The 101,303-nt window shown below is 41.1% G+C and overlaps 6 protein-coding genes across 9 annotated transcripts; 3 read left to right on the top strand and 3 right to left on the bottom strand.

The window, feature by feature from the left end:
- Positions 1 to 19,378: 19,378 nt before the first annotated feature.
- On the top strand, positions 19,379 to 29,951 carry glra2 (glycine receptor, alpha 2). 2 transcript variants are annotated; one of them, XM_076262612.1, is made up of 9 exons: positions 19,379 to 19,446; positions 20,283 to 20,419; positions 23,250 to 23,317; positions 24,702 to 24,925; positions 26,344 to 26,426; positions 26,516 to 26,653; positions 26,974 to 27,188; positions 28,700 to 28,846; positions 29,679 to 29,951. In XM_076262612.1, the coding sequence occupies exons 1-9, from the start codon at positions 19,379 to 19,381 to the stop codon at positions 29,949 to 29,951; spliced, it is 1,353 nt and encodes a 450-aa protein (XP_076118727.1). The 2 variants fall into 2 exon arrangements, with proteins under 2 accessions (XP_076118727.1, XP_076118728.1); XM_076262613.1 differs by lacking the exon at positions 19,379 to 19,446 and adding an exon at positions 29,419 to 29,428 and having other exon boundaries at positions 20,341 to 20,419; positions 29,644 to 29,951.
- A 4,252-nt stretch (positions 29,952 to 34,203) lies between these two features.
- On the bottom strand, positions 34,204 to 41,748 carry fancb (FA complementation group B). Its single transcript, XM_076262610.1, has 9 exons — positions 41,621 to 41,748; positions 39,737 to 40,710; positions 38,914 to 39,066; positions 38,739 to 38,834; positions 38,305 to 38,433; positions 37,855 to 38,024; positions 35,889 to 36,292; positions 35,384 to 35,624; positions 34,204 to 35,181 (listed from the first exon to the last, which is right to left on the bottom strand). The coding sequence occupies exons 2-9, from the start codon at positions 40,646 to 40,648 to the stop codon at positions 34,752 to 34,754; spliced, it is 2,535 nt and encodes an 844-aa protein (XP_076118725.1). The 5' UTR covers positions 40,649 to 40,710; positions 41,621 to 41,748; the 3' UTR covers positions 34,204 to 34,751.
- Positions 41,749 to 41,834: 86 nt separating this feature from the next.
- mospd2 (motile sperm domain containing 2) lies at positions 41,835 to 55,511 on the top strand. Its single transcript, XM_076263640.1, has 15 exons — positions 41,835 to 42,185; positions 42,272 to 42,326; positions 42,789 to 42,944; positions 43,444 to 43,530; positions 43,951 to 44,105; positions 46,543 to 46,603; positions 46,914 to 46,952; positions 47,066 to 47,190; positions 47,432 to 47,605; positions 51,695 to 51,813; positions 52,807 to 52,900; positions 52,996 to 53,092; positions 53,713 to 53,842; positions 53,978 to 54,080; positions 54,952 to 55,511. Exons 1-15 carry the CDS (start codon positions 42,153 to 42,155, stop codon positions 55,096 to 55,098), a joined length of 1,575 nt encoding a protein of 524 aa, XP_076119755.1. The 5' UTR covers positions 41,835 to 42,152; the 3' UTR covers positions 55,099 to 55,511.
- Positions 55,512 to 58,235: 2,724 nt separating this feature from the next.
- LOC143099685 (ankyrin repeat and SOCS box protein 9-like) lies at positions 58,236 to 62,358 on the bottom strand. Its single transcript, XM_076262609.1, has 6 exons — positions 62,028 to 62,358; positions 61,873 to 61,952; positions 61,565 to 61,672; positions 61,113 to 61,263; positions 60,806 to 60,940; positions 58,236 to 58,966 (listed from the first exon to the last, which is right to left on the bottom strand). Exons 1-6 carry the CDS (start codon positions 62,116 to 62,118, stop codon positions 58,761 to 58,763), a joined length of 771 nt encoding a protein of 256 aa, XP_076118724.1. The 5' UTR covers positions 62,119 to 62,358; the 3' UTR covers positions 58,236 to 58,760.
- A 115-nt stretch (positions 62,359 to 62,473) lies between these two features.
- On the top strand, positions 62,474 to 70,867 carry gpr143 (G protein-coupled receptor 143). Of its 2 annotated transcripts, XM_076263637.1 has the most exons (12): positions 62,474 to 62,632; positions 62,979 to 63,064; positions 63,421 to 63,494; positions 63,887 to 64,364; positions 65,401 to 65,510; positions 66,194 to 66,288; positions 66,429 to 66,521; positions 66,731 to 66,840; positions 67,798 to 67,906; positions 68,483 to 68,600; positions 68,721 to 68,982; positions 70,284 to 70,867. In XM_076263637.1, the coding sequence occupies exons 4-12, from the start codon at positions 64,109 to 64,111 to the stop codon at positions 70,385 to 70,387; spliced, it is 1,257 nt and encodes a 418-aa protein (XP_076119752.1). In that variant the 5' UTR covers positions 62,474 to 62,632; positions 62,979 to 63,064; positions 63,421 to 63,494; positions 63,887 to 64,108; the 3' UTR covers positions 70,388 to 70,867. The 2 variants fall into 2 exon arrangements, with proteins under 2 accessions (XP_076119752.1, XP_076119753.1); XM_076263638.1 differs by lacking the exons at positions 62,474 to 62,632; positions 62,979 to 63,064; positions 63,421 to 63,494 and having other exon boundaries at positions 63,504 to 64,364.
- Positions 70,868 to 70,989: 122 nt separating this feature from the next.
- Positions 70,990 to 95,817, bottom strand: tbl1x (transducin beta like 1 X-linked). Of its 2 annotated transcripts, none has more exons than XM_076263635.1 (15): positions 95,507 to 95,817; positions 79,332 to 79,417; positions 77,994 to 78,139; positions 77,229 to 77,448; positions 76,517 to 76,649; positions 76,133 to 76,274; positions 75,916 to 75,979; positions 75,719 to 75,816; positions 75,499 to 75,559; positions 75,224 to 75,345; positions 75,015 to 75,089; positions 74,290 to 74,417; positions 73,426 to 73,591; positions 73,220 to 73,321; positions 70,990 to 73,104 (listed from the first exon to the last, which is right to left on the bottom strand). In XM_076263635.1, exons 2-15 carry the CDS (start codon positions 79,387 to 79,389, stop codon positions 73,078 to 73,080), a joined length of 1,542 nt encoding a protein of 513 aa, XP_076119750.1. In that variant the 5' UTR covers positions 79,390 to 79,417; positions 95,507 to 95,817; the 3' UTR covers positions 70,990 to 73,077. The 2 variants fall into 2 exon arrangements, with proteins under 2 accessions (XP_076119750.1, XP_076119751.1); XM_076263636.1 differs by lacking the exon at positions 95,507 to 95,817 and adding an exon at positions 95,385 to 95,466.
- Between the last annotated feature and the right edge of the window lie 5,486 nt (positions 95,818 to 101,303).

Genomic DNA, 101,303 nt, shown 5'->3' with positions numbered 1-101,303 from the left:
CCATGAATGCATGAGGTGATGTTTTGTTTCAGAACCAAAATATTATTTTTCTGAACCCTGTTGAGAAACTAAAACCAGAAAAGAAACACTGTCATGGTCTCATAATCTCAACTGTCATAATTGCCTTATTAGGCACTAGGAAATGTTATACCACATCTGGTTTAAAGACAAAAAATGTCTGATTCACTTGAGACTAATCTGATTCAAGACTGATCTGACTTTTGTCACTTGGACAGTGAAATCTAACTGTGGAGATCATCTTTCCACATGTAACTGCTTTCATGAAACTTTCACTTCCTCCAGAACGATGTAAGGAAAGTTATGGTTTTACTCTGAATCCCAGAGAAAAGTAAGACGGTTATAATTAGAGGCTGCTCGGAGCGAGGTGCTGAGAAGCCTGCTTTATGTGAGGGGAATGCTTGAGTAGGCCCAGGACGTATCCATGGAGATGTGGACAGCTCATTTTAATTAGACCCACTCAGAGACTTCAACAAGTAGCCAAGTCCCAGAGAAAATCAAACATGTTACTTTTATGGACTTCTGCATGATGAATGCTGCTGTAATCTAGGTTGAAGAAGTTGTTGTGTTACTTTATGTGAAAAGACTGCTGATAATATTGTAACAAACACAAATTAGTAGTACAACACTGTAAAGTAGGATGTGTTGACAATCAATAGTGTTGTAAGAGCAACCTTGCTTGTAAAAGCATTTGTCCTGTCGTTGTGGTCGTTAGTCAGGACCCCCATAAACTGGAACAGTATAGCTTCTGGAACAGACAGATCACTGAAAAAAGCCATCTTGTGAAGATCACCAGTCAATTCAAAAATAAAATATGTACAAGAAGAAAAGCTGTATAGAAGACAAATGCATGAATTGGAAAAAGGTTCAGTACATGCTTGGTTTAACCCAAACGAAGGCCAGTTTAATTGGCATGCTGATCCCATACTCCAAATGAAAGAAGCCAGCTAAGACCAAGTTGCCATTGTGGCAGGAGTTTTCTCCTCTGAATAGGTGGTCTGCAGTGTGTGGAGTGGCTACAAGCAAGCCATGGCTGGAGCAGAGAGTTATGCTGTTTAAATATGGTTACTGACATACAATCTGAAAGACTGAGACAGTGGTTGTGCATTTGGTAGCATGTGGCGTGCAGAACAACAGCTGACCTACTGTTGTCATACTGAGTTGTTCTGCTTTCAGCTCTGTATTGATAAATGGTGACGGGGGGAGGTCACACATCAATTTCCAGTTTGAATGAAATGTGCAGATACTAGACATAAGCGTAGCGGTATGAGCAGACTTACAGACCAGCCAGAGGGGTGTCACAGTCGGTGGAGACCCACTGGCACCACTAGCTAGGTTTTCTCAGGCACAGAAATCTGGTCTGTTATAGCCAATACATATTGGGAAATAAAACATCTTTTATTTTTCAAAACTATGTTTTTATGTTTAAAAAGGAACATCTTTTCCATTGGAAGGTTTTGTATAAGACACTCCTCATGGACACCCAGTTGTAAAGGCACATTCACATAGCCAAAACAACAGACATTGTGGCTCCACATGTATGGGTGGACCTTGGTTACATGCCTCTGCTGGCAGCGTGACCTTAGTGCTGATTTACATCAGAGTGCCCTTTCTAGAGATGTGGCTCCTCATTATCACCCAGACCTCTTCATCACCTCCACACTGACACATTCAGCTGATGACTCCTCTTGCCTTTTCAACTGTGGATCATGGAACACTCATTATTACCAAGATAAATAGCAAAGTTCACTGATATCATGGACAGTAGGTCTACAATCTCCCCGTTTTTATGAAAATCACCCATTTCATGTCCGGATATTATAGGAATAGAGAATGCAGATAAAGGACATACATGGATTGGTCATTTTAGAGTGTAGCGTTGTACATGCAGCATGAGAGGAGTGCCACTATGAAACAGTGGAAAGAAAACTTTGACCTAGTTTTGAAGTCAACATTATGAGGGAGACTCACAAGCATAAACATCTGTTATATAATTTTAGATCCTATGGAGAGGCAGAATTTCCACCATAGTTTTACTACTTACAGTTTGTGCAAGTCTAGAGAATATATACTGCATCCACTCATAAAAATAACATGCATCCAAAGATAGAAACACTGTGGAAATAAATGTTTTTGTCTATTCAGCATCTGGAGCAATGTAAAATGTTGTGTCTCTGGTGGAAGATATACCAATCGGATACGCAGGATTGTTTACATTGCTTACAAATATATTTTGAACAAGATAACATATTGTGGCGCATGACATTACATCAGCCCTATACACCGATCTTTGAGCCCAAATCATTCTGTCCCCTAACTCTGAGGAGAAGTGTCTGCTATGACATCGCTGCTTCTCTGTGCCTCAGCCTTTGGTCCCCTGTAAAGTGAAGAATGTGTGAAGCTGTGTGTTTAAACAGTGTAAAAGAAGAATGTGGATGAATCTGTCCTGTAAACGAGAACAAAAGAGACATTGTTATATCTGATGATGCGATATCCAGATAACCCCCTGATATTCATCTCAGCGCAATACCAGTGTGTCTCATAATTATAAACATACGTTACAGAATTCAATATGTGTGAATGACAGTGCATAGAGATAGGAACAGCACTGGCCACATTCTGAATTCTGAATTGGAAAGTCAAAGCTGTTTCCTTCTGGAAGAAAATCAGGGGGGAAATGAAGTTCCTCCAAATATTGGGCATGGATTGCAATGGCTTCACCAGAGCAAGACAATGGGAGAATTTCCAGTTTGCTTGGGAAACAACTTCTTCAGCATGAATGGCAACCCAGAGCGTCCTGAGGAGGCGGTAACGTTGGTGAGGAGGTCAGGGGAAGAGCCTGGACTGTGGAGCAGAGCAGAGTAGTAGAACATTGCTCATGTAATCTATCACAGCCATGCCCCCAGGGAGAGGAGCACACAAAATGGCCTCATGGAAAGAGGGGATGAGAGGTGGGGGCCAAGGAACAAGAGAGGAAGCAATATCTGCATTTATCTCTGCAAAGCCCCAAGTTACAGAGGGGAATATGAAAGCAGGATTTTAATGAAGTCTGAGGATGAGCTTGGATTGTTCCAGAGTTTATGAGATGGTAGTACTGTGGGCTGGTTATTCTGCTGGTCATCAGAGAAGGCCAATACAAACATTATTTTCTTGACCATGAAAAATTGCAAGACCCACAGCCACCACTACAAAATCAACAGTTAAGCTAATAACAACAATTGCAGCAATTGCTCTGTAAGCCTTTTGAAAGGGATGCATGTGAAGTGGCATTGAACATTTCAGTTTTGCATGTGGCTGTTGCAGGTCCTCTCTCTCTCTCACACACACACACACACACACACACACACACACACACACACACACACACACACACACACACACACACACACACACACACACACACACACCCACACACACACACACACACACACACACACACACACACACACACAGTTTGGCCAGACCACCTGGGCTGCACACTGCCTAAAATCTCTGAGGGCGAACTGTGACAAATGGAACTGGAGTGCATGAGATCCAGTAAGGGGACTAGGGTGAGAACAGAGCCAGGCGGTAAGCGATGTGACAGCAGAACACATCCTGTCACATCTGATGCCGCCTCATTTCTTTGTTGTACTACTTTTCGGGAATATGGAAGACGTGTCCAGTGGTTTCATTCAAAAAGTATCTGACAGCCTTGTTTTTAAGCACAGAGAATGGATAACCAATGAGACAGAGGCATGTGACTGTGACAAAGCTACAGTAATTGGGTCACGGTAGCGCCACCAAGCTCCAGAGGAGATATAGTGGATCATGAACAGCATGGAGGGCTTGATTCACTTTTGGGGAATGCACACAGAGAGGGCCGGCCACTCATACTGAGAATGAAAAAGAAAAGAAATATCAGAGATGTTAGCAAGTCAATTGTTTGTAGAAAGTAAAAAAGTGCATCTTGTGTATGTGGGATTCCTTCAAATGCCCCTGAGACATAAGCATTGACAGCTGTGAACGTCACAATAATGTTGCCTGGCATTCATGAGAACATATTCGTTGTGTTGACTGATATGTCTCCCATCAGTCTAAGGGCCTGAAAATGCACTGAGAGCATAGAGACCACAAGCTCACATGATAACACCTGCCATTTTGGTTGAGATTCATGGAAGGCCTAGATGTAGACATCTGAAATAATATGAAATATGTTTAAGTAAAGTTGCATAATCAAATGTCAAGGCAATTATGAGAATAAAATAAAGTCAGACAGTCATGCAGTTGAAACAGAAGATTAACTTATTTTACTAAGTACATTTAGTAAATTGAATGCCCACATGTAACCTAGGTCGTCCTTTATGCAGTAGTTTTCAAGTCTGGAAATAGCCTGAAAGAGACGTAATTCTGTAATACAGCCTAGATAATTGCTTCTTAATTGCACAAATATTTTCAATATGAATACTTCTTGGAGATTATCATCTGAATCATTTTTCCATGTTTCCATCAAATTCCTTGGGTAATATATGAAAGTTGAACACAGTTGCTTCCTGCACATTTTTCAAGACTTTACTGCCATCTAGTGATTACAAATAACATCAACACACAGTCTTGTTTTTTCTGTGTAGGCTATGGTAAGACTTTTGACAGACTGCTATAAAACATGTTGTTTTTTCATTTTCATTTCATTAAAGATTTTCATTGGAAAAGCCTGATGATAATGTTGTTGTCATAGGTTTGGTTTTGAGAATGGCCATTTTCCAAGCTAACATTTTGCCTATTTAAAACAGTGCATAGGTGATATACCTACCAGCCTGCTAGCTACAGTATGTATGGTGAGTGCCTGAATCATTCTGCACATCATATAAGACGTTCTTCCAATAAAGCTGACAAGATCATCATTCCTGGGCAGGAATAAGATTTCCAATAAAACCTATACTTTTATCCCGCACACATCCTGAATTTCATGTGACCCTGAGGAAATGTGAAGCGCTTGCGCTTATTGCCAACAAGTGAGAGTGATTTTTTTCTACTTTAAAAGTTGCAATTCAGGACTGGCATTTATCTTGAGCTTGGCTGCAATGGCTGGGGACAGATTAATAAACATGCACTTTTACCACCTCAGGGAAATCATGAGCATATTGGCTTGTGGAGGACTTGCGCTCTGTGAATGGTATCACCTCCATGCAGCTGCTCTCCCTGTGTGTCAATCCCTACTCTCCTGGGTCTTTTGGCCTGTGAGCAGGGAAGATGGGCTGGCCTCGAGTGAGTTTGTGGTCAGCACCGGACTGTGGGAATAGCAGAATTTTGACACAGTGCCTCAGTACCCCCGCCTGAATGACCGCACCATGCAGAGATTCAGTGATCATATTCTAGAATGGAATAGGCTTGCCATTTTAAAAATACATGTATGTATGATTGGTATGACAGGTGTGATTCTATTCTAATAGACAGTACACAATACACAAAACGTTTTGTGTCTTGTGATGATGTTAAAAACGTAGACCTAATGCGTGTGTGTGTGTGCGTGTGTGTGTGTGTGTGTGTGCGTGTGTGTAGTCATTTAGATTGATTCATGGATAGATTGTTTGATTTATGTAATGCTTTTTAAATGGTTTCTTCATTTATTCAAATTCACTATCCTCAGTCAGCACTGGGACATTCATTACAGTCTTGAAGAATGAGGATAACAAACACTTGATCATGTGGGTATTATGTTCAGGCCAGCCTGTCTCACCTCCTCCTCCTCCTCCCTCACCTGGACACTGCCTGGTCCAGCTGTCTCCCCCCTCTCTGGCTCTGCACTAGTGACCGCATGGCTCAGCTCGGGCCCATCCTCCCACCCACACAGCTTATCGGCGAGATGGATGATAGTCTACAGCAGGTGTCACCATGGCTCTGAAATCTCGCCATAAAGCAAGCAGAATATTGTTACCATCCACTCAATACTATAACGCTCATCCAGCACTATACAAGGCTCATAAAGTGCTTGGAGATCTTTTATGAAAATAAAAGTGCAACATGAGTAAGCTGTTTACCAGACCATTTTTCAGTCAGTCTCTTATCCTACCAGAACTCATAACTTTGCAAATTGGCTAAAAAATATCTTAAGTGGGCTTACTTCATGCATCATACTGACAACATTGGTCTGCCAAATGCTGGCTCCCACTCTCCCTGTCTTAATGCAGTTGTACAGTATGAGCTCATAATTATGCATTTACTCAACATTTCATTCCACAGTGGCTTCATTCCAGAACACTTGTGTTTTATTAGGTTTAATTACAGCACATTGCTCACATGGCGCCTTTAAATTAATTCAGACGGACATTTCCTTTGTGGGACATTGTTGTCAGGTGATTAGTATCTCAATATGTAATTCAAAAAATGATTTCCCTTTGTTCTGGTATTATCTCTTATTATGCGTTTTTCAAAAAAGATCTTTAAGCCTTTTGTTTTTAATAATAATTACAATAATGTATCATGTTGCTAAAGAAATAATACAAAAAGTATTTTTTTCTTTTGTGATATTTCTTTGCCAAATTCTCTTCCAACAACACTGCACCCAATGGGCCCAATAATGTCAATATGAAAAATGTTCCCATTATGTATTGTTTCAGCCCTGCAAAATGCTTCAGAGTCTGTCACTGTCAAATTCAATTACGACATTTTCACAATTTGCCGAAAGAGGCATTCATATTTAGCTGAGTATTGAACGATTGGCACAGGTTAACTGGAATGGCCTACATCTCACGGCAGTCAAAACAGAAGGGGGAAATAAATCCTGATTCTTTTCCAGCTTTATGAAAGATTCATCAGCATGTCTCATTTGAGAGTAGCTCACACTTCTGTCTCCTTTGCAAAACACTCTCACTGAAAATGAGACTCTTATCTAGAGCAAGGGAGTGTGCAATATAGCCCAAATGAATCCTATCTTGTTGCGCTGGGCTCCTGACTGGTGGTGACACTGACTCCATCTTGTCTGAGAACAATCGGCTTGATCTGCACTCTGGACATCTGTTCCTGGACCTGCTGCTGTTCTATTTCTAACGCCTGCTTCAGTCCAGGAGTAATCTCACGCCTGCATCTCACACACATGGTGGACGTGATGGCAAACAGCCATACCAGACATAAAACCACGTCACTTGGAGTCACATCAGGAGTCACATCAGGAGTCGAGCGAAGCTCTATGTGTGGAGTGCTGCGTGAGACAACACTATTTAGGGGAATGTTATTGTCTTGGCCCACCGTGATTGTCTTTAAGGTTAAGTTCTGGCGGCACTGGGGGTGTGATGCATTAGAGTGAGAGTGTGCCATGCTGTCTTGGCTTTGTGCACCACATGGCACTCCTTTTGTTCCCTCATTGTCAGGTGCCAGTATGTCATCGTTTCCTCTCCGGGCTGAGTTTAATTAGAAAACAGAAACACATCAGGCTGCCAACAGGGAATGATGAATGTGTTCATCACAAAGACTGGGTAACACCACTCTCACTCTCCACAGCAAAGGGCAAAAAGCCTGCACAGAGAAGAGTGTGTGTCTGTGTGTCTTGTCTTTATGTGTGTGTGTGTGTGTGTGTGTGTAGTTACATTGAATAGGTTATATGTTGAATGAACGCACACTGCTGTATTCAGTATTTAATATTTTCTCAAAATGGCCTTTTTATACAGAGTTGTATATAATAATACCATATACATATACTATCAATTATGAATGACATCATGTAAAAAAAGGATGATTTGAAGTCTAAGAAAAAAAAAAAGTCTATTCCAAACGCAGTTCCTGTACCTTTTCCTGCCACCTTGAAGTGGATAAAAGCAAGTGGAGGTTCTTTTTAGGTCACTGCTCTTTACTTCCTGTGTATCTCCCTTAGGAGACTCAAAAATCACAGAGGTAGCCATGCTTGTGTCCAGAAAAGCCTCTTCCAGCTTTATAGAGCGACAGAGAGGAGAGTACAGCTTATCCCTCAAAGTCCCAGCTAAGACCTGTATGTATGAGGACAGGATGTCTAAAACAAATGCTATATTGATTTGTCCTCTACTACAACATTACTGCTTGCATTATTAATAACTCAAGAGAAGCTTACTTCTTGCAACCCTGTAGTTCTTTTAGTGAACAAATGTGTTTTGGGTGACTCTGGATGGTTTGGTTTTTAAGCTCTGGGAACATGCACATGTTTCACATGTCACTGATAAATTATACAACATTGCTGTTCTTGTCTAACTTTCGAATATCTATTACTTGCCATCCTTAAAATACGAAAGTATTTTACACACATTTGCAAAACCAAAACAATATGGTTTTGAGCATATCGGCTGAAATGGTTGCATGGCAACCACCAAATGTCAAGCTGCATAGTGATTTTGGTCTGGTTTGGTCCCCAAAAACCAGAGACTCTGGGACTTTACATTGATAACAGTACTACAAGGCTTTTTGGCCCACATCCAATGCCATTGGCCAGTAACTCACTCTCTATATATAACTCTCTCTATATATAACATGACTTCTATACATGAAGGTGTATAAGCGCAAAATACTGGAAGTCTGCTCAAAAGTGAGGATTTACGGTTTTAGTTATAGATAAATAGAGATAAATCTGGTCCATCAGATATATAAAGATATTGTGAATCTATTGGAAAGTCTTACCATCATCCTTGTAAAGAATTATTTTGACTATAAGTTGACCAATTACTAAACTAATATAAAATATCACTGAAATTGGTATTTTCTCCAATTTAGTCTACAATTTATTTGTATTCAGGAGCTCTTTCCTGACAGTATGTTGAAGACAACCCAATTTCTCAGACATGAGATATTTGTTAGCCATGCCTCACAGACAAAAAAGACATTCCTCCACTTGTGTAGATCTTGCTTGCTGCTTTCATTGGCTCCAGTTAATTGTGCTCACCAGCTGGAGCACACTCGGCTCTGAGGATCCATTTGTCATCAGAGGAGCGCAGAGCACCAATCCGCTTATCAATGTGTGTCTTGGTGATGTTGCCATGGAAACGCTGTTTACAGCCAGGCAGTGTTCTATAAACGGTAGTGAAATTATATTGGTGCCAGGCCTATGTGCGGTAAAGGGTGGAATTCATAGCTCGCAAATGCAATTTGGTGTAACCTACTCACAGCATATGTGTAGTGTTATTTAACAAAGGACACACCAAAAATGGCGTGTTAATGGCAAAAATGGCAAAAATGGCGTGTCAAAATATGACAGTGTTGATTATATGCCATTGTCCATGGGCAAATAATTAACACTGTCATATTTTGATGTCTTCATATGGATTGGTGTACTGTGGGGAATGAGAGCACCACTGCCCTTTCAGCAACGGGAAAATATGAAAGCCATTGAAAGCTAGGAGGGCTGGGGAGTGTCTGGGAGACAGCCAATTTAGATAGAGGCAAATGAGAAATTAAAGTTGACCTTGTGCTAGAAGACTATTAATGTGGCGCACAAATTGTCAAAATTAAAGAGTTTGAAATGCCATTATTTCCCACTTCTTTCCTGACATTGTGGATTTCTCTGGTCCATTATTCAAATCACAGCTCTCTCTCCACCCCCCTCTTTCTCTCTCTCTATCTACATTACCGGCACTGGAAAAATATTGTCATCATTATAATTGTTAGATTTCACAGAAGGTCCCTGACCTTTCCACAGCTGGATTTTTTTTTTACCAGTTTGAGGTAACACTTCACAGATGGATAACCTTAGAGCAATGAGTCTCACCTAAAGAAAAGGACTAGTATTTTGTAAAGATGCTTTTGAAAGTAGAGATTCTGAAATGTGGGACAATGAACTGTAGGCCAAATAGAAAAAAAACTAAACCAAAATGCAATGCAATGAATACCTAAATATGACCACAACACAATGAAAAAATGTATGTGAAAATGATTCACTGTCATTCACTGTCACTTACCTGTTTATTTAGTTGACCTACATTTAATAGGGCAGCCGTGGCCTACTGGTTAGCGCTTCAGACTTGTAACCAGTTCGAACCCTGACCAGTAGGCACGGCTGAAGTGCCCTTGAGCAAGGCAACTAACCCCTCACTGCTCCCCGAGCACCGCTGTTTGTTGCAAGCAGCTCACTGCGCCGGGATTAGTGTGTGCTTCACCTCACTGTGTGTTCACTGTGTGCTGAGTGTGTTTCACTAATTCATGGATTGGGATAAATGCAGAAACCAAATTTCCCTCACGGGATCAAAATATATATACTTATACCAGGCTTGTGCAAAATTCCAGAATTGAATTGAAACTGGCTCTTAAATTCCATTCTTGAATTTCACTTGCATTTCAATTAAGGTAGCAAACAGGAAGCAGAATTGCAATTCGAATTGCGCACAACCCTGACTTATACTTATACTTAACAGTAGTGTAGTATTATAGCACAGAGCCACTTGAGTCAAGCAAACTTAGGAGTATGTTAAAGATAACATACTAAAAGTTTCAAATATACACCCAAAATAATTTCAAAATCAAATGTTGAAATTGTGCTTTATTTACTGTACTGTGGGCTATTGTTACATAATGCTCTAAATTGCACAATATTTTCAGAGGAATATATATTGCCATAGAAAAAGGAAAATGAAAAAAATGTTGGTGGAATCCTCATACCCTCACCTCTCTCTCTCTCTCTCTCTTTCTCTCAGCCTCTCTCCTCTCTCTCCCACACACCCGTTACAGCAGTCACTCTTCAGTCACAGCACCAAAATGCGTTTGATGTGCCCAGAAATGCAGAACCTTTTCCTAGAATATGCAATGAACAAAATATATGGTCAGGTCTTTTAAGAAAGACAGTAATAATTTATAACAACCAAAAACTAGAAAATATATCCCAAAATGCCTCTAGCATTTTTCTAAGAAATGTGTAGAAAAATAGAGTGTTCACATAAAAGCCTAAGCTTTAAGATTCTTCGAAGGGTTATTTTAAGTTCAGTCTTCAAGCAAATTGTGAAACATCTTGCCATTTCAGATAATGAATAACACTTTACAAGCAATTGTCTGTTATAAGCAGCACTAATTCTCTCTCCCATTTTTACCTTTAGGGCCAGTCCTCCTATGGTAATTTCTTCAAGAGTAGGCTATAAATAAAGATATTAAAGGAAAATTTAGCACTTTGATTCCCTTTTCTGGTTTGTTTTGGATGAACTAGAGTGGTGGACACCGAAATTTTGACGATTGGTCCTGTCTGGACTTTTCTGACTCGTTTTGAATCGCCTTTGACTAGTCAGAGTGGCTGCCTACAGGCATGATCAAACATGTCCTAAAACAACCCTTAACATTCGTTTTCAAAACTGTGCAACTCACCGAGTAGTTAGTGGTGTTCGTTGATTATTAAAATCAAATATATCGGCGCAATGTATGATTTCCAGCCGTCTTATTTGCTATAGTGGAACTATTTTTTCAGACACCTCACAACCGCGTATAAACTTCCGCTCAATATTTGAGCCTGAAGCATAGAGGGTGGCGCAGTAATATCAACGTGCAATGAGTCTTCCATCAGAAATCAATGGGATTTTACAAAATGGCAAATACGCTACTTGTTTTGGAACATCAACGAACACCACTAACCACTCGGTGAATTGCACAGTTTTGAAAACAAATGTTAAGGGTTGTTTTAGGACATGTTTGAGCATGCCTGTAGGCAGCCACTCTGACTAGTCAAAGGCGATTCAAAACGAGTCAGAAAAGTCGAGACAGGACCAATCGTCAAAATTTCGGTGTCCACCACTCTAGTTCATCCAAAACAAACCAGAAAAGGGACTCAAAGTGCTAAATACCGGAATTTTCCTTTAATAGGTAAGGCTTCCTTTTACAATCCCCTAATTACTATTTACTAGTAACTACATAGTTTATTGTACATTACTGGACAATTAACACAGGTAACATGAAGGTATACTGAGAAACTACACATGAAATACTTGGAAACATCTCTCAACTATTACCAATAAATTATAGAGCATTATTGGGTACCGACTACAGGTAATATGTACATAAATACAGGGAAACTACAGTGCAATACCATTAAAAAACCTCCACTATTACCTATCAACTCAACTAAGAGCCACATAGTTGTGAGTCGTTTAGGATGATAGGCAACACCATATTACCCCTCAGTTCCGGTTACAATTGCAATCCAATTGCAATCCAAGGTTTATGTTGGTAACAGCCAAGGTTTAATCATGTTTAACCTAACAATTAAGATAGAACTTTATAATGAGTTCATTTAATTTAGCAACATCTACAAGAAAAAATCCATCAAGGTACATCTGGGTCATTGTTTTGCAGATGTTCTTACAATTGAGTAACTTAGTATACTGTTTCCATGGTCTTACCTGGGTTTTTCCATATCATCTGTTAGAGAAGTTTCCCTTTCCAATGCAATCAACACAAACTTTTATCATGTATATTACCAAGTTTTACCAAGTGCAAGTATCAAGTAAACATGACAATTTTCTGATTAAATAACGTGAAACTGTGATGTAAAAGGAAGCCATGTGTGTTTCTGTAGTACTCTGCTACCATCTACCATTTCTAACAGTGTATTCTTTTACATTCAGTCCAACAAACAGTCAGAGGTTGGGATTTCTGAATTTCTGTGGGGGTATAGTCTATACAAAGTTTGACATATTTGACAAATGTTTTTTGTTTTTGATTGTTTATTTGTTTAATAATTAAATGTAAAAGAGTAGACAATAGACAATAGGCTATGGTAAGTTGGTGATTTAATTACAGGATAAGTGTGTATATTGATAGGGGGGCGGAGCAAGAGATTACTGACTTGTCTCATGAGCTGATGGATGAGATCAATACGCTGACAGACAGGTTGCCTGATAGACATGGGACTCTGTGGTGGCCCTCATGAGGTTCAGATGCACCACTTCCACCTGCACACAGGAAGCACCAGGAGAACCGTCCTAGAGGAATCTGCCTCCTAAGCCACCAGTGGTGTAAAAATTACCCTGTAGACTTATATCATTGTGGGAGGACAAATAACTTCTTTTCATTTCTGAATCTAGACAACATGGCATTCATACTTCTGAAAGGGTGAGGAGAACATTGAATGAATGGAGCCCGATCAGCTCAGCAAAGTTTTGGGGTGTTTCCATGGCAACCCTTATCTATCTTTTTTCAGCAGTTAAATTTGTTTCATTCTTGCACTGCTGTGATAATTCAGTCAATTAAGTCGACGACAGTTCAAACTCACAACTATAATGCTGGGAAGAAATTAACAAAGCTTGTTTTGTTATAGGAGCAGTAATCATCTCAATCTCTGTGCAGGTGCTAGGCCTGCAGTTGTGAATGCTGGTATCTTGGCTTCTCGTTCTCTTAAGTGATCTATTATGTTCCACTCTAGCAAAAGGCTATGATCTCCTGAAGTTCACATAATGAGAAAAGTATAAACTAATTTCAATATTTCAGTTTTATGTTGTGTACATGCAGTGGTATAGGATTACTCTCAATATAACTACTGTACAATTCAGTGTATGCCTGAGCATCTGCTGGCATCCTGTTCTTCGAGTCTTCTGTGGTTACCCTGTTAATAAATTTTTTTCATATAGATTATATATAGCAAAAAATGATCCACCCTGCAGCATGAGCTGGCTCGTTGTTTGAGAGTTCCCCTCTCTTCCTTGAAAAAGCCTGACAGCAACTATCAAGGGAGGAATTTCCCGGCTTCCTCTGACAGACCGATGCGGATGTAACAATCAGTTGCATCAGCCAACATAGCTCACTGCTGGGAATCACTCTCTGAAATCACACAGAATGAGACAGGCACGTTTGGAATTTCCACTGAAAACTGCTTATTGTCTATTGAATCACAGTGTCAACCAGATGTCGCATTCACCAGAGCGCCCTCTTAGAGGAATTACAATAATTGATTTCTGATGGCCACCACCGTTATTAATCATGACATGCTTCCAGGCTTGTCTAGGAAGAGACAAAGTACACAGCGGCTAAGTGATCAGAATTATGTTCCATCTGAGATCTCCTCTTTCATTATGTTGACAGCTGCTTCAGTTCGGCGACATTTCTTACTGAGCCCATCCGCCTGCGGTGTGCAGACATTGACCAAAGCAGTCTTAAGTCTCAGTCTGAATTACTAAACAGATACCTTGACTCAGACACACAAAGAAACCAGACAGCATGTGTGGGTGCACTGGAACACAGGAGACACTGTAAACCACAGCTAACCCAAGATAAACTCCTCCAGATGCAAATGTCAATAGAAACCAATAGGTGCCCTGCAAGGATTCCTATGGTCCCTTGGCTGTCCCATGGTATTTGTGTCCACAGTGGACACTCTGACAAGGCCAGGTCGAGCATCTCTGTCTCCAGAGCGCGAATCTCATGAATGCTGAGCGCATCTGTCTGGGCTGGAGTTGCTGAGCAGCCATGGAGAAAGTGCCGGTGCCTCAGTGAGGGGAAGGAGAGGGGAGAGGAGGGGGAGTCTTTGATTGACAAGCGAGTTCTACAGGAGACTCATATCTTTTTCTACTGACCCTCCCTCAGGCGCTGGGTAGGGTTACTCACCCAGAGTGCAATGACGGCATACGCTTCCAGCTGCCACCCCACATGTGGGCAAACACAATGTGAGACATCCTGGAAAGGGAGACTTCTGATGAGGATGTGGGGGAGAAGGGCTTGCTAGATGGTGGGAGACTTCTGATGAGGATGTAGGGGAGAAGGGCTTGCTAGATGGTGGGAGACTTCTGATGAGGATGTAGGGGAGAAGGGCTTGCTAGATGGTGGGAGACTTCTGATAAGGATGTAGGGGAGAAGGGCTTGCTAGATGGTGGTCATTAAAGGCATGCTATTATACACAGCTTCACTGGAGAGTTATGTAATGACAACGACATTTGTTGGCCCATTCAAATGCCATCAACAGCAATTCTTAGATAATGTCACGGTCTCTGGAGTGGGATGCGTCATCTTTGTTGCCCAGGCGATTCATATTATCCACTGCAGCTGACCACAAGAGGCAAAGCCTCCTGCCTCCTCCTCACATTAGAATCGTTGGAATGAAGAGAGGCAGGTGGAGGAGAATCGTTAAGCAGGATGAAAATGCAGGCGATCGATGGTGCAATGGATACCCCCCACCCCCAACATTTGATTTGGCCAGCTCCACTGCACATGAGCATCGGTGGGGCTCAGTCTTGCAGAACCCAACATGTTTCCAGGTGAGCTCATCCGCTCTGGGTTTATCGTGCCTCTGCTCCTCCATCCCCGGGGACCGAGGAGGGGGATCAATAGAACAGAAGCTTCCTCTGACTGGGCAAATGAATTAGGGCTTTCAACAGGTGGCTGCCTCAAGTATGTTTTACTCCCGAGATCATGTCTTGTTGGTTTAAAGTCACACCAATCAAGTGGCTATTTCCCACTGTGAAAGATTGTTGCCCCTTGACCACCCACCTGTCTGAGCATCACACAGCAGATCCTTATATTAACCAGGCTGACACCTTTAAGGCCTCCTCTGTAGGCTCAGCTGTGCAGATTTGTGAAGATGGTCATCACAGACATACAGTGTTGCTTGGAAGTATTTGAACCCCTTGAGCTGTTTGGAGTTTTCTGTTGTTTTATCATGATTTTTTATTTTATCATCACCAGTTTTTAAATATGAACTGCCAAGTGTGTATACTTCATCAAATGCATAGACTTGTTTAGAGGAAATTGTGTGAGAAGGCAAAAAATCATGAAACATGGAATTAATGTATGTACAAAAGTAAGTGAACCCCCAGCTGCATTGGTAAAGTCAAGTAGGTAATTGATTAATGTAAAACATTTGGGTACTGAAATTTAAGCATACTAATGAAACAGATGTCCTTTGGAAAGGGTTTGAGCAGCCATAATAGAGGGAGGACATACGGAAGAGAGTAGTCCATCGGTCTGGGGAAAGCTACAAGACCCTCTTTAAAAGCCCTCTCAAAAAAAATGGAGGGCATTCAACATCACAGCAACATTTCTTAGAAGTGGATGCCCATCAGAAGTATGACCATGATGCACCTGAAAGATAATAAATAGGTAAAAGCCAACCCACACATCATCTCTAGAGAGTTACAGACCTCGATGGCAGCATCTGGAATAAATCTACATGCATCTACAATCAGACGAAACTGGGACAGATACAACGTTAATGGGAGGGTTGCTAGAAGGAAGCCTCTGCTCTCAAGAAAGAACCAAACTGCTCGATTCAACTTTCAGAGGCCTTCTGGAAGTCCTGGACAGGTGAGTCCAAAATAGAATTATCTGGTCACAATCCAAATCGTCTTGTTTGGAGGAAAGCCAACACTGTATCAAGAAATACCCCCTCTCAACAGTGAAGCATGGTGGTGGAAATGTGGAGGTGGGGATGCTTTTCTGTCTTCAGAAAACCATGAATTCTCAGATCTATCAACAAATTCTTGATCTGAACCTCATGTCAGGGAGATGAAGGAGGAAATAGATTTTACAACAGAACAATAAGCATTTAAGCAAAATGACCAATGAATGGCTTTAGATAAAGACAATTCATTGGCCTAGTCAAAGTCCAGACATCAATGTTTTGGCTATAGATCTGAAGCGAGCAGTACACAGGCCAGGTATCTCTCCAACCTCTCTCGAATGGCTCAGTTCTGCAAGGAGAAGTGGGCAAAAAGTCCCAGAACCAGATGTGAGAAACTGGTTAATAGGCACAGAAGACGTCTGGTTGAAGTAGTGGTGCAAAAGGACACGCTACAAAAAATTAACTAGCATTGGACTGCTTTATGTTTCTTACTTTAATTACCCAGAGTCTGAAGATCTCAGATTTTCATATTCCACAAATGAATTATCAAAGTGCATCTCATAACATCCTACAGTTGAAAAGAGTTTGGCCATCTGTTTTGATTTGCTCAGAATGGGTGGAAAGGGTGAGTTTGAGAGCAATTACAAAAGAGAGGTCTATTTTCATGACAGAGAATAATAAGGACACATCATACCCAGTATGACATGGAAGGCCAACTCTCAGCTTTAATTACCATACCCCTGGTTCAAATGTCATCACTCATGCCTTTAATGACCACCTAAGCCAGGTCTTCTAGATGTTAAGGTTTTAAGGCCAATTTTAGCTGTCTACTGGGAAACTATGGATTCAAAGACGACTCCAACCCTTTCCCTCAGCCCTCCACAGCCTCATCACCCAGTTGTATCTGTGTATTTAATGAGAAGGGCGATTTCTTTGTGTCTGACCCAAGAGAACGTTTCACACACTCTGTATAGGTGACTTCACGGAGGTGTGAAAATTATCTCTTCTCAGATGAGGAAGGTGATTAGAGATTTTAATAGTATAATCTTTTTAGGCTATATATTCTTAACAGAAACACTAAGCTGTCTTTTAAACATCAACTCAATTCCACGATAAATTTAAACGAATCTTCCTGACGTGTTATAGGCTACTTTAGCCTAAATAATAATAAAAAACACGGAGAGAGAAAGATACATACTGTGGAATGTGAATTGTGGTTGCTCCAAATATGAACTACAGCGGCAACTAACTTTAAACATGGGCCAGTAACACGGCCCATCTGTTCAATGGGTGTGAAAGTGTCCATCCAAACTGAAATCGACGAAACCGCGCACGTGCACACAGATGTCAAACTGAGTATGAATGATGGAGGGAGTTTAGTGCGCCAGTCGGCGCGCAGTCACTTGAAGCGCTCAACGCCCAAAGGTGATGTAAGTTAAATACCACGTTGATGCCAATTAAATGTTTTCGTGCAACCACAACCACAACATCACAAAGCGAGCATTGTAGGATCGAAATCCTACATATCACAAGAAAAAGATCTTTAGAATTATTACATTATCTCTGGTTCACCTTCATAATTATATGTGAACCGGCTAATCAGTCTGTGACCGATGGGTAGAGCCGGTTGCGTCGTTTGGGTTTGGGATTAATTTTAGGGTGATGACTGGTAACGAGATCCATGTCTGTCAGCATCCCTGATCTCGCATCAGCTCGGCAACCTTTCAGCATTTCCAATCATGTGCTCAGGAATACCGTTTCCAGGGCAACCATGGGTGCCAAATATATTCCCAAAGGCATGCTGGTGTGGCTTTGTTTGTTGTATTAATATACAGTGGACAATTTTCCCATTATGTTTATATTATGGGGATTATTTTAAGACCCTATAACTGATTGATAAAGCTAAATAAATAAAACCAGAGATGAGCACAGTTCATAAACACGTAATTAAATTGCATTTGTAACTTCATTGTTTATTCATAGCAATATGTATAGTGACATCTATGTTGGAGCTGTTATTTGGTTTCAAATATTCCAAATAGGCTATGATAGAATATACCGTGATTTATGTTACAGTTGCACACGAACTAGGCAATGCGATTACGTAGGCAGTATTACGTTTCTTTCTCAATATTTATTTTGCCCATGTTGTTTTTTAAGAAGAGGAATGCTTTTAGACTGATTATTCTGACTACTTACGCACAGACAACTACACTCTAAGAGTTGTATTGGTTAGCCTACAAATGGTGGGCTAATGTAGGATATGTCAGTTAGCAGTGATGTGGGCTATAGATGTATGAGGGTGAAATTATACAACTGAGCGTTTCCCTTTTGGCTTTTTGCTGGTGCGTGAATAGTGAAAAAAGTAAAAAAGTCAAACTTGTTGCATACATTGTTGCAATCTAAATTTTCCTGTTTAAATTCCACATCTTTGTGGTTAATTTCTCACATTGAAAATCTACTCACGTCTTCCACTTTGGAACGGTTGCGCTTGCGCGCATTGGAACCCGGAGCTCTCCAAAGAAGGGTATTAGAAGGTTCGACTTGCCGGTGCCAACGTAAGATTTGACACCAATGGTTAACTTAACATACGTCAATCTGGTCCCGCCTACACCGTGAATGACGTTCCCTACGCCTTTAGGCAAGTCTAACCATTCCATTGCCAACCGCTGCCCGAGTGTTGATTCCGAACCGAGCGCATCTTCAGCTCCAACCCTTTTACGGGTAGAATTTCCATTACTTGAAGTCTTTTTCAATACTGTCGTCCCTGCTATGCATTTCCAGTTGGTGGGAAACACTGAATAACGATTTTACGCCTACTGGCACATTGCAGGTTACTTTGTTGCCTTGTCAACTACGCGTTCCGGACATAATTAATATTTGGTAGTAACAAGTCACCAGATGTTTTGGCATACATCGCCCACAGTTCAACTGGGTCGGGGAATCTGTGCTCCACCTAATTAAACAATGTCTCTATGGATTGGAATACATGTCATCTATTTTCTCTTCTCCACAAAAACATCTTGCGCTTTGGTGAGAAAAAAAGCTGTCGTAGGTTTTACCACCATTTCCATATGGAAGAAATAAAGAAGTGATTACATATCTACACCAAGAGGAATGAGTCGCCTTTTTACAAACATCTTTACGGCCTTAATTGCATCTTTAATTGGGACGGTCAACTACAGGTATGTAGCCTACCGTATGGTTACATACCACGGGGGTCATTGTGTTTACTAAATTGTACTTGGGAAAAGTTATGAGGGATGTTTGCTGTATTACTGCATTAACTAATTTGCTGTGGTGTTCTTTCAGCTACCTGTGTCATATTAAAGTCTCGTTTCACATATTGCAAGAACATCAAAAACGTGTAAACTCCAGTTGTAGGAAATCATGCACGGTAACGTTTACTTTAAATGGAAACATCACATGGCGTTCGCGGCAATTTTATCGCTAGTCGCTACAAACTGATATTGTCAAAATAGGCAGCCGTTTTTCTGTCATATGTTGTTGCATTGTTTTGCACCCAGTGGCATGTTGCGAGGCTGTGATTCGTGAAATGACATTGGAGAAACGCATTCATCAAAGGACAGTGAAGCATGTTTTCCATTCATATCGTTATTACCAATTACTTCAGTTTTAAACTGAACAGAAATTATATCTGCTGGACCACTTTAAATTTCAATTCAACCACTATGTCAGGCTCAATAGTTAAATTCTTCGTTGTATAACTTAATATTGGCAAAGTATAGCCTAAGACGACGTCAGACGTTTATCCGGAGGGCCAGTAATCATGACACAGTTACATCAAGGTGGGCGTTGTCAAGGCAATAACATATGTAAAAAATTGTACGTGAGAGGGAGGGGGGAGAAAGTGCAAGGTATCTATTAGCCACAATCAAACTTCCTGTTGTTACTCTGTTCTACTGTCTACTAATTATATTGTCTGTCATTGAAAGCAATATATCTTATGTTAATATGTTGTAACATGCACTTGCTTCATCTTATCCTTTTCCTTTCTTAGGATGACAGATGCAAAGGAGTATGACTCCAGATCCTCAGGAAGAGGCTCAACTAAGCTGATGTCCCCATCTGACTTCTTGGATAAACTGATGGGCAGAACATCAGGTTATGATGCTAGGATCAGACCCAATTTTAAAGGTATGCCAAATGATCACAGCCCACAAGTTAATTGCACTAGCAGACCATTTTTGGGGAAAAACCCTGTGAGGACCCATCAGATAAATTTCTCCTCTTTCCTTCGTGATGATGGACTTGTCATGCCTTGTGTTTTTTTTACCATTTAAATGTGTGTGAATGTGTCATTGAGCTGCAAAAAGATTAATAGTCCACTTAATTGCTACCAGCCACTTATTGATTAACTCCAACATTGGCAAACATCTTATCTGTGATCTCATCTATCCCTTAGCGGCCTCCTCTCTGCACTATATTTTCACAACACAGGCTGACTAGCACATCAACATTGACATTTAATAATTCACTAGAAAATATGCCATGCATTACACTCCTGTCAAGGCACAGGAACACAGAAGGCACAAAGGATGTTACGAGCACAGACTGCAGGCTGTGAGGCTTCAGACCTCTGGTGGGTTAAGGCTTCTTGTGGGTTTCAATACAGGGATGAGAGAGAGAGAGAGAGAGAGAGAGAGAGAGAGATAGAGAGAGAAAGAGAGAGAGAGAGAGTCAGCATTACCAAAGTTGAGAGCTGACTCTCTGTGAAACAAGCAACGGGCACTTGACCTCTTTGTCATATCGACAGGAGACTATGGGTGAAATGAGCACAGAGCCAGAGTGAACTCGGCCAGAGCAGGCCCCCACAAACAGAGCACAGTAAACACACTGTCAGATTGGTCAACAGCAGCACAGGGTGCTGTGACCGCCTGTGCTGGACCACAGCTCTCTTTTCTTATGAGGGAGAGGGAGGAAAAAAGGCATGCAGACAGCGTCTGAAAGAGACGCTAGTTGAAAGGACCTCAAGTTTCTTTTTGTGCAGGCTGGCATTCTGAAAAAGCGAGAGATAAAAACGCATACGCTATTCTTATCAGCAGAGGAGGCTTGGTAGAGTTGGATGTGACACTGTTAAGTGATAAGAACTAATGGATTATTTTAACGGCTTGAGTATAGGTTTCTAACAGAAGAGTGGTTGCTTACAATGCTTTCGGTGTGGAAATATACAGTACCAGAGCTGCATACTGAGGTGCCAATTTAATGACACACATGTATATCTTGTCAGTGTAACATCATGCACACTCTTAGAATCTAGTAGTAGGTACTGATATAGTGACTAGATATCACTTTCTAGGAGCAAGAGATAAAGCATGAATTTCTTGAGTTACCATTTTTCCCCCCTTTTAACATGATGCTCATTCACCCACCCCACCTTTCCCTTCAACATTACAGCTCTGACCTACATTGATCCACCTGGTTTCTCGTGTGGGTAGTATTTCACTGCAACTGCTGTTGAGTGGCATTGCTTCACAGCTCCGATGAATATTAGCAACACAAAGTCCCATGCAATATTGATAGAGCAAGTAGAAGAGCAGTGAACTCACAAGTAGACATCACACACTGCCGGGGTTGCAGCTGCTTTAATCGCTGAAAATGGTCTCTGCAGACTTGAACATCACACTTCACAAGAAACTGATTAAACAAAGTAAGAAAGGATTTAGCGCTGCTTACGAGAAGTGTATCCAACTATAAGGCCCTTTAAGGCCCTGTCTTTTCTCTGCTGACTCTGTGATGGACTCCCACTGAGAACATAGCAAAGTGACATTCAGAAACAGACTGTCCTATACAGTACTTAGGAGCTTTACATTAGTATTGTGAGAACTGGCTCATTTGTTCAGCCTTGAGTCCATCTGATTCCTGTCTGATTACACATTTAGATTGACATTATTCTGCTATGTGTTTCAGGGATGAAGGGATGATTTTCTGTTTACTTTAAGACTAGATGTTCCTGTGAGCAACATTGAGCTGTAGGAGTGATGTTATTCTTGACCAATGATTGATGATGACAGATGATGCTTATATACAGGTTTACAGGTTTTGGTAACATTTTGCAGACTGCTCCTGCTGATATGCTTCAATAGTGCACATTTCTTTGGATTAGGATTTGGTCATAGGCAATAATATCTTTGAAACTATATTGAAATGATCAACTTACTTTTAAAAGCAATGGAAAGGTCTTTAAATGGAAATCTGCCATTATAATGTGAAAAATGTAAGTCATGTCTCAAAGTGTTAATCTCATAATTAAATAAAATTAGTTTGAAGATTACATAAATGAGAAGATATCCTATCTTTATTCAATGTCATTGTTTAAGACTCAGACTGCTTTTTCTTGGTGTATTCTGTGTAAAGCATTGGCTTACTATAACTCTTTGATCACAAAACAAAATACCATGATCAACCAAATGGACACTCAGGTGTGAAGTATTCAGCCTGCCTGTGTCCATCCAATCATTGCTACATCCATGCCCCTTTAATTGAACTAATTACCCAAACACTTGATGGATTGTTGGCTCCAAGCTATGCCTATGCAATGTATTTGTCAATAATGTGTCAACCAATTGAGAACACACACATCAGTGTGCTAGTGATGGGGGAAAGTGTTGCATGATTATGTTATTGATTTACCTTTGTGGAAAGACATCACAACAGGAAAGTATTGTTTGCTCTCAAATATCTAATTTACCCAAGCAATAGATTTTTATGGTACTTATTAACTTGAATCTGTTTACCCATTGTGTTTTACTAAATGTATCGTTATTCAACTGCAAAACTATGTTATGTTATATTATCATCTCACTCTCATTCCATTTCACAGGTCCTCCTGTAAATGTTACATGCAATATTTTTATCAACAGTTTCGGCTCTGTCACAGAGACCACTATGGTAAGTCCACAGACATCTTGACCTCTCTGCCTCACTGAAAGATATGCCCATGTGTGATTTATCGCCCAACCTGCAGGTCCCCCAGTAAATGTTACCTGCAACATATTTATCAACAGCTTTGGCTCAATAGCAGAAACCACAATGGTGAGTTGGGTAATGCGAGACGCTGCACCATGTCCAGCCTTGCTTCCTACTCTTCCATCAGCCATCAGACAGCATTTTCAGGGCCTGTTGTTTTTTAAAGGATGTTGTTTTAAGCTATTGGTTTTAAAAAATATTTTGAATGTTTAACCCCCCCCCCCCCCCCCCAAAATCCAACTGAGTGATTGTAATCCTGAAAGTCTATTGGCAGAACTAGGACCCATTAAGAGCCCATTTGATGGCATAACTTTCCAACAGTACTTAAGGCAAAATCTAATTGAAATTCCCAGTGCGCTGCAAGAGCATGTGTTAAATTAGTTTTGTTTTAATAATTCAGAGAATGCCAATGAATGATTCACTTTAATTGCATCCAATGCCAGAGGGCATGATGGCTGTAGGCTTGTGATCCAAACAGATTGATTGGTGCAGTGCCTGGATGTAGCCAACTGCTAAAGGGGTAAACAATTGTAGACCTTCTATTCAGCTTAGCTGTTTCATAAGAGATATAACTGAATGTGTGCGATCAATTACACTTCAACAAATACAAATTAAGCTGAGGGATTTTTTTATTAGTCAATATCAACTCAAGCAATAAATTGCCAATATAGCTTTCAATGCTGGCTCAGCACAATATGGAACTGCCAATAAACTTATTTATATAAAAAAACAATGTAAAATCCTGTTTACTTTAAAGGTATTCTCTGTAAATGATCATGTAGTTTTATCATGTGCCATTCATCTTGTGAATTGTGTTTGAAATATTTCAATAATTTACTTTCTACAGTCACAACCAGCAGATTGATATACTGGCTTTATGATGTAGAACACATACAGCATTTGCCACAACTGTTTATCAGCCTAATGGTCTTTATTGTGCTGCCATCAGTGCCCAGAGTTGGCCTTTAGGCTGAACAGCATATCTGCTACTGCTTATGCCATGCATGATTCAATACTAACTGCATCTCAAAATGTAAACCATACCCAGTGGCTTACATCTGCCATTCACCCAGCATTGTCTAGTGTGATCATGAGGCAAATGAACAACACCTTAACAGTGGAGATAACAAGAGAGGCATGTTCTCATAGATCTACTCCAGCATATATACATCCAGAATATAGAATAGAATATAACTGAAATATTCATCAGTTATGAATGGGAAGATTTTGCTCTGCTCATTGTTCAGGGATATCCTCAAACATTTAAAATGTTTTTTTTCTTCAAATTGAACCCCTGGAGTAATTACTTCACCTGTCCCTTCCCTGAACATTAAGTGCTGTTATATTACCAATGGCCCTCAGTGAAGGATCACAACCATTTTCATACTAACCAAAACATGATCACTTTAAATGTCAAGGGAAAGGATTCTCATTGGCACTTTCTCTGCAGGACTACAGAGTAAACATCTTCTTGCGTCAGAATTGGAATGACCCACGGCTCGCCTACAGTGAGTTTCCAGACTCCTCCCTGGACCTAGACCCTTCCATGCTGGACTCGATTTGGAAGCCTGATCTATTCTTTGCCAATGAGAAGGGTGCGAATTTCCATGATGTTACCACTGACAACAAACTTCTGAGAATCTTCAAAGATGGAACGGTCCTTTACAGTATCAGGTTTGTACAGGGTTGATTTTAAACCAACTCAAAAAGATTCGTAAACACAGGGTGATAACATATGGTATTTGGTATTTTGGCATGTTTGAACTTGAAAACTGATGAAGTTACATGCAGTGTATTGTGAGCAGGAAAATGATGACCAATTAGTACAAATTATTTCGTTTGTGCTCAAATGATGATAGGGACATCAAATATAGCCCAGCTTTCCACTCAACTCTGTGAGTATTTTCAAGGTAATTATTTCAGAGAATCAGTCCTAATGGATGTCTGTCTGGAGTGTGTGGTTGTGTATCTCTGAGTCATGCTAATTTATCAATGAAAATCCACTTAAAAATCACTCAAAACACAGAGGAACCCTTCGAAAAACCCAGTAATGATTGAAATCCAGTGATGTACCACATTAAGTGAGTCTGTGGTCTATACTATTGGTGTGGTAACACTCCTGACATAGGACCTGATTTATCATGCAAAATGATTTTGATCTGTGACCATCATTTCCACATTGCCTTCCTTCACAGCACATACAGAGCCCCTAGCTTTGCGAGGCTGACATCGTATGTCTAAATGCATTTTATTGCCATTCTATTCTGCTTATATTGTTGGCATGGTGAAATTGGAATTGGCCTAGTTTTTATAAATACTCCCCATTTTCAATAACTCACCAGAATGCCACAGCCTAAAACCATCAAATGCATTTCCACTTCTATCTATCCCTTTCCATTTCCCACCCCCACAAATTAATTTCTATACTGTAGTATCTCGGAGACACAAATGAATGAAGGCGGCTCAGACATAGGCTAGGCACTTTTATCTATGGTGTATCTGCAGGGCTGACTTAAAGAGATGACTGTGTACCCAGGTGTGGTCTGTCAAGCGGCGGGTAAAAGCGGCGAGGAGACGTGGTTAGCTGAGCTCTCGCTTCATCAAAGGGCTGGGAGTGAGCGGCAGGGCCTCCGAGTACAACATCTCACAGACAATAACGGGCGCTAATGAAAGTGTGATAAGCCCTGGCTGAGGGGAGCCCTACACTCTGTGTGGGAGGACCCTTCAGAGACAGAGATGGCGAAAATATGAGGCCAATAACGGGGCTGTGCTCACCGCGCGCTGAGAGGCACAGGCTCATGTGTGAACACTCCAGATCGGCCCTCTTCCTCTGGGAGGAATAGCAGTCCTCTCTACCAGGTTGTATATTAATGCAACCAAAAATGATTAACAAACACCCTTAGTGCACACGATGAGCACTGGCCAGATAGCCATTCTAATCCTGTCCCAGTAAATGAGATATTTAGTTGGGCAGAGGAACTGGCTCGTTTTTCTTGGACCTAATTACACTTTCTTTATATCTCATGCTGGTTGTTTCTATTCATTGCTGCTTTGCTCAGATGTGGGTTAATGAATTATTTGCTTTATCGCAGGCTGACTTTAATCCTGTCTTGTCCAATGGATCTGAAAAACTTCCCCATGGATGTGCAGACATGCACCATGCAGCTGGAAAGCTGTAAGTACCATCTCCTTGACGGACATTTTTACTTTGGAAAAAAATGTCATTAAATGGATGTATCCATTGTTCAATGTGATGGTTTGCAGTTGGCTACACCATGAACGACTTGATATTTGAATGGAAGGATGATAGTCCTGTGCAGGTTGCAGATGGTCTGACCCTACCACAGTTCATCTTAAAAGATGAAAAAGAACTGGGATACTGCACCAAACATTACAACACAGGTGAGTGCTGTATTTTGGTTCAGTGCAAAAGGCTAGAAGTAATACTTCACAGTAGGGCACTTTGGCAAAAAGCACTAGATGAAAAGACGATAAAATCTTCATGAGGCCTCAGTATTCATTCATGATAACAGATAGTCCAGATCAATAAACAATGTGTTGTGTTCTCAATAGTCCAACTTATTTATCCATCAATGCATTTATGATTATGATTCAACTAAAATAGTTTTGCCGGCCACATATAGTTCTGTATTATCATAAAATTGTCCGAAATTATATCCACCTCGAGCAGTTCCTATTCCAATTTCTGTGTGCCCCCCCAGGTAAATTCACCTGCATTGAGGTGAACTTCCATCTGGAGAGACAGATGGGCTACTACCTGATCCAGATGTACATTCCCAGTCTTCTCATCGTCATCCTGTCCTGGGTGTCCTTCTGGATCAACATGGACGCCGCACCTGCCAGAGTGGCACTGGGCATCACCACAGTGCTCACCATGACAACGCAGAGTTCAGGCTCGCGAGCATCTCTGCCAAAAGTAAGATTCTCTCAGAAAAAATAAATAGGCGTACTGTCATGAACCTGTAGTTTCTCAGTTTTAGCTTCTGTACTGCACAATGTTCTGTCTTTGTCATGTGTGCATGTACCCAATACATATACTTTTATATAATATTACCTCTAGGGGGGAAAACAAAGCATCTGTACCAACACCTAATTCCCCTATGATGAAACAGGCTATCCCATTCCAAATAATACATTCCCAAAACCTGTTTGGTACAAATCAAAGTCACATACATTCAATGATAATAATATTTCATGGACCATGTTTGTGTAGCTTATCTCCTGTTGATGAATGGGGTAATGCATTGTAGCTCATTATTTTGTATTCCGTGTTGTGGCAAAGCACCTCTTCTGACACATAGCTGGCTCATATTCCTGGGGATAGGGAATTGTTCCTCACATCTTTGGGTCTTCAGGAGCACATGCAGAGTGAGTCATCCAGCGATGCTCAATCAAGCCTCCCCCTCATTGGACGGCATATGACCCACGAGCGCCATGCAGAGCCGGCATGAAAGCAAGGCACACTGTTAAATATTTAGAGAGGCCTCTCACAGCACAAGTTCTCAAACAACAAAAGCTCAATATGCAGGAAGTGTACTTAACAGACTCGGCTGTTTTTCCCTCTCTCTCCTCACAATGCAAATGATCTGTCGCCTGGCAAGACACAGGAGCTGTCTTTGTGAGATGAAATGATGGGTGCTCAGAGCTGGAGGCTTTGTCTCCCTTTTTATCAGACAGTGAGCTAGATAAAGACCCACAGCGCCAGATCTACCTAGAGCTTTGAATCATGCACCGAGGCTAGCTAATTAGTTTACCCTTGAACTTGTAATGTACCCATGTTTTATACCCCTGTAATCATTCAATCTGATATGAACATTATCATTGTGAACTGGAGGCAGTCATTATCCCAACAATTCCTAATTGTGATTATTCATTTGTAATAGCCAGAATCACACACAGGAATTAATAGGAGACTGTGGGGGAAATGCTGTTTTTGGGGGTTCATGAATCTATTATTGGTCCATGTCCTATAGTGATCACTCTTGTTCAAGCAAAACATGTTCCACATGATTTAATGTACATTTAGAGAGCCATAATTGAATATTATTCTGATATAATTTGCATTTTAATGGACTACTTGGTAATGTAAAGGTCTACCTGCTAATATGAGATACTGTAATGAAATTCATGATTTCATAATTATGAATAATACAATATACATGATACAATACAACCTTATAGATGACACATGCCAAAAAATGATTTATGTGTCTATTAAAAAATAGATGTTTCCTCTGATTCTGGTGTATAAGATATAGAGGTAGCCTAATCTAAAATACTGGATGACTTAAAAAAAAACATGACTTGATATCCTGAAGTGATGTTAAGTGAAAGAAAAATAATAAGCACAATTTAGAATGAAATAGTGTCTGTGGTGTGATGTCCCCTGTTCATTATTGCATATTTCTGTCTTCTCTTTATTGGCAGGTCTCCTATGTGAAGGCCATAGATATCTGGATGGCCGTGTGCCTCTTGTTCGTATTTGCTGCCCTGCTGGAGTATGCAGGAGTAAACTTTGTCTCCCGGCAACAGAAGGAGTTCCTGCGCTTAAAACGAAGACAGAGAAGAAACAAGGTTGCACCAGTTACTTTCTACATTTAAGCTGCAGAAGTAGAAATGCACAGAAGTTTTTTGAAAGAGCTGTCTCGTCTTGTCACTCAGAGAGAAATAGTATGTGAGAATAGCTTCCTTGTCAGGGAAATGTGGATTTGGCAGGTGCTCAATTGGTTGTTGTTCAAGAAGGAAGTCAACCGTAGCAAGCTAAAAGGATTAGCATTATTGCTACAGACAGAGAGGCATTAGCTTCATCACACACAATTTATGCAACAAGAAGTCTGTACCTTAATGATTATGTATTTCTCTAAAGTCCTACACATTGTTAGAATTTCTGACAAATCTGTTCTCCTTTGATGCCATGTGACATCATTGTCCTTACAGACACAATTGCATATGACTTGTGGTATCAACTATATAGGCCCACCAATTAAGCACAGCCATACAGTAGTAGTGAGCATGAGACACACTTGCCAAAACGCATGCTGCTACCTCAGGCCACTCTGCATGTTAGCTCAGTTAATGAGGGCCTTTCAGCTGTGTGCCCAGAGCCCATTCTCATCAGCCTCAGTGTGAGGGCCACAACACCTGAGACACAGGCCAGTTAATTGAAAATTAAAGACTTGGCTGCTGGCAACTCATTACGGGGAAATGTGGGTACCGTGGAAGTTCATGTTGGAATGTGCTGTTGTTCATAAATTAAAATCGCATGCCTCTCAGTGATAACTGAGAATGTGAAATGGTGTTTTAGTTTCATGTTATGGAACTCTTTTTTTTTCTACCTGTTGCCACTGTTTAGTTTGTCTGCATGGGATCAGTAATGTTATCTAATGTTTTTATCTTGACTTTCCAGGATGACGAGGGTCGTTTGAACTTTTCAGGCTACACCATGGGCCCCTGTCTGCAGATGAAGGATGGTAACGCCATCAAAAGTGCGACGCCGAATGCAGCGCAGGTGGGCCCCACACAGCGGGAGACGGATATCATAAAGAAGAAGTTTGTGGACAGAGCCAAGAGGATTGACACGGTGTCTCGAGCTGCCTTTCCCCTCGCCTTCCTCATTTTCAACATCTTTTACTGGATTACGTACAAAATCATCAGACATGAGGACGTCCACAAAAAGTAGCGCTACCAACCAACGGGATCTGCCAAAAAAGGTAGCGGCTATTGGTTGTCAGTTTCTCTAGGGGGAGGATCGTGTCTGGGACAGGTCGCCAGTGGACTTCTACATAGAGGGGAGCAGTGATGTGAAATTTGTTTTCTCTCTGGGATAACAAATCTGGGTTTAGCTTTCTGAAGAAATGGACAGAGTCCCACACAGTGCAGTGTTTCTGATGAGATGTGATAAGCGTTCAGGAGCCATGGTCTCCAGGATGGTTAAACTGTTTCAACTACTGATGGGCCAAATGTTGTGTGAGATCACCACCATTGTATTATTATTGCATTGAAATGACCAACATTCCGAGAGTTTGTATGAGCAAAACCTAAGATCAGGAAGGTTTGCTTTTTAACGTGAGGTTTCCTATAGTGGATGACTACACCGTTTTCTACAGCTGCACAACAACTGTTTTTACAGACTGATCAGTAAGGCCTAATTTGTCCATTCACAATAGTGAAATACTGCTGTCATTTCTATTAGAAACCTAAAGCCTTAGATATTATACGCAAGATCAAACTGTATGCTTCCTTCCTGTCTTTGTCTTACAGAATGTATTTATTTTTCAAATGTATTTATTATTATTTAATATATGTATTTATTTACTATTTGTCTATTTATTTATGTGCTCATTCATTCATTCATTCATTCATTTATGCACTTTCTTTAAGTTGCACTGTTTGAGCACAATTTCGTGTACTAGTAAACAAAGCTTCCAATATCTCTGGGTTGTATGAATGTTGACGTTCAACAGAGTGTGAGATGTGAATCTATGATAAAATCACACTAAAGGCTTCTGTTTCACTGATTCTTTTCTATCCACGAAAGTAAACTAGCCACTTGTTTTGTCTGCTTTTTGGCATGTGCTGAAATGCTACCATACATAAACACCAAGTCAATTAGAATATTCACAAACCTGTCAGCGGCATTGGACAGTTGTACAAACAACACCACAGAACAATTTTATCAAAATGATATCGCTCTGAAAGAAATAAGCAAGAATAACATCACACTATACAGTAATAGTATTGTCACCACCTTTAAGGGACAAAACTAAAAAGCCTTGATCAGGAGATTGGATTGTTACAGAGATCGTCACAGCATGTATGGTTCACAGAGGTACTTTCCATTTCAAAGTTGAATCATTTTATTTTTGAAATTATATTGACAGTAATGTTGAGTATGTGCATAGCAACTATTTAAGTGTCTCTGAGAAGGCAACCTGCAGAGGACGAGTTAAAGAAAACCTGAGGTATCTCAATAAATTGAGTTAATAATCCAGGAATAAATGTATGTTAATAAACTCTCACAGACAAATAAGTTTAATGACCTGCGATTTCAGATGCTTAATTTTGCTACAGATATTCAAGAATTGGTATAGAATCCTTGTGTTCAAACACAGCCATCAGCACCACGATCCGACTGGCTGGGAAGAAAGTGAGAGATGGTCAAACTGCCTGCTGTCTGATCCTCTTACCTGGCCAATGAATCACTCGCCTCGCTGGCGCATGGGGCTGCTGGGGGTCAGCACAAGTGACATGGACGTGAGGCGACATGGAGAGAAGGCTAATATTGGATAATGGGCTTCACAGCTGGCCACAGTGATCCAGCAGCAGGGAGCATTTACCTGCACGGACACCACCTGAATGGAAAATGCCAGAATGGCTTCAGTGAGACGAGACAGCGATTATGTCAGACACACACAGAACAAGATAACTGGTAACTCCTCCAAAGTGGGCCCCTGCAGTAATTACACATCAGTGGCCTGTTTGGGTTCTCTTTTTTTTTAACCTTCTCTCGTAGGCTACTGCTTTTTTCTGTTGAAAGTTCTATTCCAGATACCTCATTCTACTTGTATAAGGCTACACCAAGCAAACTAAACTCAAATGATGTTTACTCTATAATGTAGACCAAAATGTGTTGTATTTTTCCCTCTTATGCCGTATAGTTGATCAATAAAAAATATATTGCAATGAACCAAAAGGTATATTTCCTTACCTGTGCCTGTCTTCATTCTGCAAGTCTGAAGACCATAGTACAATTATATCACATGCAAAATACAATACAGTTATGCTTTAGATGTATATATGGCAGCATAGAAGTTTGCTGTCAAACTGTACATACCAGTATTCTCTTTAATACCTTAAAAGAAAAATATATACACATATCCTAATCCTAAACAAGGTTTCTGTTGCTGTAGCTTGCAAGGACAAATGAAAAGAGCAGTAATGTTTCTCATATGTAAGGCTAAAAGGCTAATACATGCTTAAAAGGCTATTACAATCCTCAAGAGGACATGAAGGTATGTTTCCCAAGGAGAGAAACCTACATGACAAAGCATCATTTTAACAAGGTCAAGTTCATCCTCATATGTGCAGACATGCTATTTCAGAGGGAAATGCATTCTAATAGAGCATACAGTACTTGTCATGCTTGCCCTTTACAAATGCCTCTTTTCAATTTATTAGGTATGTGGTCAATATCTAGAAGAAATACATATAAAGTCAAATTAGGGCGTTTTAGGTGTGCATAATATTAAAACCATCTTATTTGAGACTAAATGTTATATGAAGTAAGAATTCTTTCACTTATTTCAATTCTCAGCATCAACACACTAAGCTCTTCTTGCTTATTTGGAAAGCACACTTGTGTTTTAAATGAGTTTGACCTATAGGCCTACTGCCATAAAAAAAGAGACCTTCAACTAAGCTTAAAGAGTCAGTGACCCAGAGACTACGACTGTATCCATAGAGACTACTCCTATACCACTGCTTATGTCACTCAGCATCTGTGTTACTCATAAGCTGCTGGATACATTTTTATTCATGTTCACCACTGCTTCTGCTAAATGGGCAAGGTTGCTTTGCCGCAGCTTCGGCTCAGCAGCAAAAATAGTACCCTACATGCATGACATTAAATATTCCTTAGGTAAAAAGAAAAGCACAGCAAGTTGAGCAGCAATGAGAGCAACGACCACCTTACAAAAATAAAAAAATAAAGAGGTCTGAGTAAGCAGACACAGGCTGTGAAACAGCTCTTTTCTGCAGATAAGAAATAATACGTTTATGTCAGTAAGTAAGTTCCCTGATATTACTGAAACTATTTTTGTGGATGGTTCCTGCACTTTAGACAGTCTGCTCAAATGTAAAGGAAAATAGCACATCAATGCAATGAAAAATGGATGGATGCGTGAAAAAAGATGAGGTAGTAGTAACAATCTCAGAACGCTGCTGAAGAGGTTCTAATGCATGGCTATTTTGTTTGTACTACAAAAGAAAGCCTTTTGTACATGAAGTTCCTGAGGCGTCATGTGAAATGCTTGAACCAGTGGAACAACAAGCAAGCAATGCTGAGATAACATCGGTTTCTGAGATAACATTTCTATCTATAAACTAATATGAACTTTAACTCAAAAACTGTCTAAATGGTCCAGCCCAACAGAGGCAGACCATTAAGTCTGGAAAAAATGATAATGAAGGCATTTCACACTTGAGTTTGGTTGGTGCTGGCATCGGAGTGCCATAGCTATACAGTGACTATATTTAGTGATGTCTTTAGCATGCACAGTATTATTCAAGGTCTCCCCAATATGCTGTGAGGTCTGATTGTAGTGTTCATGTTCAAATGGACCCAGCCCATTTCCATCTGACCAGTGCTTCAGAGCCCAATGGGGCCCATTACCTGACAGAGGCATTGGCAGTGTGCTGGCGACGGAGGAGGGAGTTTATCTCCAACAGGACCAAGTGGCACAGACAGATGGAGACACAGCAGCTCCTGGCTCAGTCACAACACAGCCTCACACACACACACACACACACACACCAAAGTCCCCCTGGGCTAACTTCTCAAAGCAGGGGCCAAAACCACAAATGAAAGGACACCCACCCACACAAACATTCATACACATTCACACACACACACACACACACTCATGTGCACACACACACACAAAACACACACAAACACACACACACACACACACACACACACACACACCTCTCCTACATTCTCCTTGCACTACTTTTTCATCACACAACACAAGTAGAATTGTATAGGAAAAAGCATTATTGATGAGATGCGCTTTAGCAACACCACAACCACCATCAAAAGCAGATTGCCTTTTCTACCACAGGTGTTGAGCCAGAAGCATATTGCTGATGAAAATCAATGAAATGTGGATCCAGAACATCTTCCAGAGAGAGAGAAGGGCCTGAGACAAAGCACACAGCACCAAAGCTTTATTCTAAAACACAAGGCAGAGACAAAGGAGCTAGCGCTGCTTATGAAAGGAACAGTGGCGTTCCCAGAGGGCTTCACACAAACACACACAAGCCATCTGCAGATGCCAGAGGGCTGGGGCGAGGGAGTGTGGCTGACGAATGTCACCAAAATGTTAGAGGTGTGAACCCCATGAGAAGTTCATCAGAGGGGGCGACGGCAGCAGTGCATTAGTCTGGCTCCCCACGCGGCTCCCCAGGGGCGACCTGTCTGCAGAGAGCTCTTCCAGGTGAATGTCACCACCGCAAACATCCCCCCACCAGGTTGGACGGAGTACCAGGAGAATACCCAGCATTCACTCAAGATCACATGAAGGGGCCAAAGAGACTTTTCTGAAAGGATTCGGACAAACAGCACTGCAGTGGCTGAGCTCTCTCTCTCTCTCTACTGCGTCCCAGTTAAACGGAGTAAAAGTGCTGCTGTGTGGAGTACAGGACAGTTCATGCCGTTGTTTGTGTGAGAAACCTCAAACTCATCAGTAAGAGGGCGACACTACGAAGTGAATACAGATCTGGCCTCTGTTCCCAGGAGCACGTCTACATCCACCTTCTGCTGAACCTGAAGCACACTCTCGACCAACGAGCAATAGCGCTCCATCACCACAAGGGGGCCCACCCTCCTCTTGCTCCCCTCAATGTCCCTGTGCCACTCCTCTCGCCGTCTCTGGAGCTCGTCCACCGCTGGCGGAGCCGGGGCTGGGGCTGCTCCTTCTCCTCCTGGCCCCCCGCTGCTCCCCCTCCTCTGGCAGGCAGTGAGGAGGCTGGACAGTCCATCCCTCAGGGCCAGCACCTCGTTCTCCAGGGAGCAGCCCACATCCTGAGCCCGCACCCCTGATCGGTCCTTCCTCAGGGGCTGGATGTGGTAGGAGGCTGGGAGGAAGTCACACAGAGAGTGCAGAAATCTGAGCAGAGCAAACTGGCCTCTGGAGGGAGAGAGGAAGGAGACAGAAAAGCAGGCACAGCACACCCGCAGTCAGAAAGGCAATCTAGAGAGGATTGCATCAAATGCAGTCACTGGTGCTGTACTGACTTCTTGGGATGTATTTCAGAACCAGACATGTTTTTTTCTAAGAAATATTCTATAACACTCTTACTGTACCAGATCACTCAATTAGAAAGCTGCACCTGCAATAGATGACCAGTTCTCCCAAGAAGGGGCTCTTCTGTTGCCAGTGAAAGACCAGAGCAGCAGATGGTCCTGCTGGGTTGGACAGAAGGTACTGGGGACTTCTCTCCACTTTCTCACACCCCAATGCTTCCTGCAACCACTGGCTCACATCACACAAGGTGTGGTCTGGGGAGTAGATCTGGAAGGACCATGAGTCCAAGAATGCCAAGAGGCTCAGAAGGTCCTCTCTAGATTCATCTAAAACACAAAATAAGACATCATGCACTGTAATTGTTGTTGTTGTTGTTGTTGCTATAGTATTGCTATAAAGATATTATTTTTCCCCCATTTGGTCATGAAAAAACAGCACAGAATCCAATGATCATACAACTGGTACAAGTAGGAAGCTTCCCTATTTCATAAAGATGGTAACAGCACTTACGCCACAGTTAGGAGCATGCCTCAACAAGACATCCCACTTGTATGTACATGTAAATGTAAATGTGCAGTGTGCTGCTATACCTCTGTGGACTGCAGCGTGCAGCGGGCTGGGCTGGAACACGTCCGTCATGCTGAGGGAGATCTGTCCACACTGGAGTGCCTTTGGAGCCTGGGGCCTGACACAAGCTGGTGACACCTCTTTGAGGACGTAATGGAGCATGACAGGGCATTTGACAGGACCACAGGTCAGAAGAGGGGTCAGCTCACAGACGGCGGTCAGCGCCAGCTTCTTCAGCATGCCTCCACCGCCACTCCAGCTGCTGCCCTCCGCCTGGTCCGGCCTCCTCCTCTTGGCCACAGGCTCGGGAGGAGACGAGGGGTGGGCGGCAGGGACCCAGTGGGCACGACTCTGGGTCTGGATAACTGTGGCAGCCTGGCCCTGAGCTGTCTCCAGTAGTAGGGAGATGGAGGCACTCTCAAGCAATCTGGCAAAAATAAACATCCAAAAGTCTTTAGCACAGTTAAGTAGTACATAAGCTTTCCACTAGGCTGCCTGATGCTGGAGAGCTCCTCCATCACGACACGTGTAAAGGTGAAACTGACACGGTCCTCAGAGTTAGTGGAGAGTTGGGGTCACAGTGAGACCTGCTGGTCCTCATCACATGACAAGCTCGCACCCGACAGCTCAGGGCGCCTCTTGATGTGATTGCGGAGGCAAAGCAAGGCAGGACTATGATTGTACCACAGCTGAAGCCTCAAAAGAATTCAGAAATAAAGAAATAAATACAAGAGCTCTGAGGGGAGACACTGTTGCCATGGTAACGAGGTGGGCATGCTGTAGTAGAGCCTTTTTTGGGATCTTTTTTTTTTTGCCTTGAAGACAGCCTTCATTTATATGTTCACATCCACGTGAAGTGGCCACGAACTTGCCATGAGAGATATTTGTGCATCTCTAAATAAGGTTTACCCACTTCCAGCAAAAACATGAGATTAATTTTGACTGATAATTGTAAATCAGCGGAAACTAATTTAGTTTTGTCTTGCATGGCCTGTTCACCCACTCTACACAGGTGATTAAACAAAGCCCATTGCACATTATACATACATTACATTCTTTCAATATCTATATTAAATAAAAAAATCTAGTCAACTAAACTGTAAAAGAATATGTGTGCGGTTCATTATGGAACAGGGGAGCTATGCTCTCATTAGTTTTTTTCAAATGGATAACATCAAAGTGTAGTAAAGAACAAATGAAAAGTTTTGTAAAAACATCAAAACAGTCCGTAAGCACATTGCTGATGATTACTGTCTGTTGCTGGAAGCATTTCCAACAATAGACAAAAGTATTTCTAATTCTATAAAAGAAACAAAGAAACTTTAGAATCTTTGAAAATTGTACATCTCTCATATAACACCTCTTGCAGGATAGAATCACACTAACTCTGTCCAACTCTGTTGGCAGAAGAACAAGCAACTCTGTTGCTGTCAAAGAAGCAGTCAGAAGTCTCCAGCCCCTTCTAAAATGTGAATGCTTTCTGACCTCAAGCAGAAGGTGACAGCAGAGCCGAAAAACTGACAGCTGGCGGATGACATTCATAGGAGCCACGCATGATTGGACACAATTAGCAGAGTCTGTATCATTATCACAGAGTCAAGGCCAGTGTTCTGGTACAGATCAAGCTAATGATTCACACTGTTTGCTAAACGAAGAGAAAATGGAGTCGAGTCAAGCTAATTACTACCAAGTGATTTGGAATGAGACATTCCACAAGGCTTCTAGCTCAGGCTTAATTTGATTTTTGGCCCGCAATGCTCATAATGAATGGAAAACAGGCTGCAAGATCTGAGCCTTGTCTGATTGGGGTGTAAACATTAGAAACAAAAAGAGTGTGTGTGTGTGTGTGTGTGTGTGTGTGTGTGTGTGTGTGTGTGTGTGTGTGTGTGTGTGTGTATGTGTGTGAGTGAGAGAAAGAGAGAGAGAGAGAGAAAGACAGAAAGAGAAACAGAGAGAGAGAGAAAGATCATTAGAGGACAAGGAACCTACATGGCATCTTCTTTTGTTAAGATCACTCCTACAACCAGGCAGTCTTCAATGACTCGGTGCCAGAGTTTCTCCACCAGAAAGGGCTGCTGCTCTGACTCAGGCTGCATCCTCTCCTCCTGCAGCGCCTCCTCTCCCTCATCAGCATCTTCCCACAGCGACACCAAACCTTCCTATGCCCCCCACACAAACACACACACATACATACACACACACACGTCCAATACAGCACTACATATGCCATGCTCAGCAAATCACAGCCCATAAAAGCTATGTGTTTTCAAGTGAACAAAAAAACTGACATTTTATATGCCTTAGACAGAATACTGCTGTGCTGAACAGAATTGTAATGTTGCCCAGGGTGGAACAAAGAATGAGGAGTTTAAAAAAAGGTTGCGAAACATATTGGAACATGAGACATGAAAGAGCAGGTTCACTGAAGAGCAACCGAACCTGTTCTGTCTTTGATATGATGTGCTCTCTTCCAGACACCAAATCTGCCAGAGCATCAGTGGACTGCAGAAGCACCCTCTCTTTGACATCAACATCTCTCTGAAGGTCTTGGAGCAAGGTCAGGCCACTCTAAGGATCAAAGAAAAACACAGGGCATGTGTGTGGGAAAAGGCATGCACTGGGTAGAGGTTTCAACACTGCTGAGGGGACTTTGTACAGAAAGAGTGAAAACCTTACTCTATTAATCATGATCTAATGGAACATGTTTGCTTTACATTGTTTTGTTGCTCAATGGGCCGTAATAAATTACGATCCTTTACATATACATTTACATACAGGTGTGGCTTTTGACGAATTGTTATGAACTATACATTACATTATAGTTCACTTTTAAAATATGTAGAAATGACCTGATAGAGCTCGACAGAGCTTACCTGTAGTCTGGATTCTAATGCTTGTATGGTGCAAAGGTAATTTCCTTGAGCAGCATCTGAAGTTTCAGATTCCTCACTGATCTCGCCACGGCCACACTAAACACAGAATGCACTCACATTAGCATTCAGCAGGGAAAACAATACAAAGAGACGGCTTAGAGCAATCTAAACTCACAGAGTACATTGTGCCACAGAGGTCTGTCATAATGAAGTTTGTTACGGTGTCAGCGGGATTCTGGTCATGAAACACCAGGAGGATCTGGTCAGTCCCATAGCCAACAAAGTCATCAATGAGTACTGAACTCACCCCAGACCAGCAGGCCGCAACCTGAGGAAAACAACCCATAAAAACACAATCATCCATAACTGGTACTAATACCATGACAGGTTTACACGTCAGCATTTTTTTTGTTGAGAGGAAAGGCAGTGGAGGTAGGACAGTGAGTTGTCATTTTTTTGGGCACAGTTCTTAGGAGTGCAGGTGTGCATTACAAGGTTTTCACTAAATGTCTTCAGAAGGTACACTCAGCGGTTGTGTTCATAATAGCAAAAACACTTTGCTACATCTGTGGTTATACCCAAGTGCGTTAGAGTGCATCCAAAACAAACAAGTGCAAAAAGTCTACTAAAAGGTACTGTGCAATTTTCCATTCGAGGTTAGGGTTAGTAAAAAAAACATTCACCAAAGGTTTTGGAGTCCATTTTTCTAATACACAGTGTTATATACAAGAAAGAAAAAGAAAAAAAAACATACTGCTCTTATCAAGTACCTTTTGACTCGTCAAACTTCACAGTTACTCATTTAGCAGACACTTTTATCCAAAGCGACTTACAAAATGAGGAATAACATTCAAGTTTCACTGCAAAGGAGACCTTAGGTAACAACAAATAAGAGTGGGCCAAAGGTTCCATCGACTTCACTACTAACTTGACCACAATTGCACATGAAATAAGACAACAGAGATTCATAAAAAGTACTGCAAGCTGTGCAACAGTACCTGAAATGTGTCTTTCCAAACAGCACACACATTTCCTTGGTTGAAAGAGACAACGAACACTAGCCCACTGTTCCCAATGGTGGCCATCTTGATGCATTCAGGTTCTTCAAATGGCAATTGGCAGACTTCTTTGAGTTTTCCATTCTCAAAACAGACCAACTGTTTTTTATTTGTGGCTACCACCATGTTCACGTTCATGTGCCCTTTGACCTCCTCTGCAGAAACCACCAGAGAACACTGTACGACAGAACTGTATGTATTTGGAATAATGCATGTTCCATTGATCACCTTTCCATCCTCAACTGAGTAACCAACTATTTTGTTATCTTTACAAACACTGATTTGACCATTCACTTCTTCCTTTGAATGTATTTGTGAGCCTAATACAATCACATCACTGCATAACTCTCCCAAAAAAACAACAGACATCTGAACAGCAATACTTCTGACTTTGCTGGTCTGTGCTGATGCATAATGTACTATGTTCTCATGTGTCCATAGAACAGTGGGGCCTTGGAATATTGTGACACCATCTTGCAGTTCATACTGGGAGTTAAATTCCACATGGAGCTCTGCTTTAGTAGAGCTTGTTAATGTGATGAGTTTATACTTGTAACAAGACAATTTCGGCTTCCATAGTCTTAGCAAAAGGCAAGGCACCACAATTTTCTTTCTCACATCTAAAGCTGTGGAGCAACAAACTACATCTACATCTGCAGAGCTGTCCTTGTATATAGGTGTGTCACCATTCCGTGACGTAAAACAGTTTGTTTCCTTTGTGAATGACAACCTCAGACATGTGAGCTCTGATTTCTTCCGACTGTCGCCATCTTGATGGGAGTATCTGCACCGAAATGAAAGGATGTCACCATTAAAGGTGATCAGCTTTGTGTATTGCTTTCCTTGAGTCATCACAAGTCTTAAAAGAGCCAACAGCAGTTCCACTGATTGGCCATCTTTGTGTGATCCACCATCTGAAAGAGACAGTACTTATGTTTAAGAATTGATACCATTAAAGAGTAGATGTGATTGCTAGGAAATCTCGTCAGAATATATGCACTTGTTTTGGTTTGTTTCCCATTGATTTCGTAGGCTACATGTTTTTTAGGTCAGTGTTTTTCAAACGTTTTTGTGCCACGGCACACTTTTGACACTTAAAATGTCCCACCGCACACTAACATCCTGTGTGAAGAAAAAATAAACATACTATAGCCTAAAATTTCAAATAATACACAGATATGGCCTTATTATGGCTTCTATGCAAGACCTGCTCAATAAAACAAGCGCCCTCTGTTTTATTTCTAGGTGACTATATCTAATTTAATTGTTGTTATGAACTGGATATGTGATGATTCTGTGAATACTGGATATGGGGCCCCCGTTGTACAATGCCTGCATACCACAAATAGTGCAATTATACAATCAATGAGAGCATGTGGTTATAAATTCTTTGATGCAACAGTTGCTTTTCTGGACCAGTGAGTGACATTTGGGTAATTTTCTGCGGCACACCTGATGATCTCTCACGGCACACTAGTGTGCCCCGGCACAGTGGTTGAAAAACACTGTTTTAGGTCATTAGACGAGGGTGATGATTAGCTGCTAGCTAACTTGTGAACCACTGGCAAGGGATGGAGGCGAACAGTTTTCAGTAATGGGGAATGGGATGTCCAGATAAAGAAATTGGGAAACAGACGTGGTGACATGCTAGTATGCAGCAACCATAGACTGTAGCCTATATATAGTCTATGGCAGCAACTATCTTATTAACCATCACGATTGTAGATTGTTAGCTAGCTAGCTATGTGCTCATGCCGTTATAATGCAACGAGGTTAACACAAATTAATGTAAACGTAATAGCCATATTTAAAACAAAAACTCACCAGAGCCAAGTTATGATTTGTAGTTACTGAAACTCTTCTACGTGATCGTACTACACTGTAACATACGTACTACAATTTAGTAGTATTAACTTAATTTCCATCACAAGCGACAGAGCTCTAGAACTACCACTCAAAGCAGCGCGCCACAATCTGTCAGTGGGCTGAACTTTTTCACTGTGGGCTGAGCCGAAAGTGCTTTGTGGGTGAAAATCCAGATTCTCCAACATAAATATAGGTCTAGCACACGGAGAATTGCCTAGTAGCAGTTATACTACAATAGCCGCTCACATCAATTACATGTATTTTATTTATTTATTTGTTTATTAACTTAAGTTAACAAGGTTTTCACTGAGTGTTTTTTCTCCGGCTTTAACGTTAACTGATTCACTTTTAGAGTTCCACTTTGGTTATTAGTGGACGCTGAATTTGATGTGCAAAGGGAAGAAATAAGGAACTTGCTCTAGTTTCAAACAGACCGCTTTAACTAAATACAAGCAAACGTTACTTGTGACAGTCAGTTCAAGCAACAAACATGGCGGAAGTGGGTCAGCCTGAATCAGAGCAGGTAGCTAACGTTAGCCTGACAACTCAAACTCATCATTAAGATATGTCTCCGTAAATAGTGTGATAAATATTATCTTTTGTTAACAGAATGAAAGCAAGATCGAAGAGACGAGACAAAGGTTCAAGAGTGAATATGTTCAAGGTAAGAACGTTTGCCAGCTGGACTTGCTTGCTAGCTAACGGTAGCTAGCTAGCTAGTATTTCTTACCTGTCACTGATGTTTTGACAAAGTGTGTAATAATTTTACAGGCTTTACGATGCAAGTACCGTAACGTTACAGTAGAATGCACAATTTCATCGTGAACCTTGAGTGACTAATGTAATGTTACACCTGACATTGTGTTCACGCTTGTGGACTTTGAAACTGTTTGCGTTTGTCTGAAATATCAGCTAAGTTGACAGAACTAGGAGCCCTTATTAAAATAACACCTGACATACATTACAAGAAAGTCTCTTAGGTACAGGTTAGGTCACGTTAACATTGCTTTATCAGAATGTGACCACCCATGTGCAGTCACTCAGAGGGCAAAGGCCAGAGGGTTCTAATATCAGGTTTATTGCTCAAATAGTTTTATATGTGGGTCTTTTTTCTATGTTCTTCCAGATTCGTCAGACAAATATGATTCCAGAGATGTGGAGCGACTCATGAAGGATGATGGTTGGGTTGAAGCCTATTTGACATGGCGACAGAATGTTGTAGACGACGCACTGAAAATGATTGATGAAAGTTTTCAGTGGCGAAAAGAATACACCGTGAATGGTTGGTTTTACTTATGTGGGTCAGATCATGAACGTATTAGTATGGCAATTACCTAATCATGCATTCAAAATAATCGTGGCTCATTAGGTGAAGATGATTTATCTGTTTTATTTTAATATAGTAACTTGAGCTGTAAGGCTTTGGTTTGTGTGTCTAGTGTAGTGTAGTTTTGAAAACACAAGGCATGATTTTCTGACAGCAGAACATCACTGCATAGTCAGAGGCTCCCCTGCCCTTCTGCCTACATTTGCCCTTGGGTGATTTCTTGTTTTTCTCACAGAGAGCATCAGTTCCTGGATTTCCCCAGTTCTCTTTGTCTCTGTGTTCCTTTCAGAGCCCTGTGTGTTATTCTAAGCCACAGAATCCATTTCTGAGCTGTGTAAATGAACTAATGACTACACTGACTGACCTGTGTACGAAGTGTAACAAGGATGTGGTACACTTAACAATGATGTCTTTTTGGGTGCATAACCTGAATTTGCCTTTTCCCTCTTAATAGACCTCACGGAAAGTAGTGTTCCCAAGTGGATGTTTGAAAGTGGTGCTGTCTTCCTCCATGGCTATGACAAAGAGGGCAACAAACTGTGTATGTATTTCACTGTCATATTGTAGATATTTGACTTGACTTATTGAAGTTAAATACCTCACCCTTTAAACATGTTGCTTTCATTCATAACCTATACGATTGTGTATGATCTTATTAATTTTAGGACAAAAGTGGATTCTTGTTTTGTTTTCTTGGACACCGTTGAGAAACTCATTGCTTAGGGGTGTTGCTCTTTTTGTATGAAGTAGGATGACGCCTTGCAGAGAGACTGCTACACAAAATGTCATAATTTTAAGAACATGCCTTGCCACTGTAACCACAAGCTTGCTCTTGAGATTTGGATATTAATTTCTGTAATGTCATTGGAGCACGAGGCTGGTAAAATGTCTAAAGAGATTATTTTTGAAAGGATGAGATTGCTGGCCCTACTTAATTCTTTGTGTCTGTTGTATTTCCTAGTCTGGTTCAAGGTCAAGCTTCATGTAAAAGATGCAAAGACATTCCAGGATAAGAAGAAGTATGTGGCCTTCTGGCTGGAGCGCTATGCCAAGCGTGAGCCAGGGATGCCTCTTACTGTGGTGTTCGACATGACGGAGTCAGGCCTTAGCAACATTGTAAGCCAGCATTTCAATAATTGTTTCCTTGCTTTTGGGTGTGTTTGCTTCACTTATTTACATTACAGCATCCACAAAACATTGATTAGTAGCCAACCACTGAATTAATCACCAACTATTTTGATAATCGATTAAATGGCTTGAGTAACTTTTTATGTAAAGATGGGTTAAGGTTTATTCTAACTTCTTATATTGATATATATTTTGCCTCAATACATACTGACATTTTCAACTAATTGAAATGGATATTGAAATGGACAGATTAATTGACTATGAAAAGTATTATTTGCAGCTCCAATGGATATACTTGGATATAACTGTGCTGAGGACAATGTGAAATAATTGACAATTATATACATTAATGTTTGTGTTTGACGTCTATATAGGCAAAATTGACATAATGCTGTGATTCGCATCATTTTTGCTTTGAGACAATGACGGGATTCTGCAGTGTCTAAATTGCAGTACACACATTTTCAGTGTGTCGCCAAGAACAAATAGCTAATAATTCTGGAGTTTTCAACTTCTCTATCTCTGTTTCCATCGCCTTCTCCCTCTTTCTGTCTCCTACACATACACATAGATCATATTCTCCCAACCCATTTCTCCCAGAAAATTATTCCCAAATTGGAAGCGAGAACGTTAAAGAGACTTACCTTTTTTCTTTATTTGCCAATGTATTAGTTTATTGGGCTATTTATTTAGTAGTCCAATAAAAACAATGTTTTCTTTTTAAACATTTGACTATTTGAATAAATTTTGGGCTCATTTTTAAACTATTTAATACTTTTTTTACCATTTGACTATGTACTCATTGTACATGTGTAAATACATATAACTAGTATTTATTATCATGCCTTTGTGTGCCCTTATTGGCTGGGCTGTGCGCTGTTTGAATGCAGGCTTGAAAGGATTGTTGTTGTTCAATGGTTTAACACGTTGGAGATTAAAGTGACCTTTAAATCCGTTTGGTCAATCCAACTTGCCTGTCTAATCCATAAACTGACTTGTTTCAGTTCCTCCTCCCTACAGGAGCAAACCTTTTCTCCTGCTCATTTGCCAGGCCGTAGTCACACTCTCCTTTATTTGCTTTTCTCTCTCCCCATCTCTTTCATTCTCTTCTCATCTTCCTTTCTTCTCTTTTCATCTTTTCTTCTTTGTGTCAGTCTCTGTCTCCATGTCTCTACTGTCTCATCCACTTTGAAATGGCCTACTTAAGAAAAGCAGGCACAGTGGAAAAAAATCACCATTCTAATCATACTATGGACTAGTATAGAATGAACAGATTAGTAGACATCTGTAAAATCTTTTAAGATGCATAATACACATGGATCCTTCTTCCGTGACTTAATTTTTAAAATATTTTTTGTGCAAAACTACCATGAAATTTGGTCTCTTTTTACATAAATCTTGCTTATTGTCTCTAGATTTTAACTGCCTTCTTGAAACTGTCTTGTCTCTAGATTTATAACAGTTTATTTTTATAACAGTTTATTGATGAAATATGTTGAAATATGTGTCTTGTTCTTCACTGAAAACATGTAAAGGAGGATTTTGCAGGTAACTTCTAGGTTTTTTTTCTCTGATGAATTTGGACTCTAGTTCTGGACTCTGACTCTGTCTTTACCACATTTCTGTGTTTGCATGATTACATAGCATACCTCTATCTGGTTTAGGTGTCTACACACATACCTTATGTGTTTTGGGGATAATATGTGTTCTCCACAAGTTACCAGAGGGAAAAAAGTTATTGTTTTACAGGATAGCCATGAAAAATGATAGGATACACAGTGAGAAGTTGCTCATTCACCATTTATATAATTTAGTTATTGGGATCTATATTTGTGCCCAAATTGGTTGTTTTTAAGCATTTTTGACATTTGATGGTGAGATGGAGAACACATTTGTAGCAACAGCCTACAGAGATCATGGTTGCTTATTCTCTGCAGTAAACATGGAGATTGTGTAACACCTTTAGTAAATGAATGACTCAGTATAGCAACATGTATCTCTTGCTTGGATCTTGCATGGTGTGCTTACTTGGCAGTGGAGATATTTTTATTTTACTGACAAACTGGTATTCCTGGAGCTGAGGAGAGAGCGGGTGGCCGGAAGTAAAAAATGGATTAACAACAGTGCACCGCAGAACTTGTGACAGTTTCAGTCTTTATGAAGTGGGTCATTTCCCAGCTTGGGGCAGTAAATATCTCAGCCTGTGCAAACAGTCTCCTTACTGAGCTTATGAAATTCAGAAATTTTTAAATGTATTAAATTTATGGTTGAACTCTGCTTTGAGCCTGTGTATGTGATTCATGCCACTCATCTCCTCTCTCTCTCCCTCTCTGTCTCCTCTCTCTCTCTCTCTCTCTCTATCTATCTATCTATCTATCTATCTATCTATCTATCTATCTATCTCTCTCTCTCTCTGTGTCTTCAGGATATGGAGTTTGTGAAATATATCATTAATTGCTTCAAAGTATTCTACCCAAAATTCCTCTGTAAGTACATTCTGAATTGTAAGTCTATAAATATTTTTTTTTCTTCTCCAGTTCACAAAAGCCAATTCAGTTCACTTCTGTGTCTCCCAGAAAATAGTTGCTGAACAGATCCCTCTCAACTGGCCTATCTAGTTTCAGTCATACATACTATATGTGAGCACATAGGGGCACTCAATGTTCGAGTACTCCTTTATGAGCTGTATGATCTGCTTAAGTCGATAACTATTTTAAGAATAGAGTTGTTTTAAACAGTTGGTCTTTTGACACGAGTAATATATAATTGATTTCTTTGTGACTGCTCATATTTCAGCCAAGATGATCATGTACGAGATGCCTTGGATCATGAATGGTGAGTATGTCTTTCCTCAGGCACAGTAGTTTGTTGTCATTAGCGTAATAGACTGATTCTATCAGTCAAGTCGGCCGTCTTTATCAACCTCTTGTTTGTTGTCCCCATGCTAGCTGCCTGGAAGATTGTGAAGACATGGCTTGGACCAGAGGCCATCAGCAAACTGAAGTTTGTTAACAAAAGTGAGATGCAGACCTACATCAGCCCAGAACACCTTCCCCCGCATATGGGAGGAACGGTACGTACTAATGGTGTTGTTTTGAGGGAACACCTCAAACAGGAGACCTGTACTAGTCTGAACATGTTTGCTGATAAGAAATTACATAACATTTAGATTGTCTGTGCATAGCAATGTGGGTGCTCTGACTGATAATGTCATTTTAGCAACGATTCAGTATATAGATGTTTGATAAGAGAAGTAGTATGGTGCTGGTTTATAGATGTTTGATAAGAGAAGTAGTATGGTGCTGGTTTTTCAGGATTCCTTCCAGTACACCTATCCTCCCCTGCCTGACGATGACTTCCAGTCTCCTGTCTCTGAGAACGGACCAATTGTCAGCGAGGATGAGAGTGAGTGTAAGGACCCAGAAGTGGACTGTAAGGAGAGCTTGGAGTCCAGCTACAGCTCAGAGGTGGTCGCCAAGCCCAGAAAGGTATGATAGTACTGGAACAGACACATACACGGCCAAATACAGTATGTGGTGTTGAATTGTAAACAACAGCAAAAAAACAAAAACATTTTCACCTCCCTTTCAAAACGTACAGTGTTTACAGTTTGTTAAAAAGCCCTTGATTCTCTGATTACACCTCTCAGGGTCATTTGTCAGATTCTTGTCCTGAGCCAGCCACTAGTATCCTCATTAGTCATTAATGTATGGTAAAGCGCCCACAGTGTGCTGAATAATTTATTAATAACAGCACTAGCCTCACTATCGTTCCTGATTATATGAAGGCACAGTGTGCAGGGTTTTGTGAGGTCGTCTCTACTACTTTGATGTTTTATTTATTTATATTTGGTCCATATATTTTGTTCTTGGAGATTACACCTGTTTAGTTCCTCTGAGGAAGGACTGAATTAGCTGGTGCTAAAGCTCTGATTGGGCAGCAGGGCTCCTATTGTCTGCTCTGTAAGGCTTAATCCGTAGCACTGTACCTGCTTATCCAGCCATATCCCCCAGAGACGTGCATTTTCTCACGACCTCAGGATAGTGAAGGTGCCTTAAAGCCCAGAGCGGAGTCTTGTCCCCTGCTATCATTAGCCAGGGTCCTGACCAATCCGCAGGCAGGGCACCGGCACACTGTGCTCATTCACCCGCTCCGTGTTGTGATTCAGGCGAGCTGTTTGAACTCCTGACACCGCTCAAACAAAGGTGGATCTGGCATGATGCAAGTAGCTGCAGTAAGGCTCACACCACGAGCAGTAAGTGCGTCAAAAGAGGCCAGAAATCATTCATTTGCAGTCTGTGCCAACGCTTCTGTGGCGAGCAGTGGCATTACTGTTGCCGGCGGTTTGCCAGTTGCTGTCTTGGGCATCGTGAATGTTAGAAGTTTAAGTGCAGGCAACCACATTAGACTAGATGTGCATCAGTTCTGAGAAGTATTTGAACTTGAGCTCCAAACTTATGTTCCTTTTACTGTGTGTGTGTGGAAGGGGGGGGGGGGGGGCGTGGGAAATCACAAAAATGAATGAAAAGTGTCCAAAACTGTTGTGTTTACTGTTGCTGAATGTGTTGCATGAGTTAGTTGTCAATAGCTACTTGGATTACACTTTGGGAGGTATGGTTTTAAGCAAGTGAGGCCCACTAGCATCAGGGGTTGGCAGCAGGGTAGCCTGTGTGAATTTTCATGCTCTCCCTGCCCACAATGTAAAGCTATGGTTGGACGTCACAGATGTGAACATCTTGGAACAGATGTGGTAAAGCTAAAAGTTCCAAGGGAGAACAGAAGAAGAGCTACGTGCCTGGGAGAGGGACATGTGCCATGAGTGGCATGTGGATTTGGTCTGCTAAATCATTGTTAAGTAAATAGCAAAGACATCTTGTTTCACTTTTAAACAACCAGTCATTTCATTTCATCTCAATCCAGAAACACCAGTATCTCTGACAAACAACTAGGCTATGTACTGCTTCAGATTCCACCAAAAAATACAAGGTGTGTGTGTGTGCATACAGTGCAGTGCTTACTTTCTCTGCTGCAACAGAGGTGGAAATCATAATGCTTTTGCCACCTGAGGCTACTGAGGCTTTCCACTGGCCAACTAATTTCCTGTCTTTCTTTTTTGAACCAAGGGCTGGTGGTGGTAAGACATTGTGCGTGGTTAAGGTGCTGCGCAAGGAGCCGTTTGTCCGGATGCTCTGTCCCGTCTCTGACGACGGGCCTAAACTGTCACACACTGTTCCCAGAAACTCCTCCTCCAGGCTGCCCTGTGCCTCAAAACTGCATTCTTGGCGCTCAAATAGTCTGCTCTCAGTAGTAGTTCTTACTTTATCATTTTGTTTTTCAAATGACTACCTGATGTGATTTATTTTTGTATTTTTTTTTTAATCAAAGTTAACATGCATTTCTATAAGAGAGTGCAGACCTAACAAAATGCTCACTGGTTTTGGCCCAACATGTCATTCCGGAGTGCTCTGTAGAGGATATTTATAGCCTACTAGGGGCTCACCTTGTCTTTAGCCAATGTGGCTAATTGGCCTAACAGCAAGGATGACGTTATCAACTGTTGTTACCTCACTCTATCTTCTTAAGTGTACCTTTGCCATAGTCTACATTTTAACAAGCCAGTCTGATCCATTAATGAATGGTTAATTCATTTCAGAAAAAAAGATATGAAAAAGACATTTAACCTGTTGAACTGGAATTGTTCAACACAATACTAGATTTTAATACTAACCTTTCTGAATATCTAATGCATATTTTTTAATGCTTTAATAATTTTTAGAAGCTAGTTATAAGCAGTGTTTGTGAAACAGAGGCATTGTGAAATCTCAGGGCCACTTTATCTAGTCACTCCATCAGCCCATGCTGCATTGTTCTGTTGCTTAATGAACATGTCAACATACTCACATATTCAAAAGACTGCGGCTGCTACTAAAGACACACTCCTAATCAGAAGGTTTCTTATAAGAAGGGTTAAGGTTGATTTTAAGATAATCAAACACAATTATTGCACTTTTTTTGACCATACAGATCAAGTATTTGGTTCTTTCATTTCATATAATGGTTGCATTGCCGAGTCATTTTGCGGATGGATCTCGCCATATCTTTTTGCTGTATTTTTCCATATGGTGTAACATTTTGAAGTGGCCATGACCACAACACTACAGTGTATTAGATGTCATTGAGGCCTAGTGCTTCAAGTGCAAAGAATCACTCCCTATGCCTTTCTCCAACCCTGAATCTTGAACTTGGACATCAGCCTGAGAGCCACTTATCTGACTAAAAATGGTCTACATTTCAGAAGATACTGCTTTTTTCATGGGTTGCACTTGAGTATCTAAGGATTTTCTATTCATTCATGCCAGTATTGCAATCACAGATATGTGAGCATTTCTTTAGTTATTTTTATTTGAACCTAATAAGTTATCTTTTATCTCTGATGAGTCCTTATTGTCTTTACACTAACATTGTTATTCAGATGACTTTTATCAAGTACTGTAACTTTTCTTGGCACACTCAGACAGCGAGTCATATTGAATGGATGGGTCAAATTGAGTTCATACTGTAGGTTGTTTTGCCAAAGCCAATAAATCTTTTTGTGTGCAGAGTTGAGCAGATACAGTATCACTGTACTGCCTCATAAACAGATACATTGTGCCTGGACTGCTCACATGTTAAGACTGTAATTGATTTTACTAATGCATTATCGTGCATTTCACTTGATTTCTATTGATCAATAAAACACATTTCAAGAACAAAATGGGCTCTCTATTTCTTTATTAATAACACATACAAAACATTTGACACACATTTTATTTACACCAACCATCTGACTTAGTGATGTTTTCACAATGATCACATGCAGTCACCTTTGGCCTCCTCTGGGTTTCATGTCCGCTTTTTCATTCTTCCCCCAGCTGCTTGTAGCAGCTTGAGTCCAGAAGGCTGGTTTCACTGATAAACAAATGGGTGTCCGCATGCTGTGCCCACTGACCGGTGGTTACGTGGCCTCTACTTTTGCAGACCTTGCACAAAGCATGTGGGTTCTCAGCAGTTTTGGGTGGTCACCTAATGTGCCAGTGTATGTGGGTGATGTGGATATGAGGCGGAAGTTTCTGGGAGGGTTTCTGGAGCGGTCAGCATTTACTTTCTGCAAAGCCAAAGCAGATTGTACTGAGAATGGTGCGGGTTGTCATGAGACTTGAGTTGGCTAATTTGAGGTCCTTATATTCTGTTGGGCTAAGTTGAGAGCAATATTTCAGCTGGCCTCCGCTGACAGACAGAAACCACTAGTGGACGCCTCACATTATGGAAGTTTTTTTTAAATTAATAAGCGCAATCCCATAGAAGTAATTGTGGCTGTTTCCTCTAGCTTCTAGTCACATGTTCTATATTTAGTTCCTGTGAAATAAAGGAAGTCAATTTGCTGATTTGGGATTGTGCTTGTGCTTAGTTTGACCTAGAAGGGCTTTGACCTTTTGACAAATGGCCCAGATTGGCTTTCATTTTAAAAAAAAAAAAAAGAAAAATGTCTCCCTCTAGATCATCTGTCTCTTACCTTGTCGCTCTTTTTTTGGCCATAGGTGAATTTCTCTGAGGACAGCTTGAAGCCTGACGAACTGGACAAAGGGGATGGGTATGGTCGACTGAAAGGAATTCGGAAGCCTCTGACCACATTTAAAGGCACACTACTGCATATCAGGTAGGCCTATAGTATGGAGCTGATGGAAATTGTCCCCTTCTATGGCTTCCTCCAGTCAGAAATCCAAGTAAACTGAATTCAAGAAATGAACCATTTCTGCTAGAACGAAAAGATTGGGTTGTTTATGACCTCTTTCACAACTACAGTAGGTAAATTGCCAGACAACACTGACTTCCAGTTTGTAATCTGGAGCACAGTAATTATTCAAAGGGGCAGACTCATTTTCCCAAGCCCTATTTGGAAGTCTGCCTGTGGAAGTGGAAGCTCTCATTTTGATGTTTCCTCAGCTGACTTAAGGCCATGATTAAAAGCGATAAACTGATTGTGCCTATCCTTAGTCCACGAGGAAGTTTTTCAGTAAAGGATGCAAGGGAGGAAATGGGTAGGAAGAGCCTTTGGTGGTTCATTGTTATCGTCAGGGGTGTTCTTTTCCTCCCCTGTGTAGAGACGGCAGAACTCCCTATGACCTCAGGCTACCATTTGCTCCTGTGCTGTACTGTGCTGTGCAGATCACAGTGAAGCCCTCCAGAATTCAGAGCCAGGGAACAACAACTGGAGACGCTGGGCAGGAATCTTAATCCTTTTGGAGGGTTTAGTGCTTTCAAGGAGTAATTGCAGTCACACTCTGTACTGTACTGATATTGTGTTGGTGGAATCTGAAGCGGTACATAGCCTAGTTGTTTATCAGGGATACTGGTGTTTCTGGATTGAGATGAAATGAAATGACATTGGTTGTTTAAAAGTGAAATGGCCTTGATCTAAAGAGGCCAGAGCAAATTGTCATTACCTTTTTTAACCTGCCCACCAAAAAGGCAACATGCCGTTATGATCATGTGGAACCTTACCACACAGTGTCCTGGCTAAGCTTCTCTAGTCTGTTACTGCAGATTCTGGGTTGACCATTTCATGTCATTCTGTGTAAACATCAAATTTACAACCCTTAATAAGTTTGTTTTGAATTTTTATGAAGTTGTGATTTTTCTTTGTTTTTAGTCCAGCGGAAGAATTGAGCTTTGGCTCCAAAGAATCTGAGAAGAAATGCCTCATTATCCTCAACAACATTACGAAAAACCAGGTGGCTTTCAAGGTAAATGGAACACAGCCCTTATCTATGTTCTACGTGGTTCTAGTAAGAACAATAGGAAGTGTCTGTGAAGTACTGATAGAATGTGCTTTCTGCAGGTTCGGACTACAGCACCAGAGAAATACCGTGTGAAGCCCAGCAACAGTAGCTGTGAACCCGGAGCCTCCATGGATATCGTGGTGTCCTTGCATGGAGGTACTGTGCAGCGCAGCACTTATCTGGGCTCTCTCTCACACACTTCCCAGATGTTTCCACCACAAAGACTCTTGGGTGATCAAAAAAGTCTTGTCTGTTAACTCTGGGAAAGTGCTGACAAAGTGCAGCTTTCTCTCTGTTTTTCCCTGACATACATATTTTAGCAGTGATAAAATAATCATCCGTTATCTCCCCAAAACTGTGCCTTCAGAAATCTCTGAGAGGAGTAAATAAAGAGGTTCTGGGGAGGCAGTCAGACAGCGGGCTATCGTCCTGTGAGGCTGCAGCCCCCAAAGGTTTTTCCCTTCAACCAATTTCCTGCAGGCCAGTGTGGGCGTCTCATGCAAAGACTTTTAGTGATAAGACGTTCAAAGGCCTCCATGCGTTGAAGTGTTAGTCAAAGCTCAAGATGTGCCAAGGCTAGCTTAAAAAAAAAAAAAAAAAAAGGGCAATATTCCAAAAATGTGTCTCCTCGGCTATTCAACCTGATTAATTCATTTCTGCGCAGAAAGAGCAGGCCAATCTGTCGCCTCAATCCTCTCAATCAGTTATTCCCTGAGTGGATAAGAAGCAGGTTGTGCTGCTGTGGTGGTGACAGGCGCGTGATGTGCTCTCGGCAGGTTTCCAGGCGTCACCACAGGACCGGTTCCTGGTCATGGCCGCTGAGATGGAGCAGAGTGCCGGGGCTGGTTCCCCAGAGCTCGCCCAGTTCTGGAAGGAGGTTCCCAAAGCCAAAGTCATGGAGCACAGGTGAGCGTGCTGTGAAAAAAATAAAAAAAAACATCGATGAGACGCCTGTGTGATGCCACCCTGTCTTAAATTGGTGATGAGGCCATGATGTGAAGTGTCTTGACCTTTTGGTATTGTCATGTCTTCCCCCACCAGACTGCGCTGTCATGTTCTGGAGAGTATTAAACCAATCCTCAGCTCAGCAAGTGAGAGTCCACTGGCTTCAGGCACCAATGGGCATCATGACCTCCAAACTACAGTAAGTCCCCTGCAAATGGTGCTCATGATTGATTCAGTTCTGTAGTTTGACTGATACAGTGTACTGTGTGTACAGTGCATAGGGGCCGCAGACAGTTTGTCCAACGACCCACGTCATGTTGTCTTATGCTGAAGAGGAAATGCCTTTGAAATGGGTGTTTCAACAAGACAATGACCCAAAACACACCAGTAAGCGAGCAAAGTATTGGTTCCAGACTATAAAGATTGGCGTTATGGAGTGGTCAGCCCGATCCCCAGACCTCAATCCTATAGAAAACTTGTGAGGTGACATCAAAAATGCTGTTTCTGAGGCAAAACCCAGAAATGCAGAGGAATTGTGGAATGTAGTTCAATCGTCCTGGGCTGGAATACCTGCCAGTAGTTGGTCAACTCCATGCAACACAAATGTGAAGTAATTCTCAGAAATAATGGTAATACAACTAGATATTAGTGCAGTGATTCAAAGTAAAGCAACATTTTAAGACATTTTTCAATTTATACAGTAAATGTTGAAGTTTGTAAAGAAAAATGCAAACACTGCTATTTTTGAACAGTGCCAGAACCTTTTTCTTCACTTTCTGTAAAGATATAACACAAACTTGATCAATTTTGGTCATGTTTTGATTTGAAATTGAATGTGCAGTGTTCCCAATGCATTGATATTATGGAATTAAGGATTTTGAGCTTCATTCAATATTTTAAAACACACTGCTCTTATTCTGCACATACTGTAACTGTATATGCATGGTCTTGATGTCCTTTTTCATTTAGAGATGCGGTTTAGAACAGACCATTGTTTTCTTTCCCTGAGTGAGATGAAGTGTTCATGTGTCCACGCATGTGGGGCTGATTCCTCCGTCCTCTCTCTGCAGCTCGTACGGCTAATGGCCATTAATTCCAGGCTGGAGCAGAAGCTGGACTCGTGTCTCTCGACCCAGAGGCTTCTGACGGTCCTGGTTTCGGTCCTGATGGCTTTCAGCTTCTCCACCATGTACTTAATATGGACCTCCTATTCTTAGCCCGGCTTCAGGCTCCTCTTTTTGACCCTACTCATAGAATCCTTTGGCCACTTCTTTGACCAAAGGAAACTTCTCATGAAACACAATGACCAAAACAAGAAAAAGCTTTTCCATGGAGAAACTTTCCCACTGTTGCGAGTGAATCATGTGGGACTCATGTGGTAATCATGTGGTCCAGGATCTGCTCTCTCAGAGAACTGTGTTTGAGATGAACAAAGGTGTAAGAGCCATAGAGGATGACCATGTGGTTTCAAAGTGTAGGTATTTTTATTACTCATGATGAAATAAATATTTAATTTATACTAGATGTCCTATAGATAATGTGGAGATTAACTTTAACTGATTATGTGTACAGTATGTCATTATAATATACTGTGTATATGCAACATCAATACAATTAAACAGTTTTGTTACATCTGTAATTTATTTTTGTGACACAAACATTTAATTTAACCATATTGTTATGCTCAAAACTGCTTCATTCGTTCGTTCGTTCGTTCGTTCGTTCGACCGTTCAGTTTCTCATGCCAGTTTCCTGTTTAAATGCACATCTACTCCCTGTCCGGCCATGGTGAGCATTCTGGCCCTCTCCGCCAGAGTGACCTGCTCTCTCCGGAGGCTCCTTAGATGCTGATAAGCAACGGAGCTCCTCATCACAGACCAGGTCAATAATTAGAACACCAAGGGAAATGTGCCCCGACTTCTCCTCTCGCACTCACCCCACATGACTGCAGGACACTGGGTGTTTTCTGACTGCCATCATGTCTATTTGTTTAATTACCCAAAGCATGCAACTATAAATATCAGAGCAATTACTGCTGTGTTAGATATGTGAGCGGAATCCAATCAGAGGGCTCAGCAGGAGGCCAGGGTATCTATGAAGAGATCCGGCTCAGAGTGGTCATGCACAGGGCCACTGGCCACGGGGGAACCGCACACAGGCAGACATACATGAGTAGTGAACAAGCAGGCAGACATCATACATGTGAAGTGAACCAGCAGGGGGTTAAAGTGAGGCTGTGCAGTGTATTGGTACCTTATTGGTAAGACTTTGTAGCTGGCAGGTCATGCATGCTTTTGTGTTATTTGTATCAGTTCCTCTGCTATAGACCCAAAGGTTTCCAGTCAAAACTGGCAGTGAAAGTTTCTCCTCCTTTCGTTAATGGTTTTGGCTTTTGTTTTTTTTTTCGCAAAAAAGTGCATCCAGGTGAAAAGTGTGCATTATTTGCTGTTAGCGGTCATTGAAAAGCAGTGCTGCTGCTTGAGTGCTAAGTGCTGCTGTATTTGGCAGTGAATGGATGGAAGTGAAATGTTAGGCCTCATGGGGGGATGTAATGTAAAAGCTTTAGTTGGGAGGATGTGAGGCTAGCTCTAAAGTGCTACCAGGCCATGGGGTGGCAGGCTGACTGTTGGAACCCAGCCCAACTTGAGCTGATATTGCTGGGCATGAGACTATAACTACTGTGGGTGCTGCGTCACTTCAAATGGCTCATTGACTGTTGGAGCATAGAGGAGCTATGATTTGATTGGCCCTATCGTTAATTACAGCGAGATGCTCTGTACCAGTGCTCACATGCCAGTGATCTGCAACCACTAAATCAACTGGACATTGAACCCAGATGAAGTGAAGCAGAGATCAGGGCATTTCTGTATGGAGGGGAAGCATGTTTGTGTCAGAGGTTAATGATTTACCTTCAGGAACAAATTGGGAAAAGGAATCAATGAGGGTTGGTGAGAGTTACAAATAATTCCACCGCTACTCCACAATTGCTTTTGAGGACAATACAGCAGAGAACAGCTTCCATGTTGTAGGCAGGGCAGTTATCTATTTACCTGATTCTGACCTGGCCTTATTTACATAACCTGTCAGATCCTTTTGCATCACATTTGGCTGCATTCAGTCTGTATCTTTAATTACTCTTTTTAATTTAGACTGGTCCTTAAATGCCACAGCCTCTAGTAAAATGCCTTGACAGCTGTCACTGTAACCATTGCCTCTGTCTTTGTTTTGTTGTTCTAAAGTCCAATGCCAAAGCTGTTACATCTTCAAGTCAGAAACACTTAAACCGTTAGACCTGATCCAGGGCCATGGCATGATCTGTCCATACCCATTAACATCACCTGGCGACAGACGACTGGTTTTACTCAGTCCACTGAAACTGATGAAATTGATGCATTTGTATTGTGCCAGGTAGGATGAAGATTACAAAAACAACTTTTTTTTGTAAACATTTGGTATGGTAGACAACAGTGTGTGCGTGTGTGCCTTTATGTGTGATCATGTGTCTTTATGTGTGTGTGTGTGTGTGTGTGTTTATGAGTGTGTGTGTGCGTAGTGTACAGTCACTAAATGTACACATCAATTAATTTATTGAATGGCTCCCCATGAACAGAATTCCAGGAAACTTGGCATGCATTCAGAGGGTGTCATAATGATCCTACCTCCAATTTCATGCAGTTTTGACCATATCAGCCAGAGATATATGCGATTACAACACCTGTTTTTTGCTAGCTAGGTGGGGCTATAAATCAATACATCAAATGAGTGGTTATGGGATGGGTTAACATGTCCCCTTGAGACCAACATTCAAAAAAGGGTCATCCTAGGCCCTACAGTTCTTAAGATATTCACATCACTCATAAGCAATAATTTAACTTCAAAATGCAGTGTCTTGAGATTGAAAGAATGATCAAATTCAAATGTAAACTCATGGTATCTTAGGTGTTCATCCATGATGCTGGTGTTACTATGCCCCCTAGTGGTAACTGTGATATGTACATCTTATGAATAAAAAACATACATTGCATGCATAATATTGCATATATATATATACACACATATATATATATATATATATATATGCATGCATATATATATATTAGAGAGAGAGAGAGGTAATGTATTAGTTTACAAACCAGGGACTGGGGTTGCAAATTAGCCAATTGGATAGAAACATTTTATGCAACACATATCATATTGTTATGGCTTTGACTGTGATAATTATGTATGTAATATTGTGTGCTGCATTGTCCCTGACAAATAAACTAATAAATAAAAAACATATAACGTCTTTTACCCGCATATAATGTGTTTTTTTTACATGTCTTTTAAACAAACAGTGTTAAAAGTGGACAAATGATGAAACAATATCACTTTAATGCTTCTTAACATGAAATTGTGAAGTATTTGGGGAGTTCAAACACATATAGTACATAATCATATCTATCATATAGTACATACTATCATTAAAATATTCAGAGAATCTGAAGAAAAATATTGGATGGCTGTGGTCTTTTGGACCTCAAATGACACTGCATTAAAATCAGACCTGTTTCTGTAAAGAAAATCATTGTATCACATTCACATCACATGAATGAACAAATAGTCAACATTTTTATTTTCAACATTTGATCTATGTCTATGTCTTTTTTGTTGCTATATATGGGTTTACGAGACTTGCATATTATCATATTCTGTTTTTATTTGCATTTTACACAACGTCCCAACTTTTTCTGATTTGGAGTTGTAAATTATTTTTTTCCTTTCCTTTTATGTTCTCCCACCTACATCTTGTGAAAAGGTGGCTGACAGGAGGGCATGTGACAGGTCCTGCAGGTTATAAATGCCATTACAGTAAAGTCACTAATGACTCGAGAAAAAATTAAATGCTGCTGCCAGTGGTCTGTTTGAGCAGTTTCACTACAGCACTGTTGGGGGGTGCAATGTCCACAGGCTGTTTGCCTACTTTGTTCTTGGCCTTGTGGTCAGCTCCATGGTCCAGCAGAGTCTTGACAAGCTCAGGATTAGACAGCTGGGCAGCAATGTGCAGTGGAGAGTCTCCGTCCTTACTGCAGCTAACACTGGCACCTGTAGAGACACAGTTGTTGTTGCCAGAAATCATGGGGATGTACACAGACCTCAGAATGATTTTGGTGATAATAATGTACAGGTAGATCACAACCACATATCAGAATGTGATTTGGTTGTATTCCTGATAGAGGTGTGTGTGTGTGCGCGTGTGCGCGTGTGTGTGTGTGTTTTTCTCTGACATTGTCAATGCATTCCAGAATGCTTGATATTGTACTGTGTGTGTGTCTCTGACATTGTCAATGCATTCCAGAATGCTTGATATTGCACTGTTACGCTGTTGGTCAGGTATGATCACCGTTAGCTAAATGGTGTTATATTGAGCATAAAGGTGACACATGGGACAACTTTTTGAGCAATGTTGCAGGGCTACCACATAACCGGTCTTAAGTGTTCTGATTGGATGATCATGTTAATGTGCCTACTAATGATTTAAAGGACAATTCCGGCGCAAAATGAACCTAGGGGTTAATAACACATGTGTACCGAGTTCGACCGTTCGCTGGGATTTGTTTTCATGCTAGTCGAATGTGATCAGTTTTATTACAAACCGCTTATTAGCGTTTAACGCTAGCCTTCGGGGCACACGTACAGTAGAAAGAAATCGCTATTTCTATACCACTAACAAGGCTCAAAATAGCACCACACTTACACAGTAGCATAATGAGGGTCTCTACATGTAAACCGAAGCATTGAGAACTTTGTAAGTGTACAGGCAGTTTATTAAAAAGAAACACATTACCGTTGACGTCTGGTTCACATACAGGCAGGCGCCTTGGTTAAACAGAACTCTGGGATGTGAAGTGAATCTCGGGTGAAACGTTGTTGCAGAAGGACTGTGCAAAAGAGAAGCACTGAACGCAACAGGAGACATAAGAGATGGCAGGTTATTTGAACGAATTTGAAGACATCGAGGATGAACCCTTATTGGACGTCCTTATCTTTTCGAGTCGGAATACCAACAAAGAGCTGCGGGAGCTCCGTGAAAGGGATATGAGAGAGAGAGAGCTAGAAGCTACCTGTAGTCAATACCACACAGGCGGCGGCGATCCATACCAGAGGGACCAGATGGATCCACTAAGTAAGTACACTATACAAGTTATGTTACATCGGAGCTATTATTTCTGATAGGCCTATATTGAGCAAATTACGTTTGATTTTAGTAGTTTAGTTGCCTGTATGTGAACCAGACGTGAACGGTAATGTGTTTCTTTTTAATAAACTGCCTGTACACTTACAAAGTTCTCAATGCTTCGGTTTACATGTAGAGACCCTCATTATGCTACTGTGTAAGTGTGGTGCTATTTTGAGCCTTGTTAGTGGTATAGAAATAGCAATTTATTTCTACTGTACGTGTGCCCGAAGGCTAGCGTTAAACGCTAATAAGCGGTTTGCAATAAAACTGGTCACATTCGACTAGCATGAAAACAAATCCCAGCGAACGGTCGAACTCGGTACACATGTGTTATTAACCCCTAGGTTCATTTTGCGCCGGAATTGTCCTTTAAGTTCCCAAGAATAAGTTGCCATCAAAGAGAACATGCCAGAATACTCAGGAGCATTGCCCAGCAACATTGCTCAAAAAGTTGTCCCATATATCACCTAAAGAAACAATGACACATTTATGTGTGCATCATCAGCTTTGGAGAACACAGACACATCACTGTCAAAGCTGTTCCAAAGTTCTACAAAAAACAGGCAACTTTAATACGTGTGTTATAAATGCTGCCCATCCCTGTTTGTGTGTGTGAGCGTGTGTGTGTGTGTCATTTCCTGCATTTTGAAGCTTTTCTGTGTAAAGTAATTCATAGGATAGATATGAAAGAGAAATGGTTCTACCTAGTTGTAGCAGTCTCCTCACTGTGCTGAGGTGCTGGTTGGAACAGGCTGTGTAGAGAGGAGAACCAGCCCGATCTGTGCTCTGGTCAATATCCACACCATACTTCAGCAAACTCTCAATACATTCTGTGTGCCCTACAGCAACGACAAACATTTCCCTTTAGCAGGACAGTCCAGAAGCAGGGTCAATATTTTTGTTATTTTTTGCTTCAGTTTTATGCCTCAGTGTCCAGACAATTATTGACTTGATATGAGTAACAGGCACAACTTGTGATACGAGTTTGGAATCAAATAATTGCCCTTTGACCTTTGGCGGCTGCCTGGTGTATAGGGGAGGCGGTGGTGCTCCCACCCTGAGGTGAAGCCCCATGCTGGAGGAGCAGATTGACACAGGCTGCACTCCCAAAGCCACATGCGTCTGAGAGGGCCGTGCTCCCGTTTACAGAGGAAATATTCCCCTGCATGCACACACAAAGCCTGGTTCTACAGTCTGGCACATACTACACTGAGTTCTATGCATTTCAGAAACTTTGAAGCAATGGGTTGTTATTTTACAAGTCTAGTATAAAGCAAGACTGCAGCTTTAACTTCAGGGAAATAAGCTGATTGTCTTGCCTTAGGGGGTGTTAGAGGGTGGGACTCCAATGTGAACACAGAGAGTGTATTGTTTGTCACAAAAATAAACCAAATATTGGTAGCAAAAACACATGACAATGAATTTCATACCAAAAAGGCAAAGTGCAGTTAGGCCATACTTACATCTGCCCCATGCTCCAGCAGGGTTTTAGCGCATGCTGTGTGTCCCTGCAGGCAGGCCACATGCAGGGGAGAGACCTGGTCAAGTGTGACCAAGTTAACACTGGCTCCCTAAATACAGAATTGAAATGTTAAACTCATTTCATCATTTTACCTTGAGGGTAATTTCTTGAATGTTGCATTTATTTCTGCACTGCAGAACTCTACCCAACAGTTAGCATAACAGAATAGCCAGAAGACCGCAACACCAACCAGACAGGACATGCCAGGGTGTTGTCAATGTCTTAAAAAGTACATGAGAACATGTTTACCTGTTCAATAATACGACTCAATGTCAGAAGTCTTCCATTGTATGCAGCATCATGAATAGGAGACCAATCCGATTCTGTATCTAAAAAAACAATAGTAGATGGAAATGGATACAACATACTGTACAACACCGCTTCTTATATATACAGCCACTTACCTGCCAGCAGTGGATTTGAGAAGAACACCATTTGCCCAGCTTGTTGTGCTTGTTTTTTCTGGATATTCCCAATTCCTTCAGGCACAGCCATTCTTCATAGGACAGTGGTATTCTGTAATGTCAGAAGCTGATCTTTGCCCCTGTGCTAATGTTTAACTGTCTAATATTTAATCGAGAGACTCCACTCATCACAGGCAGCTGAAGTGCAGCTCTGCTGGGCTACTATTCCTCTCTCTCTGTCATTAGGTAGCAGGTATTTAGGGTGTGTGTATCTGGTATTTAGGGCTGTTTCCAGACACACATACACACACAAGCTATTACAGTCAATGGAAAGTCACTGTTGGGGCAGAAATATGTTGAGCAGGTTTGAAATCTGACACTAGCATTGTCGACATACATACATCATCTCCTGCTTGAAACAAGGAAAGGAAAAGGGGGTGGAGGAAGAGGAAGGGAGGAAAAGTAGCACAAAAACGAGGAAACTTTGTTTTGTTTTTAAAAGAATGCCAAACATGCTTTTTGGCATGCTAAAGAGGTTGCACATGAGAGCGACAGTATGGCATGACTAGGCGTGTAATGCAGGCCAGACATGAAGTCAATAAAAGGTATGTGCAAAGACGCTGCAAATTATGGCACAGATTTTCCGTTGCTTTCGGACATTTTTGTGGTATTGAGATTGCATTGATGTTTTAATCAGCTCATCAATTCTAGCTGAAGCTGATAGCTGAAATATCACAGCATGCTATTTGAGCCAAAGGATTTTTGCAACACTGGATTCCCAGCAATTATTCCTGATTCCACTCCGTTACACACAAGGCATTTTGCATGCAGCCAACACAGAGTAAACCTACAATGTTAAAGTTAATATGCACAGTATGTTTCATCCATGGAAACTTTTAAATATTTAAACCGTTTGAGTAGTGTGTGACTATATTTTTCTTCTATGCGTAGGATTAAGTATCTTATGTACATCAAACAACTGCCCTGTGTACTGTGATACCTTGTCTTCTCAACTCAAACTCGGGGTCTAGACCAAGGTATGCTGGCAACTCTCAATCTAATCCACTAATCTATCACGTTTCAGTAACCCAGTCAGCACATTTTCCAGCATCTCAACTAGGGCAAGCCTTCTTACACTGCAAGGATTAGCCCAAAAGTCTGTGCCATGAATATACAATGCACATTCTATTGTCAGTGCTTTCATTTACACCTAAAAGTAGCCTACAGTGCAAGAAAACTGCTTAGGCCTACAATACCAAACAAATTCAAGATAGCAAAGCATCTCTTGGTAAGACTTGTCCTATGTCTAGTCAAGAATGAACCAACCACTAGATGGCAATAAAGACATACTAGCCTACCTTTCTTTTGACTCAGAGCATCTTTATCTTAATAGGCCTATCTTCACAGAAGCTTGGATGACCTTTTGGAAACTGTAACCACATTAACAGTGAAGGTCTTTACCATAAGGTATTTGTTTTTTATGAATTCAAACATATTTGCCTTGTATGGTCTTTGTATAATCTGATGTTTCCTCTAAGGAGCTCGACTTCGTGTTTCACATATCCAAGTGGAGCGGGAAAATAATATTGTTACTATTTGCTTAACTGACGCTATTTGACACTATGTGTTAACATTTTGGTCAACTGAGTTTCAACTCACCAAATAACTAATGTATTTTGAAAGTATAGTATTAAAATAGCGGACATCCCATGCGACATGGGCTTGTTATAATAAACTTATTTCCATGCCCGATTAGCCAAGATGCCTAGGGCCTACGTGCAGTTGTAGTTGCAGTTGTTGATTGTGATTGTTGTATTGTTGTTATAAAAATATCTGTATGTTTCCTTTTGTCTGTTTAGACTACTGGTAACTTACCTTACTACTGGCTTGCCAAATATTACTGAACATTTTTTCCCTCTCGACTCCAACCAAAGTGACGCGGTTCAAACCTGACTGGAGGGATTAAGGAGAGGCACATGATGGCTCAACCCGTGATTTCACTGGGAACTCGGGCCAGCCTTAATGAATGAATTTCCTTTTCTCTCTCTCTTGACACTGTGCTCAGGCACAATCTACACATAATGGCATCTCCTCGACTCGAGACATTTTGCTGTCCGAATCGAGATGCTTCAACTGAATTTGTCATCAATTTCCAACCTCTCTTCTTCGGTGCAATCTGCATAGGTAGTGCTGCTGTCAGTCTCATATTTTCTATCATACAAATTTTACCAAAACGAAGAGGATACCGTCGCCTTGGACAATATCCACTACCAAAACCTGCTTCGTCGTCCAGGATATTATTCATTATCAGCGTGTGTGATATTTTAGGATGCTTAGGTAAGGCCCACTTTCCTTTCCTCCTCATCTCAAACCCAATCTGTGGGGGTTTGAGGGTTCTCTTCTCTGGCACACGTTGCTGGCACAGGTCTAGCGTGGTCTCAGACGACCCTGCATGTTTCAGAAACAACAAAGTAGCCTAGCTAGAGTAGACTTAAATAAAATAATAATAAAAAAACATTAAACCTTCATCTTGAGTTAACATGTAAACGTGGTGTGGTCGGTCTTCATCTGTGAAGTTGCAACTATAGGGCCTAGGCTACTTAAATGATGACGCATCGATAGAAATTATTCGTTGGTCTGGTAAATTATAAAATAAAAGTAAAAAAAAAAAAAAAAATAGGTCTATATTCTTTGGCAAAGGAGTGGGCTGTCGTGGCATTTATGATGATACATTCAAGTTAGTGTGTAGCCTGACAGTGACATGATGTAGGCAACTAAGAATCAGGCCATAGTCAGGCTTAGGCTACCGCATCAAAACTCATGACCTTATGATATGCTATTGCTCTCTGCCCTCCCAGTTTTCTTTCTAAAAGCACCATGAGAATAAAGAGAGATTGTGTTCTGAGGAGAGATATCACATTAGTTTAAAATAGCTTCTTCCATCACTATCCATAGCCTACTCAAGGTAAATTATCTCCACTATAGTGTATGCATGTCTCATTTAACCCAGATACTAAACCTACTAATCATTACATAGACTATACCCTGTAGGTAGCCATACAACTCCATTAGGTGAATTGATTCATGGGTGTGTAGAACACCAAAGATATTGAGGCTGGAATGGAGGGGAGTCCTACAATGCATCTCCAATGTTGTTATCAGCAGTAAAGCAAAGGTTCTATTACAAATTCTATTAAGGGCTCTCCCGCCTGTTTATGTAAGGGACCTTTTCTTCTTGATTCTTGTCTGGGATTTGGGATACATTTATTTAATTTAGGTTATTCTATTTAGCAGTGATTTAATTGCAATACTTTCAGACAATAGAGTTTGACAGAGACAATGTATTAATTAAACCATTTTTGAATCTCCCCAGGTATCATTCTGAGATCATCCATCTGGCTGGGCTTGCCAAACTTTATCAGCCAAATCTCTGTTACCAATAACAGCAATGTGTGGCCAGAGGTGTTCTGTGTGGGCAGTGCGGTGCGTACTCTATACAACTCCCTCATTCACTTTAACATGTAAATCTGATGTAGAGTAACAGAGAAAAGACATTCTGTGGCATTATTACGAGGTTGAGAACCAAATTTAACAGTCCACATGTTGAAGTGGGCCATGACATGTAGTGGTGAACCACCCCCTACGGCATGATAACATTGTGATACATTGATAATTGATAGCATCAAGATTCTGCAATACTGCATAATAATAAGAATGCATTGCAATATATCTGTCTATGATCATAGATATTTGACGTACCAATAATGTATTGCTAGCAGAAATATTGCAATGTATCAATGTTTCATCCTACCCTTTAAGGAAAGTGGGAGCTGAAAGCTCTGTTGTTGTGCAGCTCAGAGTAAACTGAGTAAACCTTGCCCCCAGCAGGACGCCACACAGAATAGGGAAAGAGACTTTATTTAGAGCAAGACATTCTCTCTATAAGTGAATCACTCTGTTGGTATTTGGTTGTGTGTAGCATTTTTGTCCCAGTGCTCCTTAGTGTTATTTTGGGAAACAACTGGTGGGAGATTAAACGTAGATCTACTCCTGCAGCTGAATTCAATTGTAGGACTATTGTAGGATGTCGTCACCATCACAATTTCTCATTTAGAGGAATTTGTTTTGTGTGTTATATAATGGCTCTGTTACTGTGGCCCTGACAGATGTGGATCCAGTTGTTTTTTAGTGCATCATTTTGGTGGACTTTCTGCTATGCTGTAGACGTGTTCTTGGTGGTGAAAAGGTCTGCAGGTATCAGGTATGCTGCTTCTGCCCTGTGACCCCCCCACCCCCCCATTGGGAACTCAGCAGACTATTTTAAAATATACTTGTATGTATGTTTTCTGGGTTACATCATGTTGAACTATCTAACCCATCATGTTGAACTCCCTTTGGCAGCACCATTGTGTTATATCACATGATCACATGGGGCCTGGCTGTGCTGCTGTGTGTGGAGGGGGTAGCCATGCTCTATTACCCCTCGATCTCCAGGTGTGTTACAAAAGCAGGCTAGCTCAATAGAACCGTGTCTAACAGATGTGGTGTTATTGGGAGTTTTTATTTGACATGTCTTCCAGTTTAGTATGTCTAAAGCTTAACAATAATATCTAAAAGGTGAACTTGTCAGGAATGTATATTCTGTTGGCTTTTTAAGTTTGTGAGTTGACGTGAGTGTGTTCCTTGCTGTCTCTTCACTCCAGCTGTGAGAATGGCCTTCAGCATGCCATCCCCCACTACATCACCACCTACGCCCCCATGCTGCTGGTCCTCATAGTGAACCCCGTTCTCTTCTCTCGCACTGTGTCAGCTGGTAAGTCTTTTGTGTGTCCCTACTGGCTGTAAAATAATTGATTCAATCACATTCATTTTAGTTTAGAATTGTATTTAACCCAGTAACATACTGTTTTTACAACAATATGTGTACTTTATTTCTAGAATCATAGTGTAGTCAACATTAATCATCATTGGGGAAGACCATTGAAAACAATGCATAGCCTACTCTACTTTGACTGTAATCTCCCACCTCAATCAGGACTTTTTATGAAATACTAAGAATTCTATCATGGACAAGAGTTTGATGATCAGCTATTTCTGAGATCAATTCATTCATATCACAGCCCCCCCCTCCACCCTGTTTTTCTTTTCACTCTCTCAGACCAAAGTTATTAAATATCACAACAAATGTTATCAGAAACTGGACTACGGCTATTTTAATTAAATTCCTAGATGGGAACGTTGCTATCCCCAATACCTAAGTGAGCTTGTACACTTTCACTGCCCTCCCAGAACTCTGAAGTCATCAGATAAACAACTGCTCTCAGTACCTCAGAGTCGTCTAAAAAATAAAGATGACCGTGCTTTTTCAGTAGCTGGGTCCAAGTTGTGGAACAACCTCCCTTTACACATTAGATCTACACCAACTATTGGTGCTTTTAAAGCCAAGTTAAAAGAACATATGCTATTAATGGCTTTTAAATGAATTGTGGAATGTAATTATAGGCTATATATATGTACATATTATTTTAGTTTTATTTTCCTGTTGTGTTTTTTTGTGTGTGTGTCTTGTTTCATTTTGTCTTATATTAACTATTTATTTATCTGTTTTTATTTTTTTTTAGCACTTTGGTCAACCACAGGTTGTTTTAAATTGTGCTATATAAATAAACTTGACTATGACTATGACTATGACTATTTAACCAGGGACAAAGTTAATCCATGTCCATCCCTTAGAGCTGACCATGACTTACTTTTCACCCTTTCTTTGCAGTTACGTCCTTATTGAAGGGCCGGCAAGGAATCTACACAGAAAATGAGAGGCGCCTTGGAACAGAGATTAAAATACGCTTTTTCAAAATTATGCTGGTGTTCTTTATATGGTAAGATATCCTTTGGATTTGTAACATATGTTTAAAATTCAGTGCACATCATTTTTTGTCATTTTTTTTCAGGGGAAATGCAAGATCAGCTAATGTATCCTTGAATTTGCTTTTTAAGCTCACTCCAAGGGCATTATTCTGATATCTCAAAGCCATATGAAATAATTGATGTCTTTTAACATGTTGCCATAAGAAAGCCATATTTAAATAAAGGCTTTTGTATGAAGAGTGCCATGGATTATATCAAAATAGTTCCATGCTGATCTGATGCAATCTGAATGAGTTGCTTTTTACATCATGTTAAAGCTCTGCACTGTATGGAAACATGGCTGGGCCCACTGCAGAATTACAGACAAATCTTCTCACTATTTCATTTGTCATTCAGACATGATTCTTTACATGCATGCATCTCCCATTACAAATACAGAAATATCTGTCAAAACCTAATCTAAGGCTTTGTTGTACTTTTAATTAAAAAAAAACTGATATTCCTCACAATAGTGTTCATTTCTTTGATACTTTTTTCTTCTAAAAGTAAAGGGAACTGTCTTCTCTGTTGTCTTCCCTGCTTGTTAGCTGGCTGCCCAATCTCATCAATGAGAGCCTGCTCTTTTATCTGGAGATGCAGGAGGACATCGAAGCCAATAACCTGAAAAATATCCGAAATACTGTGCTCATCACATGGTTCATCATGGTGAGTGGAAGCATAGCATCAAAACTGTGCCATGGTGGAGTTAAAATGATAAACTTGCAATAATACAAAACCAAACTGAAAATGTGTTTTTACATTTGAATATTCCTTGGTGTTCTCCAGGCCATTTTGAACCCCATGCAAGGCTTTCTCAACACGCTGGCCTTCCATGGCTGGACGGGCTTTGACGTGGATCTGAGCCTACAGCGCCGCAGGGAGCTGGCCTGGGACTCAGCGTCCACCTCTGTGCCCGCGGCAGGGGGCTACAACCCTGTGGTGGGCTCCACGCTCTTTTACGAGGGCCATGTGCAGGAGGCCAAGAAGAACATGTCCGGCAACGGTCAGCAGCAGCACCCCTCTGACGGCATCAGTGTCCTCTCAGAAGGTAATGGGCTGTGGCAGGGCAGCAAGGGCTCTCCAGTGTATCAGGGCTGGTGACAGACGCAGCACCAGGCCAGATACAGCCGACAAGATCATGAGGGCAGCAAAATGGTTCTTGTTGGACTAGGAGTGTGTGTTTGTCGTGTCTGCATGTTCTGCGTTGTTCCATGATGTGCTTGTCTTTAAGGAACGTGATGGCAGCTCTGACTGCTGTGTTTTGAGTGACTGATGAGGTGAACGGTTCAAAGGTTTACAGTACTTGCTATACGTGTTCAGAAAGAGAGTCTATTTTACATCTGAGGGGAAATATCGTTCAGGTGCTAGGTGGCAATGTAGCTATTTTAATTTCTCCAAAGATTTTTTAGGATATTTTTGTCGTTATTGAGAGATAAGTTTGTACTTTTGAGGAGTAAAATAGATTTTCTCAAATGTTTGTGTGATTTAGGTTTTTGGCCTACTGCAAATTGCAAACTAAATGTTTTATGTATAGTCCTAATTTAAAATTGATGAAATAAGGGTCGATACATTTTGATCTATCATTTTATTCCATCTCCTCACCATAAGACTAGTCCAGAATATATGAAACTCTAAGGGACATTTGTTGTTTCTGGTAGTGATGCTGTGCAAAACCTCAACTTTGTTGTCTTCCTTCTCCCATAAAAAAATGATCAGTAAAATATGTTATGCTGTCTTGTCCAATAAAAAGATCCTCACAAGTCATGTGTTTTCATTTAGTTAATGGATTAACCACTGGGTTAAATTGGAAGTGGAATTAATCACTAACTTACAATTCTGACATAATATAGTGGTTCATTTTTGTGGTCTTTATTACGCTTGTTGTCAGCAGTCACTGATTTTTACCTACCATCAGTAATTTGTCATAAATGCTCTAGAGTATGGCTGCACAATTTAGGAAAAATATCTAATTGCGATTTTTCTGACAAATATTGCGATTGTGATTTGGGATATGATTTTTGAATGTCAATGAATTGACTCAGTTCAATATTCCAAATATCTGTGCCACCCCTGATTGGTGAGCACACCCAGTGCACAGCACCCCTGCCCGACTGTGAAGCTCACCAATCAGAATTTCTCTGCCCCTCATGCACTAGGAGGATGAAATTAATATAAAAGTCAGAAATGTGACAAAATTATCTATGCATGATTATTTGTAGCTTTTGCGATAATTGGGTAATTGTGTTGGTTCATATTGCAGTTACGGTCTGTGACCGCTGTAGGCACTTTGCTTGCCAAAGGGAACATACCATAATTAACATGGTCATTTCCCCCATTTTGTCTTGCTAGGTTCAGAGTCTAGTACAATTGAAATCCACATTTCCAGTGAGCTGCGAGACTATGAGGATGTAGACGCTGATGGGGAGTCGCTGGAGAACTCCACAAAACGCTAGATGGGCCTCAAAGCTGACTCACCTACCAGCCTGTACGCTCTTTGATGTCTAGGACTATTCACTTCATTTTAGCAGTTGCTTTACATTCCTTCCGAGTACTCTGGCACTAACATTCCCTTTCAACTACATCTCACTTTATTTTTAGATTTTCTTTCAAAGGATTCAATGGAAACATGATCCCACACACACAGACATGCAGTAATCTTAAATATTACATGCCAGTACTTGGACTTAGTCAGGACATTCACCATCACACACTGGACAGTAGAAAATGTGTTTTAGTACTCATCAGATATTATATACAAAAACAAATCATCTCTGGATACAGTGTTCAGTGAGCAATCATGATATTCAATAAAAGATGGCACTACAACATTGGTAAAAAAAAACCTTGTTGCTTAGGGTAGTTAATTTTACATGAGAAACTGTTTTCATTGTGAATGTTTTTGTACTTGTTTTATTAAAGATTAATATAAATGACTCATTTCAAAGCTTTTTATTATAAAGAAATGTATTGTATTTCACAGAAAGTCTTGTCAACTGTGAGCTGTGCAAAAACTGAGTAAAGAATCCAGCTGATAAAGAAACAGGAACACGGTGTGTTCTAATATCAAAATAGAGTGATTTATTTGAAACATCGAATGTGACTTCATTTTCATCTTGGAAACAGATGCCCTCCCCCTAGACTGGGGAGAGGTGTAGCCATCACAGCACTTGCTTAGCTCCAGGTCTCTCAGCGTGCCCAGTTGGCAACCAACCACAATTCCATTCTCAGTCTGACACAGACAATAACAGCTCTTGGCAAGGAATGAAATCAGAAAAAAAGTGAACCATCAACCAATGTTGGTATGTTGTGTTAAAAAATGCCATAAAACAATGGTCTTCCTCTTTTAGCAGAAAAATGAAAACAAAGGCTGACCCTTCTGTCTGAAAAAGTGCACTTCACATTTCTTCTAAATAAACTTGCTGCACTGAACCAAAAGAGGGACCCCCAAAAAACAAGACTGGTACAGTATGTGAAAAATGTGGTTTCTTAGTCAAGACACAGAATCCTGTGTTATAAAATCCAAAAAATCACAATCAAATGCACAGTACAAAAATTAAAGCTAGACTCATTGCATGCATTTCAGCAAGGTCAATTCTGGTTCCAGCTGGTGTTTTGCCTTTTTCTCAAATCTGTGTTTTGGGAGGATACATCCACCATAGCTCTCAGAAACCATGGTCAAATTACCAAGACTAACCCATCATAGCTACAGCAGGACTTTTGCTTGACTGGTCAGAGGCTGTTTATCGTCCAGTCCAGAATGTCCACCTGGTGTGGGGTGGAAGAGGGCCGGGGACAGATGGAGAGGCTCAGAGCGCAGACCTCAGCAGCGTGACGAGACTCTCACCAGGCTGTTATTTTGCACCTCGCTGACTAGGCAGCACCAGGACCATGGGGCCCCTTAAAAAAAGAAAAAGAAAAAAAAAACACTTTCCTAGCGCCCTTTAAAGATGCACAAGTTAACTAAAGCATGACCCATTACAGGTGGGGGCCGCATGTGCTGCTCACACACCCCCATCACAGACAGCGCAGGGGATGTGATCATAGAACACGTGTAGAATGGAACTGAAAGGAATGGCATGTTTAACATGCTTCAGATGAAAACGAGCAAAGCAAGAATCCAAGGAAAGTAAACAAGCCATGAGCTTCTGGAGCATTACATTTGAGTAGACTGTACATACGCATATATACACAGTATATAAATCTGTGTACTTACCTATTTTACATATGTTTACATTCATTACATTTACATCCAGTGGGGACAACGTACATAATATGAACCCCCCCCAACTAGCTGTCCGCAGATGCCCATGGAGGTCTTAGTCAACCAAGGGAATAAAACGTATTGATAAAACCTTTAGCCTCAGCAGATTCAATTCTTCAAAGACACGGTCAGACTGGATACAGCACATTATCATCATCAAAATATTTTTCCCGACCTCCACAACTCAACTCTAGTAAATTGATTGAGTAGCATTTAGTTATGTCCATCCCACTGCATGAAGGAGAGCACTTCTTAACAAGAGAAAGAAAACACATTAACATTGTGTGAGAAGGCCAGTGCTGACACTACCCCTCCACTTCTTAACAGTTAGAATAGTGCATGCTGAGACCGACTACAGTCTCTCCCAACAACCAGCACATAAAAGCACTGGCCAGCCCCGACTCATCTGTCTCTTAACTCTAATCCCCTCGATGATCGTTCTGACCGCAGTCCCAGTTTCCCCGTCCAGATCTGTATCTTTGCTCTTGAAGTTTTTCCCCTCGGATACAGCCAGCCAGTGGATGATATCCAGCCCAGTGGCAGGGTCTCTGTGCAGCTCTTCCACACACCCTCCCATCACAGCTGACCATGACGCTCTGGGGATGGAACCAATGACATATTCAGGGGCAGTCCGGCCATTTCTTTTGGTTTTTGTCGGAGACAGGCATTTATTTCTCTCATATTTATATTTTTCAAATGTTCTGTCCTCATCCGGCACAACCCCCCTTAGTCCGCATGATGTTCCTGCCTCTTGTCCAATCAGACCCTCCAGTCAGCCACTCAAATACAGAGAGGGCATGGTTGCTGATGCCCCAACTATCCTCAACTCAGAAAGGCATCAAGCCACAGGTGTTCAGTGTCCCATCTTGTCCACGTGTGCGACTACTTTCGAAGATCAAGAACACACACCTGTACAACGACAAAAAGAGCGAGTCATTTAAAGACCTCGCAAAATAGTTCAGAAGAAGATACACAAAATGTATTATCATCATCATGTATACAACTGAACCAGACTGTGACTTACGGAGCCATCTGAAGCACTTGCTCCAACTTTGTCTCCTGTGCTGTTCCAGCAAACTTCAAAGATGCCTCCTGTTCCCCTGTAGCTGTGCACCAGTGCACCACTCTGGGAAGACAAAAGCAGTCAGGTCAACGTGATGCAGCTAGCAGTGGCCTGCAGTTATACAGCATTCGGGTCACCAGGATTTGTCTCAGGACTTGACCACTCACCATGGTGTTCCAAATATGGACGCATTTGTCAAAGGAGCCGCTGGCCAAGTACTTCCCGTCTGGGCTGAAGGCCACGCTGTAGACAGGCTCCTGATGTTTGGTCAGAGTGTGGATGCAGTTCCCCCTCTCCACATCCCACAGACGCACAGTGGAGTCAAATGACGCACTGCAGGGAGAAAAGACGAGGATGAGCGTTAAGGGCCTCTGGTATGATGGGACATTAGATTTTATATAGTACATCAGACTTTCAAGATAATTACACATAACCCATACATGCACTCATTTTATTTAAGTAGCAAAGTTAAGTTTGAAGATTAAAAAGGCGTTAGAGCATGATACACTTGTGACAGGATGATAAAGGCATTTATAGCACTGGTGTTAATTGCAATACTGGTGTTAAATCATATGAGAATTCAGACAGCTTTTTCCATCAAACCGCTAACATGAGGTGAGCCAAATGTATTCTGGGCTCCTTTACTCAAGAGGAGGTTGGAAGGAGTGGGCTGGAATTATGTTCAAGGGATATTGAATAGATAATAGCCAGTGAGCTTTTCAAGGGGCAGCGACTGGGCGTGAGGAGGAGTAATTAGTCTTGTGGTTAGCGGAGAACCCTTGAGAGATCAATGGCCACAGTGACTGTCTACAGGGGTGAGAATATCAAGTCTTGTCTGGGGCGTTTTTATTTCTCTGATTCAGTTCTGCGGCTGTATTGGGAGTGATCACATGCTGAGGAGCATGGTATCCAACATACTGTAAATCAAAGTAAGAAACGATGCACTCTAGAAAGTCATCCCCTCATCTAGTCCTATGCAGAGCCAAGCCTTTAGGTCCTCTAGCCTCTTCTCTGTACATGTGATGCATCACCTGGCCAGCATGATGTTGGAGTTGGGGTTATTGGTGCCAGGGCCCGTGGGACTCCATTTGATGGTGTAGATCTCCTTGCTGTGAGCTTGGAGGTCGTGAACACAGGAGTCCTGCTTCATACTCCAGATCTGAAAGAGGAAGATATATAGGTCAGAAGGATGGTCAGACTTTGCCATCTCAGTGCTGCATTTGACAGTTACAGCTGGACAGGCTGGGAAATTGAGTAGGACTTTCTGGTGCAGTCCAAGTTTAGGCCTTATTGAGGTGGCCAGAGTTACTGGCAACTGTGAATCCGATAGAGTGGCCATGACCTCTTATGTTCAATCTTTATATGCTACCTTTGGGCCGAATTCTACACATCATTGATCACTACAGTTATGCAGATGATACAGATATACTGTACCTGTCTCACTCATCAGATGGCACCAGCCTGAGACTCACTCTGTCAATGTTTTGATATGTAGCTGATCCAAACTTTTACTAGGTATTTACAAGAACATTTTTTTTTTCAGTTATTCTATATTATGTTCTTAATGATATTTACTTACTTTTAATCATTTCTTTATGTTTTCTCGATCTGTTCTTTTGGCTTTTAAATGTATATTGTACACATCGAGTTATCTGTGTGAAGCATGCTAAAAATATAAAATTCCCTTGCCTTACAATTTCATATTGTTGCATATTTGTCTACATGCATATTTCTTGACCTACTGCCTCCATCTTACCTTCAAAGTCATGTCATCAGAGCAGGAGGCCAGTAACATCCCTGATGGGTCCCATTTAATGGCATTAACTTCATTCTGAAACACAGACCAGCCATCTTTATAGAAACTATAGAGCTGTTTCCCCTGTACTGGACTGCAGTGCAAAGGAAATGACTGAATCAGAATAAATTGCATCTCCACATAGGGAGCAACAATGGTGTTCTGCTTACCGTATGTCCCTGGAAGGTCTTCAGCGGTCGATCACTGCCCAGTCGGCATACATGGATGCACATATCTGTGCTGCACGATGCAAACGTCGTGTTATTCTGCCAGTCCACATCCAGTGCTGGTGCTAGAGGATGGAAGTATTAAGGCTTGTTAAATAAATTAAACATTTATTATAACAAATAAAAAAGGTGTTCATTTCCATTTCTGCTGTTTCAATGGCTGAATGACACAGGGGGGCTGGAAACGGCTGTCGTGTCTAGTCTGCTGTAGTACTGACCTGAGTGGAAAGGGAACTGCTGCTTAGCTTCACCCGTGTGTGCGTCCCAGATGATTGTCGTCTGTGGGGGAAATGCAGACACATCATTATCTGGTTTGCTGCTTGTGAGGTTACAATAGGACAAAACAGAAGTGCTGGCATTTGGATGGTCTACAAATCCCTGTAAACATTTGATTTGACTTTCAAGATGCTGAAATTCATCCCAGACAAGATTTTGTACCTTATCAACTCCAGCACTGAGGATGCAGTTCCCTTTCTTGTTCCATTTCAGTGCAAATATAGGCCCTTTATGCTGCCCCAAGGTGCTTGCTAGATTTCCTGTGGAGAATTTTCAATTTGTTTAAACTTCTGGCATTTACACATATTCAAGTACCGGTAAGTGCTCTGTGATCCTGATGTTCAAGAATTTGAACATACCATCTTTTCTCCAAATTCTTGCAAAGCCGTCATAGGATCCAGTTGCCAGCAGAGTTCCATCGCTCTATGTAGAAGATATAAAATGACCTGGCTGTTCTGTATATTTACAGGGAAAACATGTGGATATGACCTCAAAACACTAATGATGTGGTACAGGCTGTCAGATCAAAGATATTTTCCACAGCAGCCCCAGTGACATTCTAGCAGTCACACTCACATTCCAATCCAGAGAAGTGACGTCCTTATTGCTTGGGACATCCTGACCTCCCTCTCGGATGCAGTGCCTGAGTACCAGCTGTGTGGAGCTGCTGCTGTTGTTCTCATTCAGGTTCCATATCCTCGCCGTGGAGTCTCCCGACCTACAGCAACAAGCCCAAATCAAGACGGCTACGGTTAGAGCAAATGTGCTGAAACAGACAGACAGACACAGACAGACAGATAGATACTTTATTGATCCCCAAGGGGAAATTCAAGAAAGTGAAGAACACAAGTGTTTGTGTGTTTGTCTGGCCAGGGAGGTGGAGAAGTGAGCAGTCAGTCTCCAACTCCCAAACTTGCCCGTGCTGCTGCTGTGGCCCGGTGACCTAGACACGTGACTCACCCTGAGGCCAGCAGGTCGCTGACGGGGTTCCAGGCGCAGATGAACACCTCAGACTCGTGGCCCCTCAGCACCGTGGCCTTGCTGGCGGGGATCTCCACCTCCCCATCGATCTCCATGGGCTCCGAGTGGTTATCTGCCAACACACAGCCAGCCCTCACTTACTAAAGGCTCGTTGGGCCGCCTCTCACCAGCCCTGCTGGCTGGAGGGCCAAAACAAACTCAGACTCCCTCAGAAACATGCAACCTGAGACCAAGTGCAACAACACAGCGAGGGGTGGAACAGCCTTCAAGATGGACTTTCAACTGATGCTTCTGCTCTTGGATGTTACTTTATTGATATCAAGCTGATTTGAAGACATCAATCCCAAGGTCTGGAGTGTTTCTAAGCTGGCAACGGCAACTCCCATTCTTTTCAACACCTTCATATCATTTATCAAAATTCTGACAATGTTACAAAAATGATCTGCTATGCGGACGTCCACTCCCTGTCCAGCTCTGAGAAATCCCATAGCATGGTCTGTTCAAATAGGGCCGATTCTAGGCTGCTGCCCAACTGCTCGCAGCCAAGGCCATCAAGGTGAACAAAAGACATCTCACATTCCCACCACCCAGACTCAACAGAAACCACAAGCCTTTTAAGGACATAGAGTACTGATACTGAAAGCCCACAGCGCCTCCCAGTCGCTCAGGTGGCAGATGTCCTTGTCCTTACTCAAGTTGTGGGTGCCATTCTCGTCCCCGTTGACCACCTCTCCGTTCTCTGGTGGTTTCTGCTGGATGCTGCCGCTGGTGGCTGCAGCGGGTCCAGCCGCCTGCTGCTGGACTGACAGCTTCTCCCTGAAGGCTTGCTGCCGCGTCTGCACGACATCCGGCATTACCGCATCAATCAGAGATAGGGACTCGATAGGCCGTCCGTCAAAGACTGTACCGTCCTGCACATACAGAACCCAAATGTGTGTTCAAAACAACAAAATAATCAAACTACTACACAACCTCTTCAAAAAGATAATTTCATTTGATTGCTTTATGTATTACTAGTATCCCTGTGTTCAACTTAAAAATATAAGAACTGTCTAATTAGATTTGTTATGGTTTTATTAATCGTTAATACTGAAGTACCCATTGCAAGTGTTCACACTTTCTTCCTTACCGAATCACAGTTTGTATATGTTTATTCTGTAAATACTACACCCTAATTCTGTAAAAACAATAGAATAGAATAGAAAATAGAATTAGGGTGTAGTATTTTTATGCTATTTGATTTTACTATAAACTGTTTATTTTCATGTTAAATTAATGTTTATTGACGTCATTGTAAGTTGCTTTGGACAAAAACATCTGCTACCATAAACATAACAAGCATAAGTGTTCAGACAGGCTGAGAGCTCTCTTTTAACAACCGTAACATACCAGTTCACTGAAATAAGATCTCAGTGGAGAGCCGTGTTAGACTTAAAAGCATGCCTGCAGTCCTCACCTCATTGATGCTGATCTCAGCCTCCACATACTGGAGGCCTTTCTGCAGGACCGAGATGAGGGCAGCAGGAGGCACTAGTGTTCCATTGATGTTGGACTGGCTGATGTGGCTCTCAATGCCAAAGGTGAATGCTGAGTGGGAGAAACCTGTGACCAAGCCACAACAGACCATTTATACAGGCTCGTATATGTTACCACACATAGAGAGCTCGCTACTACAGTGAAAAGGGTTACAAGTCTGCACTAACTGGGGACATTAACAGCATCATGCTGTGCTCTTTCATCTGCAACACCAGCTCAAAGTATAAATAAACAAATACGCAGCATATTCAAGACATGACCACAGAGCTATTTCGGTTTGGTGCGGTCAGAGTAGTCTTGGTACTAGAGAGAGAGAAGAGAGAAGAGAGGAGAGAGGAGAGAGGAGAGAGGAGAGAGGAGAGAGGAGAGAGGAGAGAGGAGAGAGGAGAGAGGAGAGAGGAGAGAGAGAGAGAGAGAGAGAGAGAGAGAGAGAGAGAGAGAGAGAGAGAGAGAGAGAGAGAGAGAATGCAGCATCTCTTAACAATGGAGAAATAAAAGCCAGGCAGCACAGCCTAAATAATTCATGTGCTCATCTCACTGAAAAATGGGTTAACATGAATGGCAGACTGACGCATGTTCATATCAGGACATGTGATATGCAGATAAAGCAGTGACTGATACGTGGACAGGGTTGAGCAAGTGCCCTGTTCAGTGGACAGTTGCCTTAGGTTTCCTCTTATCAATGAAATCCAATGCGTATAAGCGGGTAAACGTTAACAAAGCATGGCAATTAATAGGCAATACTTTTCTATAAGCTTTTACTCAGACTTGGAGTGGCACTTCTCCCAAGAGTTATGTACAGCAAGTTGATAATAAATAAATATCATGAACCTACTGTAGACTGAAACATTTATTTATACATTCAGTGGCACAACAAGAAATAGCAAGAGTGACTAAAACCAGAAAGTTGTCACTGAAATATTGTATTCAAGAAGACAACTATACGCTCTCAATGGATCTTTACATTTTGTGCAACAGTAATGTAACTGACTATGCACCAGCTAAAAGCCTGCATTCAAACAACAACTCCCATCCTGGTCTCTCAACGTCATTTCTACATTAATGCATAGACAACTTGCCATGACTTTCAGTTGGATTACTAATACGGTATAAGTGTGGTATCAGTGGCCATTCATCACTAAGGTGCAAGGCTGCTACTGAGCCCTTCATGAAAACAACAGAACACTAATGTCATCTTACAGGAAAATATTCAAAGTAAATGTGTGAATGTGAAATGCTGATAATGAACACAGCTTACCGGATTCCTGTAAATATCTGTAGACCAAAAAGTTGACTTCATCACTTGTTATACTCATCTTAAGCAACCTCAAGGACAGGACCACTCTGAAAAAGAAAAAAAGAGGATTTTTTTTTTTTTTAAAAACCCTCACTCACAATACATCTCAATCAAGTCAATCACCAGTACACTAATGACTTTACATCATAAACATTAACACATCAACCATTCAATCTAGTCACACAAATGAAAAGTTGTCCCTTACACCCCCACCATCAGCAAAACCAGCAACAATCCAACACCAATGTCCACTTGACTGCAAGGCCGACACTGTTGTTTCCAATTATGGCACTAATGACCACTAATGGCCACTATGGCCCATTTTAAGGCACGCCTACCAAAACGGTTCTACATTCATGTCTATAATTCAAAAGCTAGTGGGACACCTAGTCTGCATTTTGCTCTCACTAGCACAGGAAGATGACCCTAAAGACAGTGGTCCTTAACTGGTCTAGCTTTGGGACCCACAATTACCCATGTTCATGAAGTCGCGACCCATATATTGTTTTAGCGTTCAAGCCAGTGGATACGGTGAGCTACATAAGACATGCAAAGTGCCTGTAGGCCTACTTGTTTGGAACATGCTGATGTTTGGCATTACATTTGTGAAGTCTTCAACTCCTGTCACGTCACCTTTCAAAGTACTCGACAGGTTTGTCTTTGACAGGGGTGCTTTGTTTCCTTGTGGCATTTTCGCTCACGAACACTGGGGTTTCGGTCCCATTTTGTCTCAATTGAAGTGAATCCATATCCTAGTACTTCAAATATTCAGGGTTGTAGCCTACTTGCGTTTACCACTGTACAACATGACCTATTGCATAAAGAAATAAAGGTCCAATATAATATTTGATAAGGTAGCATTTTAATAGGCAATTTGTTTTTAGACCACAGGCTTTGCGACCCACTTTTGGGTCCCGACCCACCAGTTAAGAAACACTGCACTAAGACACTTAGAGAAAATACTACAAATCCTGGATTAATAAATATTTCCGCTCCGTATAAGGAATAGCCTACTACAAATGCACATACCTGTGTATAATTTTGGTGGTTTCTGGACTAGTGATCTCAAAACATGAACAACTCCTAGTAAACAGAATGCCAGAAGAGTATTTTTGGAATAAAGCAAACAGCATCGCTCTACCATCACACAATCTATTCTAAAAAAGATGGACATTCTTGATATTTGTTACATATAACGGTAAGTCATAGAGCTGTAACTCTATATACTGTAGGGTACACAGTTTAAATTAGACTGTACACACATCACACATGTTGGTAGACTGACTGTAAGGAAGTATGCAGAAAAGAAATGTGAATTTAATTCTGGTTGACTACTTCAGTCTAAGTTTCTGTTCTCTCATGTACAATGAGTTGTCTTTCCAAGACAGACACTTGACTGCAAAACAGGATTTCCATTAGCAGTGCACTCACTGCAGTAGTTAAGAGACAGAACTAGCCTATTGCACATCTCCACACTGGGCTAACCTAATTTCTGAATAATTAATTTCTTTAAACCCCTCCGAAAATGCTATTTTAAGAGACTCAGGCTTTAAGTTCAACTGACTGAAGCTTTTCAATCCAGGACACACTAGTCACCTCGACACTTCCTGAAACTCCAACAGCCAGGCTCAGAGCACCAGCAGCAGCAGCAGTGGGTAGGCTACACCTCAAGTTTCATACCACATACTTTCATAAGTCACACCAGAGTTCCCATGCAGTAGCATAGCAACGAGGAAAACCCACAAAACAGACAAGAAGCTATGCTGCCCCAATTACCACTGGGCAGTCTGCCAGCAGGCTTCAACATGCCCTTCCATATGAATAATTCACCCTAAACCTTGGGATATTCTTTCAGACGGACTTACACTTTATTGCAGAATACCAGACATTCTCAAGAGCTTAAGAACAGCCCCACACAGCCATTACATCTGTTAAAAATGACTTCTGGGACAAAAATGCCACTGATGACCATACAAGTTTTACTTTCAAGTTGGACTGGATGAGGAATTGCTTCACATCTCAATCATCAAATATTAGCACATTAGCATTGACGCCATACCAATAAACATAATCCAAAATAAATGTGCAATTTCACATAAAACATGAAATACTCATGTTCATGCTCTTCTGATATGAATATATATTGCAGGCAACATTTTGGTATATTTAGTCAATAGTTTAATTTGTATGTATTGTGACACAACTGTGAAGAAAATATTGTGCAATGGGTCCTCCTCCACATCTTAATTTTAACCCGTCAAGGCCTTCATTTTGTTACCCATTTTCTACTTCAGTTTGATCATATCTAATTCAGAGGATATGTCCTAACAAACTGCCTCTTCTTCCACACACCAGTTGTCTTCACATTGCCTGGGTGCCTTGAGGGGGCCCTCTCTCATTCTGCCACCTCTGTTGCAGCTCACTTCGCTTAATTACGATACAAGAGAGGGCTGGGAGGGAGGCTATCTGCACAAAACCTGATGGCTGCTGTCATGATGTCTGCCACCAGTGCAAACCGAACAAAACAACTGCTAACATAATTAGCCAGCAGCCTGGAGGGAACCGCGTCCCAATGGAGGCGACTACCCTGCTAATCCATGTATCAGATGGGCTTCTGACTGCAACATCAATTACTCCAATCCCACAGCATTTAGGTTGCCTTCAACAAAACACTGCCTCTGGTAGGGAAATCAACACACGTATCAGAGGCATGTGCAAAAGGATTTAGTGAATTAGGATTAGAAATCAGGTCTGTTCTTGTTGATTTATTGAATTAGGTTTACAAATCAGGTCTGTTCTTGTCGATTTCATGATGGGTTGGCATCATATTAAATAGACTAGCAATACAACCATTGATCAGCATGAGCTAAAACTGAAAGATCTGGCCAATCACATCAGAGACAGCTATATAACTAATAAAAACAAATCAATTGCATCTGACACATTGATGTGAATCTTCAAAAAACATACTGACAAACGGGGGTGCATGCCCAGTATTGCATGTGTGGTAAAGTAAGAAGGAAGATCAATATCACCAAGTGGGCGGAGCCAGCAGCCAGGTTGTTTTGTGAAAGATTTGATTAAAGCCAACCAATAGCATTGTCAAGTAATACCTTTAAACTGAATGTGTCAAACAAGATTACAGTAGGATTTGATAAGCTAATATCGCTGTGGGCCCGGGCAGTTTTACAAAGAATAAAATGTAGCATTTCTTCTGCTGTTCTATTATATTTCAATTAATTAAAACATAATTGTAGCTCGTCAAACCTTTTTAAATGCCACAACGCACCTTTTCAACCTGACCAAACATATACTCAATTTAAAGCCATACAACTTGTTCCATTTTGCTGCTGTAAGACCTCCAGCCACTTGGAACTTTGATAAGGTATATATAGTGTATCCTATACAGGCAAGGCAACACATGGGGGGAGACCTAACTTTCGTTACGTTTTCACTTCTCATCTACACTACTCCAGAGCTTTTGAGTAGCGTCTGTAATGCAGTTGAATTCTGCATTTTACAATGCTGACAATTGCGCAAATGGTCATATGATTTGTGCGAATGGTAGGGGTGTAATGGTACACAAAGTCATGCTTCACTACCCATCTCGGTATTGAAGCCAAAGTTTGGTTACAGTTTGGTTATTTTCGGTACAGTAAGCCTGTAAGTACTGCTAGCCATTCACTGACAATATTGCTGATACTCAACAAATAATAATCAGGAATAGTAGACCTGTGAATCTTTTCAATGGATTTAATCTTCTAAAACAAACTTTTTTCTTTCAATTGATTTAATCTTTTAAAATGAACTACTTGTTTTTCTGTTGGCTCACAAACGTAAGATGTAGTGGTTCTAGTGTACTGAGTCAGTACTGACTACAGGTTGTATACATTTGCCATTGGCCTGTCACCTGCCCACATTGTTATGTCCTTCACTAAACAAATTGACCAGTCATTAAGAACAATGAGTCTGGCGCAACTGCTTTAATGACCAATCAAAACACTACGTAAAAAGGGCTCACTTCACAACCCCCACTGACAAACACTCAAGGTGGCTTGGGTTGGGTTGATGTTTTAGAGTTACCTTTTCTACCCACTGGATATTTTACAATCTCAGAATCAGACCATTTTCAGGACAATTAAAGCAGTGGTTGAGTAAAAATAATCAGAGTTTATTCTACCCTCATCCCTAGACCCTTACCTGCTAGGCACACCACACCCAGTTTTAGGCACTTTTGGCAACATGCAATTTTAAATCCCTCTCAAATCTGTAGCTAGGGTCCATGTTTCTCTTGTTTCTCTTCTCCTCATTAAAGGGACACCAGGCAAGCCTGATGCTTTTTCTCTACGAAACTCCCCCTCGCTCTGGTCTGAAGCTCTTTTCCTTTTCTTTGCATCTTCAGTCAAGGGTTTTCGCTGCTTCTTTGCCGGCTCTGCCATTATACACACGTTTGCAACAATCGCTAGCGTTTCGTTAGCCTCCCTCTGTGCTGTGGATGCAGGATGGAAACAGAAACTGCTTCGGTCGCCGGGTACGATACACTGAACTTGCAAGCGGCATATTCTTCCTACAGGCAGTAGGGGCGGGCGAGAGAGTCTTCATTCGCCCTGTAATGAGTCATTTAACCATATACCGTATATAACCATATACATATATACACAAAAACGTTGCCTGGTGTCCCTTTAAATATGGAGTTTTTTTAAAGGAATTAACACATTAACATAGAATTTGGTTGAATAGACTGTCACAGATACCTGAATCCCCATGGTCACCAATAGTCATTCCAGATATTTGAGCAGTATCAGACTTTATCCAATATCAGTATTGGGTTAATGCATCCTTACCCATCACTCAAAACATGTTTTGCCATGCCAGTCTACCTATAAAGCAAGGAATATCCATCTGTATGCTTGTCTCTCTGATCTTCGAATATCCTTCAACCTATTTGTCCGATGGTTTTCATACTTAACAGGTGTTCTGCTAAAGACATACTGTAAAGAGTGTGGTTTTAATTACATGGGCATGGCAAAATGATAAATTGATGTGTGAATAAAATAGATGCTAAAAAGTTCACTAGTTGCCTTGATCACATGCCCTAATATATTCTATTTCAACAATGCTAGTGCTGCATACATTGCAGAGGGAATGTATTTATTACAAAAGGTAGCACTTTCTTAATACTCTCTATTTGCATCAATGTTCATCATCTCTGTAGTGTTAAGATAAAATGAATCATAAAGTATCTCAAGTACTAATGCAATTCACAACATTAAAATTACATTGATAACTCCCAGAGCAAACAGCCACTTCAAAAGGAGCATTAGTAATGCAGCGCTCAGAATCCGATATTAATATCACTGTACACCCTGAGGACAGAGCAGCCTGCGTACAGGACCAGCTGCACCCATAAGGTCATGGAAGTCTGTGAAAAAAGAGGAAATCTCACACTCTAAGGCTCGATTCTGCTGGCTAATCTGCTCTAAAAATAGACCCAGATGGGTTGTAGCGTGGAACTCAAGGACAAGCCAGCATTGGTTTTACCAAAATCTATTTCAACAGCAGCATGACTTAAAACAACAGAATTATAAGAGCTTAACATAGGCTACAATGATAAACCAGATGCATTTACAATTCGACAAAGAATGTATATAAATATTATATGCGTTCCTACATTCATATTCAATGAGGATGTAAAAAGGCACACAGCATAATTATGGCAGTTGCAGTGATATGGGGGATAAAGATAGAGGAAACTCAATAATATGCAAATACTCCAAAGCTGTGTGCCCAAATCAGAGAACAGCATCAGAGTAAAGGAGCCGACAGAAGCTGTGAGGTTTAATGTGACTGATGGAGGAAAGCAGGACACCACAAAAACACATAAAAAGAGAGACAGGAGGAGAAATCAGTTAGGCTGTGTGTGTCTGTCAGAGAGAGAGAGAGAGAGAGAGAGAGAGAGAGAGAGAGAGAGAGAGAGAGAGAGAGAGAGAGAGAGAGAGAGAGAGAGAGAGAGAGAGAGAGAGAGAGAGCTGCCTCAACATGGTAAAAACCCAATTTTTTTTCATGAGCAGTAACCTCCTGATAGAAGTGCAAACAAGACCTGGAAACAGCAGCCATTTTCTCTTGAACTGCTCTGCTGACTAAAACCTGCTTTGAAGCCTCTGGATGGACTGCTGTCTACACAGCTGGGGGAGGGGAAAGGGAATGCTGGATAAATACTGGGCCTTCTAACAGGTCGCCACAATGGCCATTTCTAGCAGTCTTAGCCCTGTTGCTCGATGACTGACTTGGCCTCCACAATCACAGCCAGACAGCCACAGGGAACAGGGGGGGGGGGGGCAGGTGATGTGGGGGAAGGGCAGGGGAAATGGGGGATTCCCAGTGTCTTGGGGAAGCACTTCTTTTTCTACAGGTTGGGGGAAATCTGTTATCTGTTTGCCTTCATCTTAAACAGCTAAATGGTACAAAAAGAGTTGACACCAAGCTCACAGTGAGACAAATCCAGCACACACTTGTCCGTATTAAAAAATAGGACATTTTTACAGCAAAACATTTACCACAAAAGGACATCAAAATAATCCACAGACACGCTCTAGAGCCAAAAGGATAGGCCTACATTAAGAAATTAGTTAATTACCACTGCGAAAGAAAATAGGATAAAGTTGGCAGTAGGATACTGAGCGCTCAGTCCAAATCCAACTAATGGCGGCCTTATATTGTACGATTTTGGTCTGTTTTCACAGTCGGTGACTAAATTTCCAAAGTTGGACAGAAATCATGGGAGTTGTACTGGAATCGCGGCGCGCTCCTGTCAATTAGATCGTTAAGTGTAAGGTACCAATCTTAGCGGTTTTAAGTCAGTCGGAGTCAGTCCTTTTCTAGTTTTGCCGTTACGACAATATCAAACATGTTTGATATTATCGCAAGTCTTTCTAGTCATAGCTCATGCAAACAGTGACGTGAACTATAAAAACCAATAGTCACCTATCTCCAACACCAAACAGGAAGGGGCAAAGTAGGCGACAGGTGTAGCCTATTAGCCTGGGTGCCATTCCGAACTTAGTCCCGCCCCACGGGAAGTTCGGTCTGGCATTGCTCCATTGTGGGGCAAGTATGCTTGCCCTAAATCGGGCGGACCAATCAAATCAGGCTTTACGATGATGGACAGGTGAGCAACAGCGCCTGGTCTATCACGTCATCTGAGCACGCTTAGATTAGGCTTATGTTTGAAACAAAAACGCTGTGGCTAGAAGGATACATGGCTATTAAGACCCCATATGGAAAATTCATATTATTTAATGAGTTTGTATCACTGAAAACGATTATTTCTGAAAACTTTGGGCAAAGTTGAGATGTGGAAAAACTGGTGGTTTCACTTTCATCAATACAAGGGAAAACAGCGCTGTTGCATTGCAACATGTTCCCTCGTTCGTTTGAAATCTCTGATTGACCACCTGTTCGAGGGATTTGCGACAGCCTTTCCCAGCTGTTTTAACATGTTTGTAGCATATCACTGTTCAACAGAATTATTTTTAAAAACGGAGGGGATATAGGAAAAGAAGGATGGTTCGTGTGTTTTCTTCCTACACCTCACGGTAAGCTATTTTGTTGCTCTGATTGGTTAGGTCTATCCAATTGAGTGCAGAGGCATTCCCCCCCGTATCGGTTGAAACACGCCCCATAATTACGTCCCAATGGAGCAGTATCAGACTCATATTCTGACTAGAATTTGAGTATGACAACGTCAGGCTAGTAGCCTATATGATTATTTGTTATTCTTATAATATTTGTCATTTCTTATACATATTTAGTCGGCTCTTCCACGTGACAGAACAACTCTATATCGGTTAGGGATGTCATGCATGAAACAATGCTGCAGAAACACGAAAATACGACTTTGAGTTTAGTAGGCTATCATTTCAGTTCCTGTTTATCTATTGCACGATGGGTAATAATTTAAAGGAATCTAGTTGCAGTCTTGTAAATAGTGACCCTGCAAGATCCATAGTCTTTGCAAAATCATAGTCTGTGACTTAAAACTCTACTACTTGTCTTTAGATGTGAGAGGGTCTGAGACTGTAGTCTTTCAAAAATCTTTTCAAAATCTTTGCAAATCTTTCCAAAGTCTGTCAGTGTAAGGAGGGCTTAAGAGGATGAGAGCCTCCACTCTGAAGTCAAAGAGTCTGTTGCTAAGGTGTGTAAGGAGGCTATTTGGCAGTCTTGGGACCGCTCTGACTGATTGCTCAACTGACCTTTCTAGCTTTATTCAGGCAGTTTTGATTACGTCTCCCTCAGAAACCCAAACCCTGCCACTGCATCACAGGTGTGAATTGATTCAATGGGCATTTGTAAAAAGCCTGTTAACGCTGCCTGGTGTCAACCTTTCTCAATTACTTGTTGTGCATTTCGTAATTCCAGTTATGCATCACTATAGATATTTGGCTCTAAGTTGCATCCTACAAAGATGTTGTGAGGAGTAAAAAAGCTACATAATGCTATGTATTTGAAAGGAAAGACAACAGGTTTATGTTTTATGGAAGTATGTTTTATGGCAGTAATGTTTTTTTTTATCGTCTAATGTGATATCAATGCTAGGACAATTTGACCATTACTGGGCTATTCCTACAGATATGCAGTTGTATAATGAAAATTATGGACACTGCCCAATGACCACATGGTGCCAACTTCAAGTCATCTGTAAAAGACTACTGCATAAACTCTTCATAAAAGATGTTAACTGAATTATTTTTCAATCACAGCACAAGACACTCATTGTCACCGCAATATCTGAATTATCGAAATACATTACAGCTATGAATGGGTCTGCCACTTAAGTCCCACTGGTTCAGGCAGTATGCTTGAGGACAAATATTGCTGAACATAACTTTTTTATTTATTTCATTTATACATTTATTTCAATTTAACTTGATAAAATAAACAAACATCACTTTTACATCACTAAAATTGTGAAATAATATGCTTCCGTTTTCATACACCTTAATACATCTGGCAGGGGAAAAAGGCACCTAAGGCATAGGCTACAATGTTTTTCAAAGGCTATTGAAATCCACTCTAATGTTCTTCGTTAACGGCTCCCCAGGAACTCAGAATTTTATCTTACTAACCGCATACTATACTTAAATGATGACCAACATTAACCTAAACAGTGAAATGAGATTTCCCTCCTTTTCAGAGGCCAATGAGTAAGTGCTCTGTTGCCATAGTGATATGCAACACTGTGCATCTCTTGTCAACAGCTGTGAGTGTCACCCAGAAGCACCTCCCCATCCACTCTCTTCACAGACACTCCTCGCCACCCCCTCCCCACACTCCATCTGACATGAAGGTCAGGCGGGGAGAGAAGGGAAGAGGCGATTGAAATGTTCATCAGCATTCTTAGTCCTGAACAGGCTGAACAGCCAGGCATCACATGTTTGAAAGGCACAGTACACAACAACAGAGACATAAGCTGTGCACAACAACCATAGGGGGGTATTCCATCAACCTCGCTAAAGGCCAAACCTGGCTTATTTCGATAAGTCTCGCTAATTTTACTGAGAATTCGGTTCCATTAATGAGGTTAACGTGAATGTTCATGTCCCATATGTGTTGTGCATGCATTACTTGAAAGAACTAGCTCCAGTTATGTATGAACAGTGAAGGTAACGATCGCTTGTGAAAAACGTGAACTTGAAGTGAAAATTGAACAATATGAACTATGAATATTGAACAACTTGAAGCTAAAGTGTGAACATGCTTAACAAAATATGGGAACAAAACATGGGAACTAAACGTGCATTACGAATATAATCAGTGTGAGCCCTACTTGTTTCCCTGCAACAAGAAGCTTCCATCTGGGGGTGATGGAAGACAGGGACACCCTCAGTGTGTTTGAAATGTCCAGTCGATTGCGCAATTTGGTCTTAGTTGCGGTCATTGGCGAAAACCCGGCCTCGCATAGATACGTGGTGGGAAACGTTTTCAGCGCTTTTACGGCTATCTCGGGATATTCTGCTTTGGTTTTGATCCAAAAACCCACCAGAGAGGTTTCCTTATACACACTCTTAAGACCACCGTCATTTGCAATTTCGATCAACTGCTCTTCCTCCTGCGCTAACAAGTTAGGACTATTCGGGATATTGACAAATGGGTTGCGGACCCACTCATTGGTTTGCCGTGGATCTTTGGAGGATGGGAAGTAACGCTCAAACTCATTTGAAAGCGCAACAAGGTGATCGCGCACCAGCTGCGAGAGAAAGGGCCCTGCCTCAGTCTCTCCCAAAACCCCCACTACTGTTTGGAACATATCAAATACACCCCGGTCCACTCGTCGTCCCCACAAATAAAGCTTGCTTTAAATGCAGCGACTTTATCTGCCAGTTTAAAGACAGTCGTCATTCTCCCCTGGAGTGACAGGTTGAGGTCATTAAGCAACCCGAATATGTCACACAGGTAAGCGAGTTGTGACACCCAGTCCTCATCACTAAAATGTGCAGCTAACGGTGACTTTTTTTCTGTAAGAAATCTCTGCAGCGGCTCTCGCAACTCAAACACTCTGGCCAGTGACGTTTCGGGCCCCATGTCTGATGAAGGGCTGGGGCCCGAAACGTCACATGTGGTGATATAGCCTACAAATAAAAAAACGCTAAGGAGCATCTTCTGGTGTGCGGACTCAACGTTCTTCTGGTGTGCGGACTCAACGTTCTTCTTCTACTTGCTTGTGCCTTCCTGTCCAGCACCCAGTACTCAACTACTTGGATGTGCGTGCTGCACTCTTGAACTCACGGAGTTAGAATAAATACCTCTGTGCCAATTGCTTGATCATTTTACAGCCATGTCATTTTCGTTATGCATTATTTGTTTTGGTTGTTTAAAAATGCAAAAAAAATAAATATCCGATTAATTGATTAATCGATTGATAAAGTGCTAGATTAATCGATTACAAAAAGAATCGAGAGCTGCAGCCCTATTTTGTAGGCTGTTCAGTGACTGTATAATATGCTTTGCCAGTGGGCTATATTATATCTGATGCAAGCCAAAGGATAATTCTGTAGCCTGTAGGCCTATAGGCAGTTAATAATTAAAACTGCTTCATGTGTCGACGATTGTTCATGAATGTCAAATCAACTGTGTGCTACACAGATTAAATACTAGGCATAAATAACAAATTGAAAGCCATTGCATTTCAGATAATTATATTTCAATCACTTTGGTACTTATGGGAGACAATAGGCTATTATGTTGATACTAATTTATTTTATGACATAAAAGCTTTCAAACAAGCATAGGCTTACCATCAGGTTTGAATGCAACCGTTTTAAGATTATCATCTCAATCACTGCTTTTGCATCTACAGTTTGAGGGCATTCAACTGAACAGGCTAACATTCTGACAATTCACCAAATATTCTCAAAGCTCTGTTGAGCCAGTTGTTCCACATACCCGATTTTCTCTCGTTACGTACATACATCATGTAGCCCTTACTTTGCATTACACACGTTATGTAGGCCCAAGTGTTTCATCAGTGTCTAAATCATCCTCGGCCGGTGAACTAGATTTTCATTCTCAATCCAAATCAGGAGGTATGATAAATGAAGGCCTATGGGATGTGAAGACTGAAGTTACAGTTTATAGTCCTTGTTCACAGTACAACACAATTAATATGAAAGAGAAACCTAGTCGAGTTAAGTACTCTGGGCATTTAACCTCAAGCTGTGTTATTCCAAAACAGTTGCAAAAGGGGGGCAGTTTTGATTGGACAGGTTTGCATCTTGTCTTATTTCCACACCCCAGCTTTCACTTAAATGCTCATTCTGGCCAGGTCCTCTATATGTGCCCAGAAACATCTTTTTGTAGAGGAGGTACCATCAGCAGTCAAGTTGTGAGTGTGGCTTTCCTTGTGCTTATTGGATAAGGAACTTGCACAGAATCTAACCGTGATTTCTAAAATGTAAGGGACAGCAATAACGTCAAATAGGCTACAGTAGTATTGCAATACTAGCCTGGGTGCCATTCCGAACTTAGCCCTGCCCACAACATTTGAGGTCGGGAAGTTTGGTCTGGCATTGCTCCATTGTGGAGCAAGTATGCTCGCCCTAGATCGGGCGGACCAATCACATCGGGCTTTACGATGATGGACAGGTGAGCAACAGCGCACCCATATGGAAAATGCATATTATTTAAAAAGTAAGTAAGTATATATACTCTTTTGATCCCGTGAGGGAAATTTGGTCTCTGCATTTATTCCATTTATCCGTGAATTAGTGAAACACACACAGCGAGGTGAAGCACACACTAATCCCGGCGCAGTGAGCTGCCTGCATCAACAGCGGCGCTCAGGGAGCAGTGAGGTGTTAGGTGCCTTGCTCAAGGGCATTTCAGCCGTGCCTACTGGTCGGGGTTCGAACCAGCAACCCTCCGGTTACAGGTCCGAAGTGCTAACCAGTAGGCCACGGCTGCCCTAATGAGGTTTTATCACTGAAAACGATTATTTCTGAAAACTTTGGCCAAAGTTGAGATGTGGGAAAACTCGTGGTTTCACTTTCATCAAGGGAAAACAGCGCTGTTGCACTGCGACATGTTCCCTCGTTCGTTTGAAATCTCTGATTGACCACCTGTTCGAGGGATTTGCGACAGCCTTTCCCAGCTGTAACATGTTTGTAGCATATCAGTGTTCAACAGAATTATAGAGGGGATATAGGCTATCAGTTTTTTTTCCTAATAGCCTACCCTACTACTTATCTCTTAGATTTCGCTAATGAGTGTTGTAGGCTAGGAGTTATTGACGGCACTAACTTATACAAAAGACCAGAAAACAACGTTAAGGCATTTGTGGAGAAGAAGGATGGTTCGTGTATTGTTCGAGGATACACAGTGGACAAATGGTAGAAAATGATAAGTTAACATTACACAACTTGAGTCTCAGAATAGCTGTGCAATTCACACAACTTGCAGTCTTGTGATTCGGAGTCTTAACATCCTTGTGTTCATTCATACTACACTATTGGCAACTGGAGGGGGGGGGGGGTCACACACACACACAACACACACACACACACACAACACTCACCAGGTGAAAACCCTAACTAGTTTGTCTGATTTTCTTGGGGAAAAAACATGCAAGAAGCGACAGAGGAAAAGACATCCAGAGCATTGTAACTGGAGGAATGAGGCACATATTCTGCGTTATCTGGCAGGCTGACTTACTTAAATGGGAACTCCGTAATGCTTAAACTTCAGCTATATTTTTAGATCTTTTTGGGTCCAACTGTACCATCTAGGCAAAACAAAGAGAAATCTGTCTGGTATGGAGGTAGAAATGCAACCACAAAACGGTGGTTGCAACTGCAAAGCGCCTAGGCCTACATTGTAATCCTATGGGGCAGTCATGCATATCGCAGTACCACTTCCACCAGGCTCAAAGTGTCATTAGTAGTGTCTGACAACATGGAAATGATCCCTACACAATCCGCCGTACAGATAGACCTGTCTGTTTATCTAAAGAACAATCAGTAGAAAATGTGTTGCTTTGCCTCTTGTCTTGATTTGGTGCCATCTTTGACTGTAGCTTGACTCCTGGAGATGTGTTGAAGAGCCCCTCAGATCTAGTCTTTGAGAAGTGATGGTGATATATAGAAGGCTGATTTATCGGCAATATAAGTCTTTTGGCTGTGACTTCCAATACTCTTTAAAGTGACTAAAATTGGGCTTCAAATCATGAAGTGTGAACTAGCATTTAGCTTGTTAAGGAAGTGAACACAAGTGACTATAACAGCTGCTATGGGGCATTGATTTAATTGAGTGTTAGCAACTTTATAGCAAAGCTCAACTGTTTCAACCAGGTAATCCTAATGTTAAGAAAATATCGGTTTAATGGTTTAATGTTGGTGAATTTGGCATTAGTCATATCATTAATATGGTATACTACTGCTTTGAAATACAATCAAAGAGCAAAACAACATGCTATGTTACTTGTAGGTTCGTAAAAAAACTGAAAGGCTGAATGAACCGAACTGATTAGGCTATTTTTTTAAATGTTCACACCACCAAGGAAGTGCCCTTAGTTCCTGCTGTGGAAAAGCGCCTAGTCTTACACAACATTGGTGTTTCAACAAAAGGCACACACTTGAAGGAGCCAAACGTAAGCCAACACCCTAAGATGAGACATCAGAGAGTGGAACACTACATACTAGGTCAGTAGCTGACTGCCTGGGCTTGTATATGATTTCTATATGAACTTCATCACACACTGAGTTTTCCTGCAAAGTCAGACCTCCTTGTTGTAATGGTTAACCACCATTGCAATACAGATTTGGTAATATATTGGAATATCTGAAACAGATAGAGATACTGATAAGCTTGTTTATCTATGCTTCTCAGACCAGTGCTTTTCAGAGAAGGATTGCTTTTAGGCTGGCAGGCAGAAGATGCCTACGACCTACTCATGACAATTGGTACATCATTGCTGCTCTAAAGCCAGATCTAACTTGCCATTTAAGTATGACTCATAAAAATCATAGTAAAATCTGTGTAGTTTCTGAACTGTAGCCTGCCAGTTGGCTGGTGGCCCATGTGAACTGTTTCTTGAGAATAACTCGTAGACTAGACAAATATTTAAAACATTGTTTAGTCACCTTGGATTCTGAATGCTGTGAGAACCTATGAGTGCAGATAATGAAAGAACACAACTCTGTCCCCAACAAAAACACCCAAACCTGGGACAGAAAACCTATGCTGTGTCTGAGCCTCAGGTTACTGGTGTGAAACGAAGAGCAGATCATTTGTTCGTTAGCTCACAAGATAAACTCAAAAAATCATGACAAGCCTTCCATGGTTATTCTCAAAGAAGAGTGAGGTAGAACAGCTTGTGAAACACAAAACTGTATAAAGGATTGAACCCAGTAACCATGCATAACATATAATGCTTGTATCTAAGATATGCTCAAGTAAACACAGTTTGGTTTTGGTGGCACAGAAGAGCTTGCATAAGAGTACTATAAACTATATCCACAAAACTGACCTCAGCTGGGCAGTATATTTAAACAATCTCAGGGGCCAAGCAGGGAAAGAGTATATTACCTCAACCAGAACTCACAAATGAAAAGACATAACTGTATGGTCCGATACAAGGCTACTCATTTGGTGCATGGAAAAAAACAACCACCAACCCAAGCACACTTTAAATAGTACCTAAATAATTCCTAATATAAAATCAAATGAGATACTTGGCACCATGAGCTTGATCAACAGGTGAAGTGACTGTACAGGCTTATGGACCATGTGCTCAACTCTAACCTAGGCCTCATGAGCTTAGGCTGGAAATGCATGGGTGCACTCTGAAGAAACACCAACTCCTCAATTTACTGCTTGCCATCTTTTACACTGCATGTGCCCACCTTACATTTGTGTTGTATATAGCAGGATAGGGTTCAGTGGGCTAACAAAAGAGTTCCTCACACTTCTGCTACACAGTACACACATATGATGATTACTTGATAAGACCAACAATACAATGAATGAAAGCTATCAGGGGGGTATAATGGCTAAGACAGACTTTCGATCTATTTACTCCGCTGTCGGGTAAAAATGTAGGCCATCAATGCGGTGTCAAGGAAGCCAGCTACTAGAAGAAACAGTATCTGCTGTATTTCAATGTTGCAAACCTTCCCCTCCCCCACTCATGCGCTTCCGAAGTCTATTCATGGACCTTTTGCTTATTAACAAATATTTTAAGATAATTTTATTAGATATCCATGCAGTTCGCAAACAAAATCACTCCATGCCGATAATTTTATGAATACACCATACCCGAGGAACAATACACAGACTGCCAGTAGTAACCAAAGTAACCAAACGATGGTGCAGAGAGAGCACATGCTTTACAAGCTTTCTTTTTTATTGTTCGACGTCCGAATAACAGGCCCATACATTTGGGTTACAGTTAAAAGTGTGGACAATGTTTAAAAACGTGCACGTTACCCGTATGTCATAACAATAAAGTATAAGGCTACTCACTTTAAAGCTCCACGGAGAGTTCAAAATAATGTACCGGTCGGTATACACCAAACACTTTGGCTAAACGTCTACGACTTTAAACTTCTCAAAACATCAATAAAGGAAGAGAGAGAGCTTCTTACCTTTCAAAGAGCGAGTGAGCTCGTGGTACTCACGCCACCTCTTTCACTTCCACAAGGAAAGACCTTCTAACTTCAGTGCGCAAACCGCGACTTTCCACCCATTTTTGTCTTATTATTCAAACTCTGGCAACCGGGTTTCTCCCGAGCTGCTCTCCCGTGCCTGGAGAAGAGACAAATAATCGAGAATTGCGAAGTACCGGTGAGCTAGGATATTAAACCAGTAACGTGTGCCTGGATCGGAAAATGAATTGAGTGGAGTTTTCGATGTTTCTGAGAATGGAGCTGTAAGACAGCGCCTTACACTCTGAGAGTGAGCGGGAGAGGGGCGGGTGGGGGTGGGGGGCGTCAGTGACCCACAATGGAAAAATCAGCACCTGACCTTAAACCAGTTTATTTACTATTTTAGGCCTATATATTTTTTTTTATTATCATTATTATTATTACAAATCTACATACGTACGTCACATTCTAGCAATTCAGACAAATGAGGCAAATTATGTGAGCTTCCTTTGATCTGAGTATACTTCTTTGTTCTTATGAGGCATATGCCTCTGCAGTTCATAGATTGTGATAGGTTATCTGATAGCCTACTGTAGGGACCGTAGGCCTATCCTAAGGAAAACACAAAACAAACACCTGCAGATTACATTTCATTAGGCCTACATTATATAACATTATATTACATTACATTACAGGTATTTGTAAACTGTAGCCTACTGATTGATGTTGCAGTCAGTTGTGATCACATTTGGCTGCATAATGATAATGACAGCCCTACATTGGTGATAAGACTAAATGAATCCCCAAATTTCCCTTGGGATGAAAAAAGTAGGCCATTCTATCTATCTATCTATCTATCTATCTATCTATCTATCTATCTAAATGATAAACCCTTCTGTTCTTTAATTGTAAACAGGCTATCACACAGGCCTACCTGTAATGTGCCAACAGCCTACCATTCCCTGGACTACTTTCACTTTATTCATTTTCTCATCCAAGACTAAAACCATAAAATCAAAGTGTCTGCATGATTAATGAAGTAAAATATTAGCAAAACCAATGTTCATTCATTAGAAAGAAGAAATTGTGCTGTAACATCCCAGCGTGATGCAACATTTCTGTATCGTTATATCTAGCATATCAGTAGATTCCCCTCCCCCAAGTGTCCTTTTTTCCGCCTGCCGAGTCACATAGTGGTTGATTAATTCTCCTTTCGCCTTGCTCCGTCATTCAGCTTTGGAAAGTAAATAACAAGTTGACATCATTACAGCTCTGCAGTGTGACACATTCCTCTGGGTGCCGTAAATAATATAATATCTGCGCATATTTCACCCAATTTCACAAGTTATGTAATTTCAATGCAGAGAAACAGTAGGCTACTGTTATTATAGACCAAATGACATAGCCTATAATATCTCAACATTTCTGAATGGTTCAGAGGCGGTTCATATGGTAATGCAAAAAGTCCAACAATTTTAAATGTACAGATGACCCAGTTGGCATATGTAGTTTAAAAATCATGTGTGTCTGTAAATTTGAGTAAAGATTTAACATAGATCAAGGTTAAATACTTAAAGCTCTCAGAAGCTACTAAAACCATAATAATTGCAATGGTATTTGAAAATAACTGTTTACCATGTGTGCATTAGTGGTTTAAACTGTACAAGAGAATAAAAACTTCAAATTCAGTCATTTAATAATAACATATACATTTGGTGTACGCTGCAAATACAAAAAAGTAATGGTCATGGTTTTCATGGTAACCTCTATTAACATGACTGTGGTAAGAGCTCTTCCTGCCATGAAGCTAGTGTTGACCTCCTAACAAAGAACAGGTTCAATCTGCTCCCCCTCCCCCACCCCTGGAGACTGATGAGGGTCACATGGCCTTTCTAGACAGCACAGCACAGAGCAGGGAGGGAAATATCTGGTTGTGGGGGATGGGATCTGTGTGTCACACAAGTCTCTCTCTCTCACACACTTTCTTTCTCTCTCTCTCTCTCTCATTTGGTGCGTGTGTCGGTGTGTGTGTGTGCTGCAACATTCATCGACGTATTGGACCTGATCCACATAGCCTTATTCATTCATTCATTCATTCATTCATCCATTCAGACAGTAAGCACCAGTCATGACCGGAGAATGAATCATCCATTCAAAGACTGTATGTTTGAGGACAGGCTTCACGTAAACAGTAACACTATACTGCCCATCGCCACCCATCCCCCACAGCAACCCTCAGATGGGAGGAGACACATTAAAGGGTTTTATGATGTTGTTATGTCATGCAACCTTGTTTTGCCATACACGGAACAGTGTGCAGAACAAATGTTCACTCACTGACTTATGTGAAAGCATGATATGGCACAAAGTATATGTCTGTCCTTTAAGGCTTTGTTTTGAATCAGTTGAGCAGATGCTTCAGCTATGAATGCTTTTGGTAACAATTGTATATTTTGAGTCTTATTTAATGAAGAAAAGTATGGTCATTTAACAATGCTATGTTAAAAAGAATTAACAGTTAATAGGATTTTTCTCATAGTGCTGTGTCACTTGTAGGCAAGGGCGGGAAAGAGTGAACTGATGTCAAAGACTGAAATTAGAGGTCAATAGTTGGTGACCTTTCATGTCATGCATCTGTGTTACAGTTTATCTATATGTCAATATAGAAACATTTGTCTTACTAGATTTGGTGTTGATAAAAAAATAATACTAAATGTATGTGGCCGTGTATGTGTACATGCTTTTTAATTGGGTATTGTCAGTGAAGATGTGAAACAAATTAGTATAGAGTTTAATTCTATGAAATTATATGCCTGATATTATCTTTATATAACTAATGCATTTGAATTAAACCTGTAGGCGCGCACACACGGACAAAAGCACGCACGCACCCCCCCCCCCCCATAACACTGCTCTTCACTGAGAATACTATATTGAGTTAAATAACATAACCCAACTAAAACAGCAAATACGACCATTCCATACTACCTCACAAAAATCTAACCAATTTCAACAAAAAAGACAAAAAAAGCATTGATGAATAGGGCTTTCACACAGAGAAATGTATTGAGTAAATTCGCCCAAGAGTGGATCTTTAATACCAATATTGACTATACATACAATATTCTGTAAGCTTCTTGGAAGAGGGAAGTCCCCTTTTGAAGCATGAGTATAGCTCAGTCAGTCTGATGCTCTGTCTGGCTGTGTTAGCGATATGGTGGCATAACAGGGCAGAGTTGGTCAATGACAAAATGAGTGTTGCATTCATGTCCCTGCTTGGCCTGGCACCTGCACCTGTACCTGATGGAGTATGCCAGAGATGACCACACAATCCTACCAAAAGGACGTCTAAGACAAAATAGGTCAGGATCAGAAGCTCTTTAAACTGACAGTTTATAATTTTAGTGCTTGCGGATTACAAATTAGAAAGTGGTAGGACAAGTTGGGATGTTGCAAACGACAACACTGCCATCTATTGGTTACATACTATATTTACCACAATTTGAGTCGGAATGAGCTTTTATCTGGGCAAGATTGGCAGACAGCATTAATTGTCCATTTCTGAAATGTGTTATATGTAATGTGTCACATTTGAAAATGTACTCAGTCAGAGTTCTTCAACATCTATTTTTTTAGGTAAACAATGTGTTCATAGACACGTCATTCTTAAAATTCATCCGGAAAAATGGAGCTTTCACTGCACTTTCACTGAAGCACTGACATCTGACAATGCCATTACTAATCTCATTCAGCAGACCACATTACTTTTGAAACGTTTACAGACCTTTTATATGCAGCACATCTCATCCACTAACAAAATCCATGTTAGTCTAACCTATTGATCACAGTCAGTCACGGACAAATTACTTCTGGTTTGTTTGTGATCATACAATCAGTATAAAGCCTTAAATTTGAGTGCAGGATGATTCCCTTATCATCTTGAAGGGCCATACACTGATACAAATAATCTGCCATAATCTATTTACCAATATTGCAGCCAAAAACAGATTTTTTTATATTCATATAGTTCCCCCTAGTGGTAAGTAAGAAAATTAGCAGCATTATTTTGGGGATTCACGAATATGATTTTTTGATATCAGATATGGCTATATTCAAAACACAGCTTGATTTCTTAACTTCTTTATATTTTAGGTTGTATTGACAGTCTTGTACAGGTCACATCTCTGATTGATACTGAATTGTTTTTGAGACATCACAAGTTCCATTTATGTGTGCCTTCCCGTAATGTCAGGAGACCACAGTGATTCTCTGCTGGTGCTGCCTTAAGTAGTTTATTTATTGTTTTCTGTTTCTGCCCTTATTCCCAAGAGAAAGAGCAAAGGCTGAGGGGTTCAAAAGAATTCTTAACTCCTATCATTGTTTCCTCCATAAAACCTCACAGGTGTGCCTGACAATGGCTGCACCTGCAGTTTTGGGGATCAAAGACGGATGTCACAGACACGCTTATCTAAAGAAAAACCTCTTGCCTTCTAGCAGGAAAATAACAGAGGATAAAATAAGTGACACATTGCAGAATATTCCTTCATCTTCAAAACATTATCTCTTGGGGAGGAACAGAGAATATTGAAACAAAAAAATAAACTATACTTTTATAAATGTTATTGATTATACAAGGTGGTGTATCATTGTGGCTTCCTTTCCAGCAAGGACAGCTACTTATATTCCAATACATGTAATACAGAAGACACTGAATACACATGCTTTTTACAACAAAACAATATAGACCACAATTGATTTCACTACTGATTCATTGTTCATGCAAAAATTAGTGTCTATACATTGAGAACACATTTAATAAAAGGTGATGGAGTGGAGAGATGTACATATACATTTGTGGATGACCAGATGGATCACCCTGTAGCAGTAAAATAGGTTGTCAATTAGACCTATTGAATACAGTTCTATCTGACAGATCTGATATTGTTTAAGAGTTTGATTTGTACCAAACAATCTCTAAAAGCTGCATTTTTTTGCAGTAGGCTTCTGAGCATGGAACGAGGCACAGAAATGGCATCTATCTAGCACAGTCTCTAGATATGATTTGAAGGTCAGAAATGAGGAATATAAATGAAGAGAATGGATGTTTATTTACGCATATAAACAGCAGTTGCCAATGGTAACCCGAGGTAATTAACATCCTAAATTGACTGTGTGACGTGTATAGTTGAAATGAAGTCCCCCCTCTGCCCAGATAAACACCTCTACAGCGCACAGTTTACAGGCTGAGTTCACTGTTGGCAGAAGCCATTCCCAGTCAATGAAACCATGCAGTCTAAAAGATGCGTGTCCTTCAGGCTGCAGGAGACATTAGGACCGCACACAGTCTGTGTGTTTCCTTCACCACTCACCATAAAACCCCTGCCACACATGGCTATAATAAGCCAACAAATTAAACCATTACACAATTTTTAAGGTACACAGACATCCGTGCTTAAAATATTTTAAGAGTAGCAGGGGATCTCTCCTTCTCCACAAATTCCATTGTGCTGGAAGACCACCAGGGAATTGACCTGTCAAATGCACTCAATGTACACACTTTGGCATTGTGAAAATACAGATAGAAAACTGCAGCACGTTAAACATTTGAGTGATGCAGATGCTGATCTGTTCCATGGTACATGCAAGGATGGGTGTGCTTTCACTGGCTTACAAGTCAAAGATTGCATATAGTAATCACAGCCGATGTCTTCAACAAGTGGAAGTCCTGGCAAAATGGAGTGCCCATTTTTTCTCTGCTTTCCACTATGTACCTATCCACCGTGCTTTATTAACGTAG

This window comes from Alosa pseudoharengus, unplaced genomic scaffold, assembly GCF_046254945.1.
Source record: "Alosa pseudoharengus isolate Yale_2024_CS ecotype anadromous, Long Island Sound unplaced genomic scaffold, YU_APseudo_1.1 YU_APseudo_1.1_scf_3, whole genome shotgun sequence".
In the NCBI taxonomy this organism is placed as follows: Eukaryota; Metazoa; Chordata; class Actinopteri; order Clupeiformes; family Clupeidae; genus Alosa; species Alosa pseudoharengus.
Note: the sequence above shows the minus strand (reverse complement) of the source record. Positions and strands in the feature narration are given on the sequence as shown.

Excerpts from the sequence above, each read along its gene's own strand:
- tbl1x (XM_076263635.1), bottom strand. The coding sequence starts at position 79,389 with ATGAGTATAACAAGTGATGAAGTCAACTTTTTGGTCTACAGATATTTA. Across the intron at positions 78,140-79,331 it reads CAGATATTTACAGGAATCCG|GTTTCTCCCACTCAGCATTC; the intron begins GTAAGCTGTGTT and ends GCTTGGTCACAG. Across the intron at positions 74,418-75,014 it reads CTGATGACATGACTTTGAAG|ATCTGGAGTATGAAGCAGGA; the intron begins GTAAGATGGAGG and ends TTCCTCTTTCAG.
- gpr143 (XM_076263637.1), top strand. The coding sequence starts at position 64,109 with ATGGCATCTCCTCGACTCGAGACATTTTGCTGTCCGAATCGAGATGCT. Across the intron at positions 64,365-65,400 it reads TGATATTTTAGGATGCTTAG|GTATCATTCTGAGATCATCC; the intron begins GTAAGGCCCACT and ends GAATCTCCCCAG. Across the intron at positions 68,601-68,720 it reads TCATCACATGGTTCATCATG|GCCATTTTGAACCCCATGCA; the intron begins GTGAGTGGAAGC and ends GGTGTTCTCCAG.
- glra2 (XM_076262612.1), top strand. The coding sequence starts at position 19,379 with ATGAGTCGCCTTTTTACAAACATCTTTACGGCCTTAATTGCATCTTTA. Across the intron at positions 20,420-23,249 it reads GATCAGACCCAATTTTAAAG|GTCCCCCAGTAAATGTTACC; the intron begins GTATGCCAAATG and ends CCCAACCTGCAG. Across the intron at positions 26,654-26,973 it reads CACCAAACATTACAACACAG|GTAAATTCACCTGCATTGAG; the intron begins GTGAGTGCTGTA and ends GTGCCCCCCCAG.
- LOC143099685 (XM_076262609.1), bottom strand. The coding sequence starts at position 62,118 with ATGGCTGTGCCTGAAGGAATTGGGAATATCCAGAAAAAACAAGCACAA. Across the intron at positions 61,673-61,872 it reads TGAGTCGTATTATTGAACAG|GGAGCCAGTGTTAACTTGGT; the intron begins GTAAACATGTTC and ends TTCTGTATTTAG. Across the intron at positions 61,264-61,564 it reads TGCTGGAGCATGGGGCAGAT|GGGAATATTTCCTCTGTAAA; the intron begins GTAAGTATGGCC and ends GTGTGCATGCAG.
- fancb (XM_076262610.1), bottom strand. The coding sequence starts at position 40,648 with ATGACTCAAGGAAAGCAATACACAAAGCTGATCACCTTTAATGGTGAC. Across the intron at positions 38,434-38,738 it reads CATTAGAATCCAGACTACAG|AGTGGCCTGACCTTGCTCCA; the intron begins GTAAGCTCTGTC and ends TTTGATCCTTAG. Across the intron at positions 38,025-38,304 it reads TCATATCAAAGACAGAACAG|GAAGGTTTGGTGTCGCTGTG; the intron begins GTTCGGTTGCTC and ends TGGGGGGCATAG.
- mospd2 (XM_076263640.1), top strand. The coding sequence starts at position 42,153 with ATGGCGGAAGTGGGTCAGCCTGAATCAGAGCAG. Across the intron at positions 42,945-43,443 it reads AAAAGAATACACCGTGAATG|ACCTCACGGAAAGTAGTGTT; the intron begins GTTGGTTTTACT and ends CCCTCTTAATAG. Across the intron at positions 53,093-53,712 it reads CGTGGTGTCCTTGCATGGAG|GTTTCCAGGCGTCACCACAG; the intron begins GTACTGTGCAGC and ends TGCTCTCGGCAG.